A 130,213-nucleotide genomic window follows, 5' to 3' on the forward strand; every position below is an offset into this window, starting at 1 on the left:
AAAATCAATGTTACACAAAAAAATTAACAAAAACCAATGACCAAAACCAAAACACAATTATAACTCCTCTTGTAACATTCAAAATTCTGAGAATAAAGTAACCGAAATCCACAGACTTTAACACCTGAAATCTTTATATTTTGCTTTCAAGGTGTGAGGCTGCTCCGTAACCTTTGAAGTGATCTGGATCAATATTTCTCTGTAGGCCTGGTTCTGAAGCCCTTTTTTAAGTTTTTATTCAAACCTTTGCTGCTGGCAGACCTTTTCCTTACTCTGACAGCATATTGAGCAGTGTGTGCTTGATTTTAGAATGTGTTTATTAATCCTGTGTGTTTAGATGCATTTACACAGTCTAGCTTCTGATCAGCTGTTTTTCTGATAGTCACCAGCAATTTCACTTGTGTTATGCACCAGGAAAATAAGCCACAACAGCAAGTCCACCTTTGAATGAAATAAGACCTAATAAAATTAAGGTTCTTTAGAGGCCTAGTCAAAGTCTGAACAGAAATTTGATTAAAATGGTGGGGAACAACCTTAAACAGGCTTTCCATGTTCGAAAGTACTTCAGTGGATAAAATTAACAAATTCTGCCAAGAACACTGGGTCAAATTTTCTTCCGATTAACGTAAAAGAGTCACTGCCAGGCTTGATGGCAGCTGCCCAGGGTGTCTCAACCAGGTATTAGGTTTAGAAACAGTTTTTTCGCATAGGGAAAATGTTTGATAGGCTCTCACTTTTACTTCTTCAACACTATAAACTGTACGGCTCTTGAACGCAACACGACCGACTCCTCCTCTTCTGATTGGTCAGTTCAGACCAGCTGACTAGCTGTTTGCAGGGTATCTCGGCCTGTTGCTGGGAAGCTGCAGCTCGACCCTTGCAGTCTGATGCCTGGGCATTTTAGTCAGAGGGAAGCAGGTTCTGGTCCAGTTCTTGGTGTGAACCCTTACCCTGTTTGTGAAAATGTCGTCGCTTGAACCGGGCGGAACCTTCAGTCACCTCAATAAGTTTGAGAAACTGTCGTGGAGGCCCTCCATCCGCGACTCAGGTTTGTAAACAAAACCAGCTGCTAACGAGCACAGCCCGTCACCCACAAGGCAAAGCAAATGGTAACACTTTTATGTGCAGCGTTGCATGTTGTGGTTATGCAGAGAACAACTAGTTAATGTGAGCTTTCTTTCTTCCTAACTCGGTTAGCTTTAGCCACTTCAATACACAGGCCGGAGATAGCCACCGCTGCTACGGAAGCCCCACAGCAGGATTTTATCAGCGCTTTTGTTGGTATAATCTGCAAACAATAGTGCGCCGTTTGATCACTAAATAACAGTCAAATGAGTGATGATGTCAAATCACCATTGGTTTCTGCTGTTCCTGAAAAACTTCAATGGAAAAACCTTTTATCAGAAGAAAATAGGATTTTAAAGATTGCAAATTTATTACCATTAGTCCAGTAATAGATCCACCAAACCTAAACAATGTTTATACAATATGCTGTTTAATCAGAACATCCTTTTGTTATTAGTTTTTTAAAAGATCTTGACGGTCTAGTACAGTTCTCTGTGTCTGTCAGCATTTTTCAGAAATTTCTTAACCCTTGAACTTTTCTGGATTTTCCACTGGTGTGGCATGCATGTGTATTCTGTCCCCTTTACTCTGATGTCCCTAAATTAATCCCAGTTGCCTTCAGAAGTCACCTGATTAAGAAAGAGTCAACCTGTCTGTTATTTAATCTCAGTATAAATCCAGCTGTTCCAGCCTCGGAGCTTTATTAGAGAACATTAGTGAACAAACTGCATCATGGAGAACAAGGAACACAGCAGACGGGTCAGGGATAAACTCTTAGAGGAGTTTAAAAGCAAGTTTAGATTGCAAAATAATATCACAAGCTATGGGGATCTCACAGAGCACTGTTCAGTTCATCCTCAAAATAAAACAAATAGGGCACAAAAATATAAAATCACAATAATGATAAACTGTACAGTAATTAACAATCCTTACTGGAAACCTTCTAAGACATGGCAGTCTGCCTAAACTGGCAGGCAGGGCAAGGAGAGCAGGCTGAAAGGGTTATGATGAGTCTAGAGGAGCTCAGCAGGGAGAACTGGGATGCAGTCTGCAAGCACGTGGAAGTAGGAGTTCTGCTCAGATGAGACCGAAACTAAACTTTCTGGCCTACATGCAAGGCACTGTGTGGCAGAAAACAAAGGCTGCAAATCACCGTAAACACACCGTCACCACAGCGAATTGTCTTTAGCAGGGGAAGATGATCAACTTGGAGATGGGAAGATTTATAGGGCGAAATCCCATCTGACTGAGCATGAGTTGTTTCGCGAAGAAAAATTAGCAAAAAAAAACTTTACATCTGCAAAGCAGTTGGTGACATGATTCTGAAGGTCGGCTGCTGTAATTGCAATGAAAAGCGGTTCTAATAAAAATGCACAGCAAACTTTATTTGTAAATAAAGTGGAGAAATATGAACCCATTTCACCATTGTGTGGTACTTTGTTTTGCTCTCAGGAAAGAAAAAAAAAAATTGTTATTTAGTAAAAATAGTTTTGCAAGGCAATGTATATAATACCATAATTTGCTCTTGTTCATCATTATTATCACAGTTATTAACATATCTTATAGTTTGCTTTGGTCAGCAGAAGTTCTTTTAAGTTTGACTTTTGTATTTTTAGGCTCCAAGAAGCGAGCACGATGGCTTCAGGCTCGACGCATCTTCACCCCGAACGGCCCCAACCTCCGGATCCCCAACAGGTTCCTGAGAGAAGGTACTGACATTTCAGGGAAAGGAGATAGACGATGGATAAAATTTGTTTACTAAGTGTGCCAAGATTCCACATTTGGTTAAGATTTCCATTAATCCCACAGGACACTGTATACCTCCTGCCCGTAGTGGACACCGCTGTGTTGCAGACAGCTCTAGCTTGTATGTGTTCGGAGGTTACAACCCCGACTTTGAGGAGGCAGGCGGATCAGAGAATGAGGACTACCCTCTCTTCAGGGAGCTCTGGCGGTTTCATTTTGCTACAGCCACCTGGCAGCAGGTCCGCACAGAGGGCTACATGCCCACAGAGCTGGCGTCCATGTCGGGTAAGGGCTGATGTGGCACAGGCGAGGTGGGAACAAGGGGAGGCTTGTAAGGGCACACAAATATTCTGTAAATGTAAATTAAGCTTCTTGTCCTTGCACAAAACATACCCTAGAAATAGGTTTGTGTCATTGCAAAGTCTTTGAACCTCTAATTACAGATAAAACAGAAATCTAAGTGCAATTCTGCAACCAGTCGCCTCTTAAATTATACCTGCAGATTTAGCAAAACTATGTGTTAATAGAAATGAACTAATAAGACTGTTTGTCTCTTTATTGGGCTAAAACATAGGTTTGCATGTCTTAGTTGTGATTTCATTCTATAATTAGATTTTATGTGGAACTTGATGCCTAATAAATGCTGCCTTACTATTTCAGAATGATGATTGACCAAATAATGAATTTAATCTCTTAATTTTGCCTACGTTTAAAGTATTTCTCATAATTTCTCTCCATTTCTTTTTTACCTACTGTAAAATATGTCAGCATAGAGGAAATATGTGTTGCATTATTGTAATTTTTCAGATTTAAACAACCAGTCAGGCTCATATTAATAACAGATTAGGGGCAGATTGTAACATGCAAACTGAGATAGTTTTTGTCCGCTGGTTTCATTTTGAGACCGTTTTTATGCTGAGAATCCGAGTTAAACCATGGTTATGTCTCTCAGCTGTCTTACATGGAAACAACTTGCTTGTGTTTGGTGGCACCGGGATTCCCTTCGGGGAAAACAACAGCAACGACGTCCACGTCTGCAACGTCCAGTACAGACGATGGAACCTGCTGAACTGCAAGGGGAAGAAACCGAATAAGATCTACGGACAAGTAACGTTTCTGTCTTCATCGGTGTGCTGTGTGTTGCCGTTTTTCTTTGCCAAGGACTCATCGGGGGTTCTCCTTTTCCAGGCGATGGTCATTATAAACGGCTACCTGTACGTGTTTGGAGGCACAACGGGCTACCTTTACAGCACTGACCTGCACAGGTTGGATCTGAGCACCAGAGAGTGGACCCACCTCAAACCCAAAAACGTGCCGTCTGATCTTCCTGAGGAGAGGTCAGTCTGCTCAGAAGGGTTATAGACACAACTGCAACTCAGTCACTGGGTTTCCTCTAACCTTCATGTCCAGAATATTACTGCAGATAAAGACGGATAAAGTTCTGATTCTTCAGGTACAGACACGAGCTGGCTCATGACGGACAGAGAATATATATTTTAGGAGGTGGAACCTCCTGGATGTCATATCCATTAGATAAGGTAGGAGAATGAAAAATACAGCTGAAAGCATATATTTACATACACTGTATAAAAAGAAATAACCTTGTTTTTAACTCCTCGCTGTCTGACATTAAATCAGATTAAATATGTCCTGTTTTAGGGTCAGTTAGGGTTACCAAAATTATTTGCTAAATATCAAATAATATATTTTCTTTGTTCAAATCAGAAGTTTTTCATTAGTTTTTGTCTTTTAAATTCTGTGACTTGGGTTTACTGTTTGGGTTTCACAATCTTCTCACATTAATTTGTTGGACTTTTGGCTCATTCCTCCGGGCCGAACTGGTGTACCTGAGTCAAGTTCGTTAACTGCCCTACATAAAATCGCTAACACTTTCTAAACGATTAAAAGGCTTAGTAATTTTAATGTAAGCAAAGTAAATAAAAATGATCTTTCTCTCGTTCTGGCATGTAGTAAATAGAAATAATTTTAGTAATTGTAACTGACCTAAAACAGGAAAGTTTTAGTCTGGTTTAATGTCAGGCAGTGAGGTAAAAATGTTGGCTTTTTTATTGTGGATGTAAATATCTGGTTGTGTGAATTGTATTATTTTTTTTTCTGCCCATCAGATGCATGCGTATAATCTGGAGACCAATTACTGGGAAGAAATAGTAACCAAACCCCATGAAAAAATTGGTATCTTCTTTTCAGATTTTTAAGCTAAGTGTAGGTTAAATGAACCCTGTCATGACTTTAAATCCATCTCGTCACCACAGGTTATCCTGCTGCTCGCAGATGTCACAGTTGCGTTCAGGTCAAAGATGGTAAGCAGATTTTCACACAACACGCACACCCGAAGAGCTGGATTTAACCTTTTTCTTGACCTGTTTGCACATTCAGACGTGTTTATATGTGGAGGTTATAACGGCGAGCTCATCCTGTCCGACCTGTGGAAGATAAACCTTCAGACCTTTCAGTGGACGAAGCTGCCCGCCGTCATGCCGGAACCGGCTTACTTTCACTGCGCCGCAGTCACTCCGGTCAGTAACATGGCATTCAGAGTTTGTGCACCTAAAAAAAAATATACATATATATAGTTATGTTTTACCAATCAGGAGTTTCTGGCCCATTTCTGGCCTCTGGCTTTTGTAAAGCTTGAAAGGTGAGCTGCCAAAGTAAAACATTCAGACTACTTATAGAACATCTCTCTAAGAACATCAATATTGGAAAATATAAGAACACCACTGAAAACATGTTTTCACACTTTTAACACAAAGACAGAATGATCAGACTTTTCAAAGTGTCTTTAGTGTTGGTTTTCACAGTGATTAGCTTTACAAAAAACAGCAGCGGTATATTCTAGAGAATGTAGACTCTTACCTTTGCTCTAAAATATCCCAACATTTCCAAATTCAGCAGGTTCCAGGTCAGATGGAGGTTGTAAATTCAAAAGAATATAATGGAGCACCTTAGCTTTACTCCGTTTAACCTTCCTGTTATCCACAGATCTAGTTTATGACCTGCTTCGAAAAACACATTTTCATTGGAGTGTCATGATTTAAACAAAGGATACGGTTGTGGAAAAAACAAATTTAAGTTAATAAAAGTGCTTTTAAGTTCAGTCAAGCCAGAATATTAAGAAAAAAACAATGAGTAATTAAAACAAGACAAAATTCTGATGCTCTACTCAAGTTGAAACAAAGAGATGGAGCTTGGATAAATCTACAGACTGAGAGAGGTTTTGGTTTGAGTACTCTAAAGCTCACTCATTTATACTCGCATTATATACAAATGGAGGAAGTTAGATAGTATTGTCGAAAAGCTTAGGGTTGTAATTATCTCAGAGGTCACCAAGAGGTCCAGAATAGCAACTAGTCAGCTGAAAATCAATTCATGTGGGCCACATACCAGTTTAATGTACCGTTTACTGTTCCTTCAGGCTGGCTGCATGTACGTCCACGGCGGGGTTGTCAACATGTCTGGGAACCGAAGGACTGCCTCTCTGTATAAAGTGTGGCTGGTGGTGCCCAGCCTGCTGGAAATGACCTGGGAGAAACTGTTGAGAACGTTCCCTCACTTAACGCAGCTGTCCGCCCTTCAGCTGCTGAGCCTGGGACTGACGCATTCACTAATTCAGAGGCTCAAATAGACTGCACAAAAACTGACTGAAAGTTGGTTGTGAGTAGGTCTGAAACGGCTTGGTGATGAGATATATGGAAAAATACTTTGATACTCTGTGTTTTTGTTGTTCTTAAAATACACTTGAGCTTATCTGTCAGAAATCCAAACGTCCATCAGAGGCAGTCCAGATTTTAAGCTGTATGCACATGTAAAACTTGACGTATAATTTAAAGCACATTCCATTGTCCCAGAAACATGTAGAGAAACAGTTAACAGGTGTGCAAGTAGTGTTAATTTTAACACTGCTGTTTACCGAACTTGCTGCAGAGTTGAATCTGATGAGGCTCCTCATTTTGACTACGTTTTCCAACAGATGAAATCTGTAGCTGGTTTGTGAATGTTTGGTTAGGAAGCAGTTCTCAGAAAATAACTCTTTCCTCTGAATGTACAGGACTGGCGTATATCTGAGATGCCTTCAGAGAGCTCTGATTGGGGCAGTTGTTTAAGATGACTGAGGAGTTCAGACCGAAAAACGATCCATTCATTGATCACATCTTGCTTCTCTGATCAGAGGAAAACCCGGCGACCTGTTTTTAAAGGCTCACTGTGAAACCTCTGGTGCCTCTACAATCCCCTCTTATCTTCAAGGTTCCTACACATTTTCCAGTTCAGATTTCTACACTTTTGCAGGCTCAAATTTCCAAATTATTCTTGCAGTGTTTCAAACTTTAACATCTTTCAAACATCTTAGTGGAAAACGTTTTCCTGGACAATTAGGAACAATACAAAGCTGATGTATTCTCCCCATTCTGCAGTGCAGTAAAGGGATATTCCAATACTTTTTTGGCATCTAGACTAATTTAGATCAGCTCATAGGACTAAATACCAATTCTTTAAAGCACAATTTCTAATCTTTAATACTTTATTTTGTTCCAAGGCTTCATTTGCTGAGATCTAAACCAAACTTGGTTTAAAACCTAAAGGTCTAGTTTTCTAGAATCCACAGAAGCAACGAAATGAACCTTTTTGATTCAGTATATTTATTCTTGGGCAACTCAAAAACAAAAATTGTTTAAAATGTCTTTTAATGATATTTTAGAAAATAGAAGAAAAACGTCTGGAAACTCAAAAGATTTTTCCATTCTCAATTTTCTGTTTTCCAAACTTTTTAAGCCACTGTGGGCACTCAGTGTCTTTGTTAGGACTACTGTGGCGCTACACAGTAGTCGACAACTATTTTCCTTTACGCATCTGGTGCCTTTTGGTCCCCAAATCGCTGATTATTCAAACTTGTTTTTTTTATTTGTTAGAAAGTAAATGAATTGTTGCATATTTTGAACCATGGTGATGGTGCTCTACACTGGAGCCTTTAGATGCTGGTCCTGATTCATCAGGAAGAACTCCAGCAGACTGTACATACACTTTTTATATATTTATTTCAAATGCTGTGCTGCTCATTTTATCAGTTTTTGAAAACATTTCCTGTACCAGTTGCCTCTTTTTCCTGTTCATATTACAGCTTTTATATTGTAACATACTTTAATTTTTATTATTTCTTTTCTTCTTGGTATCTTAAGCTGGTGTGTAACTTCGCAGAACGAGTCCTAGTCCGAGTGTGTAAGATGTACTCAGGATATAAAAAACTGTGACAGATGTGAAGTGCTCTGCAGACAAACCAAATGTACGAACACCTGCAGGTATTTTGGAGATACTGTGCTGATACCTCCAGACAGGCCTTTATTTGCCAGATGTTGATTTAAATTTTGTTTCACAAAACTGTTATTGTTATAGTTTGATGCTTTTGAATTGTTTTAATCCATTTTTTCCCCAAAACAATTTTCATTGGTGAATTTTTGACAATTTGTGGCCTTTTAAAGCAACGTGCTTGATAAATGTATCACCCTGTTTAGGTTTGCATCCCTTCTCTTACTGAAAGTTAGATCTTCTGCATGCCGCTTTGTACAGGTTCTTATAGAGAAGAAGTGAACGTATCCTCAAAGGAAAATCTGGCTGCATTGTTTTGTAACTCTTATTTTTCGGTCTGTGCAAACAATAAAAACAGGCAGCTGTTGGTTGTTTTTATAAAAATCACATGTTGTGTTTATTTCTGTTTTAAGCTCAACTAGATTCCAGTAGGATGCAGGTTCGTCCTAATCAACCGGAGTATGGTGAAACTCATTTCAGTGATTCAGCTTCATTAATACATTGATTATTACACACAGTGAGATAATTCAAGATGTTTCTGTTAAATTTAATGATTGTTTCTTACAGTTGTTGAAAACCTTTTTTACAATATGCACATTTTCAGGAAAATCACCAAAATAACCAGAAATAAACTGCTCTGTGTAATTAATATATATGTAAGGTTTTCCTTTTTTTTGGAATTTACTACTTAAATTAACTTTTCGATATTCTAATTTATTCAGATGCACCTGTACAAACTAACAATCTCAACTTATACATTTGTAAGTTAAAAAGAAAATTCAGATTTTCAGTGCTTTGCATAATAAAGAGACAATACTTCATAAGTTTAAAGGAGTTCTGTTAAATATGTTACCCTGTATATTACACATCTTCCAGCAGTAATTAGACAGAGAGCAGATTAAAGCAACTACCTGAGTTAGATTTTCTGTTAACATGAAAAAAATTCTTCAGAGATTTCCTTCAGGATTACGCCCATCAATGTTCAAACGAACCGAGGAGGATTTGGTGAAACTGATTTTTGTTCATGTTGAGTCCTTCAAGCTTAAAAAAGTGCAACTAGAGCTGAAACTCAGTTTTGTTGTCAGCAGCCGGTGGGAGACGGAGCGAAGTAATACGAAGCCAGGAGGATGAGGTAGACCACCACCAGAGCTGTACCTGCACAAACAAATCATAAGGAGTCATGAATGTCTTATCTTTATGTTAAGACTAATAAAACTACAGATGTTATTGATTTTAGGAGTAAATCTCACTTTTATCAAAGATTGAGAGTGTGCATTCTTACAAATATCATGGTTTTATTTTAGATGATAAATTGAATTTTGAAGCAATGTGGCAGTGTATAGAAAGCCACGAGTGCCTCTTCTGCTTGAGGAATTTAAATATTGACTGAACCATAATGACTCGGTGTCATGGTTCGGTCATACAGGTTCAGCAGGTTGTGAAACTGTCATCTACAGGCCCAACAATCAGTCACATCCCTCTAGAGCAGATTGCCACTTCTGTTTTAAATGATGACTTTTAATCCAAACAGATCTACCTACAGATAAAAAAATAACATGGGTTTGAACAACTAAACAAAACATTTAGTCCCAGGGCTTTAGAGAAAGCTTTGTAACCCTTTCCGGACTGACAAATGTCAACAAATCTGTTTCTCACTGGTCAAATTTCTTTGTATCAAGAGATGATTTGTTGCATTCTGATGTTGAGAGGGAAAAGTTTTCATTCAGACGGACATACTCTAAACTGTCCATCCCTCCAATGGGAGTCGGGGCAGTGGGCAGAGTCTTTAATACGTGATCAACCTGGTTCAACAGTTCCAGCAGAATACGGACAGAGTTGCAGATTAACAGCAACATAAACTCAAGAAGTGTTTCAGCCAGCAACAGGGCTCAATGTTATGCCAGATTATTTACATGTGAAAAAGGAGAAGAGCTTAAACACATTTTTTAAGTAAATTATTTTTACATGCTTAAAACTTTCAGTTTTAAAGGCCAACCTTATATAAATGTATTGTTTATTTTATAATTACTATAACTTCACACGTGTGATGCATATACACATAAACATTATTTGACAAGCAGGCATGCAAACATGCCATAGATTTCATCTCTGCTCTGCAGTTTGACCACTTCTAGAAATGTTTTTTACATAAGGCAGTTTTAATACTTCTGCTTTTGTACATTTTGTACTGAACCTGCAGCTTAACGACTCTTGAAGGCTGGAGTCAGACACCACTGCTGTGCATTAAGCGATCATCCAGATAAATCACCAAGAACTCTGATGTCTTTTAATGCTATAAAAAGATAACGGTTCTTAATTTAATTTTTTCTAAACATTCAGTCCCTTATAACTTACCCTGGAAATAATCTGACTTGCCATCCATGAAGATGTAGTTGACCAGAATGACGCTGAAAATGCTGGCCCACATGTGCTGGTCACTGAAGAGCAGCACAAACCCCACATCCTGTTAAAGGAAAAACAGAAAAAGGTTCTTGTGATGTTAAATATAACGTTTTTATTCACGAATTAACTAATGAGGAGAGGAGGCTGGAGAGCAACTTACACAGAAAGCATTAAAAAAGACCAGTATTGGAATCTGCAGCATGCAGACTTGCACAGCAATGCAGCTTCCAACCTCCAAGCTGTGAAAAAAAGGCAAATTTAAGGTATAGAAATCAGTTTTTAACCCTTCTTCTCTAGTAGGACAGAAACTACCTTAAACTGATATTGTTCTGAAGTGCAAACTGGATCCCGTTAACAATCTCTGGGATCTCAGGGACCATAGCGAGAACTGTCACCCCAATGAAGTACTGGAGGAGCAAAGATGTAGAGAGGGTCAGCACGGTTGCGTTAGAAGAGACGGGAAAGAGTCTGAGCATGCCCAGATGGAGGCACCAACCTGGGAGATGTTGGGCTGGTTGAGAATCGGCTGGATATGCTCAGTGGTGAGGTCTGCGCAGGCAGACATGAGCACGGTGGCCACGATGAGGATGAGCAGAGATCTCCACCGTGACCAGTGGACAACCGTCCCATGGTGTCTGGTCTCTGCACAGATACAGCAATCACTGTGTAAATATGACGGGTTTTCTGATAAACAGTAAACAGTGCTTATTCTGGATTCTATATTGATTTTGGGCTTTAATGATTTATTTTCACAGTTCTTTTTCCAGGCAGGATTGATCATATAACTTCAATCTCAGTATTGTTGAGGTCAGGACCTCCCAAAAGCTTAACGTTATCTTTTTTTATCCATTCCAAAACCTTTTTTCGGGAAGAGCTTGAGAACATTAGACTGCTGAAACATCCAGTTGTATCCAAGTTTTAACCTTCTGACCATTTCTGTCACCCACTGATAAAAGGAGCTTAGTCAGAACAAGCAAGGAAAAATCTAGGAACCACAAAACGTAATGGCCATCTTAATTCAGAGTATGCGTGAACACCAGTGTCATAATCCACAAGGAAGCAGGTTTCATCACCACGGACTGACCCCGCATCCAGTTTGACTAAAATGTCCAGCTGCACACATGGACAAGCCAAACACATCCTGGATAGAGGTGTTAACATCAGATGAGACAAATGCCCCCTTTCCATTGAAGGTTCCAGCTCCGCACGGCTCCACTCCACTCGGTCTCGCTCTACTCGGCACGGTCCCTGTTGTGTTTCCACTGACCTGCTGATGCCTGGAGTTCTGAAGCCTTGAAGCCCCGCCTCCAGCCGTCGGTGTAGTTCGCTGTGCCACTATTAACGTAACTGTGAGATATTGTCACATTAAAATAATCAGTGTGAAACTGTAAAATAAAAATGAATAGAAAATAAAAACCTAAATAAACAAAATATGCCTGCTCCCTCCTCCTGCAGATGCTGGTTCGCTTTGTGTGTTTTGGGGGCAGCTGGTTTTATGTGTGATCAGCTGATTTAGGATGTCATTAAACAAAACGCCCCGCCTGCATGTAAATCAAAGAGCTAATGTGTCCTTTTTCTTTCTCTCAGCCTTCAGGCATGGTTTACGATTTGTAAATAGTAAAATTATATTTTGTGGTCCTTAATATTATTGTAGTTACTCTTAAGTTTTTTAAACTTTTCTCTATGCTACCTCAGCAAAAACCTTCTCATTTCTCCTGGTCCCATGATCAATCAGTGAACAGCAGTCTCTTCATGTCACATGTAGACCCGGCCGTACCTGCTTCTGAGTAGGTCCCTAAAAATCAGGTACCAGGCCAGAAAAACCAGTAAAGGAAATGTTCGCAAAACAGGCTGACCGGAGTGGAACTAGCCTAAGTAGAGCCCATGGAAAAGGGGCAAAAGATTTAAAGAACTATTGGACCTCAAATACAAAAAGTATTTCTGTTCAAACTGTCAAGCATGGAGGTGGGAGGATCGTGCAGTGGGGATGTTTTAGCTGCCAGCGTTACTGGTGCATTGCGCAAACTGGAAAGAACAATAAGTAACGAGGACCACCTCTAAATTCCTCCACCTCAACTGAAACAGCTAGGCAGATGCATTTAGCAACTACTGTGATTTAAAGATACAGTAGACAAACTGAATATTGAAACAAAATTCATACAAAATGTTAAACATATGTTGATTGTGACTTACAACTGGAGAATCCCGTTCTCCTGCATCTTATTCTTACACGAGCTCCATTTCTCCCAGTTTGCCAAATATGAGCTGCCTTTTGCAGCCAAGTTGAGTGCCTCCATTTTGGTTTTTTTCTTACATTTCCTCTCTTTTTAGGGAATCGTTGCAGAACAGCATAAAATAATCTTAGCCAGCTACCATTTGACCACAGCTATAACTGCATGAATAATTATAAGTTACACAGTTTACACATATGAAGACAAATATCTCAAATGCATAATTTAAAGCCATGTAGGTATGTGAGGTTCTGACCTGAACGCAAACAATGAAACATTGTCAGTTTACTGTTTAGTGTGAGTCATGCTTGAGTCTCACCCTGTTCTTCTCCAACGTGGATGTTATAAATGTGCGAGTGCGTCTTCAGAGTAAATATCAGTCCAATGATGTAGGCAGCAGGCAGGAGGGCGGACACCGTGTACACCAGAGGCCTAACGAGAACACACTCAGTCAAAGACAAAAGCTTGTTTGTAACAACGGACTCTAAGCAGGGCTTCTATGAAGTCTGAAAAAGGTGGGGTTTATGTTCTTCACTCTCCAGGTCTGAACAAGTATGCAGAAAGAAAATAAGAGATTTTAGCCTCCTATCCTATTGTATACAAGGTATGTCTTTCAGTCAAAACGTCCCTCCTTACTTCCTTAATTTCTTTCTTCCTCCCATTCTTCCTTCCTTCCTCATCCCCTGACTTCGTCCTTCCCTCATTTCCTTATTTTGTTCCCCTGTTATTCCTTCTTTCCTCCCTCATGTTCTTCCTGGTTTTCTTGTGCAGATTCTTCTTTCCCTCCTTTGATCCAGTTTTTGTTTTTTCCAGGTTCCACATTATAAGCCTACCTACTGTGGAAATATCTGCCATAAAATCTCTGTGATCTTGAGTGCTTTCTATTTAAAATGAACATAGAGGACTGAAGATTTTGTTGTGTTCTTCCTTCTTTATTTCCCCATGACCTTTCTTTTTTCTTGTGCTCTTACTTATTTCCCTCCTTATTTCTTTCTTTCCTTTCCTCTCTCCTTCCATCCTTGTCTCGCAACTTTTCCTTCTTTGTCCTTCCTGCCTTTCTTCCTTCCTTGTGTCCTAATTATCTTCCTTCCTTCCCTGCCATTCCCTTCTTCCTTTATTAAATTCCTTGTGTCATTCCTGCTTTCCTTTCTTGTGCCTTTCTGTCCTTCCTTCCCTCCTTCCATATGGTTTTCTATTTGGCCTCACAGTGATCTTTACTGTTTTATATTTTATAATGAACATACAGAACAGATAAATCTGTAAAGTTGAGTCTGGAAAACTGGAATTTAATCACAGAAAATTTGTAGGAATTGTTAAAACTGTGAGGATAAAGCAGGACTCACTGGATGTGGTCACGGAACAGCGTACCATTTTTCTGTAAAAACAAGACAAAAATCACTTTTAAAGACAGAGCAGTAAATATATGTGTGAACATGTTAGAGCAATCTTTGAGCTTCACTGACCAGATCGTAGTGGCAGTTGTGGCACACAAACAGGCCGCTTCCGTTGCTTGTGCTGTTTCCTCCAGTGGTGTTGGTGCAGGCGTCGCACACCAGGTTTCCATAAGCCTTGGAGAACAGCGTGGGTGCAAAAACACCTGTAAGACAGAAAAAAGAAGTTTACTCAACTAATTTAGACAAACAAAAATCTGAATCCATAGCTGCCACACTCAGCTGATCATTAACAACTGGATGTGTAAATTCTTAAGCTTTCCTCTCTTGTTAAAATATTTAATATTAACCTTAACATAACATCCAGATGTGTTGAAATGTAGCCCAAACAAGACTTGTTAAATCCCTACCTCCCACCGAAATGAAAAGCAACGCAGAGCTCACTCCTGCAGATCGACTGTTGAATCTTTGCTCGCTGTGTTTCAGGCCTCCTATTATCATACTGATGCCCTAAAAATAAAAAATAAAAATGTCATTTATGCGGGCTGAAAATTGTACACACTGAAATATTTCTAGCTGACAAACAAGCACATTTAAAAGGCATCTTGGGTTATTTTATGTTAAATAAAACAAGCCAATAAATTTATATATTTATTTATTTGCCTAAATGTTATTAGGTTATTTGTTGAAATCTGTCCATTTAACACCTAACTACAGGTGCATCTCAATAAATTAGAGTATGATAGAAGAGTTGATTTATTTCAGTTATTCAAATCAAAAAGTTAAACTTATTTATTGTTTAGACTGAACACACGAGGGATATATGTATAATATGTAAAGTATTTTTTTGCCTATTAAAACCTATGTCTATATCGTGTCTATGTACTTGATATTGATATCACTCTGTGGCTCTGCTGATGTGTTAAGGAGCCCAGGTTCCTTCAGTAGCCTCAGGTTGTCTGCATTGTTGGCTCTGGTGTCTTTTAATCTTCCTCTTGACAATGGATTCTCTATTATGTTTAGTTCAGGCACATACGTTGCCCAATCAAACACAGTGATATCATGCTCATTAAACTAGGTGTCGGTACTTTTGGTAGTGTTGGCAGGTGTCACAAACTGTTGGAAAATAAAATCAGCATCTCCATAAAGCTTGTCAACAGAGGGAAGCATGAAAGACTCAAAATATCCTAGTAGAAGACTGCGAGATTTTGGACTTGGTTGTGTACCTTTTTCTTTCACACTTTTTTCCTTCCACTCAACTTTCCATTAGTATGCCTGGATACAGTGAGCTTCTTTAGCAATAACATTTTGTGGTTTACCATCCTTGAAGAGGGTGTCACTGACTGTAAATAAACGCTTAAAATACATCAGTAGGTCAGTTCAATAGGTGAGTATGACTTTTAAATAAATTAACCTTGATGATATTCTAATTTATGGAGATTTACATTAAATAATTGTTTATGTAAACACTCCCAGAATTATGATGAGGGCTTGATTTTATATAAATATAGTTTAAAAGACATTCTGCACATTTTCTAGCTATAACAAAAATATATTCAAAGTGTTTTTTCATTTCTCACATAAATTGTAAAAATGTAAATGCAAAATGAAGGACAAGTGCTGTTGTGCTCACAGGGATGAAGAGGATGCATCCGAGCAGCGTTCCAGTCAGTGCTGCCTTTACAACCTCCTGCAGACAAGGATTGGCTGCCCAGTGGCCTCTGAGCAGGGCTGTGATGTAAAAGGTCAGCTCTGTGATGGAGCCGAAGGTAGCGTTGACCACTGCGCCCACAGCAAAGTTACTCTGGGCAGCGATACTGCAGAAATGGCACATACAGTAATTACCATCAGAGTAACCTATTTTTTCTCTCTGCAGGTGTAAAGGATCATGTTTGCTGTTTACCTTGCAATGCCCATGCCGATGTAATAAGACAGAGGTATGATGGAGCTGATCGCTGTGGCAAATTTGACTTCTGAACTGACATACTGGTTTTCTCTGTCAACATATCCGATTACCAGGGCAACTATGACTAGAGGGAGGAGGTCTAAGGTGAGAGTCAAAGATCTTGACAAGTATTGTCATGAGACACAAACACACCCGGAGAAACAGTAAAGGATACTGACAGCAAACACATTGATCCCATCAACAGTGTACTTGTAGTAGTACCAGTTAGCAGCGTGGTAGCAGCACAGCAGAGCTCTGGTCTCATAGCTTTGATGCTGCAGGTCAGGTTAAAAGCACAAAGACAGCGATGACTCTCTACAAAACTGGATGTGGTCACTTATAAACATATCATCAGCGTTTACCTTCCCATGAGAGCTGGTGGAGAGTAAGATGTCCTCAGGAGGCAGGAGCAGAATGACGCTCAAAGTCTGGGCGCTCATCTTGGAGACCGGGATGGTGAAGACCAGGATCCAGGAGATGAAGCAGACCAGAGAGTGAACGACAGCCAGGGGAGGATAACCCAGCAGCAACCAGACGTAAGTGGAGAGACGATGCTTGATAACAAGGAGAACACTGCGTAAATACACAGTGCCTTCTGAAGGCCCTGAGTGTAGGTGAAATCCAACCCCTTTCCCACCCTAGTGTCAACTTTTTGCAGCCTCTAACATGCTGTGTTCCAGATTCCCTGTTCCTGCCCCTGTTCCAGTCTTTTATAGGTCCAAAATACGCTTTGATGTAAACCATTTTGTTGTAGCTCTAGCTGTATGGTTATGGTCGTCCTGCTGAAGGCGAAACCCACCTCTGTCTCAAGTGTTTCACAGCCTCTAATGTGTTTTCTTCCAAGACTGTCCTGCTTTTAGCTCCATCCATCTGCCCATCAACTATGACCAGCTTCGAAGTCCCTGCTGAAGAAAACCATGCTCACAGTATGACGCTGCCACTACCGTAATTCATATGTATGGTGTGTTAGGTGCAATGTTGGTTTTCCTACATATATGGGCTTCTGCAAGGAGCACGAAAAGTCAAAGTTTGATCAACATTCTTTCAAATGTTCGCTGTGTGCCATATTTGACGTGTGGAGATCTGGGACTTCCCATGGTTTTCTTTCAACAATGGCTTTCTTCTTGCCATCCTGAGATAAAAGAAGCTTTGTGCAGTGCATGACTAATAGCTGTCCTGCCAAACGGATTTCCCCACCTGAGCTGTGGATCTCTGCAGCTCCTCCAGAGTTACCATGATCCTCTGCTTCTCTGAGTGATGCTCAGATTTTTCTGAGAAAAATCCAAAGCCTGTGTAACTGTAAGTATTTACCCAATAAGGAGTGCGAGGAGCTCGTTCTGGCATCTCTGGAGCTGGTCCCTCTGTGGCTGAAGGCAGCAGAACTGGTGAGCTGTCCTCCATTGTCTCCACGCTGCACTCACAGTCTGGCGCCTCCTCACAACATCTCCTCAAAGTGTTTCCTATCTGGACAAACACAACCACAGGGAGTTATTTCTCCATCACTACCCATTATCTGTGATGCACATCAGGAAATACTGACCTATAAAACAACATGAAAGATTTCTATAAGAAATATCAGTGTAGGCGCTGTTTCTTAAAATGTTGATGATCCATCAGGGATCCTGTAAATGAATATTTCCTGTTGAATTTGAGTTGTAAATTTGAAATTATCTGATAAATCTCAAGTTTTTTTTCTGAAAAGCAGCAAAGACAGCAAAGTACACCCTCTTTTATATCTAGGGCTTTAACATATAAACGATCTTAACCAGGTTCTACATTTTATCTGTAAGGTGTACAAAACACACTCCCTGCAGATTCAACAATATCATCATTTATTGTACAAAGATGAGACAAGAGTGGACAAAAGTTTCATATAAATAAAATATACTCACTTTCATAAGTATCGTTTTCAATTCAATTCAATTAAGTTTATTTATATAGCACCAATTCACAACACATGTCGTCTCAAGGCAATTCACAAAAGTCAGGTACATACATTCCAATTAATCGTAACCATTGAACAGTGCAGTCAGATTCAGTTATTTATTCAAATTGGATAAAATGTTTTTCTGTCTAAGGAAACCCAGCAGATTGCATCCAGTCAGTGACTTGCAGCATTCACTCCTCCTGGATGAGCATTTAGAGACAGTGGACAGTCACTGGCGTTGACTTTGCAGCAATCCCTCATACTGAGCATGCATGTAGCGACAGTGGAGAGGAAAAACTCCCTTTTAACAGGAAGAAACCTCCAGCAGAACCAGGCTCAGTGTGAGCGGCCATCTGCCACGTCTGACTGGGGGTTTGAGAGAACAGGGCAGAGACACAAAGAGAACAAAGAAGCACTGATCCAGGAGTACTTTCTATGGGAAGGAAAAGTAAATGTTAATGGATGTAGCTCTTTTAGTTGTTTCACCTAGAAAGAAAGAACAGATAAACTTTGAGCCAGTTTTCAAGGATAGAGTCTGAAAGAGAGCACATATAATTAGTTACAGTAAAAGCTCAGTCAATTGCTATATCTAGGAGAGAGAAAGGGTTAAACACTAAAAGACAGGGCCACGTGGATCATCTGTAGAAGGTGAGCATTAAGTTGTTGCCAGCAGAAGCTTGGACAATGCCCCTCTCCAGAAAGGTGTCACAGGTAGACACAGAGTCAGGCCAGGTGTAGCTTCAAGGAAGAGAAAAGAGAGAGAACATAAAGTTAAAAGCTGAAATAACAGCAAATAATGGAAAATTGGAGAGTAGTGTGAGAATGTAGCGAAGAAAGTGAAAGTGGTCATTATGTCCTCCAGCAGCCTAAGCCTATAGCAGCGTAACTACAGAGATAGTTTCAGTTTATTTCTTTATATAGCGCTTATTTACAACAATGTCATCTCAAGGCACCCCACAAAGGGTCCGGAACGGCGCGGGGCCGCCGGGGAGGCCAGACCAAACTACCGAGTGCCAGAGGCTGGCCACCCCAGAACGGGCCACATGTAGGGGCACTAAGTAAAATAATAAACTGATCAAATTTGTCCATCTAGAGCCTACTGATGGCCATTGTTATACTAAAAACCACAAGGATCAGGATACTTCTCTCTGTCAGACTGATTATAACCATTGGAAAACAGAGGGGGTCATACAGGTAGCAGAAATGGAGGGTGTGTTTGCTCCTCAACCATAACTGAACTGGTTCAGGCTAAACCTGACTCCCCCTTACACCATCCAACAGGGAGGGAGGAAGGCTCCCTCCCTGATAACCTAAGCCACTCTAACTATAAGCTTTATCAAAAAGGAAAGTTTTAAACCTAGCCTTAAAAGTAGACAGGGTGTCTGCCTCATGGACTAAAACCGGGAGCTGGTTCCACAGGAGAGGAGCCTGATAACTAAAGGATCTGCCTCCCATTCTACTTCTAGGGACTCTAGGAACCACCAGTAAACCTGCAGTCTGAGAATGAAGTGCTCTGTTAGGAACATATGGAACCATCAGATCTCTGATGTATGATGGAGCTAGATCATTAAGGGCTTTATATGTGAGGAGGAGAATTTTAAATTCTATTCTAAATTTAACAGGGAGCCAATGAAGGGAAGCTAAAATAGGAGAAATATGATCTCTCTTTTTAATTTTCATCAGAACTCTTGCTGCAGCATTTTGAATCAGCTGAAGGCTTTTAACTGCATTTTGTGGACATCCTGATAGTAAAGAGTTACAATAGTCCAGCCTTGAAGTAACAAATGAATGGACTAGTTTTTCAGCGTCACTCCTGGATAGGATATTTCAAATTTTGGCAATGTTCCGGAGGTGAAAGAAGTAAATCCTAGAAACCTGTTTAATATAGGATTTAAATGACATGTCCTGGTCAAAAGTAACACCAAGGTTTTTTACTTTATTACCAGAGGTCAATTTAATGCCATCCAGGTTAAGTGATTGACTAGGCAGTTTCTTTTTTAAAGTCTCCAGTCCAAAGACGATAACTTCTGTCTTGTGTGAATTTAGAAGCAAAAAATTTAAAGTCATCCAAGTTTTTATATCTTCAAGACATGCTTGTAGTCTATCTAACTGGTTGGGCTCATCAGGAGTTATGGATAAGTAAAGCTGAGTATCATCAGCGTAAGAGTGAAAATTTATGCTATGCTGCCTGATAATTTGACCTATTGGAAGCATATATATAGTAAAGAGAATTGGCCCAAGTACTGAACCCTGTGGTACTCCACAATTAACCCTGGAGTTTAAAGATGATTTATCACTTACATGAACACACTGGAATCTGTCAGACAAATAAGATTTAAACCAGTCTAGCGATGTTCCCCTGATCCCTACAGCATATTCCAGCCTTTCTAAGAGAATATTATGATTGACTGTATCAAATGCAGCACTGAGATCTAACAGAACCAGAACAGACACAAGTCCATTATCTGAGGCCATAAGAATATCATTAGTGACTTTCAGTAGAGCTGTTTCAGTGCTATGATGAGCTCTGAAGCCTGACTGAAACTCTTCAAACAGGTCATTGCTGTTTAAATGCTCACACATTTGATTAGCAACTATTTTCTCAAGAATTTTAATAAGAATGGAAGATTGGATATAGGTCGGTAATTTTTCAAGTCATCTGGATCAAGCAAAGGTTTCTTAAGTAAAGGTTTAATTACAGCTAACTTAAAAGCCTGTGGTACATATCCATTTACTAAGGATAGGTTAATCATATCTAAAATGGGGCTGGTAATCAGAGGGAACACTTCCTTAAATAATTTGGTTGGGATTGGGTCTAACATACAAGTTGAAGGTTTAGATGAAGCTAATATTTCTGAAAACTCAGGAAGCTTCACAGGATCAAAACAGTTCAAACACAGATCAAGTTCTACAGTTATTTCCAATGTTGTCTCACTTGCTGAGGATGAAGTAATCATCTTTGGGAGTATGTCAAAGATTTTATTTTTAATAGAATCAATTTTATTTAAGAAGAATCCCATAAAGTCATGACTGTTGAGAGCTAAGGGAATGGATGATTCAACAGAGCTATGACTCTGTGTAAGTTTAGCAACTGTACTAAAGAAAAACCTAGGATTATTCTTGTTTTCTTCTATTAATGATGAGAAATAAGCTGTTCTGGCTTGGCAAAGTGTCTTTTTATACAACAGTAGGCTATTTTTCCAGATTAAGTAGGAATCCTCTAGGTGTGTAGAGTGCCATTTTCTCTCCAATAATCTAACATTGTGCTTTAAAGTACGCAGATCTAAATTAAACTAAGGAGCTAGCCTCCTGTGAGTAATTACCTTCTTTTTCAAGGGGGCTATATTGTCTAATGCATCACACAATGATGAAGTAACACTATGAACAAGATAATCAATTTGTGAAAGGGCAGAAACAGAATTATTGCCCTCCACTGTGCTTTTCTGTGATAATGAGGAAATTAAAAGTGGAACAGATTCTTTAAAGGTTGTTACAGCATTGTCTGATAATGATCTACTATAAAGAAATTTTCTTTCAGGTTTGGAGTACCTGGTTAAATTAAACTCAAAGGTTATTAAAAAATGGTCAGACAAGACAGAGTTATGAGAAAATATTGTTATGTCTTTACACTCAATGCCATATGCCAGCACAAGGTCCAGAGAATGAAGACAAAGGTGGGTAGGTTTGTTAATGTTTTGAGCAAAGCCAATTGAGTGTAAGATAGCATTAAACGCTATATTTAGGCTATCACTTTCAGTTTCAACATGAATGTTAAAATCCCCCACTATAATAACCTTATCTGTATTTAAGACTAAATCAGATAAAAGGTCAGAAAACTGATCTAAAAATTGAGAGTAAGGACCTGGTGGACGGTACAAGACAACAAACAGAAGTGGTTTTAGTGCTTTGCAATTTGGATGAGCAAAACTAAGGATTAAATATTCAAGAGTTGTAGCTATTGATTGGTCTGGGAGTAGTCAATAAATCGGACTGAAAGATGGTTGCTACTCCCCCTCCTCGCCCAGTATTTCAAGGAATATGAAAATTTAAATAATTAGTAGGAGTTGACTTATTTATAGTAACATAATCCTCTTGCTGCAGCCAGGTTTCTGTGATGCAAAATAAATCAATCTGATTGTCACAAATCAGGTCACTAACTAGCAAAGTCTTTGAAGAGAGAGATTTTAAATTCAGTAAGCCACATTTAATTGTTTTATTTTTATTTTTAGTCTGAGTTGTGTTTATTTTTATGAGATTTCCCAGATTTCCTCCTTTTAGATTATTTTTTAATCTATTCAATTTTGGCCGTGGGCGAGACACTGTCTTAACAGGGTTTTTTACCAAATAAAAATAGAAAAAAAAAAAAAAAAAAATGTGGCATGCAACTGCACTGAGCCCCATTTAGACGAATCTCCCAGTTGCTTTTAGACGCTACCTGTGTGTGATTTAATCTCTATAAAATCCAGGCCTCAGAGGTCTGTTAGAGAACATCAGTGAACAATCAGCATCAGGAGGACCAAGGAACACAGCAGACAGGTCAGGGAGAAAGTTGTGGAGAAGTTTAAAGACGAGTTAGCCTATAAAACAATATCCCAAGATTTTGGCATCTCACGGAGCATGGTCCAATCCCTTATCTGGGAAGGGGAAGAGTATAGCACAACTGCAAACCTACCAGGACAATGCTTTCCACCTAAACTAACAACCAGGCCAAGGAGAACATTAGTCAGAGCAAAAGGTAGCCAAGGTGGCCCATGGTAACTCTGGAGGAGCTGCAGAAATCAACAGCTTAGGGGGGAAATCTGCTGATAGCACAGCTATCAGTCTTGCACTTGTCAGGATCTGTGCCTTGTCTGTTTGTTTGGTGCCTTTACTGTGCTTAGCCCCTAGATGGCGTGGATCCTGGAGCAGAGGTGACAGGTGTTCTCTATTCCCTTGATTACCTGCTGAGGAGTATTTAAGGAGGAGGCTGCCAGCAACTCACTGCCAGAGTGTTGCCCTTAGTGGTACAGCCTCAAACCACATTACCTTGTCTTGTCCTTGCCTTGAACTTTTAGTAATCTGAATCTGTTACCTTGCAGGATTACCTAAACCTGACCTTGCCTTCCGAGTGGAACTCTGCCTGGATTACCCACTTCTGGAAAGAAGCGATTCAGCTCCATGAACAAAGACTCAAGCCTCTCGTTACTTCGTTGGACCACACAGGTTGGCAGCCTCCTGAATTCTTCGCTCCTTTGATCTCCATTCAAGAACCCTGTCCACCCTCCTCCTTCAACTGCACCTACTTCTGAAAACCCTGGACCATCTTATCATCCTTTATCATCATTCATTAGTTTTGACCCTGAGTTTTCCCTGCTTACCATCCTGTTTATTTTTACAGTTGGTATCCCGGTTCCAGTTTCCCTGCTCACTTCACTGCTCTGTAAATAAACACTTTACCGTAAAACTCTGTCTCCTGGATTGCTTTCTGCATGTGGGTCAAATCCGTTAAAAAACAATATGACAGCACTCCTCGGATCTGGCTTTTTATGACAGAGGCAGGAAAAAAGAAAGTTGAATTATGTCACATTTAAAGTTCATCAACGGTCTTGGAACATTGTAAACGTGTGGAAGAAGAAGCTCTGGTCCGATGAGACCAAAGCTGAGCTTTTACGCCTACATACACAATCTGTGGAGAAAAATTAACAGCGCACATAATCCTGAACACACAATCACCACCATGAAATGTGGTGGTGGCCGCATCATGCTGTGGGAATGCTTTTCTGTAGCAGTGACAGGGACGTTGGTCAGAGTCGATGAGAACATGGATGGAGGTAAATACATCCTGGAAGAAAACCTGGTAGAGGCTGCAAAAGACTTGAGACTGTGAGGTGAAGTTCCACGTTCCAGCAGGACAACCCTAAACATACAGCCAGAACTACAATGGAATGGTTTAGATCAAAGTATCTCCATGTCTTACGATGGCCAAGTCAAAGTACGGAGCCAAATCAAATCGTAAATATTAGGCATAACTTGAAAATTTACATTCAGATGCTTCTTACTTCATGTATTAATCACCTACTTCAACACCTATCCAGCTTTAAAAAGCCAAAAATAACCTTGTTGAGCAAGCTAACTGGATGTGATTATGTTCAGAGTTTCTGATGCATCCTCATGGATGCAAATAGGACTTGCTGTTTTCAAAACTGATGGTTTTAGTCAGGAAAAATAAATTTCTGCTTTCTTCACCACAAGTCAGTGCAATAATGCAGAACCGAGCAGGACTCAATCTTAAAACAACAAGCTGAAAAGGAAAGAGGCTGAACCAAAGCAGTACCTCATGGATGGTGTTTCCAAAAGGCCAGAGGAAGTAGCAGCACAACTTCCAGCAAAGCTTTCCTGAAGTCACAGAAAAAGAAAATAGTAAGATTGAGGCAAAGACCTTACATTTAACACTACATCTTAATAGTCGTCCAACTTACCATGCGGTACGCCGATGATAGTGATGAACATCAGAATGCCGACCAAAAAATACACCAGAGACACCCACCAACCAAAGAGGAGCACATATGCTACATTTCCACATGTGATGAACTGACCTGAAAACAGAGAGTCAAACAAAAAATAAGGCTCCAAAGGCTTAAAAACAAGGTTTTATACATCAGTTATGTATGGAAAATTACATAAGAACGATTCTTGGTCCGTCAAGCAAAGTGTCAAACACAAAGTTTTATATTTAAATGTGTAAGAACAACATTGCAATTAAAGTAATTCCCTAAACATCTTACAATGCAGCTTTCACATCCTCATCAATAACACAAATATAATGTTGTGCATGTTAATTAAGTATAATTTACTTCTGTAATTCAGTTTAAATAGTCAGATGTATATAATGCACACAGAGTGAGGTATGTCTAACATTTCTCAGCAAATTAGACAGTAAATCAAGACATAAAAAAAGTGTGGTACTGAAATGTAAGTTCATGTACTGTACAGTATATAAACTTAATACTTGATCAGGGCTCCTTTTGCCTGAATTTCTGCATCTACATAAAGCTTGTCAGCAGAGGAAAGCATACAGAGCTCTATTGATGACTTTAGACTTGATAAAACATCCAGAAGATGGCCTGAAACATCAAATCATCGCTGAGTGTGGACTCCAAGAAACTTTCACTTCTGTACCTCTTTACTCTTCCTCCAGACTTAAATGAATGTTTTTTACAATCCTCTCAAGACTGCAGGTATTATGTTCTCCTACCACACTTTTTCCTTCCAATCAACTTTCCATTAATATATGTGGATACAGAAATCTATGAACAACCAGCTTCTATAGTAATGATGTTTATTGGCTTACCCTCCTTGTTTTGGGTGTCTATTGACTGTGTGCTGGACATGACTGTTTGGTTACAACATGCAAAGTTTCTGTATAGAATCTGGGTTTTTATGTCTTGTGTATTATTCTGATTTTCAAAGAAAAAGGTTTTTTCATTAGCTGTAAGCCGTAATAACTAAAATTAACAGAAATAAACATTGAAATATATCACTTTATTTAAACCGAATCTTTAAGGTTTACCCATTTGAAATGAATTATTGAAGTCAATTTACAACTTTTATTTACTATCTTACAAATATTTATAATTTAGTGACATGCACCTGAATAAGTGCAAGAGCAGAACTGTTAACCGACACAAGTTCTGCAGGTAGTTTAATCCAAAGATCTGTACCTGGACCTGAGTGTGGTTTGATGACGTTCAGTTCAGAATAAAGCTCTTTCACAACATCTGATCGGTCTTCAAACGGTCGCGCCGTAACGTGGCTCTTCCACTTTCTGAAACCAAACTGATGCACACAGAAAACAACACATTTACCACTCCTCTGGAACCCACCACCTTTAACCTGCAGCAGAAAAACACCAGTTGTCTTACCCTGTAGTTGTTGACCAGTTTATTCGCCTCCACCTCATTCTCTGCTCTGATGGTTCTCTTGCTTTGTATCTCTTCCCAGCTGTCTTCACAGACAGGTCGGCTCTCACCTGCAGCAACAAGCAAAAAAGTAACCAGTGAAACGCCTGCCAACGTGCTGGGAGTGCTGCTCAGGCATGCAACGTTCTGGTACATAACACTCACATGCTTGTGGAGACACGCACTTTGCTGAAGGACATGAGGAGTGATGTGGAGACGGAGTGCGTGTGTGTGTTGCATCAGGTTGTTGGGTGTCCTGCTGTTGGTCATGGCGGTCTCCATGATTATAACTTGCATGAGGATCGAGAACACATGAAGAATCTGTGACACCAGGAAACACTGAGAACACCAGGAGATGGTTTTACAACCTTCAGTCACAGCAAACATGTACTGGAACAGCTCAGACCAAATGGGAGGTTCTTTTATGTGTTTTTCAGGAGTCAGAATGTAAACAAAGCTAACTGATTAATCATACGATCATGATCAAGTTTGATTTACTACCTTGGAACAACTATGAAAACCCAGTGACTTTATTATAATTAGGACTGTAGTATATCAGTAAAAATATAATTGCGATGTAATTGTTAAATATTGCAATGACGATATAAGATTACAAATACCCATATTTTCCTCACCCCTCTATTTCCTTTCCCTTCTTTAGGATCTCCCGTCAGGTACTTTGGGTTTTTAGCATCAAGGGCAGTAGAAGGTTTTTGGACTGGCCAAATACTCTGCCGGCAGGCAGAGTGTGAAAGCATGGCGCCTGAAATATCATATCCTACCAAATATTACAGTCCTTTTGGATTGTAGTAATGCACGCATTAAAATTGTGATACTGATTACAATTCAATAAATCTAAAACTGCTTGAGTGCTATTGGTAACAATTTTCAGCAAACTGAATTTGGGTCAAATATTCAACCACGCTTCCTCGCAAAATAAAAAGGGCTCAGTAAATAATTATACCATGTCGTGCTTTGATCCAGCTTTCTAGCAAGTTTAACAAATCATTCAAGGATTTCAGGTCCGCACTTTGGGAGGACGAACTCAAAATTTTAAAATAAATCTGTTTTGGCCTTATTATAAGGAGCTCTGGGGGTGATTTAGGTTAATACCCTAATGGGACACGAACATTTCAGCTTGTTAGTTAAAATCTAAGGTTAGAACAAACAAATGTTATTTTTTATTTTGTTTGTGCAATCTATCAGTCTTTCAGGAAGCAGACGAGACACCACCATGATGCCAACACTACTTTTCCTAACAGCTTGTACAGTGTATAAGGTAAATCCAAACGTTTATCAGCTTCTGTCTCATCTGACTATAAATGCTCAGTAGTACAGTAAATATGTACATGTTGCTCAAGAAATCCAGTCAATCAAACATTTTAGCTGGAATATAAGTCTTTCTGGAGTCTAATTAACTTTAATTAACAATCTAAGCAGGTGCATTTAAAGGTGAAAACTTGAAATCTGTTTTCTAAATAAAAGGAGTTAAGAAGTTCTTCTTTGATATAGATGGCATTAGACAAGCACCAACAAGGCTTTTCCAAGCCAATCCAATTTCTGGTTTTTATTTGAGGTTTTGTCACTTTTTTCTGTAAAATACTATAACACATAAAAGAGAAATAAATGATGGTGCAGTCAGTAGTTTCAAGATCAAAAGAAAATAATGGAATGACAACATCCTCCCCCTATAATCCATCGAAGCATATTTCCTTAACTTATAGCTGATTTTATTAAACTCCAAAAAGTGCATTAAAGTACAGGCTGTAGAAAAACAATGCACCATTTTTTTTTTTATCTGATCCGCTGGTCACCAATCAGAGCCCAGCAGAGAATAATTTAACAATTGATTGGTGCAACTACACATAGCATGCAACAACATTTGTCTGCTGCACTTTAGAAAGATCTGAACTGGGTGAATGTGTGTTTCTGTCTGCCGTAAGCTGGAGCTGATTGTCACTACATTTGGTCAGCTCAGAAACCAGAGGCATGACTTTTATTTGTAAAATGAAAGAGCATTAGCCTCAGCTCGTTTATTTATTTCTATAGATAATATAAAAAGAACAGTACTGAAGAATTTACTAGTTAAGAACAAAAATGTGAACTTCCCTTTTATCAGGAGAACAATGTCACCCACTTTAAGTTAGTCTGGTTTTCGTTCCTATTTTTCTGTTCTCCAGCTTCATGGGGTAAATGTGAAAATATGACAGATAGAGCAGGATATTGATGCTTTAGTCAAAAAAATCTCCAAATAATTTACTGAATTTATTCCTGTCTGCCGGGGGGGTTACTGTTTGTTATGCATTTGTTACATGTTTTTGCTTCCACCGCTTTGATTATCACTTTGACTTAGAAAACTTTTGCAATGTTTATTTTTGAGGCGCAATTACAGAATTTCTATTTATCTTACATTTTCTAAACGCCTTCTAATAGTAAAGGGGAGTAGAGCGGAGGGTAATAACGCTATTTGTGTGTCACAGTTAATACCCTCCCACCCACACAAGCATAGCTATACTGAGGGGAACCTCCTAATTAATATAATGTGACTGTCTGTCTGGACAACTATCAGTGCACTGCTCTGCAAAGCTGTAAATAATGACTAAAATATAATGTTAAAGAAATGCATTTTTATTAGTGGTACAGTCTGCAGGTTATAATAAAGTTTTGTGTTATAGGAAGCTATGATGAGCGGCTCACCCTGCGCCTCTACCGTCCTTCTCCTTCGGCTGGTTGAGTCTGAGCTCGGTGTGAGCGACAGAGACATTTCTCCCAGTAAGAACGAACCCCCTCACCACTAACCCACTCACTTCCGGCAAGCAGAACCCTTCATCTTCTCTGTCGCTGCTGTCGCTCCACTTCTGCAAAAACGGGATTGTGCCACTTGGAATTGTGGGGAATGTAGGCCTGTCCTTGTGTGGACTTCTTAAAGAGAAAGTACACAATAAAGCAGATCCTTTGCTGTGAATATGAAGAACGGGAGATTTTTTGCAATAAGAACAATGTAATAAAACTGTAAACGGGATACATAAAATGTTTTATATTGAAGTATAAAGTCCATCCAGATTACACAGAAGGCACACAAGGCACAAGGTCAGAGCTGACCCAAGGTTCTACGAGGTCTTATGCAGAATTTAATTTGGAGGCCAACTTCCAGTTAAGCCCATTACCATGCCACTGACTTCCTTTCCAGATCTTTTTTTTTTTTTTATCAGTCAGAGAGATCAATGTATAACTTTAAAGCTATGCAGGTTTCACTAAAACTAAGAAAGTAGAGCACATCACCCCAGTTCTAAAGTCCTTTACATTGCTCCCTGCACTTAGAGAACAGACTTTAAAATACTTCCATTACTTTAAATATCACTTAATGGCTTAGCACCAAAATACATTAAAGATTTCTTGTCAATGCACCAACCTTCCAGACCACTCAGATCCTCTGGTTCAAGTCTACTCTGCATCCACCGAACCAGAGCCGGCTCCAGAGGAATTTAGCTGCAGGGGCTGTGGCTAATTTCGGGGTGGGGGGTGCAGTAAACAGTATTTGTATTTAATATAAATATGTAAATAAACATTTATGTAGCCTTTCAAATGAAATAACCATGCTGTTTATTAATACAAAATAAATAATAATGTATTAAACAGTGACATCTAAGTGTGCATCACCTTAAGTTCATGCAATGCAAAAATCTTAGAAACTAATCAGCACTGCATTATAATCATTGTGTTTAAAACACATTAACTCCAGAAACCTGAACGCAAAAGAGACGTGGAAATGTTTCTGAAAAAATACTGAACATTTTAAACATTTCCACTTGCACAAACCTTAAATGCCATCCACTGATGGAGTGTCTTGAGTGCTGCATCCTTCGGACTGGTCTACGTAGGCCGGATGTTCTCAAAAATCCCAAAATGCCGGAAGTGATCAGCTGTGAATTTAGACGGTCTAGCCTTTACTAGCTGTTCCCGCCCTTACCTCATCGTAATATCTGTCGCCTAGCAACAGTGACAGCGTGAAGCACAGCGCTGTGAAGCCATAGATGGAGCCCGAAGATTAATCCTGCTGTCTCCACTGTAGATAACTGTACATGGTTTTTATTTACCCCTTTATATATTCCTGATGGCTTATAAGCTTGTTTTCTTTAAAATGTTATTTTATTATCTTAATTTTATTCTCGCTCAATAATCAACCATTTAAAATGTTTAAAATGATTTTCATGTTCATAGATATAAAAATATAATACTAAATAAAGTATATTGATGACAAGTACCACTTGATTTATTGGTAAAACGTTTATCAACCAAAAAAATACTAACATAACTTTCTGAACCAAGTTTGAATCAATTTATCAGTGTAATCTGACCAGATCTCAAAACTCTCCTCAAATGTATAGTCAGAGAAAAAAATGATTAGATTTATAATATTTCAGAATTCATTTAGAGGTTTGCAAAATTAAAACAACACTGAAATTATATTAACAGAAATAAAAGTTAAGTGGTCTCACTTGACTACAGAAAAAGAAACGAATAGCTCCACAGTCTGGTCAAACTGAAGTATGACATGAAATCTGGTTGTGTTTCAGTCAAAGTCTGAAGACAAGGCTATTTTATCTGGGAATTAACTTAATGGAAAAAATACAGAAATGCAATTTTCAAATAAAAACAATTATAACCAAAGAAAAAAAGCACATTGTTAAGTGATAAAAACATTAAATGGTTTTACAAAATGACACATCTGTGTCACGTTATACAACGGTGATGTATGTTTTCTCATAACTGCCTTGACACATCATACTCTCATCTAAAACAACAAGTTCTTGAAACGGTGATCTTATGTGAGTGTTGATGGCTTTAAAGATTAGAATTAAGGTGAAGTATAAAGATTTATTATTCAACCACCACTTGCGTTTGCTGTTGCCCTGCCGAATGCCTCGCTGAACCTTATTTTAGTTGTAGCATTCTAGCAGTTTGTAAAATAGTATGTTATTCAGCATTATTTAACTGAAAGCTGAAAGCATGTTCTTATTTTCTGATGAGCTTTAAAAGCAAAAAGTGACTGACACCCTCACCAAGGGGGATAAATCAGCTAAATATTGCTGCGTCAAGCATAATACATGAAAGTTGAGTGGAAGAAGAATTCACTCAAGTACTGAGCTCATATACTGTATAGTACATGAACATACTTTTTAGTACATCAGTATTTCTACATTAAAAATCTTTTTTTATTGGCCTTAATGTGGTAATAATTCTCAGAAACCGCTAATAGGGTTTTCATTAGCTGTAGGCTGTAACTGTTAAAATTATCAGAAGTAAATGTTTGAAATATATAATAACACTGTGTAAGGACTCAGTTTAATATATGAGTTTCATCTTTTCAATTTAATTACTGACCAAAAGAGAAAAATGATATATAAAAAACCTTACCTTTATGTACCTTAATTGTTATGGCAAAGTACAGCGCCACAACAAAAAAATAATAATTTAAAAAGTACATTTACACACATAACTTTAATAGGAATCTTGTGGCCTTTTCCAAAAACATTACATAATAATGATGAAGATATGATTTATAGAGTGGCTGCACAACATGAGTTATGTGTCTAAGGCCAATTTGAAGACATTTGTAATACGTTTTCTAAACTAAAATATGAAAAACCTCATCTCTATTAAAAGGCGGTTGACAATTTTACTTTTTATTTTTGCAAATTCAACATGTTTTTGACGCAAGTGACAGCAGAATCCAAAATGTTAGATGTGGTTAATCTTGTTACAACAAAGTGCAAATTAGAAACAGAAACATTTACATTTTATTTAAATGTCTAAGAGCATTGTTAAGGTGGGAATGAATAAATTATTTCAGTGTAGATAATAACTTGGCTCCATTGCATAAGAAAAACCCTGTCCCAGAACCCACAAAAAGAACTCAAGTGACCTCGATCTAAATGCCCGTCATTTCACAGCTCTTTTATATAACCAGGGGTTGAAAAGCGATTAAGTGAATAAGTTAACATCTAGCCGTGCCAATGTGGTCATAGTCTGTGCTACTGGCTAGTAAACATGTGATTTCAAAAGAAAGAAAGTTACAGAGACCTTGCAAACAAATACTTTTATGTCAAGCTTTCTTTATACACACTCTCATTATACCCTTTTCCTGCCAATGCAATATGTCTTACAAAATTGTTATATGACGATCTGTGTTTTTTTTTTTAAAGACCAAGTTGCTATAATGAGGTACAGAGCTTTGAAAATTGTTATCTAAACAGACAGACTTACAAAACATAAACACAGCAACATAGGAATTGTACATTTGTGGTTATTTTTGTAGACTACTGTGAAACTAGGGCAAAGCACTGGACTGTGACCTTTGAACTTCTTAGTCCCAGGATTCTAATGTTGCTTTGATTCTAGAAGTAGTAGTCTGTAAGGGATTTACACCACTGATACCAATTGTTTCTGTCTCAGCTGTGAACGTTTTGTTAATCCTCTTGTAATATTGCTGGCTTATCACTAGCACTGAAACTTAAAATGCTGCTTTAACTTTCAAGTCAAGTCAAGTCAAGTTTATTTATATAGCGCTTTTTAGCAACAAGGCACTTAAGGTGCTGTACATAAAGAAAAACATTACAATGATACAGAAAATCACACAACAGAGGCAATTAAAAAAAAAATAAAGAGAATAAAATGATGGATAAGAAAACGAAAGAAAAATTGGACTGAAAACTTAACTAATAATGTTTAGATAACACATTCAAAGGCCACTCTAATCAAATACGTTTTTAATCTTGATTTAAAGCAACTTAGGGTTTCAGCAATTCAGAAGGTCTTTTCTCCCATCAGCAATAAGACTCTACAATAAAAACTTATAGATATACAATACTGCCAATACATATATGTTTCACTTCATTTATATCTCTTCTTTCTATGTATGTAGTGTAAATACTTGTAAATTTATTTTAAATATAGCGTTCCTCTTTCCTTCAATCTAAAGTATTAGTTGACATGGACAAAATTATCAGCAGTGTTTAAAGTGCAATGAAAACATATTTCTGAAAAACCTCAGTGTATGAGATATGAGTTGACCTTTTAGGTAATAAGAATGCTCATTCATTCATCTTCTATACCGCATCTTCTATAGTAGGTCACAGGGGAGCTGGTGCCTATCTCCAGAAGTCTACAGACGAGAGGTGGGGTACACCCTGGACAGGTCACCAATCCATCGCAGGGCAACACAGAGACACACAGGACAAACAACCATTTAGAGAGACCAATTTACCTAACAGTCATGTTTGTGGACACGCATGCACAGGGAGAACATGGAAACTTCATGCAGAAAGACCCCCGGCCTGGAGTCGAACCTTCTTGCTGCAAGGCAACAGTGCTACCAACTGCGCCACCGTGCAGCCTCCGTGATAAGAATATCGTTTTGCAAATCTTGCCTCATAGGATCACATCAGTGGTATATTGTTTTTTTTATGTCTCAGGAAAGCAGTTTTCAAGAAAAAAAAAAAGAACATTATTTACTTAATGGAGTAATCTCCAAGGTGGTCGGCATTTGTATCACATTTTGTTTTTGAAGATGACTTGAGAAAGTTCAAACCAAGTTTTAGAATTGGCAAATCAGATAATCAGATTTAGGTGACTTTGAATGTTGCAAGATTGTTCATTCCAGACAGGCTGCTGTGAGTGTTTCATAAAAAGCTGATATGCTGGATTCTTATACCTTATCAGTTGTCAGGTTTACAGAGAATAGCCTAAAAAAGGGAAGATATCTCGTGCAACGTAGTTGGGGGGATAATTTTTGATGTCAGAGGCCAGAGATGTTGATAGAAAGGCTACAGTAGTATATTTTCTGGTATACTGTGGGCACCTAAGCATCAACTGAGCATTCTTTAAATGCTGCAGCCTACCTGAGTATTGGTGCTGAATATGTCAATCCCTTTTTGCCCAGAGTGCACCTATGGTTACTCAGAACATGATAATTCACCATATCATAAAGCTTAAATCACCCAAACTGGTTTTGTAAAAATGACAGTGAAGCCACTGTTGTTCAATGGCCTTCACAGTAACCATATCTCTAATGGCACCTTTGTGACATGTGGAACACCAGATTCGCATCTCAGATGTGCAGCCGATAAATCTGTAGTGACTGTCTGATGCTTTCATTAAATTTTACTTCAAGTGTTCCCTCTTTTGTATATTGCAGTTTATACCACAATTTTGCTCAGAAATATAATGCAAGGGAAATATCCAGTAAAAACTGTGTTTTATTTCTGAGGCAATTATTTGCTGTTTTTCAGTATGGTGTCTATTTATAAAAACTAAAATATATGATTCAACAATAGGTGATTTAGTGAATATGAGAAGTGAAAAAAATGCTTGACACTCAGGTACAAATGAAATTATTTCGGAAGTTAAGAGAAAAGATCAATGTGTTTGTGATGATGTGCTGACAAAACAAACATTTGTTGAAGATAACTTTCAGGGTGCAAAGACCATATAAAGGTTATTGTGACCCAAAGCGCAATGTCATGTTGTTATCTAAATCAATGACCTGATCTAATAAGACAAATGTTCCCCCTTGTACTAACACACTACAGATTTTTTTTTTCCCAAGGGGTGGAGTCTAAACAGCAAAGTGCCTGGTAAGACATAAATGCAATGGAAGTCAGAAAGTTGACACTTGGGGACTAACCAGACCCGACAGCTGTGAGGTCATGGCAAGTCACTGGAGTTTCACCTGTTGGGCAGCACTGGCTCTACTATGCTGCTTAACTGGGAAAGAAGCAGAGGCTCAAAAGGGTTACCCTCAGGATCCTGGGCATGTTTCACCGCCGCATTTTCCTCTCCCTCAAAAGCCTTCATACCCCCATGTACCTCAAATGCCTACATACCCCGAGGTACCTCAAATGCCTTTGTACCCACAGCCACCTCAAAAACCTTCGTACCCTCAGCAACCTCAAACGCCTTCGTTCCCCCAGGTACCTCAAACGCCTTCACACCCCCAAGTACCTCAAAAGCTTTCGGACCCCCAGCATCCTCAAAAACCTTTGTACCCCCCTGTACCTCCAAAGGACCCCCCGAAAGTGCAATGGGACGATTCAAAGCCTCAGTACCCTCAGCCTCAATGGCCTCAGCCTCAGTATCCTCAGCCCCAGTATCCTCAGCCCCAGTATCCTCAGCCTCAGTATCCTCAGCCCCAGTATCCTCAGCCTCAGTATCCTCAGCCCCAGTATCCTCAGCCTCAGTATCCTCAGCCCCAGTATCCTCAGCCCCAGTATCCTCAGCCTCAGTATCCTCATCCCCAGTATCCTCAGCCCCAGTATCCTCAGCCCCAAAAGCCTCCAAAGCCTCTGGACCCTCAGCCCCATTATCCTGTGGCCCAAACACCTTCTAAGCCCCAGGATCTTGGGACAAAAATCCATCCAAAACAACAGTGGGATGATACAAAGACTCCAAACCCTCAACCTCAAGCACCTAATGTCCCTTCCAAGACACCACAAACCCCTGGAATTCCCACCCCTAAAAGTTGTGACGTGGAAAGAGCTTCAAGAGTCCCATGTGGAGTTTCTGACATCTCTGCTACTGAATGTGCTGCCAGGGACTGCTGCTTTGATGGCCAGTCATGCTACTTTGGAAAAGGAGGTGAGTGTTGAACCGGCCGGCCCGGTTACTGAAATATATTAGACTGTTTGTGTTCTCACTCAAAAGTACAACAAAACAAAAGTGATTGATCTGATTAATCAATTGGAAATTGGTGTGTATATTTTAACATATCCTATCTTTGTTCCATTAGTGACAGTTCAGTGTACCAAGGATGGCTACTTTATTGTTGTTGTGGCCAAAGACATCACCCTGCCCCACATTGACCTTGAAACAATCTCACTGTTGGGAGGAGGTCATGGCTGTACACACGTCGACTCTAATTCACTTTTTGCTATCTACTTCTTTCCTATTACTGCTTGTGGCACTGTTGTCATGGTAAAATCTTAATTTGCTTTCATTTCATCAACAATAGGATCGGTTTTCAGCAATTAACCCCCTTCCCATTTTTAACACTGTAGGAGGAGCCTGGTGTAATAATCTATGAGAACCGGATGACCTCTTCATTTGAAGTGGGTGTTGGGCCTCTGGGTGCCATTACAAGGGACAGCAGCTATGAGTATGTGAACATTAGAAGAGTATCATCTTTTAAAACCAAACTTATAAGGCAGTTTAACATCAGTTTTTTTTCAGATTGCTATTCCAGTGTAGGTACATTGGGACCTCAGTGGAAACTGTAGTGGTTGAATTGCTGCCATTAGACAATCCTCCTTTATCAATTGCTGCTCTTGGACCCATCAGAGTGGCCTTGAGGTTGGCTAATGGCCATTGCTTAACAAAGGGTTGCAACGAAGGTTAGTGTGCATCGCCTGCAAAGTGACGCTGGATGTCGATCATTTCACAAACTTGGCTGTCATAACTTGTGTCTTTGGTCACACAGTGGATGCAGCATACACATCTTACTATCTGGACTCAGACTATCCAGTTACCAAAGTACTGAGAGATCCAGTGTATGTGGAAGTTCTGCTGCTTGAAAAGACAGATCCTGCACTGGTTCTGACTCTTGGACGCTGTTGGGCAACCACAGACGCCAACCCTCACAGCCTGCCCCAGTGGGACATTCTGATTGATGGGTAATTACAACAATTGTTTGCACTATATTAGTAATTACAATACGCTTATTCTTTACATTTCTGTCAGTTATTTTTATTAGGAAATGTTTCATAATCCTACATGGATTTGAATGAGATGGATGCTAAATTTTGTCATGAAAGAGTAATCAACTTGGGGAAAAACAATAATAAAACTCTAATAAATATGTTCCTCCACAAAATAAAAGTACAACTTAACTTTTAAGGATAAAATAAAAGTACTCTCAAGTAATCTCAAAAGCAACGAGCAGAACATTGCAAGCGGATAAGTGAACTTGGTATTACTCTGTAGTGAACATATAATCTAATAATGATGCAACTGATGTCCTACATTACTGACATTTCTATACACCGTTCAGCCCAAAGCTATTCATAACCCTTGTTGATTTAGGTTTAAAGTAATCTTTTTACTTTACCAACATGTCTGATTGGAAATATTAATATTTTGGAGTCCTCATTTGAATGTGATGCAGAATCTCTGTAACTGAGCTAAAGATTAGGATTTCCAGTCTCAATGACTTGGAGCTCATCACCCAAAATAAATCATGAAAATTACCAGTAGAAATACACAAAAAGCTGCTCGGCAATTATCAGAAGAGTTTAATCGCTGTAATTCCCAAAAAATATTTTTCCACGGATTATTGACAAGGGTATAAATAATTTTCAACATGCTTTTTTAAATAAAAAAAAATTTTTTTTTAAAATTTAAAACTGTTAATCATTTTATATTCTTTTATTATCTTTTGTCTTATTTCTTGGCAAAAGAAAATCTGTCAGGGCTGCAAATACTTTTGGGCTTATCTGTAGCAAATGATGCTTAGGTATGTACCAAAACATACATGTTTTTGATAAGATATCATCAGGCTGTGCTGTCTGTCTTGTTTCCATACAACTACATGTTGACCTAAGTTTGAACCATCTAGATGTCCATACGTGGATGATCGTTACCTCTCCTCACTGGTTCCAGTGGATGCCTCATCTGGTCTGAACTTTCCTACTCACTACCAGCGTTTCATTTTCAAAATGTTTACCTTTGTAGACACCAAGTCAATGGAGCCCCTAAAGGAAAACGTAATGAATACAGCACTCTAACAAAAACAACTTGGCTAGACTTGTCTTATATGTCAGCTCTAATAATGTTTTTTTCTTTTTCAGGTGTACATTCACTGTAGCACAGCTGTGTGTGTGTCAGGCCTGGGTGTAAGCTGTGAACCATCATGCAACAGAAAAGAAAGTAAGTGATTAATAAAAAATAAAAAAAACTTCAAAAAGGTCATGATCAACTGATACCCAGATGTGACCAAATAATTTTATGTCATTGCTGCAGAGAGAGACACCGAGGCTGCACAGCAGAGGAAAGCTGAACCAAAGATTGTGGTTTCGTCTGGAGAAGTGATCATGATCGCTCCACAGGAGTAAACAGAGACAAGCTCAGGAATTCACTCGGGAATATTTAGACAAAAAACTTAACATGGTTAGCATGGTTGCTGAACAGTAAATAAAAATGTCACTGTATATATTTTTAAGTGATATATAGTCACACAATACATAACCAGCATTTGATTTAGTTTTGAAGATAGGATGATTGGTTCATTTTAGTCCTTCATACAAAGTTGTTAACTTGACATGTTTAAGACTGAATTTAGTGATCTTATTGTGCTAGTTTACATTGTTTTACAAATGCTTTACCAGTTAGCTAACTGTGAATCTAAATAACTTTATAAAAAATTCTCCAAACATGTCGAAGAACACATGGCTTTTGTTAAACTGCATAGCAGACGCTTATTACTGAGTATTCCAACTTTAAACAATAGTTTATAACTTCTGTAGACAAAATGCATGAATTAAAATGTAAAAAGAAAGACCAGCTTGTAAAATCGATGAGTTCCAATAAAAAGAGATTAATTATATTTATGCTGAAATTTGTCCTGATAAAGATGTTATTTCCATCTATCTACAACACTGAGTAATATCTTTGTGAGTCTGAGATTCATTCATAAACAGGAGAAAGTCCGGTCCTCTAACAAACCTCTGAGAATTTCACTGAACAGCTGGACTTACACGGAGTTTAAATCACACATAGGTGGACTCTGTTCACTAATATGTATATAATAATGTGTATGTAATATGTACAGGGGTTGGACAATGAAACTGAAACACCTGTCATTTTAGTGTGGGAGGTTTCATGGCTAAATTGGACCAGCCTGGTAGCCAGTCTTCATTGATTGCACATTGCACCAGTAAGAGCAGAGTGTGAAGGTTCAATTAGCAGGGTAAGAGCACAGTTTTGCTCAAAATATTGAAATGCACACAACATTATGGGTGACATACCAGAGTTCAAAAGAGGACAAATTGTTGGTGCACGTCTTGCTGGCGCATCTGTGACCAAGACAGCAAGTCTTTGTGATGTATCAAGAGCCACGGTATCCAGGGTAATGTCAGCATACCACCAAGAAGGACGAACCACATCCAACAGGATTAACTGTGGACGCAAGAGGAAGCTGTCTGAAAGGGATGTTCGGGTGCTAACCTGGATTGTATCCAAAAAACATAAAACCACGGCTGCCCAAATCACAGCAGAATTAAATGTGCACCTCAACTCTCCTGTTTCCACCAGAACTGTCCGTCAGGAGCTCCACAGGGTCAATATACACGGCCGGGCTGCTATAGCCAAACCTTTGGTCACTCATGCCAATGCCAAACGTCGGTTTCAATGGTGCAAGGAGCGCAAATCTTGGGCTGTGGACAATGTGAAACATGTATTGTTCTCTGATGAGTCCACCTTTACTGTTTTCCCCACATCCGGGAGAGTTACGGTGTGGAGAAGCCCCAAAGAAGCGTACCACCCAGACTGTTGCATGCCCAGAGTGAAGCATGGGGGTGGATCAGTGATGGTTTGGGCTGCCATATCATGGCATTCCCTTGGCCCAATACTTCTGCTAGATGGGCGCGTCACTGCCAAGGACTACCGAACCATTCTTGAAGACCATGTGCATCCAATGGTTCAAACATTGTATCCTGAAGGCGGTGCCGTGTATCAGGATGACAATGCACCAATACACACAGCAAGACTGGTGAAAGATTGGTTTGATGAACATGAAAGTGAAGTTGAACATCTCCCATGGCCTGCACAGTCACCAGATCTAAATATTATTGAGCCACTTTGGGGTGTTTTGGAGGAGCGAGTCAGGAAACGTTTTCCTCCACCACTATCACGTAGTGACCTGGTCACTATCCTGCAAGAAGAATGGCTTAAAATCCCTCTGACCACTGTGCAGGACTTGTATATGTCATTCCCAAGATGAATTGATGCTGTATTGGCTGCAAAAGGAGGCCCTACACCATACTTATAAATTATTGTGGTCTAAAACCAGGTGTTTCAGTTTCATTGTCCATACCCTTGTATATCTAAAGGAAATACTGGTTTTGTTTAGAGGTAATAAACCACATGCACCCGACACTTTCAGACTTTAACTTGAAAACCGCACCTCTTTCTTCCACTGCAGTTATGCACTGCTTTGTGGTGATCCATCACCTAAATCTAGTAAATCTCAGTAAAATACATTGATGTTTGTATCTTATCTGTGCCTTGGAGAACATTTATCACACAGTATCTGTGTAATATGCAATTTAGCAGCTCATACCCATCTTCAAAAGGAAATATATTCACATTTAAAAAGGGAAAATCAATGTTCTTGCTACTGTGGTTGAACAAAATAAAGATTTGGCGACAAACAAAATCTGAGGATGTAATTTTTGAAAGGTTATTGTGACCCAAAAGGTTTACTCACCAGAATAAAGAACAAAAAATATATTATGAAATACTCTCTGCTTTTAAGACCTTGACCGGTGATTGTTTTGCATCAGAGGTTGAGCTGGTCAATGATATCAGGACCTGTTAAGACTTAACTGACACAGCAAACAAAAACAGTGCACCTGTGACACTGTGGCACGAGTGTCGCCTTCTTCACAGCACAGACACTGGGATAAAGGTAGAGGTTTTTCAGCTTTTTCATCAAGTAATTGCATTAAATTTTAATAACATTGTAACACTAATAGTACCAGTATGAATTCAAGATCTATTTTTCTTGTCATTAGATTGGAAACGTGTTATATTATTTTACATCATTTCTTTTTTTTACCCATATCATCATCCCATAGAAGAAAATGTATCCATCCTCTTTTGCAAAATATTTATATTTTTCTTTATTTTAATACCTAAAAATGTAAATAAAATGTTGGTTAACAAATTTCCTTTATTAGATATTTATGAAAAATTTCAAGTTGTCTTTATTCAAAAGGTCATATAACATTTGCGTCTCTAAACAAGTTTTATTTAGCTGGACTGAGGGCAAAATTGGCTCTTTAGATTTTAAAGGTTGCAAACCCCTGGGGTGATTAAAAATGTTATTTCTGTTTCTTACATTTCTTACTTTACAAACTTAGATTCATTATTCATTATAGTACACTGAACAGACCCTTTAAAAACACAATTTAAGATTCATAAAACAGTTATTGCATTTGTAAACATTTGAAAAACAGCATTTTCATTTGGCTTTAGAACCACCTTAGATTAAAACTAAAGTGAAAACCATAATATACAGACCGGCCTAACTGCTGGTGGTGGGGTGGTGGTATGTGTTTGGTGACAATAGAAGAGGGCTCACCCAGGATGCCATTTATATAAGAACTGCCACTGGCCTGAGTACTCAATGACCTTTAAACCTCAGGTTCCTTAACCTTGGCTTCTGGTGTTTCACAAACGTTAGAAACAAACTGTAGGCCTGGCAGTCACATGGTGCCAGTGCTGTTTTAGTGTGCTCCAGGAAGAATTAAATGTAGCCAAGTATCGTTTTTGGAGCCTCAAAATGAGTTTATATAAAAGAAAAAAAACAAAAACATACCTTCAACATAAACATTTATTGTAAAAAAATAGTTACCCAGTTCTTAAGCCCTAATTAACAATGCTATGCTACCATTGTTATAATAATAAAAAAAATTTGTATAATTCTAGAGTAAGATTTTACTGTGACTAAGCAAAGACATTAATTAAATATAATTTTATGCATTCCACGTTTTAAAACATACAGTTTTGCAGTGGAACTTTATTTATTTGAGTTTCTAAAAGTATTTCCTAAAATAAGGGAAATTAGCTCCATAATTTAATTAAAAAAACTTTAACTTTTATTTATCAAGAAGTAATGCATACAAAAAACATTTTAATTACAAAAAGTCCTTTGAACTGTGATAACATTTATTTACTGTAATAATAATAAAATATTTAAAACAGGGATCTTCTAAGGTAAGATTACGACAAGAGGGTCATAACACATCTGAGGAGCACGCAAATTGAAATGGAAGACACCAAAAACTTTCAAGTTAAATATAGTCAACCCACCCATAAAAATCAATATTAAACTGAACTTTACCTGCCATGTCCTTGATCAGATATATCAGATCATTTGTCAACAAAAGTAGTTAACTGAAGAGGAGTAACCAGAACATCATCCTGTGAGTGTTTCTAGGTATTTGCCAGTTGAAAGTGAATTTTTTTCCAGTCCAAATTAACAAATCATTGTAAGGCACATATCATCATTGATTGTCATGTAACAAAATGTTTCCATGTTTGCTTCCATGAATGAGCACTAAACTGTTGTATGCTGTATTGCTTTATTTTTATATACACAAGTCTTAAACACATAATTGAACACATGTGAATTTATCTTTAGTAACATAAAAGACACAAAACCAACAACACAACTTGCATACTAAAGTTTTAAGTCTTTGTCCTTTTTCTCCCACTTATAAATGTAACAACATCAACCGGAGTGTGAGCTGTGAATCCAGTCTCCTCTGTTCCAGGTCAGTCAGACTTGTCTTTCTTTTTGCTGCCTCCTAGGGGAACTTTGCTGACTACTGCAGATCCAACAGCAGTCACCCCGCCAGCCACAGCACACACACCCCCCTTCACCAGCCCCACTCCCATTATAGGCACGGCAGCAACAGTGCAGACAGCCGTCTTTGTGAGGTCCAGGCTCTTTCCTCCTATCCAAGTCACACCTCCCACTGTTGCTCTAGTGGCTCCGTACAAGCCCCCTGCTAACCTGCCGAACATGCTGGGTTGCGTCTGCGGGTGGTCCTTGTTGGTGTCTGATTTAAAGATTTAAAACAACAAAAGTAACATATTGTGAATCAATGTTACAATGTTACAAAAAGAAAAACTTTAAGTTTTGTCCTTTTGCATCAACTTTAGGGTGAAGAAAGCAATGACGGCAGATCTGGATGCCCATGCTTACATATGACTCTGCAGTTGTGTTCATATCAATCAAGCCTGTGTATTAACTTTTGGAAGCAGACGTTTTCATGTACTGTTTATAAAGACATCTATTTTTCCTCACTGTCTGATATGAAATCTGACAAAACATATCTCGTTTTAGGTCAGTTAGGATTACCAAAATTATTTCAATTTGCTAAATGCAAGAATAATAAGAGAACGAGAATTGTAGAGAATTACTTTCTTCAAAGCCAGCAGCTTACGCACACTAAGGTCTCTAAGCCTTTAAACAAGTAGGGAACCCCCAGATAATGAGATCATAGCGTTGTAAGCTTTTGATAACTTAATTTACAACATTTGGGTGAATTGGAAGCACATTTGTGGCACGTTTGAGGTAACACCTCAAACGGCTTCCTTGTGTGGAATCATGAAGAAACAAATTAAAACAAATGAGCCAAGGTATCAGGAGAGAATAGTGGACCTCCAGAAATCCAGCTCATCCTTGGAAACAATTTCCAGATACCTGAAAGCGCACCGTTCCTCTCTTTAAAGATTTATATGCAAGTATCAGAATCAGCTTTATTAGTCAAGTTTGTACACACAAAAAAGGTATTTGACTTCTGTTTCACTTTGCTCTCAGGGAAGACATTTAAATATAAATATATAAGAAGGGAAATAAAAATGTTTTTTGTAATTTTTTTATATATACTTGGGTTTTGCAAAAGAGAAAGACATGGTTGAGTTTACGCAATATGGTATGGATCTGGGAACTCTGACAGTTAAGTGTTCATCAGAGTGACAACCTGGTGGAAGAAACTGTTTGTCATCTGCAAACTTCAGGAGTTTCACAGACAGGTTTGCTAAGGTGCAGTCATTTGTGTAGAGGGAGAAGAGCAGTGGGGAGAGAACACACCCCTGGGGGTTGCCGGCACTGATGGCTCTTCAGTTAGGAAGTTGGGGATCCGCTGACAGGTGGAGGCTGGAACTGAGAGCTACGTGAGCTTCTGGTGGAGGATGTCTGGGTTGGTGGTGTTGCTGCAGGCTGAGCTGAACTCCACAAACAGAATCCTGGTGTAGGTCCTGGGGTGATGGAGGTGGTTCAGTTAGAATTGTAGTCCCAAACCGTATCATCTGCCGACCTGTTTGCCCAGTAAGCAAACTGCAGAGGGTTCAGCAAGGGGCCTGTGATGTCCTTCAGATGCTTCAACACCAGTCGCTCAATAGATTTCATAACCACATGCGTCAGGGCCACAGGTCTGTAGTCATTTAACCCTTTGATGGTACGTTTATTGGGGACCGTGATGATGGTGGAGCATTTGAAGCAAAGTGAGAACCTCACAAAGCTCCATAGACTTGTTGAAGATCTGAGAGAAGATGGGGGCTAGTTGGTCAATGCAGGGGGAGACATTGTCAAGTATAAACACCATGGGAATGTCCAGCCATTATACCATTCAGGAAACAGACAGGTTCTGTGTCCCAAAGATGAATGTGGTTTTTTTGCCAAATGGGCATGTCTACCCTGGGAAAGCTGAAGCTGCTAAGAGAGTGTCAGTATCCCCAATGTAACAAGTCCTACACCAACGTAGCCTGAAAGGCCACTAAGCAAAGAAGAGACCATTCATCTAAAAGCAGCAGCAAATCTTGCAACTGCCAGGGTTGGAGACATGCATTATGGCCTGATGAGAATAAAATTAAGGTATTTGGCCATAATTGGCCATCATTACATCTAGGGGAAAAGAGAAAAGGTTGCAAATCAAGCTGTTAAGTACCAGTTTTGTCAGGAAGAATGGGCCAAAATTCCAGCAAATTACTGTGAAGGTTGTGAAAGAATACCCTAATCTTTTAAACAAAGACACACAATTTAAATGCAAAGATACTAAATATTACACTGCATGTCAACTTCTGACATAGAAAAAAGTCTTAACAAATATTCACTATAAACATATTCTCTCATTATTCTAGAAAATATAAATTATTTAGCTAATTCAAACTGAACTAAAACAATATTCCTGTGCATCCCTGCATTGTAATTTAAAAGTAGCATGCCTTTACGTTGATTTATCCAACCCCGGCCAGATTAGTTTTCCTTCATTCAACATTCAACCACCTGAAGTCAAAACTTTGACCGTGTCCTCGCTCGAGTGTTCTTGAGGTGTCAAAGGCTATTTTGAACTGAGCTTACGTGTAGCTTCTGGCTCATCTGTGGGGCATGCAGGCATGTCCTCAGGCACCTGGTCGGCCTGACTCATCTGAGAACACAAACAGTTAAAATTACTAAGGTGAATCAAGTAGTTACACATCCGCACTGATGATTACAAATGAAAATACTAATTTTCTGCAAGATACATTATGTGTTGCTTATTCTGAGTTTGTACTAATTTTCTCACGTTATTACAAGAATCTCTTTACACTGCTCCAAATAATTAAAGTAAATCTTTTAAAACACATCAGATCTCAATTGGAAAACAAATCATGCTTGATATTTATACTGATATGGAACGGGCAATGTGTTAGGAATAAATGGATGCCACATCATTTGATAAAAATGAAAATTATCAACCCACAGGCGGCTTAATCCAAAGTCACCAAGAATTTTAAACTGAAAAACGGATGCTGCAGCATAGCCCAACATGCTGAAATATCAATGGAGCAACTCAAATGGTACTCAGTAGTTTGCATGCATGCCTTACGTCAGGGCATGCTCCTTATGAGATGAAGGATGGTGTTCTGGTGTATCTCCTCACAGATCCTGACCAGGGCCGAGCTCCTGGACAGTCTGAGGTGCAACCTGTTGGCATTGGATGGATCTAAACATAATGTCCCAGAGATGTTCTATTGGATTTAGGTCAAGACAGCCTGAAAGCCAGTCAGCGAGATCTATTCCGTCATCCTCCAGGAACCTGTATATTGAGGGCCAAATGAGGGTGGGCATTTTAATGCACCAAGAGAAACCCAGGGTCCACTGCACTAGCGAAGGATCTAAAGGGTCTTTTTCTTTCTGCTCTCGGTGGAGGAGGACGCTTTTTCTTTGTCTCCCACCCCCTCCCATATCTGCCCTGCTTCAGCTCTGTGTCTTGTCTTTGGAGCCTCTTTTTGCATATCTTCCAAATTCTTAGTTATGGATTTGTTCAGCTGGTCTCTCAATGCAATTGTTCAAATTTTCTCGAGGAGAAGACAGGGTGAAGGAGAGCCCAACTTGTCCGGACTGGACGTTTTTCTCTGGATACACAATGGACTCCTGGCAGAAGTGGAGGGTTGTGTGTTTGTCAATAAAGTCAGTCGAGGATGTGGAAGATGTGTATATAATTGGATGTTTGATATCAGGATTTCTGCTTTTTGGAGTCAGCGGTTACCTGGCATATCGAGAAATTCGGAGAGTGTCAGCAGCTGTTCTGGCCATTGTAAGGCTGCCTGGCATGTGTGATGGGATCTTCAGAGCGATCAACACTCAGACTGAGATGTTACGTGAGCTGAATCGCAGACTGGATGTGATCCTTAGGATCGCAGGCAGGTTGCGGTTCCTGGACTCAGGGGTGAAATGGGATAAATCTTGGAGAAAGTTGTTCGCTCGGATCTAGCGAAAGACCAGGAATTTGGCTGTGTGGATTTGCCATTGAGAAGCACCAGCGAGACTCTCAAGGCTGACGGAAAATTAAGAGTCAGCCTAACCCAAATAATTATTGTTTTTCTGAATCTGGCTCCCCTGCACGGCCTTGATGGCTGGCTATCTTCAACTTCTCCTGGAAGTTATGTAAACATGACGCTCAGCTCCCTCTGCACCCTCCCTTCACTGAGGACACCTGTGGACCTGCTCAGAACTGTGTGGCCGGTTGATGAACATTCCAACGAACCATCAAGGACAATGGCCTCTGTGACAGTGCTTCATGGACTTACTTGCACACACACACATGCTCAAGATAAACATATGCACCCCCTCACACCACCTTCATCGTTCCCGGCATGATGTTGTTTTGTCAACTGTTGCTTCTTTGTTCTGAGGTTTTTTGCAATCTCAAACTGTATCCTGCTAAGGATAAAGTGTGAAATATGATTTTTTTTCCCTCTACTTTCCTAATGTGGCCTCTTTTCTCATCTAGCAAGGGCAGCGCCTGTGAGTGGGCAGCAAAGCCTCGGTGACCCGTCCCCCCCTTGTCTTGTGTATGTATGTTTGGATGGGTTGTACTGGAATTCTAATTTCCCCTCGGGGATCAATAAAGTATCTTTGAATTGAATTGAATTGAAATAGGGGTCTAAGGATTTCATCTTGATGCCAACGTGCCAACGTTTATCCTGTACAGGTCTGTATGTCCCTCCATTGATTTGCCTCCCCAGAACAACACTGACCCACCATGAAACCGATAATGCTAAACAATGTTCCAGGCAGCTTAACGTTCACCACAAGTTCTCCAGTCCCTTTCACATCTGTCACATGAGCTCAGAGTGAACCTGCTCTCCGTTTAAAGAACAGGGTGCCAGTGTCCAACCTGCCAATTCCAGTATTCTCTTACAAATAATAGCTGAGCTCCACGGTGCCGGGCAGTGAGCACAGGGCCTACTAGAGGACATCGGGGCCTCAGACCACCATCAAGAAGTCTGCTTCTAATGGTCTGGCCAGAGATTCATGCCAGTGGCCCACTGGAGGCCATTTTGTAGGGCTCTGGCAGTACTCATCCTGTTCCTCCTTGCACAAATGACCAGATACCGGTCCTGCTGATACCAGCCCTGTCCAGCTCTACTAGAGTCTGCTTGTCTCCTGGAATCTCCTCCATGCTCTTGAGACTGTGCTGGAAGACACAGCAAACCTTTGGGCAATGACACGTATTGATGTGCCATCCTGGTGGAGTTGAACTGCCTGTACAACCTCTGTAGGGTCCAGGTATCGCCTCATGCTACTAGTAGTGACACTGACCCTGAACAAATGCAAAACTACTGAAAAGCATTTAAAAAAAATGACGAGGGAAGATATGTCTGTGGCAAAACCATTCCTGTTTTTGGGCTCTTATTATTGTTGGTCCATTGTTGGTGCATCTGTTGTTGAATAACAACCAGCTCTACTATTTAACTAACCAGATCAATATCCCAGAAGTTTAACTGACTTCATATTATACTCTGATTAGTATTCCTTCTAGTTTCCTGAGCCGTGTATTTAAGATTGACAAATAAAACAATAAGAGCTTGAAGGGGTTGTATTTTTATGGCTGTATGCTAGCTTTCACCGGAATAGACTGTTATATGTGACGTACATCTATAAAATAATCTTAAGATGAATGTCAGCGCTAGACAAGTTGCTATGAGCATACAATGTGACCAAAAAAAGGAGTGTGCTTTGGGTGTGCAACTAATACCAAGAACAAGGTTGACCAGTTCACAGTCTAGAACTGAGCTGAACATGTTCAAAGAGACAAATGGAATAATTAAATGTAAACTAACCCGAAACTCCTTTTGTGTTAATTTTGCAGGGGTAATGAAAATGAATTTAATAAATTTGGATCTTGAAGAATGCTGAGGCTCTACTTGAGAATGTTTTAGATTTTTTATCTGTAAAGTTTGCCGCTGAGAGATTAACTTTCTTTTATTTTTGAATCGCGACAAGATTGTAAACGTCAAAAACTTTGCAAGTCATTTTTTACACCACATTTCCATAACTACAGTTTACATTAAAGGAAATGATGAAACATGGTAAAATGTCATTCTTTCACCACATATTCATAGCTACAAAATTAATAGATTATGCACCAACTAAAGGTTTTTTTGTCCAGAAATAAACTAAATAAAAGTGTATTTCTGATATCCGGCTCTAATAGCATTTACACATGCCTGACAGTAAATATTCAGCCGTTCTGCATAATTGGGTCTGGTGGTGCTCATCTTCTTCCACACAACACCACATAGATTCTCTATGTTGTTCAGGTCAGGTAACTTTGCTGACCAATCAAGTATATTAACCATGAAATGATCTAAAATTCCTGGCAGATGGTTGTGCTGACTTTGGACTTGATAAACACGATGAACCTCACATCACCACTGACTGTGGAAACCTCACTGTATCTCAAGCAACGTGGGTTTTGTGCCTCTCCACTCTTCACCCACTCTCGGCCCTTGAATTCCAAATGAAAAGCAAACTTGATGTTCATCTGAATAGAGGACTTTGGTCGCCCGAGCAACTGCCCAGTCTTCTTTTTTCCGAGGCAAGGTAAGATGCTTCGGAAATGTCTCTGGTGGGATGAAGGCAACGCGTGCTGCCTTAACACCACAGGCTGATCAGATCCATGTCATGCTGCAATGAAGCAGTAGTTCATGCAAAACGAGCCCAGCAAGCAAGAGCAACTTTTAACTATTCTGTAAACATCTTCCACAAGGTTTATAAGTGTGTTTTATAATTAGATGAGGAAAAACAGAATTGCAGCCTGTGCTCTAGTTCATCCTGAAGGTGTTCAAGAAGGTTGAGGTCAGGACTCAAGTTTAAAACCAAACTTTATACGCCTGCATCCTTGGAATTATTTACAACACCAGAATTCATTGATTTGGTGGTCCGACCCATGCTTTGGCAATATAGTGTATATCATTCTGCGTGTAATGGATCTATATCATATATTGATCTCAATTTTTGAACTGAATAGACATTTTTATTTATTAATAGGTACCTATAGATTGTGACAATATCACTTTAAAAAACCCGTGATAGCTAATAAGTGGGCAGAATTTAGAACCCTCCAGGCAGTATTAACAGAATAAAGTATTGTAATCATGCAATCTCTGTCGCATTAACACAGATGACATATTGTGCAAACCTTGGTATCCGACGTCAGTTATTAGATCTCAAGGAATGTTTGCGTTTTAAATGGCCGCTCTGCATAACAGTCCCCTTATTTAAACCCAGATCACAAGGCCACCGAAAGGTTACCATAAATAGCTGATGACAAAAAGAAAAACTTACTCAGTGAGTTACGTGACGGATAATAACTGACGCATGTAACATCCTCCCTTTAGCGTTACGAGTTCAGCCAAAATGAAGAAAAAAAAAAAAAGTGCCCGAAACAATTTATGCTAGCTGCCTGCAACATTCATACAGGACGTTAACTTCTACTTAAACAAGCGTTCTAATAGAGTCGGACACATTGTTTGGTTTTTTGGGGGGGGGGGTTTTGGCTCTCGGCGGTTTTAACATAATAATAAAAAATAAAAAATAATACGACTTTAAAGAGGTGTATCGTTCTGCGTGTAGCTGCGTAGCCTTCAGTTATAACAGCTCACTCTTTAACGTTAAAAAATATGTAGAATCTTCTAGCTCCTACGTCACGTCAATCGCCGATTTTTCGACGGTTTTTCCACGGTAACGTTCGACATCAAAAGCGCTGTTTAGTCACAGCAGAAACGGACATATAACCGTCAGAGTTCGCCCTGGAGCTGTGGTTGTAGCGTAAAAAGGCTTGGTTTTTCGAGAATAATAATAAAATAAAAAACCATTGGTGGTAGTGAAGTTTTCACGGCTAACTCACGTTAAACAAACTGATCCCTAACGATCTAAACTAACACTTACCTTTCTGTAATGGTGGCTTGCAAAAATAGAGCTGTGGGATGTGTGTGAGACTTCAAACCAAAAAAAAGACGAATAAAAATAACATATTCTAGTCCCAAATTTTGGAACAACGAAGGTGCTGCTGGGAGTAAAGCTGGTTGGTGTTGACTGTTTTTTTTAGGAGGTCCTCAATCTCCACCCACAAAGCACACAAACACAGAGGTACAGTCTGCAAACTGCATCTGTGAAACAGCTGCAGTTCACAAACATGAAGTGGTTAAATAAACAATCATAACCTCCCTTTTACACTTTGTTAATATATTTAAAAAAAAACAGATTATTGTTGTTTAACAAATGATTTGGAACACATATTGCAGGATGTTTGGGGGTCGCAAATGAGGAGAAGATTAATTGTCTATAATCTGTAAAGACCCCCACCCGCGTCCTCCCAACCCGTGTCCAATCTGTCACTCGTTGGCGGGAGAGAGGCAAAATAAGTCATTCAAATGAACTGAATCAATCAGGCGTTAAACAAACTGACCAAAATAGAGCAGGCCCGCCTCTTCCTCGGGGAGGAAGTGACGACCAATGTGTTTTTGTAACCTCAAAGTCAAGATCGTCTCTTAGAAGCAGATGAGTTTTATATTTTTCCACGGGAAAAAAGTCGCTGTGATAGGCTGTTGTTGGACTCAGTCCCCGACTGAGATCTGTCAAACACTTTTAAATTCCCTGTGTTTTTAATCTGAGACCTGCATTTGGTTTTACAAAATGATAGAAACTGGAAATTATGGTATCTGAATGATAATATGGTATTATAGGATTCTGTTTATGTCCAAACTAATATATCTATATCTAAATAAAAGACTTTTATCACAAATTGTTATTCAATTCAGAATTTCAAATAAAAACCTTTATTGGTTATTAAGCTAAAGCTTTATTTTGCTTTTCTACTTGAACAGAGGTTTTAGATTGATCATGACTTTCTGACTATATTTTTCAGTATTTTATCAGATCATCTGAAGCAAATGTATTACACTATATTTTTCAGGTATTTTTTTGCTTAACAAATATATGTCAGGGTGCCATAAGATACAAATTTCACTAGCAGCAAGGTTTCCGATTGTCTCCAGCAAAACACATATTTCATAACCTTTAATCATCGTTACATAATGTGTTTAAAAATTATGTTTAGCATTATAGGGTTAAAGGTTTCCTACAACTTTCATGATATACATATTAGAAAACCGTCAGGGAACATTCCCTAAAGGTCATCTTTAACTTCCAGGATGTAACCTTAGGACAGACTTCAGGGAACATCAATATGGGGTTTTATGACGGAGGGAGCTACATAATGTTAACTATAGAGATCCATTAGGGAAGATTTGCTGAAGGATTTTGAAAAGTTATCTTCAACTTTCACAATAAACATCAAAGAACTGTCAGAGAACATTCCATAAAAGTTCCCTCAAAGTTCTCTACAGCTTTTAGGTTGTAAACTTTAGAGAACCATTAACAAACATTCCCTTATGGTTCCCTGAAGGTTAGCTACAGCTTTACGCTTAAGTGAACCACTGAGAAACATTCCCTATAGGTTCCTTGAAAGAGCATCCTCTCTAAAAGGTTTCCCTGAAGGTTATCTACAATGTTCACTTTGTGAAATTCAGAGAACCATCAGGGAACCTTTCCAAAGGTTGACCTTCAGGGAACCTTCATGAGGGGCCCAAACGTTCAAGATGTAAATGTTGGAGAACGTTAGTGGAATATTCCCTGAACTTTCATGGCATTAACTTTAAAGAACCTTTGAGGTAAACTCCCATGTTTACTTGCTATTAATTTGTGAAATAGCAAGTTTTGCTATAGGTTGTAAAAAATAAGTCTACAAATGATATACAGTTCATAAGAATAATAGAATGTGAAAAATGTACATCTACAACATAGTGCACAGATTTTTTTATATATTTTTATTTACATAATACATCTATTCTGTATAGAAATGTAGTTTATAACGTGCAGGAATCGCAGCTGATCGTTGTATTTATTAGGTTGTTGTTATTTATTTATTATAAACAAGTTTAACAAGATAAAACAGAAGCCGGTCGTCAGACTAGAACGACTCGAGTAAATACATTTTTGCACCCTTATTAGCAGAATAGTATGCATGAACAATAGCGCCTAAAATCTGGTGTCAAAAGCGGAAACACTGCGTCACGTGACTCCATCCCCGTTTCCCGCCTGTATTCGTTCATGATGATTTATTTAGTCCCCGGAATAAGCAACGGAGTGATACGTCGTTTTTGTAAAACTTCATCCAGATTTTCTGCGTGTGGCTGAGAGGAAGAGACACTAATTATATAGAAATAAACCCGGTTTTGTGGTTCTGTTGGCAGGTTGTGGTTCTGCTGCAGGTAACGGAGCACCTCAGGAGCCGCTCAGCGAGTTTCTGTTCGGTTGTTACAACATTCAGACTGAAGCCCAGTCTGCCTGCATCTGTCGTCGTGCAGTCTTGGAGACAGGCAGGTAACTCCTGACAACATCGAAAAAGACCGCTTTGATTGGTTCTGTTCGCAATTTTCACGACGGCGGAAAAGTGTTGCAGCACCAATTTACCAAGCAATCAAGGCGACATATTGCATTCAATATAATTTTCTTACTGCAACACAAACCGTTATTGTCAATCAGATGATTGATTAAATTTTTTTTATCTGATTAAGATTTTCTTATTCATGTTCAACCATAACTATGCAGATTTTTTTTTTTATATTTGGGGATATTTAATCACTTGAAGTTGCCCACACACGTTGCTATAGGGACAAGCAAAAACATTTTGCCCTTATTTTTTATACTTTAAAGCTTTGTGTTTGCAGAATTGTCAATAGACATCTCTGACGTGCTGAGGACAAAGGTGTGAAAAGGAGACAGCATTTGTACCATTTAAAGTGTCTTAAAGCACAATAGGTCTGAACTGAACCTTCCAATAATACTTGGTTGGAAAACAAAATGGAGCAACACAATGCATGAATCTTCACAGACAAACATAAATTAATCTGTGGAATAAAGGTAATCTAGGCAGGGTTCCCACACAGTTTGAAAAACTATGGGATTTAATTTCAATATATTCCAGGTCTGGATGAGTATGGAATAAGATAGAACCAGTATGGATAATTGTTGTTTTTCCAGTATTTATTTTATATTGTAAGATCTAAAAGTTATCTTTCCTTCCATCCTTCTATCCTTCGTTGTGTCCTTCCTCTCTTACTTCCTCTTATCCTTTGTTGTCTTCCTTTCAATTTTCCTTGTGCCTCAATTCTTCACTCCCTCTGTCCCTCCTTCCTTGTGTTTTTTGTTCTTTTCTTCCTTCCTTGCTTCATTTTGTAACATTCCCTAATTCTTTTCTTTCTTTCCTTCTTTGCATCCTTCCTCCCATCTTTATTTTGCCATTCTGTTTTTCCTTCCTGGCCCTGGCCATCACCACCTACAATGACTGGCTGAAGGAATTTAAATAAGGAATGCTATTACAACAATAATTTCCCAACACAGTTATAGCTAACAATCTAATAATTCACTGTGTAATACGGTATGCAGTTGTTAATTGGTCCTATTTATTTATTTGAATTATTTTATGTGGGTTGTTGGCTTCCTCCCAGGATGGAACCATTTTTGCGTAATGATTTTAAAGTACCAGCAGGTGTCATTGTGGGATTAGTAAGAGTAAATTCTCTGCAGACACTGGGCATGTTTGCAACCATGGTCTATACTTGCTTGTCCATGCAGGGTGGTGGGGCAGCTGGTGCCAATCTCCAGCGATCTTTGGGACATCTGCATGCACAGGAAGAACAATAACAGAGATACCCCAGTCTGGGATTTGTACCCAGGACCTTCTTGCCGTAAGGCAATGATGGTATCATCTGCACCACTGTGCAGTCCTGCTTTTATTCAGTACTTGGAAGCATTTGACACATTTATCATATTGAAACAAGATTGATGATTATTTTATGTGATATAAACTCAACTACTTGTTGACATTTTATTCATAATCCAATTTTGTGGGGGTGTTTGTTTTCCTCACATATGTTTGTAAATTGTAAAAGTATGAGCAGGTTTTCAGAGAATATCATCATTGTAAGCATGACTTTTATTTTTTATCTTCTGCAACAAGATTGACTGGATGATTATTTCATGCCAATGCAGAAATTGTCAGATTAAATATTAAAACTGTGGTTTATATAGTCAGTGTTTTCTGACAGTTGGTTCTTTTTCAATTAAAAAATATATTTTCTGTTACTGTTAAATAGTGCTTTAAGTTGGGTTGAGTTTAAAAAAGGTTTCTTCTCTTATACTCTTAGCATCACTGTCTGATATGTTATTAATTAAGTGCTAGTGTGTCTTTTGAGGGGCAACAAGAGTCATTACTTAGCCATCGACCCACTGGGCCAGTTTAACCCCACCACCCACCTTCCTCTGTGTGAGCAAACAACATCCTAACACAAATTAGGACTCGCCGCTTTGTGTCAATGGAGAGACCAACAAAGATGCTACACAGAATGATATGTCATTAGTGAGCAGGTGGGGAGGGAGAACACAGAGCTGTTGCCTCTTCAGCAAAGTAATGAAGAGCTTTCCATGGCGACCGGGCTGCTGGTCGTTGTCCCCCTGAGCTGGGGGTACGGCGGAGATCAAAGTTGACCGTCCTCAACTCCTCTGTGAGTGGAGGGTTAAATGCTGGGGTGGCTGCAGAAAAGGCACCTCATTAAACTGAGCCAGATCTGCTTTAAGATGTAGTTGAGCTGCAGCCCACAGACTCCAGGTCCACTTTTAACTGTTAATTCTATTAAATGTTAAATTCCAGCAGCAATTCACAGAAAGTAGAGGCTAATGAGTGAAGTTACATTGAGATCATCCTAAAAAGTAATAATATGAATGATCAGCACTTTATAAAGTGAACAGCATCATTTTGAATTTATGCAACACAAAAATGTAGGAAAGTAAATAAAAATAATGAACCAATCTGGCCATCCATCCAGCCATCAATTTAGCATTCTTTCATTTCTCTCTTTCTTTTCATTAAAAACATCAGAACTGAAAACCCATTCTTGTTGTGTAGGCATCAACAAACATCGTATTCTTTGAACTTTGTTTTGAGTTTAATACAAATCTGATAAAGTTCAGGGACATCTGTTATTGATGCAAAAATTGAAATAATTTTGTAATCCTTTCATTTCTGTTCCAAACCGCAATCTCTATCAAAAAACTTGCAGCACATTCTTTCGTTAAAATACATCAAAGTTCACAGGAATAATTTTGTATTTATTATATACTTTACAAAGGAAGGCTGCGAATCGGTGTTGGTTGGAAAAGCCTGATCGGTGCATCTATATTTTTATCTCCATAAAAAGTAATAATAATTATACTCTTGAGTATATTTGTGCCTTTTAGGTTGTTTTAAACACGGCAGTATTTCCTGAAAGCTTTCTCCGGTTGTTGTGGATACATTGGTTTCACCCCATCGACCGTGTCTTTGCTTTAACACCAGCTTGTTGCCCACTTTTACTGGCCGGCGTTGGCCTTTCGTCTCAGCCTCCAGCATTTTGAAGGATTATCAGTCGGGGTTTGAAGGTGATCACTGAGGTGTTCCCAAGTGTTGTGAGACGTTCTTAATTAGATAACTGTATCCCCTCATATGAGCAGCCGCTATCCTGGTGGTCCAGTTATGGGACACGCAGATTTTCAATCTGGGAGATCTGTGAGAGCAAGTGGTGTGAAAGGGCAAGCAAGGAGGGGGGGGGCTTCTAAATCCTTTTAATGCCCTTTGTCATTTATACAAGGATTTATTAGTCATTACAGAATAATAACAGCATCTGCAGCACATTTAAGGCTTTATCTGACAAAATGGGAACATTTCAGACGCTTAGAACAATTTAATCAAAAAAATTACTTTAAGCTCCCGTGCATTTTGTGTAAGTAAAGAAATTCAACTTATCCAACTTCGAGTGGGTAACAGTCATGTTGAGTCGCTGAGTGACGTCAACCCGCACCATCTGTGAGAAACCTTAATAACTGGGCCTGTGATTTATTGCCTGTACTCAGCAGTGTCTTTTTGAGAGGAGACCAGACAAAAGCAGAGACCCTCACCCTCCTACTGTTTTAATAGTTCTGTAGGATGTTTGTGTGTGTGTGTGTGTGTGTGGAGGGGGGGGGGGCTCTAGTAATGTGGGAGCTTCAGTCTTAAGGGAGTAAAGGGTTTGAGGACCTTAAATAAAAGAGGTGAATTGAGATGGTTTTCTGTTTTGCGTCTCAAACCAATGATTTATCTGTTTCAAGCTCAATCAGTAACTTCCTAAAAATGTGTTTGAGACAATGAAGTTAGGTTGTTCTAGCATGCTTCTGTTTGAAAACCCGGAGTTTTCACATATCTTCACTTTGGGCAGATTTTATTACATTACTGACCTATTCTGAAATAGTTTTATTTCCCAGGGAATAATATTTAGTGAAATCTTTGGCAGCGATCCCTGCCTCAGGTCTTGTTGGGTATGTCTCTACAAGCTTGGCAAACCTGTAGATCTTCACAAGCTCAGGCAGGTTGAATGGAAAGAGTGGGTAGACGGCCATTTTGGGGTCTTTCCAAAGACCTTTGAATGGGTTTGAGTCCAGGCTCTGACTGGTCCACACAACTCAAACAAGTTTGCAGTCCACTTTGATTTCGTGATTGTGTGCTTCAGGACATTGTCATACTTCAAGACGAATCATCACCTTCGACTTTCCCCCAGCAGTATGCTGCCACCACCATGCTTCTAAGTATGGATGGTTTTAGATGGTGGTGGACAGTGGCTGTTTTGTTTTTTTGGCCTGAACGTAGAGTTTAGGCCGAAGAATTTCTTAGTTTCATCAGATCTGACCGTGTCCATGGTGGGTTTTGGCAAAATTCAAGTAGGCTGCCATGTGTCTGTTAATGAGTTGCTTCTGTCTGGCCACTGGTTGATCTTCTGGTACTGTCTCCTCAAAGAACACTGGCGCGTTGCCTGAGTGATCATTGGGTTTTTGGTCACCTTTATGACCAAGACCCGTCTTCCCTGATTACTCGGTTCGGCCCAATGGTCAGATCCAGGGAGGGTTCTGGGGATTCCAGAAGTCTTTTTGGGACGATCGCTGCTGCCAAAACTTTTTCTGTGCTTCCCGTTCTGAGACTGGATTGTGCTTTGACGAAACCCAGTCTCGGCGGTCTACAGATAGTTCCTTTGACTTCATTTCTTGGTTTCTACATATATATGCCATCCACCTTGTCATTTTTTTCAGTTTAGGATATTTTTTGTACTCTGTACTAAAGCCTGTTTAGGATAAGTCGGTAATGTGAGAAAGTGAAGAGATGTGAACCTGGTGAATACCTCCTGGTGGTACTGTCAAAGTATTTTCTGAAATATAAGGGTTTATTTTTACTTTTAGAGGAGTCTCGTCTCCTTTGAGGTGGATGTAGAGGGAAGAGGGAAGTTTGTTTCATGAAACCTTTATTTGTTGCAGCACTTTTGTCCATTTCTTCGCCGTCTCTGCCCGATTCCTCAGAGTCATTCCAACTTGGCACTTTCTTTAAAGGCCTGGAATAGTTTTAGGTGAACCTTCACCCTCCTCCTTCGGCTCCGTTCTTATTGAAGCTTGCCTACATATCATTTATCTCCTCTGCCACCCTCCACTGGTTTTCTCAGTGTGATTGGGGGGCTGTTAGGGTGCACCTTTTTTTTCCCCTCACCCAGCTGGGTTTGTTGACTCTTATCCACTTTTCTTTTTCCTCATCCCACCCCTGTTTCTAACTTGCACTCCCCCTTCACCTCTCAGCTCTACGCTCTGCTTTCCCTGAACAGTAAAGCTGCCACAGCTGTGGACTGTATTAGCATAGCTGCTATGGAGAGAATGGGAGAGGGGGGGTGGCTAGATATATTGCAGCCATTAGCTTTTGTTCAGCTGTTGACAGTTTAAAAACATTTCAGCTTCCTCCTGTGTAAAGAGACTTGAGAGAAAAGGATGTCGGGATGATTTCAGTGTAACAGCTTTTTAAATACAGGACATGGAGGATGAGGAAGAGACAACAGATTGTTTCTAATGGGTTATTAAGATGATCAAAGTTGATCAAAAAGCCTGGAAAAACAATCTTTACTGTTCCTGCCTTGTTTTTTGTTTTTTCTCATACAAAGCACTCCTGGATCTGTCCTTAGCTGTGTCTCTTTGCCATTGAAATAAATAGTGCTGCCATTTACTTTGTGCCTGCTTGGTTTTTATTTTACACAGTGGGTACTCCTGACTCAGTGCTCATTTGTTAAGCTGCATTTCTCTTCCAGATGAAGCAATCAACAGGGCTGTTGCTGCCATTAACTTGTGTACTCTTTGTTTTTATTCCATAGAAAGTACTCCTGGCTTAGCACTTTTGTGTAGCTCTGTCTCTTTGATAAAAAGATCAATTGACAGAGCTATTGTGTGCATTAACTGTGTATATATATTTTTTCTTTCATTTAGAAATAACTTCTTGCTCTGTTCTATAGTGTGAAGCTGTTCTTCTCTCCTGGACGAAGCAAACAACAGAGCTATTGCTGCTATTAACTTGTTGATGTACCCTCTGTTTATTCTTTCCTAAAGAAAGTACCTCTGGGTCGGTTCTTACTTGTTTAGCTGTGTATCTTTCCTGGATAAAACAGATTGAGATCTTATTGCAACAGAATTCAATTGGGCCATATTGGATTTCATGAAAGTGGGTGAGAATTGAATCCATTTGTCTTATAAAGTGCCTTAAGATGACATTTGTTGTGAATCGGTGTTGTATAAATGGACTGAACAGAAAGTAGAGTTCCCCATTATGTTCTTTATGCTGCACCAGGTGTTGGAATGAACAGGTCCAGGCCCAGCAGGGATAAAAAGGTGTCCCAGGCTTCAATCACCAGGATAACTCGCAGCACCAGCTCCCGGGCTAGGCATCCCATCCCTGCAGATCCTCAGGACTCGGGGCAGGGCCCATATGGAAAGCAACGAAGGAAGCAAACTGACTCGGCTCTCGCTCAGGACCTCAGCCTGATGATTGTGAGCGGACAGGACACTGCAAGGTGAAGACGTGTAACTGCAGCCAGATGCATTAAAAGTAGAACTAATAGAACGGCTTAAAGGGCAACTAATATTGGCTTTATTCTCCTTTTATTTAGTTTTGATTTATGCATGACGCACTACAAAAATAGGTGCTATCCAGCAAGATGCTATCAATATTTCTGCAAATTACAGTAGGACCTTTTTTCTCTGCAGTAAAGGAAAGATGTCCCAAGCTGGCAGAAATCCAGTGCAGGCCTGTCAGTCCACATCTGATCAGATTTTCCCATATTCATTCCCTGCAAAGTCCTCCCCCCGGGGCGGTCTTGCCTCGGCGGCCCGGCTTGTGAAACTCGGACGCTGTAAAAACGTGCTGGTGGTGGCAGGAGCAGGAATCAGCACGCCCAGCGGCATCCCAGACTTCCGGTCTGTATCTGTGCCTGTGCTCTCTAAACAACTTCAGTTTTATGCCCTGTTTTGGATTTATGACTTTACACCTAGTCAGGGTGGTCTTTTTCATCATAGTCTGAGATCTAAATTGATAATAGAAACTGTGGAGCTATAAAAGCCTGTCTTTTTAGAGTTCATTTTTTATTTGGTTGCTTCAGACCACTTCCCAAAGAAAACGTGCCAAGATGAGTGCACTGTGTTGTTTCCAGGACTCCAGGAACAGGGCTCTATGCCAACATGGAGAAGTATAACATCCCTTACCCTGAGGCCATTTTCAACATCGACTACTTCTCCAACGACCCCCAGCCTTTCTTCTCCTTGGCCAAGTCTCTGTATCCGGGCTCTCACCGTCCCAACTACATACACTACTTCATCCGCATGCTCCACCACAAAGGTCTGCTGCTCCGACTGTACACCCAGAACATCGATGGGCTGGAGAAATGTGAGTTAGAACATACAGAAACATCTAAATGTGCGCTACAGGGTCCATACGCTGCCATAGACTTTGTTTGTGGTATAATAATTTTCTGTCAATCTGTTAGCCCAACATTCAAAATTCTCCCTCCCATCCTTCCTTCATTTTAATCTTTCTTTCTTTACAAAATGACATAAATGGACCGAATAGTCAGAAAATCTGAGTCTGTAAACGTCTGACAATATAAATGTACAGGAAGCCTGGTAACAAACATTACGTAACTAATTTCAAGTATCGACACTTTATCAAAGCCCATAAGAGCTAAAATAAATACGTCGTTTAAATAGATATTTTTATGCAATTAGGTAAATAAAATGCAAAATAAATAAAATACACTTCTATATAATCGTCAGTTATTTTAATAATGGAACAATATATAAATAATGTTTATATATGTGACTATTTAAATAAAATAGGAAATGTATTAATAAATAAATGTATGGACGACAAGACATTATTAATGTTATTAAAAGTTAATGTTTTAAAACTGAAATATATACAATTACCTGAATAGTTTCATATTTAAGTTAGTCGTGAATTAATTGAAACTATTAAAGCGGCTCAGAGATATGGAGTTTAATCAGTGGAAACATGAAAAGTTTTGATATCTCATCACCTTGTGGGAACTTTACGTTTTATTTGCTATTCAGATTCAACAATACAATAATTATTTTCTCAGTAAAACTAATGATAGTTTCCAGCTCCAGTGGAAGATTTTAATTAGAATTGTGGGGCTTTTTCCTACCTCTCGACTTGAATTTCAGCTTTTGTCTCAGAATGGATTGACTTATTTGTTACCCTCCCCCACAGTGTGCGGTATCCCTGATGACAAGCTCGTGGAGGCCCACGGTAGCTTTGCCACAGCTTCCTGCCACCTGTGCTACACTCCATATCCTGCTGAAGAGGCTAAAGTATGTCGAACACGACCAGCAAACACTGTTCGCTGATTATTTAGGTCTTGTGGATCCATGTTTTTTCTCGTGTGTTTCTCAGGTTGCTATAATGAATGACAACATTCCCACCTGCTCATTCTGTGCCGCTACTGTCAAACCTGATGTTGTGTTCTTTGGAGAAGACCTCCCGCAGAAATATTTCCTCCACACAGAAGACTTCCCCAAAGCAGACCTACTCATCATTATGGGGACCTCTTTAAAGGTGAGCTTCAACAATTTTATTTGTTTTGTTTAATGAAACCAAAATCACGACCCTGTAGCATCTCATCCTTAACAAATATTTATGTTTTTAGATCGAGCCTTTTGCTAGTCTGGTAAATACGGTGCGCTCCAATGTGCCACGTCTCCTCCTGAACCGGCATGCTGTGGGCCCCTTTGAGAGGGTCCCACTGCGGAGAGGAGACTACATGGAGCTGGGTGATCTGGCAGACTCGGTCAGGAGGTTTGCAGAAGTTCTTGGCTGGAGCGGTGAAATCAAAGAACTGATGAGGAGTTGAGAAAAGTTGGTGAGTTCCACTTCAGGACACAAAGGCTGCCGACAAACTCTTGAGATTTCTTGCTGTTGCTATATTTTTAAATACTTTCTTTGTACAGGTGCATCTCAGTAAATTAGACCATTATGAAAAAGTTTTTCTTTCATAGACTGAATTTTAAAAATGAAACATAACTTTTAAAGATATTTTTTCAGCACTATTGGCCTTTATTTTTTTGACAGTAGGCAGACAGGAAAGAGGGGTAGAGAGAGGGGGAGACATTCGGCAAATGTCGCCGGGTCCAGGACTCGAACCCGGGACGGCCGCTTCGAGGACTGTAGCCTCTGTATATGGTCACGCGCTTAACCCCTAAACCATCAGCGCCGTGCCCGAAACACAGCTTTTATATAGATTCATTACAGTGTGATATACTTTAAACTTTATTTCTTTTAACTTTGATAATTATGGCAAATAAAAGCCCAAAATTGTGTTTTTAAGAAAAGTGAACAATAAAACACATTGGTGGAAAGTTGAGTGGAAGGAAAAAGTGGTATAAAAAGGTTTAGAAGCAGCAGGGATATCTGCAGCTGAGTGAGGATCGTGCAGCAAAGCCCATTCAATAGTTTGGTAGAGATTCACAAGGTGTGGACTGTTGCTGGAGTCGGTGTTACAAGGGCCGCCACGCAAAGACGTACTCAAGAGCTAAAACTGTTGTGTTCCTTGTGTTAGGACCCTCCTGAACCCATTACAATGTCCAATGCTTCCTACTTGGGGAAGAGTAGAACTGGACTGTTGCTGTGGATCCAAAGTCCTCTTTTAAGAAGAAAGTAAATGTGTAAATTTGGAAATCAAGGTCCCAACGTCTCAAGGAACAGTGGAGATGCTCAGAATCCAAGCCACTTGAGGTTCAGTGTGAAGTTTCCACCGTTTGTGTTGATTTGAGGGGACATGTCATCTGCTGGTGTTGGTCCATCATGTTTATCAAGTCCAGTCAGCCCAGCTGTCTACAAAGATATTTCAGAAGAATTCATGCTTCTGTTTGCTGACAAACTCCAGCAGGACTTGGCCCCTGCCCACACTGCCAAAAGTATCAATGCCTGCTTTGCTCACCATGGTGTTACTGTGCTTGTCCGAGCTGAACGCTAAAGAATAAAGACCAGCTGAAGACTGCAAGGTTCTTTCAAACACCAGCAGAACCACAGGCTGATCACCTCCACACTTCACTGATGCAGAAATTCATGCAAAAGGAGCCCCAACCAAGTATTGAGTACAAAAACTGCAAATACATGTACATACTTTATTTAGGCTAGCTGTATTAATCTTTAAAATATCAGTTTAATGAATCTATGAGTTTCACTTCTTAATTGAATTGCTGAAATAAATTACCTTTTTAACAATAATCTGATCAACCGAGATGCACCCGTATTTGAATGAAGTCCTCTTTACAGAGCGTCCCTGCGGCGGTAACCGGCACTTCGCCCCAGAACGGACCATCATCAGAGACTGAAGACATGTCAGGAACATCCAGGTCAAGACCAGGAGCTCAAGGAAGTTGCAGCGAGGACAGCGACTCTGAGACGGACAGCAAAAGCTCTGCCTCATCAAGAGCAAGCAAATAACACTTCAGTTTATAATACTTCAAAGTTCCAGGATTATTTAATTCCTCCTCAGCCCAACTGTTCTGTAAATATGCAGCTTGTTTGACTTCCCAGCTGTCATAAAGTCAACGTGGTGTTTATTTTGTTTATATGTAAATATAAAATGTTTAATCTAGTTTCCATCTAGAACACTAGTGTTTATGTCTGAGGCTAATAAAGTTGTTTAATTCAATAATGGACTATTCAATATTTAATAAAGATTATCTTTAGACAAACTCTCTTGCTTACAAAGACTATAAAACAGTCGGGTTTTGTTCTTCACTTTATTAACCTTTCAGTGGAAAAGCCTCACACAATAAAGTAGTGCTGCCTACGGTACACAAAAAAAGTGCAAAAAGAACAAATAAAATATTCTCCCCACGTTCATGCAATTTTTAAAAAGTATCCCAGGATGATTGTGTAGGAAAATAACAGCATAACTTAAAGCAAAGCAGTTTCAATACAAAACATACAAAAACATAATGGTAAGAAAATATAACAAATCGGACTAGGCTTCAAAGCATCGCAGTTACAGTAAAATTGTGAGGAACTGAACCTGTTACTGTACCAACCAACAGCTTTAGGCTTACACTTGCACAAGAGCATATACATTTATATAAAAATGAACGTTTTTCAAAGGGGACAAAAATAACATTTGATTTAATCACCGTGCAGATTTGGCAAAAGCAATTTGATTAAAAACAATCATTGCAGTTTAAACATTTCATCAAAAGTCCACAATAAGTGTGCTTTCCTAAATTTAGCAACTACATATTAAACCACGTTCACTTTAAACTGCTTAAAAAGCAAATGTATGTTAGCTAACGAGCCCTGAATTTAAAAAGTTTCCTTGGTGGCAAACTGGTGTGCAACATTCATGGTGGAAAGGTTGTGACTGAGCTGTCTGATTTCACAATAATCCTCAGTTCTGCATGGGTGGTGAGACTTCAAACCAAGGGAGTGGTTAACTGTCCAGTGTTTAATTATGGTTCCACCTAACCGACTAACAACCTACCAGAACATAAAGAATGTGAGGAACCAAACAAGCAGAGACAAAAGGAATGATTTTAACATATAAAACCTGGCACCTGTTTTCACAATAAAACAAAACTAAAAAACCAGCAAAAAATATGATTTTTGTTTCATAACTTAAGGAGGCAACAGTTAACCATAAAGGCCTCAAATGAATTCTGAGTGACTGACAGCCTGTAGCTACTTAATAACAGCAACAGCCTTCAGGGCTCCAGACCAATTCACCCCTTACTTCCATTTCACACACATGTACAAAAACCACCTTCAATCTTATAATTAAAATTTATGGTAGATTAATTTGTGAAAACCTTTTATTGAACCCTTTTTTCATTCTTTGTGGACCAGGTGACATGACAGACTATGACCCCTGATCAACCTCAATCAAAATCCCAATTTCCTTACAGAGGGTTATGAGTAGAATATAGAAAACCAGTTGAAGCTGTTGTCTGTCATGGTGGATACGTTTTGACACATGATCGACCAAAACTACAAAGGTATGAACTGCAAAAGGGACAAAATTAACCGCACTCGCTTTCAGGGGCTATTGTCAAATAGCCCCATCACTTTAGACATATTTCATTGATTTTGTATTTGCACCAAAGTAGGCACCCATACAACATATAAGGTGCCTTACAAAAGTAATCATACCCCCCTTGAGTGTCTCCATATTTTGTCATATTACAAGCACAAATGGTGTATTTTATAATAGACCAACACAAAGTAGTGCATTATTGTGAAGTTAAAGGTAAATTGTGAAGTAAAGGATACCTCTAAATAAAGCTGAGTGCAAACAATTGCCTGCAGAAGTCACCTAATTATTAAACAGTCAATCTGTGTGCATTTTAAACTCAGGGGGAATACAGATGTCTCCTGAAATTATAAATACTGAGTTTATTTAATATTGGTGAAAAACTAACTATGCATGTACTTCCCCGTCCCCAAAGTGGTGGCAGTATCTTGCTGTAGTGATGCTTTTCTTCAGCAGGGACAGGGAAGCTGGTCAGAGTTGATGGGCAAACGTGTTTGGGGCTCTACAACACATGGGGCAGACGTTCCCCTTCCAGCGCAACATCAACCCTAAACATACAGCCAGAGCTACAATGGAATGGTTTAAATCAAAGTACATTTGTGTGTTAGAATGGCCCAGTCAAAGTTCAGACCTAAACCTGTTTAAGAATCTGTGGCAAGAGCTGAAAATGAATGTTTATAGATGCTGTCCACCCAATCTGACTGAGCTTGAGCTATTTTATAAAGACGTTCAGTCTCTAGATGTGCAAAGCTGGTAAATATATACCCCAAAAGACTTGTAGCTGTAACTGCTGCAAAGGTGGTTCTAGAATGTATTGACCCGTGGACTGAACCCAAATGCACAATGCACTTTTAAGATTTTAAATCCCATCTATCTTTATGTCTATCACATAAACTACATTTAAGTTTGTGGTTGTAACCTGACAAAAAGCAAACTTCAAGGGGTATGAATACTTTTGCAAGACACTTTAGCAATTAATAATTCTGCAAGAAGCAGAAGAACTATGCCTGACAGACTTATAAAGTTATATTTCTTGTTTTCCATCATTAACATGCCAAATAATCTGCCTGTGGTTCGGTATTTTACAGTTAAACTCATCACAGTAATCTGGGTGTTCCAGATTATTCTACAACAAAGTACTTCTTCTCTTAACACACCAAGTGGAACCCCCTGATGACAATCTGGACTTCACGGGTTAAAAAGTAACGTTGGAGTCCAGGATAGTTTTATATATCTGTCAGTCAGGTACATGTAAAATGTGTAAGTGCAGCATGTCACAGTTTAGTTTCACTGATAATCTTAAAGAGGACCCAGCTCTGGAAACCGTGGCCTAGACGTGAAGTGCACTAGTCAGAGTCTGTATCAGAGTTTTCTTCAGGTCGACCAATGAGAGTCTCTTCGAGTGGCGCCAACGTTCCGTCTGGCCTGACGCCCATTGGCCTGATCACGTTCTGCCTGTGGAGAAGAAGAGACATGAAGAATCAGACGAAGAGTGCTAACGCAGGACTGAAAAATCTAAATGCTCAAAACTCTGCTCGGGCTTCTTTGTATCTCTGGACAGACTTAACTAGGGCCTTGAATTTGATCTTATTCATACGCAAACTGGAGGACCCTCATACAAACCCCCTCTCCTGACCCGTTCATGGACAATCAGGCCTGTCTGGCCATCCTCTCCCCCTCTCCCTTCCTGTGGCAGTTTAATTACAGGATCAGTGCTCAAACTAATCTCCTCAAAGCCAACACTAACCCTTTATCCTAATCCAATTATACCTGCACTGTGTGTGTCACTGCTTCCTCCAAGATGATCCATCTGGGAATTATTAACAGCTTAAAATAGGATCCTTAAGCATTAATTTGACAGATTCAAACACAAAAGACAGATTCCTGAAAGCAAAAGTGATTTAGTGTGGGAAATACATGAGAATGGGGTTAATCCAACATTTAACACTGTAATTTCTAATTAGAAAAAAATATATATATCATCTCTCCTTCTCAGGAGTGATAGAGGAGTGAGGGTCTGGCAGGTGTGAAGGGGTTGGGATGTATGGCCTAATTAGAGGACCAGTAGCGCAGCCAGTAGAGCACATTCTTGGAGGCCGCTGAGCGATCTCCTTAGCACCTAAACTGACGGAAGCACCTCTCTCTTTACCTGGAAAGAGAAGAAAGACGACGCAGCCTTAGAGGAGGAATCTTCTTATTCTGGGTGCACGTGTCTCATTATGGCTCAACGGCCAACAATGATGAGGTCGGCTCTCTTATGTCTCCGTTTTTATTCAGCTCTTCCTCTTTATCCACGTTCCACCCAAATTGGTTTGTCTAGTTTGCACCTGTGTGTCAGTTTTCTTCACGTCTGGCCAGCGAGTGGCTCCGCGAGCACGACTCAGGACTTGAGGTATAAAAAAAAACTTCAATGAGGAACATAAAGGAAGCAAAGCCAACAAGTCGACTGCGTTTGCCAATTAGGTGATAATTAATGTGGAGGTAAAGATGCTGCAACAACGCGTAGGCCAGCTCCCATTTACTCCCACTGAATGTGACGGCTGCCACTCAGAGGCTAATTAAAGACTCGTGTAGAAGAGGGAGATTCTTGTCATGATGAACTGGTTGGCAGGGAGAAAGCTCACAGTCATCTTTTAGCAGGTAACATTAGCCTCTGCTCGCTAATGAAAAGGTCAACACAAATGCAGAAAGTTGTTCAAAACAGAATTAGTCGAACAGCCGAGTAGTGAAACATCATTCAGCCCTTCTGAGATGTTTCTCCTTTGTGTCAAAATGTTCTTCTGAATTTTAGCAGTCGGTTTAAATATGGTTTCCACAGCGGCTAAATCTTACATTGAAGGACTTTTTTTCAAAGTTTACTCATCAACTATAGGGCATCGAGCAAATTGTATTCTGCTGTGACCATCTAGAAAGGTTGGGCAAACTGATTCAGGAGTAGAAGACTTGAGGCCAAACTTACAGCCATTTTCACTTGTAATTAAGCTTGTTTTGGCATAAAGTTTTGACCACTCCATCCATATGATTTATAGAGGTGCACTCAGAAATAGATTGGTGAACTGCGCTGGTGTAGATTCTCAATCATCAAGGACGTGACAAACCTAGGTGCTTGAGAAGAAGCCAATTTGACTTCTCTTGTTTCACCTCTCATCTGAAACACTTCTGAGAGGTGAAAGGTCAGTAAGTAAGAGAAGAAGCCCTGTTGCCTTCTACTCAAATCTCAGAATCCTATCTTTTTCCAATCCATGAACATGTCATCCTGAACCCTGGACGATGTTACAAAGTAAAGGCTCAAACTTTGCTATTTTCAGCTCTAATAATTTAAATCAGAAAGAGCACAGGCATGCAGGAAGCTATTTGAAAGGAAGGTGTACTTTGTGTGACATGATGAGAAATGTCCAAGGTCCATTCAGGTTGTGAGAGGGCAAGAGAGAGCAAGAGTTTTAACAGATAACAAGAAGGCTGAACATAAAAAGGTACAGAAAAGTTTTAGCCTATTTGGGTGGAAAAGTAGATTTTGAACAGTGGTCCTCTATCTTCTTTTATAACTGTTACCAAATTTGCACAGATAAAGCAAGAGTTAAACGTGTAACAGTCATGGGAGGAGAAAGGAAAATGTACAATCCGATTCCCTAAACAACTAATTACAATAACAAGTTCACCATGAAAAGTTGAGAATGACCGAACCTTTAATTTGCGCACCTTTATTCCAACAGGAGAGAAAAATCCCATGTTAAGAAATGATTCACTGGTACCAGATTTTACCAGTACTATGCATAGAAGCCGTTGACAAACGAGGCTGGATGAGGAGCCAAGTTTATTACGGGAGAACAGAATATGAAGGATAGTGAACAAGGTTAGAACATCTCCAAAGCTCACCATCGGTGAACAACAACCAAGGTTGGCATTTTGGGCTCACCGGGTCTCCATAACAACAATTTATTTTAGGGGCTTTGCCCACATTTTTAACAGGGGTGCTAATTATGCAGGGGCTTTATGTCTGTCATACTTTAAAACTGTACCTTTCTTGCCGTTAAAACAACACTTTTAGAAGTGCTATATGCCCCCTTTTGCTTTAGAATCTTACCTTGACAACTTGTCGAACATATTGGCCAGTTTCTCAGCTTCATACTCCTTCTGCTCCTCCGTCATCTCTTCAATAGGGTTTGGCATCGGCTCCTCCACATGACCAGTAATGGGGTTAATGCTAGAAATGGCAAAATTAAAGAGCCTAATGTACATCTGCAAAACTATTTTCTCACTAATGAACAAGTGGATACTGGCCTTCCGAGTAACTCACAAAGGCTTGGCAGACTTGTATTCCTCCGTGTCCGAGTCTTCATCCTCGGAGTACTGAGTCTCTCCTCTCCCTCCGGCCAGAAGCCCCCGAGCCACCAGGAGACCTGCTGCGTTTCCGTATCCCGTGTACTTCAAAAGATTGTCCACTGAAAGGCGACGTGACATAAAAGCTGATACATATTTCATAAACTGAAACCAGGCATAAATGTCACAGCTACACTCTCGCTGAGCCGCAGTGTCCAACGTGTCTCACCCATCTTCACTCACCACTCTCTTTGCAGAGGACAAACAGAAACTCTGCGGCCGTCTGCTTCACACCCATGTCCACATGTGTCATGAGGCGAACCAGCTTGTTTCTGATGGTGGTGCCCACTTCGGGCCTGATCTTCACATCCTTCAGTGGAGGAAGTACCTACAATGTAGAACAGTTTGTTATTATTGCCGAGCAATCCTCACTATATTTAGTTGTTTAGCACGGGTTGGTTTGCAGCATTACCTGAGTTTTGATAAATCTGCGGATCTCTCTGTGGCATCTGGATCCTTCAGTTAACAGGCTGAGTACTGGAGTCAAACCCTCTTTGTAGTTGGAGCCCTTTGTGGACAAGACAGCAAACTATTCACTGAGGACCACACAGATGATGTAAAGATTGAATGGTTAAAAGAAAAACTGGAAACGCATTAGCAAGTACTGTTCCATGAACTCTGTAACTAAACAAAGCTTTAATTTTCTTACTTATATACGACAAAACAAAAAGTGACAAAAACTATAACAGGATCGAATGCAACTTTGTTAACCAAGAAATTAATTAAATGTTTTTTACAATTAAAACCAGATTTTTTCATATAGTTTAATAATAAGACAAGATGTGTTTTCACTGCTAGTCACCCAAGGGTGATCCATAATACCAAAAAACATTAACTTTGTTAAACCGTGTAAGTTGGGTTAAACACTTCTTGGAATAATGTGCACAGATTTTGGCCCATTCCTCCTGACAGAACCAGTGTAACCAAATGAGGTTTGTCGACCACCTTGTTAACACAAGGATGGATTGAGATGTTGCTTCAACATCTCAACTTGATGTTCTTTCCTCGTGATGCTATTTATTTGGTAAAGCAAAACAGTCTGTTACAGCAAAACGCCCAACCAACATGATGCTGCCAAAGATCAGGTAACTGTAATAGTTTGGGTCACAGGGGGCTCCAGGTTGATCGATTCGTACCAAGCTGTTAACATTTCCTCCAGACCTACTTTCATTTTGTTCCTTTAGTCAAAACAAACCATTAGGTTCCCATGCTTCCTACTCAAGCTTCCATCGCAATGTACTTCTCTTGGCATTTAGGTATTTTGATGAATTAAAGAGAAAAATAAATTACCTCCTATTTCAACTGATTTTTGTTCTAACCCTTGATTGGGTCAGCTGACTCATAAATTATAACGAATTATGACGTATGCAGAACAAGATAACTCCTGCTGATAAATATTTAATGGACTCATATAAGCACATTAAACATTTTCTCGGAGCAGCACCATTAGCCTGAGAGACTCAAACTAAAAAGAAGCAGGATGGGTCTGCGATACAGACAGCCCTGCAGCTACTGGTGCTAACAGAACATAATGGACGTAACCAAACCATATTTATGAAGCAACTTTATTCAGCAAGTTGAAGACCTCAAAAGCATACTCCTGTGTGCAGGAATAGCCTCATTAAAGTGTTTTTCTTTGCAGGAGCTAATGATGAAACACTATAGCTAATATAGAATGTTAATATTTACCTCGACAAGGAACTTTACCTTGTCGATTCTCCTCTCCATGAAGTCCAGTAACACCTGAACTGCTTCCATGTTTTTCCCGCCGTACTCCTCCACGCCGCCCTGGACGGGCACATCGATTAACACATCCAGGCAGGATACGGGCAGGTTGTTAAGCAGGTTGACAGCGTGGCTAAAATGGGTCAACAAAAGCATTTTTTTATATGCAAAACATTTGAGATCAGTCAGTCAGTCAGTCATTTTCTACCGCTTATTCCATAGTGGGTCACGGGGGAGCTGGTGCCTATCTCCAGCAGTCTATGGGCGAAAGGCGGGGTACACCCTGGACAGGTCGCCAGCCCATCGCGGGGCAACACACAGACAACCACGCACACACTCACTCATACACCAACATTTGAGATCATAAAAGCAAAATCAGAAGCTTTAGAAAATTATGAAGTAAAAGGTTAAAAATAAGACTTTTTTGTTTTATTCGGTTTGGGTTGAGTTTGTCATGTTCTCAACTGCAATTGGCCCCTTTCTTACTGAATTAAGACCACCTCATCGACTCCAAGATCTCCAGGACTATTCAAACATCAGAGCATCAAAGCAAATTTGGACAACCTCCTTTATTTGTAAAGGCAAGCATGACCCTGCTGCAATATCAGTACTTGGCACATATGTGCCTGCTGCTTTCTGGCAATCCAGTCACAAAGATTACCACCACAGGTATCACTCCTGCACTAAGATTCCTCACAATCTGAAGAACTTCAATATTTATACGAGAGGTTTCTTCAGCTCCACCATATGTTTCAGCCTTGCTGTGAAGGAGAAAGAACAAGCAGTACTTTCATCAGCTTATCAGCAACATGAAGGGATACAGGTAAGTTTACGCACCCACAGTTTTTTCCTTAATCCCTTAACACGATGAAAGGGCTTCTCTTTAGCAACATGAAAAATAAAATTAGCAACTGCACCCTTAAAAACTCACAACTTCCCTGAGACTCCCAGCAAATTTGTACTCGTTGTCTTCCGCTTTATCCGGGACCGGGTGGCGGGGGCAGCAGACTCAGCAGAAACGCCCAGACGTCCCTCTCCCCAGACACCTCCTCCAGCTCCTCCGGGGGGAGCACAAGGCGTTCCCAGGCCAGCCGAGAGACGTAGTCCCTCCAGCGTGTCCTGGGCCGTCCCCTGGGCCTCCTCCCGGTGGGACGTGCCTGGAACACCTCCCGAGGAAGGCGTCCAGGAGGCATCCGGTATAGATGCCCGAGCCACCTCAACTGGCTCCTCTCAATGTGGAGGAGCAGCAGCTCTACTACGAGCCCCTCCTGGATGGCTGAGCTCCTCACCCTATCTCTAAGGGAGTGCCCGGCCACCCTACGGAGGAAGCTCATTTCAGCCGCTTGTATCCGGGATCTCGTTCTTTCGGTCGTGACCCAAAGTTGATGGCCATAGGTGAGGGTAGGAACGTAGACCGACCGGTTAATCGAGAGGTTCGCTTTTCGGCGCAACTCTCTCTTCACCATAACGGACCAGCACAGCGCCCCCATTACTGTGGCAGCCGCACCGATCCATCTGTCGATCTCCCGCTCCATTCTTCCATCACCCGTGAACAAGACCCCGAGATACTTAAACTCCTCAACTTGAGGCAGGAACTCCCCTCCAACCTGAAGAGGACAAGCCACCCTTTTCCGGTCGAGAACCATGGAGGAGCTGATTTTCATCCCTGCCACTTAACACTTGGCTGCGAACCGCCCCGGTGTGTGCTGTAAGTCTTGGCTAGAGGGGGCCAGCAGGACCACGTTATCTGCAAAAAGAAGAGACGAAATCCTCTGGTCCCCAAACCAGACCCCCTCCGGCCCTTGGCTGTGCCTAGAAATCCTGTCCATAAAAGTTATGAACAGGATCGGTGACAAAGGGGTTGGATGAGATCCGCCCTGAGTACCTCAAGTCTTTGGATGTTGTAGGGCTGTCATGGTTGACAAGCCTCTTCAACATTGCGTGGCGGACGGGGACAGTGCCTCTGGATTGGCAGACTGGGGTGGTGGTCCCCCTTCATAAGAAGGGTGACCGGAGGGTGTGTTCCAACTACAGGGGGATCACACTCCTCAGCCTCCCTGGTAAGGCCTACATCAGGGTATTGGAGAGGAGAGTCCAGCCGATACTCGAACCTCGGCTTCAGGAGGAGCAGTGTGGTTTTCGTCCCGGCCGTGGAACACTGGACCAGCTCTATACCCTCTACAGGGTACTCGAGGGTTCATGGGAGTTTGCCCAACCGGTCCACATGTGTTTTGTGGACTTGGAGAAAGCATTCGTCTGTGTCCCTCGTGATGCCCTGTTGGGGGTGCTCCAGGAGTATGGAATCGGTGGCCCTTTACTAGGGGCCATCCGGTCTCTGTACAAGCGGAGCAGGAGTTTGGTTTGCATTGCCGGCACTAAGTCGGACCTGTTCCCGGTGCGTGTTGGACTCCCAGCAAACATTTATGCAATTTGGAGATGTGACCTTTTCCATGAGGAACCCGGTGACTGTTTTCTATGTGCAGGGACCTTTACATGGCATTTATTTTCTTCTATTTAGTGGTTTCTTGGTGAGATCCTTTCTTGTTGCAACCAGAAGAGTGGTAGCATCCTATGCACATGGCAGCTGTGATACCAAGTTACAATAAATTAGAAAGCTAAAAAAGCCAGTTGGGGGATTTCCGGCCTACTGTGGAGGTTAAGAGATTTTAATTTTTCAATGAGCCCAATGTGGCCAGGTGCACGGGGGACAGACAACAGGGCTAAGCTCCCACTGCTTCTATCAGGCTCTTCCACACAACACCCAGGTCATATTGACACCACAACAATGAATCACCACAATCTCACCAAGGGGTTGATGAGATTGCATTATTCTCTTGAAGTTCATCAGAATTGTAGATGCACTTTCTCTGTTCCAACTGCTTCACTGGGAAATGTCTAAAACACACTCTAAACCAGAGAAGCACCATAGGACTAAGCTTTGATATGTTTTCATGTGTTTTTACAGGTTGTAAGAGCATGACATATAAAGAGCAGTGAAACAGGTTCCTACCTGTGTGCTTCTTCTGTTTTCTCCTCTGTCTCAGTTTTCAGCATCAACAGGTGACGCAAGATAGCAGCTAGGAGTCGGAACTGGTGGTGGTCCTCCTGTGAAAACCAAGCATTGATTACCGACTTCAAACAATAAAGGAAAAAATGGCGAATAAAATAACTGCAGGAACGTGAGTCTGGAGGTGAGAGGCCCTAGCAGCAGTAACAATAACAAATGAGAGCCTAGAAGAGTCACAGCAGCAGGTGAAAAGGAGGAAACTAACACTTTATTAACTTTGAGAAGAGCAGGAACAAATGCAATCCTGGGAACTATCTTTAATGCAGTTTGGACTTATGTTGGTAGAGGTTGCCCTTGTGGTTCATTGCCCCCTCTGTCCAAATTCAATTCAATTCAGTTTTATTTATATAGCGCCAATTCACAACACATGTTGTCTCAAGGCACTTCACAACAGTCAGGTACATACATTCCAATTAATCCTAACAATTGAACAGTGCAGTCAGAGTTAGTTATTTATTCAAATTGGATAAAAGGTTTTTCTGTCTAAGGAAACCCAGCAGATTGCATCCAGTCAGTGACTTGCAGCATGTAGAGACAGTGGACAGTCACTGGCGTTGACTTTGCAGCAATCTCTCATACTGAGCATGCATGTAGTGACAGTGGAGAGGAAAAACTCCCTTTTAACAGGAAGAAACCTCCAGCAGAACCAGGCTCAGTGTGAGCGGCCATCTGCCACAACCGACTGGGGGTTTGAGAGAACAGAGCAGAGACACAAAGAGAACAAAGAAGCACTGATCCAGGAGTACTTTCTATGGGAAGGAAAAGTAAATGTTAATGGATGTAGCTCCTTTAGTCGTTTCACCTAGAAAGAAAGAACAGATAAACTCTGAGCCAGTTTTCAAGGTTAGAGTCTGAAAGGACATAGTTAGTCACAGTAAAAGCTCAGTCAGTAGCTACAGGTCCTTCTCAAAATATTAGCATATTGTGATAAAGTTCATTATTTTCCATAATGTCATGATGAAAATTTAACATTCATATATTTTAGATTCATTGCACACTAACTGAAATATTTCAGGTCTTTTATTGTCTTAATATGGATGATTTTGGCATACAGCTCATGAAAACCCAAAATTCCTATCTCACAAAATTAGCATATCATTAAAATGGTCTCTAAATGAGCTATGAACCTAATCATCTGAATCAACGAGTTAACTCTAAACACCTGCAAAAGATTCCTGAGGCCTTTAAAACTCCCAGCCTGGTTCATCACTCAAAACCCCAATCATGGTTGCCGACCTGACTGCTGTCCAGAAGACCACTATTGACACCCTCAAGCAAGAGGGTAAGACACAGAAAGAAATTTCTGAACGAATAGGCTGTTCCCAGAGTGCTGTATCAAGGCACCTCAGTGGGAAGTCTGTGGGAAGGAAAAAGTGTGGCAGAAAACGCTGCACAACGAGAAGAGGTGACCGGACCCTGAGGAAGATTGTGGAGAAGGGCCGATTCCAGACCTTGGGGGACCTGCGGAAGCAGTGGACTGAGTCTGGAGTAGAAACATCCAGAGCCACCGTGCACAGGCATGTGCAGGAAATGGGCTACAGGTGCCGCATTCCCCAGACCTGGGCTACAGAGAAGCAGCACTGGACTGTTGCTCAGTGGTCCAAAGTACTTTTTTCGGATGAAAGCAAATTCTGCATGTCATTCGGAAATCAAGGTGCCAGAGTCTGGAGGAAGACTGGGGAGAAGGAAATGCCAAAATGCCAGAAGTCCAGTGTCAAGTACCCACAGTCAGTGATGGTCTGGGGTGCCGTGTCAGCTGCTGGTGTTGGTCCACTGTGTTTTATCAAGGGCAGGGTCAATGCAGCTAGCTATCAGGGGATTTTGGAGCATTCATGCTTCCATCTGCTGAAAAGCTTTATGGAGATGAAGATTTCACTTTTCAGCACGACCTGGCACCTGCTCACAGTGCCAAAACCACTGGTAAATGGTTTACTGACCATGGTATCACTGTGCTCAATAGGCCTGCCAACTCTCCTGACCTGAACCCCATAGAGAATCTGTGGGATATTGTGAAGAGAACGTTGAGAGACTCAAGACCCAACACTCTGGATGAGCTAAAGGCCGCTATCGAAGCATCCTGGGCCTCCATAAGACCTCAGCAGTGCCACAGGCTGATTGCCTCCATGCCACGCCGCATTGAAGCAGTCATTTCTGCAAAAGGATTCCCGACCAAGTATTGAGTGCATAACTGTACATGATTATTTGAAGGTTGACGTTTTTTGTATTAAAAACATTTTTCTTTTATTGGTCGGATGAAATATGCTAATTTTGTGAGATAAGAATTTTGGGTTTTCATGAGCTGTATGCCAAAATCATCCGTATTAAGACAATAAAAGACCTGAAATATTTCAGTTAGTGTGCAATGAATCTAAAATATATGAATGTTAAATTTTCATCATGACATTATGGAAAATAATGAACTTTATCACAATATGCTAATATTTTGAGAAGGACCTGTATATATATCACACAACAGAAAGAGGAGTGGGGAAAATGTTCATCAGACTGGTGTAGGCGCCAGGTAGATGGCTACAGAAAGTGTCTCACTAAAGTGATTTTAACCTATAGATGAAAGCTGGAAATTATGTTAGTGGATTAGACCTTACAGTCTGGGACACACTGGTACACACTAATTAGCTGATTATAAATGGGAAGAAAGAATGGCTTGTTGTTGCTGCAACTCAAACAGATGTTGGAGCTGTGTGGAATCTCTAACCAGACAACTTATTTTATCATTTCCAAACAGTTTAATCTTTGTTTGGTGATTTCAAAACTGACAAGCTTCCCAAACTCTATTATTAGGTGAGAATACACATTTTTGTTTATATTGTTGGGACCACAGCCATGGGTACCCTTAACAGACCGAAATAGTATTTAATAAATTATTAATGTATTAATATTAAATATTAAATAATATATTCATATTCATAATCACAACAATATCTTTTGTTTAAAACAATGTAAAATTTTGGGTGTTTGCCTGTAAAAAAAATAAACAAGAAAGCTTAAACATCGACATGTAAACGTTTCTTTTGAAATAACCAAATATTTGATGGGGTGTTCTTAAATCTAAATGACTATAACGCTTTTAAAACAATATCACTTACAAGTACTTAAGTATGTTAAGTACTTGTAAAATTACTTTTCTTTCCAAAATTCTGGAACAAATTGTTTACACCCAGCTTAAGGCTTTCCTGGATGAATCTAGAATTTTGGAAGTGTTCCAGTCTGGATTCAAAATGTACCACAGCACCGAATCTACTCTTTTAAGGGGTTTTAATGACATATTTTTAACGTTGCATTCTGGGAATTGTGTTTAACTTCTGCTTTTAGATTTAACAGCTGCTTCTGATACAGTGGACCATGACATCCTCATCTCCAGACTGAAGCAGTGGGTGGGCATCACTGATTCAGCTACGAAATGGTTTAGGTCCTACCTTTCTGATAGGAGTTTCAGTGTGATGATGGGTGATTTTACCTCTGGTTCTGCTGCCCTTCCCTTGGGGTACCTCAGGGCTCTATTCTTGGTCCTCTTCTGTTTTGCTTTATTTGTTGCCACTTGGTTCTATTTTTAGAAAGCATGGCGTACCATTTCATTTATATGTTGATGATTGTCAAGTTAACTTTCCTCTAAAAATGGCACTCAGCCTCTCCTGGACTGTCTTGATGACATTAAGGGATGGATGACACAGAATTTTTTCTGTTTTAATGAAAAAAAGACTGAGGTTATGATTTTCAAATCCAGTGGTCCTAGCTGTATCCCCACATTTGACTATTCCCCTTTGGCCCAATATGCAAAACCCAGTGTTAGTAATTTAGGGGTAAAAATTGACCCCAGCGTAAAATTTGACTGGTACATCAACGCTGTGGTTAAGTCTTCTTATTTTCAGTTGAGGCGCCTGTCAAAAATTAAATCCCTGCTTCCTAGACGCCACCTACAGACAGTGAAACCATGCTTTTATTACCTCACACCTGGATTACTATAACTTTCTTTTGATTGGAGTTAGCCAGGCCTCCCTCTCTCGTTTACAGCTGGTACAAAATGCTGCTGCTCGATTTTTAACTGGTACAAGTAAACAAGAGCACATAACTCCGATTCTGGCGTCCCTTCATTGGCTTCCCGTTCAGTTCCAGATCCATTTTAAAATTCTATTAACGGTCTTACTCCTTTTTCTATGTCTGAGCTGCTTCAACCCTATATGCCTTTGCGTGCTCTCAGATCATGTGATCAGATGCTTTTGGCATTCCTGAAGACACTTTATAAAACTAGAGGACACAGGGCCTTTGCAGTGTGGGTTTTTAAATTGTGGAATGAGCTGGCACTGAATGTCAGGCAGGCTCCTTCCCTTGCTGTTTTTAAAACTCGTTTAAAAACAAATTTGTTTCTCTTTGGCTTTTAACCCAGAGTGATCTAGCATCACTGTCTTAATGTTGTACTTTTTCAATGTATCAGGTGTATTTTCTTATAGTTTTATTCCTGTTCCGTCGTGTATTTTTGTACAGCACTTTGGTCAGTAGTGATGTTGTTTTTAAGTGCTTAAGAAATAAAGTGGTATGGTATAATACAGATTCTTTCTGGAAACAGAAAGAAGATGCAACAAGTGGTATCAAGAAGTTTACCTGAGTAATCTACCTTTTACCAAAGACTAATTCTTTCTCAGTAATTTCTAAAGCTAAAAAAGGGCCTCAGAAAAATATTTATTCTTGCCAATCGCCACAAAAGTGACACATTTTTAACAGTCCCCAGTGTGAAAAAACATAGTTTTTCATTTAGTTCTTAGCAAAGAAACCCAGATGTTGACCTTGTTAGCATAAAATACTCACCTCGTTCCGACTTTCTGAGAGTGTGAGGTTGAACAAGGCTTTAAGAGCTTCCATCGCTCGCTCGTTGTTCTCTGCAGGCAGGGGCAGATCCTGTGGTTCTGGTCGAGCGGCTTCATAGGTACCAACCCAGTGCACGTACAGAGTGTGCTCCAGGACCTCTGTCAGCAGTCTCACAGCCTGACAGTCTTTCCTCAGTACTCCTCTCACATCAGGTCGCAGGGCAGACAACAAGAAGAAGAGGCGCAGGATAAACAGGCCCACCTCATGTTGCCATGTGTGGGCGAAGCGCAAGCTGGCACAAAGGCTGCTAGCGAGCTGGATATCTACACAAACCTGCTGAGCTGCAGCACTGTTATACACAACGTTGCATAGGCACTTTAATGCCTCCACGACCACCCTCTTCTCCTCCTCAGACTGTAAACCATCCTGAGTGGTTTCCTGCTTATGCCAGTCCTCCTCTCCGGTACGCAGCATCGCCATCCCAGTCAAAACCAGCATGCCCTCCACGGTGGCTACAGGTCCCAGGACACGCTTGTCTCTGGACAGGATGCGAAGTGTTTCCAGACATGTCTTCTGACAGCTGGGCTGCACCTGTCTCCCAAGTACCGTCAACACACTCTGACAGAGTTTCTAAATTATAAGATGGACAGTGAGGAAGACTGTAATCACTGTACAAGAAACATTACATTATCTAATAACAACCTGCTCAGCTACGATGTACTCACAATCCGCAGGGCTTCTTCTTTTTGGTCAAACGTGAAGGTCTGAGTGTTCTGAAACAAAAAAGGTTTTCATTGAGCACGTTTCATATCTTTCCTACTTTCACTTCACTCAGTATGTGTTTTTCTTTCTAACAGGGAGTAGGCCACACCCAGCCCTTCTGTATCTGTCTGTGCTGCTGGAGGTTTCTTCTTGTTAGAAAGGATTGTATTTCCTCACAGTCACCCACTGCTGTGTGTATGCTCATGGTGGGATTTTATAGTTCACTTAATTTAACTGCAGTATACCATAAATGCTTCTGTGTTTGTCTCCATTTCTGTCCTGGTCAATTTTCCTCTTTTCTGTCTATCCAAAAGGCTGCTCCCAAGGTCCTGACCAAAACCAGGAAAATACATCATATCACTACATTCCTTAAATCCCCACTCTGGCTCTCCGATTATAAAAAGGTAGAATTTTGAATCATGTTGATGGGTTATAAACCACTATAAACCATCACTCATGTCATTCGAGTGTTCCCAGCACCAGAATAAAATACCAAAGTCAGCCTTTCATTTCTATGCTCTGGATCAAACTCCCTGAAAACCTAAGATGTGCAGAAACTGTTAGCTCCTTTAAATCAAGACTGAAAACATTACCGTTGACTGCAGCTTTCTCATGAAGGTTAAATATTACTTTACATGTTCATTTCTATCTAAACTTTTTGTTTAAATTGTCTTTTTAACTTTTTGTTCTCATGTGCTGCCTTAATTTGTACTATTATTGTTTTAAAGTATTGCGTGTTTTTAACCTCATTCTTTTTTCTCTGTTCTTTTGCTTTTGTTTTTATAAGCTGCATTGAACATAAACAGTAGTTGTACCAGAGATTTCCATTAGAAACATCAAGTGGCTAGTCTTGTCGGCAGGCAGCATATCGATTACAGCTATGTTATTAGTTTATTTCCCATTTTTCCTATCTTGTTTAATAGTTCCCAGACACGGTGTGGATTGAGTAAAGCTTTAAAGTCATTTGACAGACCGCACGTCACATTTCTTCAGAGCAAGCAACACAAGATGTGAAGCTAGCTCACCAGCTAGCTAACTAGCGTTAGCACCCAGTTTGTTTTGGTTGAATAAAATCTGACCAAACCCCTGACTTACCTCTTGACTGTAACGATGTAAAAGCCTCTCTGTGTCCTTTTCGTTTGCACTTTCAAGCTGGGAGAGGATGCCGTTGAGATCCATGACGTAGAGACCGTGTAAGACACGGCCAGCTAGTTCGGTTCGGACGTTCCCAGTGCTAGCTGTCAAGCTAAGTTGGTGTCAGAGAGCCTAGCTGCTGGAAGCAGGGAAACTCCCCTGACTGCCTCCATATACAGGTCCTTCTCAAAATATTAGCATATTGTGATAAAGTTCATTATTTTCCATAATGTCATGATGAAAATTTAACATTCATATATTTTAGATTCATTGCACACTAACAGAAATATTTCAGGTCTTTTATTGTCTTAATACGGATGATTTTGGCATACAGCTCATGAAAACCCAAAATTCCTATCTCACAAAATTAGCATATTTCATCCGACCAATAAAAGAAAAGTGTTTTTAATACAAAAAACGTTAACCTTCAAATAATCATGTACAGTTATGCACTCAATACTTGGTCGGGAATCCTTTTGCAGAAATGACTGCTTCAATGCGGCGTGGCATGGAGGCAATCAGCCTGTGGCACTGCTGAGGTCTTATGGAGGCCCAGGATGCTTCGACAGCGGCCTTTAGCTCATCCAGAGTGTTGGGTCTTGAGTCTCTCAACGTTCTCTTCACAATATCCCACAGATTCTCTATGGGGTTCAGGTCAGGAGAGTTGGCAGGCCTATTGAGCACAGTGATACCATGGTCAGTAAACCATTTACCAGTGGTTTTGGCACTGTGAACAGGTGCCAGGTCGTGCTGAAAAATGAAATCTTCATCTCCATAAAGCTTTTCAGCAGATGGAAGCATGAAGTGCTCCAAAATCTCCTGATAGCTTGCTGCATTGACCCTGCCCTTGATAAAACACAGTGGACCAACACCAGCAGCTGACACGGCACCCCAGACCATCACTGACTGTGGGTACTTGACACTGGACTTCTGGCATTTCCTTCTCCCCAGTCTTCCTCCAGACTCTGGCACCTTAATTTCCGAATGACATGCAGAATTTGCTTTCATCCGAAAAAAGTACTTTGGACCACTGAGCAACAGTCCAGTGCTGCTTCTCTGTAGCCCAGGTCAGGCGCTTCTGCTGCTGTTTCTGGTTCAAAAGTGGCTTGACCTGGGGAATGCGGCACCTGTAGCCCATTTCCTGCACAAGCCTGTGCATGCTGGCTCTGGATGTTTCTACTCCACACTCAGTCCACTGCTTCCGCAGGTCCCCCAAGGTCTGGAATCGGCCCTTCTCCACAATCTTCCTCAGGGTCCGGTCACCTCTTCTCGTTGTGCAGCGTTTTCTGCCACACTTTTTCCTTCCCACAGACTTCCCACTGAGGTGCCTTGATACAGCACTCTGGGAACAGCCTATTCGTTCAGAAATTTCTTTCTGTGTCTTACCCTCTTGCTTGAGGGTGTCAATAGTGGCCTTCTGGACAGCAGTCAGGTCGGCAGTCTTACCCATGATTGGGGTTTTGAGTGATGAACCAGGCTGGGAGTTTTAAAGGCCTCAGGAATCTTTTGCAGGTGTTTAGAGTTAACTTGTTGATTCAGATGATTAGGTTCATAGCTCGTTTAGAGACCCTTTTAATGATATGCTAATTTTGTGAGATAGGAATTTTGGGTTTTCATGAGCTGTATGCCAAAATCATCCGTATTAAGACAATAAAAGACCTGAAATATTTCAGTTAGTGTGCAATGAATCTAAAATATATGAATGTTAAATTTTCATCATGACATTATGGAAAATAATGAACTTTATCACAATATGCTAATATTTTGAGAAGGACCTATACATATATATATATATATATATAGAATAGAATAGAATAGAATCAGCAGCAAGGTATGCAGCGATTCGTAACACACGTTAATAAAAGACAACATTACTAAAAGTAATCTAAAAACTATACAGTTGCTTTTTTATGTATATTTGTGTAAAAATAGGTAATTTACCAGAATATATCTGCACTAAAATAAGCAGGAATGTAAAAGGTTTATCTGCTCTGATGGTATTTGTGTTTGTTGTACAGTCTAAGAGTTGCTGGGAGGAAAGACCTGCAATATTGCTCCTAGATGAAGCAGCCTGTCACTGAAGGAGCTATGAAGTGCATGATTCCTATGAAGGGACACACTGTTGTGTGTCAAGTCCTATTGGTAAAGTAAACACCCAACGCTTATTCCACAACTAATCTCTTTACTTTTTTGAAACTGGTATTTTACTCTACACACTGACAGAACAAATAACATTAAAAGTACCTAATATAAAACTGTATTACCTTAGAAACAAAAAAATAAATAAACAAGTCATCATACATCAATAAAAAAAAAACCTTTTGACAAATGCATTTAAAGGCATTTTTTGTTAGCAACAAAATGTATTATTCCAAAATCTGGATGCATTGAAGGTGTTTGCTGCTTCTGACAATAAATCCTATGGATGCCTTGGGGTGCATCGTCAGTGATGTTTCCTGGGTTCATCGGGTGTTTCAGGTCTTTTCGAACATCATACACCCTTGTCCAGGCGACCCATCCAGAGGTGGTCATTCCTTAGCCTGCAGCAATTGCCCATTGGGCTTTCCTTTCTAGCCAGAACCACATAGTGGCTCCCTCAGTGCATCAGTGGTTGCTTTGATGGCCCTCTTTTTTTTCCAAGCATGTGATTCCTAGCTTGGTAAGGAGTCTGCACAGTGAATGCCCTGCAAAGCACATCTCAATTGTCTTGCAGATGGATGCTCCTACACTGCTCTGTCAACTCTTGGCACTTTGCATGGTGTCGCTCTTGGGCCTCATCTATGTGATCCTCCCAGTGTACAGTACACTCTAGTACACCTTCCTGGTGGAGTTGGACAAAATAAACATGTCTGGACACAACGTGGTTAAGGCAATATACTCTGGAAAACACAGCTGTATGACCAGATCCACTCAGTTCCCAGTTAGCTGCTGTGGCAAGGAGGCTAGGCACTGATTCAGTATGAACTTTCATTCTCCTGCCTTAATTCAATTTAATTCAGTTTATTTATGTAGTGCCAATTCACAACACGTCATCTAAAGGCACTCCACAACGTCAATTAAATTGAAACATACAGATTCCAAGTCATGTACATTCTAATTGATCATAATTATCAAACAGTGCAGTCAAATTCAGTTTATTATTCGAATTGGTTTAAAAATGTTCTGACTAAGAAAATCCAGCAGATTGTATTGAGTCATTGACTTGTAGCGTTCACTCCTCCTGGAAAGACCAATGAATGAAGAATGTCTTCAGACAGCTTATGGCTGAAGTTACCACCTTTGCTAGCGCTTTAATCACTTGATCATGCCGCCAGCAATAACAGCCACTGCAAGAGCTTTCGGACAACTACTGAGGATATGTTGTCCCAAGTAACCCTTCGCTGCTCAGTTGTTTCCCACTTCATCCATGCTCCTTGTTATTTCAGACCCACCATCCTGCTTGCTCTTTCTTCTTCCACACAAGCTCAAACTTCCTCCTGGAGAAGATAGCGTCTCTCAGATACTAAAATACACCCTTTAATCAAACTTTTTGACAGGTGACCTTTGACCTTAAAGGGGGGTCATGGGTGATGGGGGGTCAACAGGGGTGTGTCCAAGGGGCGTAACCGTGGATGCTGATTGGTTGTCGTCATTACGGACGATACCTTAAATGAACCAATTATAATACAGGGGTGTGTTTAAGGGTGTTACAGGGAAGGCCTTAAATGAACCAATTAAAACACAGGGGTGTGTATGTTATAAATAGAACAAGACAAATATGGTATTATCAGAAACTGTATGGCATCAGCACCAATTAAAAATAGAGGGTGTGTTTGTAAGCCTCGTTAAACCTTGAATAACCCAATGAAAACAATGGGGCGTGCTTTAGTGTTTATTTTAAATACAGGGATAAAACTCTGCACTTTACATGCAGCATTCGTTGGAAAAGAACACCCGTTCAGCAATGGCTAGAGTTAAGAGAGTTAATCGTCAAGCGGAGGAGAAACGCAATGCGTACCAAGATGATGAACAAGCAACTGCATCATCTATATCATCTACTTCCTCATCTGAGATACCTATCGGAATTCCCGTCATAACATACTCTACCGATGATGAGGATCCAACATCAACTTCAACAACCACGGTTGAAAATCAGACCTTGGGTCGGCCAAGAGGTACGTCAGTTCTGTGTGAAACCCCAGTCACCGTCTACCAGCATTCATCCCGTGAATTGAATGCTCCTAAGAAATCAACATACTACATCTGCAGGGTACAAAGACCCCCGTTCGACACTCTGCAGGAAGAATGGTCTTTGGAGCCATATGGCCTGAGTGGTAGCTGGGGTTACATTTTCATGTATGAAATAGGAGAGCTTTGCCTGTATCAATTGGATCAAGACGAGGTATTTAATGGATCATTGGCTCTGTGTACTCTCACCCACAGCGACTGGGCTGTGTTAAGGCTTGCAATCCCGCACCTTAATGATAGCCCTGAAGCAGTCTCAATGCAGGAGAGGGAGGAAGAAGAAGAGGAAAATGAACTGTCTCCTCGACCGGCGAGAATGTTTCATATACCATCCGATGGTGAAATAGCTGAGAGAGAACCTATCTTTAGCGCAGTGTGGGGGTCAAAAACCACAGAAAATGGTCGCTGGTCTTTTCGGGCAAGCAGATGCAGGAACAACCGGACGAACCCCTCAGATCTGTTTGTGTTGGAGGCTTTCAATAAGGACTGTGGCATATTCAAGACATTGCTAGCTCTGCCATTTGAAGCTTGGGCAGAGAAGATGAGTGAAATTGGACAGCGTCTTTTCGACCTTTTCCACAACTCACGCAGTTGGATCGATGTCATGTCAGTGAAAAAAACGCTGACGTTTCCTGTTTTACGTCTAAAACAAACCCTCTTCTGAGGACCCGCCCCCTTCCTATGATATATATACGGGGGGATAACAGCAAGCTCACAGACACTGAGAACCGAATCCTGAGAATGAGTGAGCCAACACCATACAGGGATCTCTACAACCACCGAGCAGAGATCCACTTCTCTCCTGAGCACGATGAAAGCTTCAACATTGGACCATATCATCCGCCTTCCCCGGACCTCTTCTCACCATCCACCTCAACGTCCTCATTCTCAGAGACCCACTTCAGTCCTGCATCACCTACAGGATACAACATGAAAATGTATCAACCGCTTTCTCCAGACCTCTACTCACCATCGCCGCTATTCATGGCTGAGTCTGTAGACGCGAATGTCCTGCCTGAAGACATGAAGGTGGTCATGGAGGATGAGGTAGCTACCAGCTACTCACCCTCTACCGAAGCCCCTACACAAACCCTGGAACCGATGGAGGACCCTCAGCCTTCAGCGGAGGATGAGAGTAACCAGGGGGACGAAATTGACGGTTGGTTCTCAACCACCCGCATCAATACGGTGAAAACAGCGATACTTCATTTATTCAACATAACCTCTTTGAACTATCTCAGAGAAACCTGCTATTGGTGCATAACGAACCACCCAAGCCAGCGTCAGCACCAATGCCTGGAGGTATTGGGGGAGGATTATTACCAAGTCAACTTTCAACGCATCGTACGACGACTCGTAACCCCCAAACTTGTTCCTGATATTCAGAATCTTCTGGTACTTTGACGCATACAAGCGGATGACTTCAGAGTGAAGACGATTGCAGAGACGGTTTTATATGAACTGAAATCGGTACAAGGCATCCACAGTGTAATAGCGCACGTTTATGATCGCATGGTCGATGAGAAACATCTCAAACAACTTAACTCTGTTTCAGAGTGCTATGGACTGACAAACTGATCTCACATGTTTGATGACTTGTATAATTTTTAGTATTCCAGTACTTTAATTAATTTGCATTATATGATGTTTTCTTCTTTTTTTTTCTTTTTACTATTAAATACATTTAAAGTGGGAACATATTAACCTTTCCCAAAAGTGTTGTTTAAAAGCTAGTAGTGTTTGAATTCATCTGCATTATCTGATTCTTCTTCTTTTTTTTTTTCTTTTTACTATTAAATACAAAAATAAAAAAAGGAATAAATCTACCCTCCGGTGTGTTTTTTGCTCATTATTTAACAAGTAATCGTCAGAGTGATCATAAGGCAGAAATGGCAGGAAGACGGCTGATGAAGAAAGTATATTATAACCCTTCAAATCCGGGAAGTTTTGGGGGTGTAGATAGGTTGAGGAGGGTTATGCAAGATGAAACGGGAAAGAAGGTTGTGTTGAAGTACCCCTTTAAAGAGGCCTTCTGCGCGTTCGTTTATTCACCGTAACCTGGAGGAATTCACAACACATTAGAATAAATCACACGGAGACAGCTGTATGTAATTCAAAATACCTCGGCCCAGGGGAAGCTCTCGTGTGATCAGGACACACACCGAGACGACTTCGGAGCTTCTCACTGGGCACATTGCTTTTATTAAAACACACATGAAAATGGGAAGCGCCCTTGATTACAATATTTTCTCACATGTAGTCACGTACACACTTTTCCGGCTTTACCATATTTAGACAGTCATTGTCCTGCACCTGCACCATGTTTTCTACTGATATGAGAAGGGAATAAGTCAGTCAGTTGTACTATCTCTATTTTTCACACACTCCTGCAGTTCTCAGTAATTTTCCACTTCACCTCTCCAGTGAGAAATATTTCTGCAGGCCACACACAATGTCTTATACTAACACATGTTACACATTTTATTTCCCACACTGGTTATGAACATAGTAATAATAATGATGCACACACATAATATATCTCCACAATTTCCCCCTTTTGAAGTCTCCTAAGACTTCACCACTAATTGAAGATACTGCAAAAGATTTTAACAATCATTACAACCTGTGGAGCAGAAGGAAATGTTTGTCATCATGCTTTTGACCCTGCCTCCAATGCCATGCCATGTGCCCAGGGACTATTGTCTGCCCGGCCTTTGTAGTCCCAAGGATGCTTACAACCTTCTAAGTCTTGACAGGGAGTATTGACCCCTCTAACTGGAGGGTGTCTATCCGTGCTTTATTCCATAGTCTGTCCAAATATGCCAATATAATATTCTACCATCCTTCTGCTCCCTAGACAGTAATACATATCAGACGCCCTGTAACTTACTCTTACGGGTTAATCTTCGTCCTCCTCCTCGTTAGCATCCACCGCAAGCAAAGGCATCATATGGGAAGGAGGAGGTGTGGTTTTCCCTTCAATGGTTGTAGTAATAAAGCGAACAATCAAAGATCTTATACATGGCACACAGCAACATCCACAGGTAACCATAATAGCTACAAAAACAGCAATGGAAATAAACAATGACATAATCAACCCTTTCCAGTGTCCAAACATGCCCGTCATCCAGTCTTCGAACGGATTGTCTATTCCTGAGTGCTCATGCATGGTTGCTGACAATGTTTTAAGCGCTTCCAAAGCTTTGGAAACTGATCCATCAGGTGCTGTGTTATTGGGTATGAATGTGCAGCACATGTCTCCAAACATTGCACAAACACCCCCTTTTTCCGCTTGGACCATGTCCAGGGCCATCCTATTTTGTAGTGCCATAAGGGATGTGGGGCCAGTTTGTTCAGCTAGGCCCTCCACAGCTTCTCTAGTGAGGTTGACCATTCGAAGAACATTGTAATGTATGTAATTAATGCGGTCCACATTTTTATTGGGAGTTACCGGAAAAAAGGCTGCAATAATGGGAATGTTTTTGAAGCCTGCTGAGACTTGGTCCGCCAATTTATACTCATTGGGTACGCCTCGGGGGACTCTAATTGCGTCAATGTAGGTGGGCGAGCCTTCGGTCAGATCAAATGCGTTTGTGCTCTGCTTCATGACATGTCGCCTAGTGAGAGCCGTGCTTTGTGCATGTTTTGAGGGAAGATACTTAAAGTCTTTACCTAACAGAAGGAGAGGTGCCTGCAACCTAACTATGGCACACATTCCAATAGTATTATTTTGAATCCTAGTTAATAGCCAATGTCCTCCACAATAATAGTAGAGTACTGATCTTGCCCAGGGACCTATCACTAAGCCTGGCACCGTGATGTTACACCAACCACGAGGAATTTGTCCTACATTTGCCTTTGGTGTTGTGGAAGTGAAGTTAAAGCAAGTGTATGTGCCATTTTTTCGTTGAGGGGTGAATGGGCCTACTCTGGTGTTATTGGCAATGGGTGGGAACAGACTGGCCAAAGTGGTACAGTTTGTGGGAGTAGCCACTCTAGTCAGCTGTAGCATACAGCTATAACCCCTCTGGTCCTCTGTATACAGAGGAGCAGGATCAGTAGTTAAATGTGGTCTTGCAGCCGCGCAGGCCACACAATCTGATTTACTTTGTTCTTTGGCAGTCTGAGCTATCCATTGGAGCCAGAGGTTATCTTCAGTATGTCCCGTGGCCATCTGGATCATTTCTATGGGTTTTAAGGTGTTGTAGTCTATCTTTATCCTCCCCTTGTCTGACTCTGCCTGATTGGAGTGATTTCCGAAATTTATCTTGATGATGCCTTCCGGATTCTGTGTGTTCCATCCTCGTCGAAGACCAAACATGAAATGGGCGTTGTGTGTTCCTAGAGGGTTGTGTGTCAAGGCTTTAAGGGTTAAAAGAAATGGCTGTTGCCCGTTTGAGGCGGTATTTGATAAACTACCGCGTATCAGGGATATGTTTAGCGCTTCAAGTTTAGGTGTCGGGTCAGGGTTAAAAATATTGGTATTCCATGGTCTGCTGTAATATATAGTATTTCTCCACCCCCTACCGCACAAAGGGGTGGGTGTGTCTGCACTTGTGGACTCACAGTGTGTGGAGAGTTCAACATTAGCGCATAGGTAATAGTGGAGCCTCATCAACCATGTGCTGACTGAGATTTGGTAAGAGCTACATTTGATAACGTCGCAGAGATCAAATTGGAAAGTTGTGGTCGCACCGAGAGTGTAATTTAATTCTATTCCCCCAAATGTCTGCAGGCATTTATCTGGACCCTGGGGTTTGGATTGTCTTTTATTGATCCTGGGATGACTGGAGCATGTCTGGAAAGGAAGTTCACAATACAAACCTAGAATCAATGTGACAATGGAAAATGATAAAACACCTATACCTCCCCTGACCCAACCCTTAAGGGGCCTCGGTCCTAGATTTTTACCTCCCATTCTTTTCCAAGGTACCTACAAAGGAAGATAAGGATTAACAACATGGTGAAACACAAAATACTTCTTTTTTTTAAAGTTCAGAGTGTTCAGTTCAGTTCTTCGGTGGGAGAGCAGCTACGACCACCAGTGAAAGAGAGGAAAGCTCAATCACATCCGCCTCTTCTGTGTGATGTCCTGGTCTTCACTCACAGGTGTAGACTGACCTGGAGCTAAGTGGTCTCACCAGGGGATTATTCTGCCCCTATTGGTGGGACCACTGATCTGACGGTGCACCTAAGGTGTAGACTAACCTTTAGGTGTAAATGAACGCTTTCTCACCCAAGGGGATTATTCTGCCCCTTGAATTGGGTGAGAAAGGTCTTCTGGTGTGCTGGTGTTTTCCTTCAGGTTCTGCTGGACCTCTGGCAGCGATCTCTGTGGTGCCTCTGCTGCTGCACACTGGCTCCAATGATACCACGTGTCTCCTTTGCCCTTGACCCTCACCGCATGTGAGGTTCTCTCTGTGACCTGGAATGGACCCGTCCACCTTGCCTCTGACCACTTCCATCTGATGACTTTCAGAAGGATCCACTCCGCATCTGAGGTGGTGGCTCGAGCCTCGGATGGTTGGGCGGCCACCTGTTTTGAGAATGCTGCAACCAAGCTGTGGAGAGATCAATAGTAATCACGGTGAGACATAGATTGTTCACATTCAGTCAAAAAAGGTAACCTGGTTTTTGGGCCTGGAAAAGGTCTTCCAGTCTGTAGTTCATGGGGCGTCAACCCATGTCTCTGGCTCACTGAGCTTCTTACTGACATCAAAGCTAGAGGTAATGCTGTGACCCAATTCATTTTGGTCTGTGCACAGATCTTGGCCAATTTGGTTTTGATTGTCTGGTTCATCCTTTCCACCTTCCCTTGAGATTGGGGGTGGTACACTGTTCCAAAGGAATGTCTCATTCCCAGGAACTTTTCAACCTCTCTAAGTTCTTCATTTTTGAAGTGTGTGCCGTTATCTGACCTGATTTTCACAGGAAAACCGTGCCTGGGGATGTAGTGATTAATCAGACACTTCACCACTGTTTTGCTGTCTTCCTTTTTTGCTGGCCAGGCCTCTGGCCAACCGGTGAACGCATCCACACACCAAAAGATATCTGAACCCATTCACTCTCTCAGTCATGTCTGTGTAGTCTATGATGATTTCCTTACCTGCTACCTGCAGGCTTCAGAGTGGGTCTCACATTGAATTGTTGGCAGGTGCTACACGAGCTGATCCAATGACCTACCGTCTGTTTCAGGTATGGATGCCACCAGTGCTCAAGACTCTTCATCATTTGTGCAGTTCCTGCATGTCCCGGTCCATGTGCTTCTTCCAGCGCTGCTGTGGTCAACCCTGGGGGTAGGATGGGACGTCCGTCTGGACTTCTCCATAGTTCATCCTGGTCTTTTCTTCCCCCTCTTGCTTTCCAGACTGATTTCTCTTCGGGTGAGGCCCCCTTTTGCAGTCTACTCACCTCCTCCAGAGTCAGTTCTGGTGTCCATTCAACTTCCGAGTTCATCAAGATGTGTATGGGCAGATATCCAGCTTTGGTTTTGGCTGCTTGGTCTGCAGCTTGATTTCCTTGAGCCACCCTAGTGTAGCTGTTATCATGTCCTTTGCATTTTATGACCGCTACTTCTTGGGGAAGTAGTAGGGACTCAGCTAATCTTCTCATTTCTTGCACATGTTTAATGGGTTTTTGTCCTGCTGTTCTAAACCCTGTTCTCATCCACTGCTTCAGTTCCACGTGTGCTGCTCCCGTAGCATAAGCTGAGTCTGTGTAGATGTTCACTTTTTGTCCTTCCCCTAGTTCTAGGGCTGCTATTACTGCTAACACCTCTGCTCTCTGTGCTGATTGGGTGTCTGTCAGCCCTTCTGCCTTAAGAGTCACAAAGTTCGTTCCTGTGTCTTCCACCACCGCATAGGCTGCTTTCAGACCCTCTGAGTCATGTCTGAAACAGCAGCCATCTGTGTACAGGTTTCTTGCTTGTCAGTGGTTCTCCTTGTAGGTCTGGTCTGATTTTCTCACTTACCTCAACTTTTTCGGCGCATACGTGGGGCTCTCCTTCTGTCATTCTGTCTGCCATGTTGATCCCTTCATGGCTGTAGATGATGTTTGGCGCCTCCAGCACCTTACTCAATCTCTGTTGTCTCAATGGTGAGAGTGTGAAAGTTTTGGAATTGACAAATGCCACTACCCCATGTGATGTTCAAATGTGTAGTGGATGTCCCATCACCACATGGGTTGTTTTTTGAATTATTTTTGCCAACCCTGCTGCATGTCTGGTACATTCATGGTGTCTTTGTTCCATGTTGTCAAGCATCACGCTAATATACATTAGCACTGTTCTTACTCCCCCTTTTTTCTGGAACAGCACTCCGTTTGCGGTGTGTGCTGTTACAGAAACATCCAAGTGAAAGGGCAATGTGTAGTCTGGATGTGCCAAGTGAGCAGCTTGGGAAAGGCTGGTTTTAAGAGCAATAAATGCTTCCTCTGCTTCTGTTGTCCATTTTAGAGGCACTGTCAAATGGCGCATGCCCTGTTCCTTCACTAAGTCGCGGAGTGGGGCAGTCACGTCCCTCTGTCCGGGGGGTTCTGTGGGGGACCTCAGTAGTGGTCTGGCCCAAAGCTGGGTTCATCCCAGGCTGGCAGCTGAAGTGAAGGTTGCTGCTGTTGACCTCCACGTGGTGGACCACCCCGTCCTCGATACGGGCGTCGCCCTGGACCTCCTCTGGGTCCATACCCACGCTCATATGCCTCAAGGTTGTACGGACATTCTCGGCTCCAATGACCCTGCTCCTCACAGTAGTAGCAAACGTCAGCACCCCCCCATTGCCTCGGTGGTCCTCCACGGAATCCACGGCCCCTTGGCCCGCCTCTACCCCTGAACCGGCCTGGTTGGGCATGATAAGGACCAGAGGTTGCAGACCTCGGTGCAATTGTGTCCTGATGGCCAGGAAAGGGAGGAGTCTGGGGGACCTGAGACACCCCACCTTCATACATTATTTTGGGAGTTTTGTTGTCTTTCTTCTTTTCTCCTGCTTTCTGCTTTGCTTCGGCTAACTGCATTTTTAGCAATTGGGTCTGCAGGGTCTTAAGTTCCTCCTCATCTTTCTTATGGTCCTCTCTTATTTTGGACAGGTGGTGAATCAGATGGCGATCCCAAGTTCCAGTGTCCGCTCCAAGCATGTCAGGATTGTCGTCCATACTGGCCTTCACCTGTTGGGGCAGTTCCTTAAGCACAGCATCTCTGAACCAGTTTTGCTGTGCCCCCTCATTAGCTGGGTTAGTTCCTGTCTGAGTTTGCCACATGGATTTGCACTGGTCCATGTATTCCCTGGGGTTAATTTTAGGGTCCCATTCAAACTTAGGAATGGTGCGTCCCCTGGTTACAGGGTATGCTGTTCTCAATGCATCACCTAGCCAGTGGACATGCTGGGTGAAGAGGTCAGAATCCGGGGCTCCTGAGGTGAAAGCAGTCTCAATCTCTCTACATGTGTGGTGTGGCATGCACCGTCCTGCCACTGCTCTATAATCTCCCAATGCTAGCGTGGTGCCTGCCGTCAGGGTGTCTAAAGTCTGGAGCCACACTGCTGCTCCTTCAGTTATGGGGGGCAACTTGTCACAGAGAGCCGTAATGTCGCCCAGAAAGAAAGGTTTATACCTACAGGGGGCTCCAGAGCCTTGTTGCTGTAAAAGGGGATAATTGGTTTTTGGGGCATAACTAAAGCCTTCTGGTTTAGCTGCAGCTTTGCGGGTTAAATGTTCCCTTAACTGTCCAACTGTCTGACTGCGTATTGGGGATCCGTCCTCAGGATGGTTGTGCTGCGGATCTGCTCTGTCTTCTCCATCTTCCTGTGGCATGCTATGCCTGCTTACCTGCACCTCTACAGCTGGGGTAGAGGTGTAACAAGGTGTGGGTGTGAGAAAAGAATTGGGACACAAAACCCTATCTGGCCTCCAAGATCCACTTAGCATTAAAGCCACTGAACCCACCGGATCAGTCCCTGCTGTCCGGGGTGGCCCCCGTGCCACAGCCTCTGAAATTAGAGAAGCTGGTTGGGAGGATTGTTTTTGGGGTGAGCGAAAGGGATTTGTTTTGCTCAGGCTTCTTTGTTGTTGTTCTTGTCTTTCTCTTACCTCTCTGTCCTGAAAAGCTGCTTTTTCTGTGTCCAGAAATGATCCAGCAGATGCTGACATAGATAATCCAGAACTTCCACTGACAGATTCATTCCCCCGTTCTGGAATCTGTAAGCCATGCAGTACAAGTGTTCCATTCTCTACTTCCAATATGGGGTACAATCCACCAGGGGGCGGTGTGGGTGCACCAGTGAGTGAGCTGTACTTGGGGGAGGGTGCATACGGAGGAGGTGTGTCTGCACCCATCCCCTGAGCTGATTTTGACCCCTCCTTCTTGTCTCCTTTTCCAGGTTTTTTCCACTGCATTGTGTGAATTCCTCCTTGGTAAATCAAAAGTATGTCTCCCCAGAAGCACTCGTCTTTTTCATATTTATGTATGTTTGTGTTGTGCTTGCCTTTGGACCAGACAGAAGCGTCATTCAACTTACTTTGTGCGTCCTGTCTGTTTTTCTTCGCTGTGTTCAGTTTCTTTCTAAACCAATCACCTAAATTCCACTTGTCCATCAAATTAATTCCATCCGCCTTCATCGTTTGTCTTACCTTTTTTTCGATTTTATTTTTCATTTTATCAGCGTCGTCCTTACCTCTCGTTTGGAAAAGCAGTGCTTGTATGTTAGTTAATTGTGTTTCTAAATCCACCCATGCTGTTGTGTCCGGAAATTTACCTTCCATGTTGTTTAAAATCCTGTGAAATTAATGTGCAATCAACACTTCACAATATGCATATAAAATCCGCTTATCACTGTATTGTCCTTTGTTAACAACGCAAGGTTGAGAAGACAATACAGTGTATTTAATAAACAGCCATGGCCCGCCCGCTCTGTGCGGGCGTTACCCAGATACACACACACAGTCAGCGTTGTCACAGTCAATCCCGTTTAATATCAGCAAAAACACTTATCATTCACATTTCTTGTATAATCGGCACCACAGATATTTATATGTAGTACTTTGTCTTTTATTTTACCCCAAATAATCACTGTCTGTGACAGACACTCGCACACAGAAAATATGCACAAATATGCAGAAACAATCCACTACAAGCCACTTCACCCTATATTCAATAAATGCATTTTATTTTCCCTCAAATAATCAAAAATCCAACCGCATTTTTAATTCAGAATGAGTGTCCAATGATTTAACTTCGACTGCACTCCCAGTCGCTTGTGTAATTCCTCCGTGTGACCACTAGATGGGACTCTAACCCTTCATAGGATTTCTGAATGAATCATTCACCAGTTTAAAAAAAATTCAGATGAAGTTCTCCTCTTTTAATTCTTTGTGTTTTGCCAAGACACGGGTCTTAAACCCAGCTTTATCTTATCAATTCGTCAATCAATAAGTGGGGACGCCACACCCAGCAATTAGGACTTTAACCTTTAAGGACTTTAACCTTTATCAGCTTTAAATGAACTTTCAAGCTGCCTTATTTTGCCAACCCTGTCAGCAAATCTTATCTGACTCTATTTTAACACGTCTAGTTAATGCACACTCTTTTACAGTTTTGCAGAGTAAAATGACATTCAGAACCAACTGACACCCTGGTTAATTTAGCCTATACCTAAATTCAATCGGCAGAATTTAATACAATAGGCTCTGCCTACCTGGTTTTTTGTGGGCGCCCGGTGTCAGAAGATTCCGTCTGTCACACTCTCTTGTTGTCCACGTCGGGGGTCACCCGACTGCACTTACATGCAGGCGAGGTTCTGGATGACAGGACAATCCTGATTACAAGGCATCTTCAAACTAGAACTTAACAGGATCCGGAGCAAGAACTAAATCCAAAGAGACATAACGACACCGTGTGGAACAAAGGACGAAGGAAAACTTAAATACAGACAAAGGTGGACAAGAAATAATAGGGCAGGAAATCAGAGGAACAGGGAACAGGTGATACAAGGAGGCTGGGAGGCAGAGGGAGCAGGTGAAACAGATTAACCAATAAGGAGAAACACAGACCCAAGCAGAACAGGAGACTACGGTAAAATAACCAAAACATAAGAAATCTAGAATAACCAGAAGATAGAGGAAAACAGAGGAATCTGGAAGGAACAGGAAAAAAACAACAGAAAACTAAGGCCTAAGAAAAAGGGGACTGTAAAGAAACCCTGACTACAAAAGCAAACACTGAAAGAACAAACTGAGAATGAAGCAGGAGAAAAGATGACTAGAATAAAAGTAAACAGTAACTAAAGCTAACCTGTTAAAGGAGGAATTGGAGAATAAAGATAAACAGGAGAAACAGAGCTAAGAGGGACAATGAATGTAAAGGGAACAGAAACTGAGTAATTAACAACTAAAAGAGGAAAACTAAGGATGAGAGGAGAACAGACAGGGAGGCAAAAGGAGACCAGAATTGTCAGAACACAAAGTGATGAACAAGAATACAAAACTTCAAACAAGAGCATCTAGTACAACAAAACACCAAACCACAAACAAAGTCCAAAATCTCACATCCTGACAAAAATGAACCCGGGTATCCGCATTAAATTCAGCAAAGTTCAAAAGAGATTTGCATTTCAAGCAATCAGTCCGTATGAAATACGCTTCTTCAGCACTCTAGCTTATATGATGGGCGTGAAACCAGGAGAATGGATTCATGTATCTGAACCAAAACTGGCTCCTTTTCCGGCGGATATAAAGGCTGGTTTCTATCACCTATACTGCTACAGCGACGTGGTCAGCCCTCAAATAGTAGGCGACACTTTTGCACCTTTACTGCGGACCGTCAAAGTACAAGGCGACTTCAGTGATATGATTACTATGACGTTTAACCCCGCCCACTACCTTCAAGTTTCCAGAAGACATATTGAAAATATCAATATAGAAATTAAATCGGACCAAAACGTTCCTGTAAATTTCATCTACGGAAAGACCATCATAAGACTACACTTCAGACCGGTGATATCACAACGTAGCCTGAGATAAATTTTATTTGTATAAACTATTCCAGAGATATGTATATAACCTCTAAGACTGATTGGTTATCATTCATATTACCCTGGTCATTCAACACTGCATCAAGCAGGCAAGAGAGAACATGGCGCAGCTAAGTCTGAGACGTGATCCAAATCGCTTTGTAAATTACTATGTAAGTCAATCAGGCGGTAATCTGCCAGGGTTTTATGGGGCCCCGGTCATGTACGGACGCGGAATTGGATCATTATTTTTAAAATTATTCCGCTTCGTATCCCCTCTGGTTAAAAAAGGATTTGCTATTGCAAAACCCCATCTTAAAACGGCTGCATCAAATATCGCTTCGGATGTCATCGGTAGAGCCGTGAGTAAAATGAGTGGTTCTACACACACCGACGGTCAAGAAGGTTCAGGAATTATGGTTTTATCCAAAAGACCCAGAACAAGACCCCCTGGTGATCGTTTAAGGACGGTTAAAAAACAACGACAAACGCAAAAAAGGAGATCAGTCGGAGCTGACAAACGAAGAGAACGGAAGTCATCCGCAAGTTTTGATATATTTAAATAATGGCTCTTTTACATAACAAATCATCAGAGTGCACGCTGGCAGAGTTGGACTTATTTTCTGCCCCGATGACGCAGCTATCGATCGAAGATAAAATTTACACCGAGATCCAGCCTTTATCAGCAATCACTGATGGAGGCCCGATCGAGTTTTTCATTCCGGGGGATGGAGAAAAGTATCTGGATCTCAACGATACGCTGTTGCATCTCAGAGTGAAAATTACTAACGAGAATGGAACAAACCTGCCAGATGATGCACCTGTAGGGCTCATCAACTACCCGTTAAACACCATCTTCAGTCAGTGTGACGTCACTCTCGGAGATCGAATGATTTCACAATCCAGCGCTACACATCCATATAGAGCCATGATTGAGACATTGTTAAACTTTTCTGAGGATTCTTTAAAAACCCAGTTTAGCTCTGGTCTTTTTTATAAAGACACTGCAGGTGCTCTGAACTCTACTGTTACAACTAACGGCCCTAACCAAGGTCTTAACAGCAGAGCAGGCTTTACGGAAAATTCCAGGGAGGTACATCTCCTAGGCCCCCTGCATGCAGACATATTTTTCTGCGAGAGACTTCTTTTAAACTCTGTTGACCTTAAAATTAAACTTACAAGAGCCAACGATGCCTTTTGTCTCATGGCAGCAAGAGACTCCACTTACAAACTCAGGATATTAGGAGCATCTCTTTTTATCAAAAAAGTTACTGTCTCTCCAGCTGTACGACTGGGGCACGCTTCAGCTTTAATGAAAGCAAATGCTCTGTATCCACTTTCACGTGTGAATGTAAAAACATATTCCATCCCTGAAAATTCAAGGGTATGCAACCAAGAGAATCTTTTCTTAGGTATCTTTCCCAAGTATGTGGTGATTGCATTACTGGATCATGACGCTTTTACAGGAACACGCAATCTCAATCCGTTTGACTTTAATCATTTTGATATGGAATATTTAGCTTTGTGTAAGGATGGCAGACAAATTCCTGCTAAAGCCTTCCAGCCCAATTTTAACCAAGGTCATTCAGTGAGAGAGTATTACAACTTGTTTACGGCTACAGGACGACATCTAAAAGATCTTCCACTGAGTATAACACATCAGGAATTTAATCAAGGATACTCTCTATTCACATTTAATCTTAACCCGGGTGAGGACACAGATGCTCTATCTCCAGTTTCCAGTGGGAATTTAAGACTGGAAATGCGTTTCAGAAACCCGTTGCCTCATACCACCACGCTGATCATCTACGCTTGTTATGACTCTATTTTAGAGATTGATTCAAAGAGGCGTGTGCTGGTGGATTATTATTAATCTAATCAGACATTAATAATCATGAAATTGAGAACATACTGCATCATCTGCTGGGAGATTTGTTTTGTGGTGTGTGGCCGTGCGACCAGCTCCCGCTGCTAGCTGACAAATTCCCAGGGACGGCCTACTTTATTGTGAACACACATCCTTCACACATGCCGGGGGAACACTGGCTAGCTCTGACATTGGATGAGAATGGTCAATCCAGCTTTTTTGACTCTTATGGATTCTCTCCGGATTTCGAGTTCTACCCGTCAAGCATCGTAACATTTTTAGAAGACAGATCCTCAAAAATATTGTATCATAATAATCAGCTTCAAAACACTCTGTCCACTGTGTGCGGTCACCATTGCATTTTTTATCTATGTCATAGAGCGTGCGGATTATCACTGCAGCAAGTGTTGTCGAAATACACCGGAGATGTGATTAAGAATGATTTAATGGTGTCTAACTTTGTGAAAAAATATCTGAAATGTGTCATTAATCAAAGTTGTACATTTTATACTCACGGAACATGCTCTTTGGAGATGTTTATGGATTGTTATGGAATTTAAATTGTCTTTTTATTTTCATTGTTTTTCTTATGATTTAATATTTGTGTAATGACATCATATGTTAGTGTGTGAAGTAGAGAACGAAGTTAGACTTGAAAACTATAATCAATAAGGAATTTATTGAATAAAAGAAATAGGCTACATGTTTCATTTTTATCTTCCAGCTCGGATCTCGACCAGTGGGGAGAAAGAGTTATCTGCCTTCTTCTTCTTGTTCTTCTCTGCTTAACGCTGGGGGGTGTACCCTCTCCCTCTGTTTTGAACCGTCTATATTCATCACGAGCATAAGGGTTAATGACTGAAGATATGGGGATGTTTACCTCTGACAAGGTATGTAGAAAGTCAGACCATCCTCGGGGTAGCGGTGCTCCAGATTTTTTAAACAGTAGCACGAGATCTTTCAACAAGTCAATCATGTGGGACCCTTTTATAACATTTCCTTTAAATACAAATTCACCTCGCGAAGTCCAACTCTCACTTCTTTCGGATAATTTCTTCAAAATGTACTCAGCATTTTTACGGTTATGCTTCGGTAGGCTTTTCAGTACATCCGTAACAACCTGATCCTTAGGGGCCTCGTCCTGCCCCGGGCCTTGTATTTCTTGGGACTGCTCATGTTCAGGAACCTCTGTGTCACGCTGCAGCGTCGAACTCATCCGTTGTTCTTCTTTCACACCTTGCTTGAGTAGAGTCAGATACCTCTGCAAAAGCGCATCGTATTTCTTGATTTTTTCATAAGCAGTCAAACCGGGCTCGTTTAATATCGCTCTTATTTCAGCATCCAAATTCTCCTCCGCCGTCTGTCTGATGAATGTTTCTGACTGGGTCAGACGCTTGAATTGATGAGGGGAAATGAGAAGCATCTTCTGCGATGTTCTGAGAGACATTATCTCCTGATTATACCACCCACTAGATCACCGATCAAAGGAGCAAGAGCCGTTAAGATGGGGAGGATAAAACCACCTCATTGACTCTTGAGTGCCAACTGCTTACGCTTGAAACCGGTGTTTTTATCACCCAACAATCTGATGATTTTTCTTTGTTTCTTCAATTGTCGGTGTTGACAGGGCGATAGTTTAATGTTACCTTTTAAAATATTCAGAGCAATCTCACACAGAGCCTGAAGAAAGTCTGGTGAGCAGTGTGCGAGAATATCCTTGTGCTTCTGCGGAGTAGCCTGGTACAAAGCTCTGAATAATGGGGCATTCCTTTTTATACGTGCAGACATGATGACTTACTTTGTTTTGGGCACATACACAGCAGGCCACTGGTGAGGAAGTATCCCCGTTCTCAGTCTGAAATGTTCTGGGCAGGTAGGCGTAAAATTGATGATTAAATACCCATGAGCTTCTCTCGTTGCATCTTCAAAACTCTCCAAGAAGAGACCCTTTTGAGATGGAAACATTTGGCGGGCCATTATATTCAGCTGGAGTTTATCTCTCGGGTTTTTAAACAACACCATATAATTAGCGTTCAGGCTGATGGTGCGACTGTACTTTCCCTGATGAAAAACATTCTGAGTCAACATCATAACACTCATATTACGATGGTGACGAAACTGGGTAAAGACTTTCATCACGTTTTCATCATCTGAGGCTTGAGCGATAACATCGTCTAGAATAATCAGATGATTCTGATCAGGAGGAAACAGGTTTTTGTCTTCAAAAGAATGAGGCAATCCTTCCACAAAGGTAATATTTTTATTCATCTTTTGCAATTCAGCATACATGGATTGAAAAGAAGTGTAAATCCACACAATATTTTCTGGAACAACATCCATGACATGATTACAATTTTGTAAAATACTTTTTACAAAGAAGGTTTTCCCGCAGCCACTGGGTCCAACAATCAAACATGAGAAAGGTGCTCTAAATCTAGGATCAAAATCAATCTCCTGTAAATCCATGGAACTTTTATTTTTTATTTTTATTATTATTTATTTATTTTTTCTTCTTCTTCTTAAGCTCTAATAACCAAAAGGCAGAGTTGTCCCGTCAGAAAAAAGACGTCTCTTATCATAGACCAATCAAAACCTTTTTAGAAATGTTGCGTTTGTCAAACGAAATCTCTTTTTATCCCTCCTGATCGTGTGCTGAGGAATTTCAATGACACCCTCACTTAACCTCTGTAAGTAGCCCTCGACCAGCCCTTTGATGCTGTCAAAATTGACCCTCTCGCTGCATTCATGCGTCTGAGTGATGCCTTTAGCACGTATCACTACTTTTTTACGGTTTTTAGTTTGGTATGCATAACTCTTGGGTCCTGTTGATGCAAACTCCGAAATGCTGTCACCATCTAACTCGTCAGTAAGATCACCCAGATAATTTCCAAGCTCCAAAGGAGTTTCACCACTTTTTGACACATAAATCAAACTGTCCGTGTCAATATAAATTAGTCTGTCCTGTAACTTCTCCATGCTGCTGAGAAGTTTTAAACGTGCATAAGTGGTGGTGAATGCTGCAATAAACACATTGTTTGCCTTGTTTGGAGGAGAGATTACACGTTTACTGAAGTTCCACTGCACTACACAAATTTCAGGGTTGAAAAAATGAAAGTAGTTAACTCTATATTTACTCGAGAACATGAAGCTGAAAAATTCATCAGGATTAGTGATGACTGTGGTCTGAGACAGATCACTTCTTTGCGCAAATGTCCCCCAAAAACTGTTTAAACACAGTTTTGCAACCTGCCTTTTGGCAGGATTCACCTCGATTTTCTCAGGGTCTAATTGGATACCCTGATGGAGTTTGTAGTCTCTTACATACTTTGACTTACTCTCCTGATCCACTGCTTCAGACGGGTAGCCTGAAGCCTCCTGCTTACCTTTCAGGAAGGTGTTGATATACCCTTTGAAGATTGTGTCACTGCTCTTTTCAAAATGCCACACCTCTGTGATTTTAGCAAGGCGATAACCACACTGCAACGCTTTACTAAACTCTACACTCACCCACACACCTGTCAGAGCTCTGTCCTCATCATTATGCATGCAGGGACCTGTTTGATTATTTATTTCAGCGCATGTGCGGCAGAGAGTGAACACTAGTTTACCTTGGGAAGTTCTGTAAGGTAAAACGGGGAAAAAGAGGCCTCGTGGTGGGTAGACCACAGCTTTGATTATACCGAAGTAGCTGCTGGGGTCATCAAAATCTTTGCATATGATGGTGGGGTGACCGAGGGGAAAAGCGCGGTTGGCGTTTACATAAGGGTACAGAGATGTGTAATCCACATAATGTACAGTTTCACCCGGCCCCGCTGTGTACCTCAGTCTCATAGCGCAGGTGCGTCCACCATACAGAGCATCCCGGGGTAATAACGGTTCGGGTGCGTTAACTTTCTCAAGAAAGTTGATCACCCTCGGGTGGTTTTTTTTTCATTTCAGTCCACTCATGCTCCCAGATGACCTCGAGACAAAGGCCGTACACAGTTTGGAGCACCTTGCTTCTCTCGACTGTCGTGGCGTAAAACTGTTCAAATGCGACCCCTCTCAACGGATACTTGTCATGAGGCATGTAACACTTTTTACAGCCGTGGAAAAAACAGCCGTAAAATTCAAATGCAACTTTGACACCGTTAATCTCTGCATACCCATCCACAGAATATGGACCAATTTTCTTTTCACCCCTATTTAATGCATGCTCGATAAATATGGTTCTGCTGTCTGCAATCCAGCTGAGCCATTGAATGGACACGCTGGAGAACGTTTTACTGCTACGTCTGTAATCTAGAGGTGCTGGATGGCTAAGGTTTTTGGAGGAAGGAAATTGGTTACAAAAACATTCATGCACGCAGATGCTATCGTGATGCATTTAAACGGATCCACACTTGACTCCTTAAAGAACTCGTCTCTGAATTTTAAGCAGCCTTGAGAAAGAATTTCAACGTCATTTTTACAATAACGAATAGCTTCTTTCTTAAAGTCAAAGACCTCTTTGCTCGCTTCTCTGTACCAGCTGTTAAACACCTGTTGTTCTTGAAGACTCATGCGTTCTACAGCGTAGGAGGATGAAGCAGGATATGACCTCACGTACCGGAGGCGCTCTTCGGAGGAGAATAGGTGGGGGAAAAAAACCCTTGCTTTGATCGGTAAAACCTAACGCTTTCGGCATGGCACTCAACTTCATACACATGAAGGACAGGCTATCAATGTATTTTAACCTGTAATCAGGGTCGGTTAAACAGAGAACTTTACTTCCTAGCATGATGAGATGAGGTTTAATACCTAACTGCAGCATAGCTGTGAGAATCAGGTAGCTGTCATACCCCCGCGCGTTGTGCGCTATTAAGGTGAAGCCTCTGTACATCGGCCTCCTTAAATGGAGAAGGAATTTTTGGGTGCAGTCTAACCCATAAGCGTGCCATTCATCACCTTTCAACGTTTTAGCACAGACCAGAAAGGGGGTTTGCACACCGCTCTCATTGATGAAACATTCAAAATCATAAAAATCAGTTTATCATCAAGCTGATTAATTGCACTGCAAGGCTGAATGTAACACCTATGATCATCGCATGTAATGTCTAGGCCGGGAGGTATATTTTCACCACGAATACAGCATTTTATATTACACACGTGTGGTTTATTCGGTTTACTGATTGGAATAACGTATATCCTTTTGCATACTTTACACAGTTTTACCAACTCATAGTCACTCATAGGTCTGTCAGCATTATTTCTGTTGCGCGGTTCCCTGTGTCTGCTGAAACATGAAGAATTACAACAGATTCTTTGACAGCCTGCACAGGTTACAGGATTGCTAATTTCTTGCATACATTTATATGTTTGACACACTGGACAATAACCTTCACAATGGTGTGTGTTTGTATTATCATATTCGCTGTAACAGTACCCACAGACATATCTGGAACCTATAAAACCTTTGAGATTTTTTATTTCATAGTATTGACCTTGAAATAACAGCAAAAACAGAGGGTTTGAACGATCAGAGAAACTGGTCTCAAATTTACACAGAGCAGTAGAGCCTGTGGTTCTGTGAAACACTACAATTTTTCTCTTCAGAATATTTTCAAATTTACCAATATCACTAAAAGTAACTGCTGTCTGCTCATCAAGGCCAGCTTGGTCCTGCCATTTCCTCCCCAGTTCTACAGCACGGTCATCAATAAGCTCAGGGTCAGAGACGTGTGCGAGGCAGATTGCAAAGCATAACTGATTACCGGTATTATCTACAACATACAGGTGACGCATTTTCTTATTAATCAGTTCACAGTCTAACGTACCTGTAGCCTTACGTGTTGACCCTCCCGCTGGGTCATTAACTACCTGAAGAACAAATTCCAGGTTATTATCCACAGGTACATCTGCATTCGATTGTACTAACGTGATGTGACGATTGGGATTTTCACCCACTAATTCCAGCTGCACAACGTCGTTACGTCTGGTTAAAGATCTTGCGGCGTTGGCTAATTCAATGAGAATACGCATGATGTTTGTGTAGAATGCAGCTAAATCTGGAACATTTCCTGAACAGGGCGGTGGGATGGTAATAGGTCTCCTTATTTCATGGTTATTAAAACGTTCACGTTCAACAACCGCTGGAGGATCTCGCCCTATTTGATCAGAACTGACTGCTGCGTCCTGATTGAAATTACCCCCATGCTGATCAGCATTGTGTGATGTTGAAGGATTTTGATGACTGTCAGGTGGAGACGTTGTATTTAAATTTTCATGAATCTGGTCTAATAAGTTTACATTTTGGTCAGGTGGTAACGGCCTGTTTAATTCTTCAATAGCCTGATTGATTAAGTTTAAGAAGTCACCGTGCTGACCTTCATTGTGGTTGTTCACAAGAGATGCTTCATCCTCTAAAACATGTGCAGCTATAGGGATTTCGTCAAGCTCAGTTACAAAATTTTTTATTTCATCCAGGGCAAGTCTGATTCGGTTATCCATTTATATGAGCATAAGAAAAAATCAGACAACCCAACAGAAAACAAAAAACAAGACACAGTGATCAGTTCAGTTTAAAATCACCTTGATGTCACCAAACTGCTTCTGTAACAGAATCTGACGTGCTGCCAGAAGCGTTAACAATGAGGTCTTATTCCGACGGTCCCGTGCTGCTGCTTGAGAGGCCTTCTTGCTGCGACGTTCCTATCCGGGTCTGGATCGAATCTGTCCTACCATCAACGTTACCTCTGTAAAAGAGAATGAACAACAAAACAAATATATATATTGAAATAAACAAATTAAAGCTGAAAAAAAAGGGGGAATTCAAATTAATTCAGTAGGTATGAATTAAACGTACCACTCATTAAGGCTCCCACAAGCGTTGCTCTGGTATGCAGAGCAGAGAGTCGCTGTCTTTTGGCTGGTGTTAAATATTCTGTAAAATCAAAATAAAATAAAGTTACGCAGTACAGCGCTCATAAATAAATGATAATAATAGTTTTAAAATAAATGAGTTATTTTAAGGGAGGAAGTGAATTCCTATAACTTTATTACATGTAGGTTTATAAACGAATTTGAAATACTATAACTTCCTCCGGGGACGAGTCTGTGCAATAAAACCTCCAGATTTTGCTTCTTGTTGTACTGGACTGATGCGCTTGTGTGAAACGCTGCCTTAATCTTTGAAAAACGACCTTCTGGTGGGCAGCTTCAGTGTCACATCTTTGGGTGCATCTGTAAACAGATTTATAAGATATTTTATTGAACTATGCTTAAAATACATATATATATATATATATATATATACATATATATATATATATTGTTGCTTTTATTTATTTTCACCCACCTTGCTCCTCTTTAGTTTGCTTGATCAAAGCTGCTTCTTCTGTGTCTTCCAGAGCGTTCTCTGTCGAATCTGTAAACAGTTTTTATCTGAGTATTAAAACAAGTCTCTAATAATTACACATTCACTCTCAAAGAAAACAAATAGTTTTTCAGAGCTTACTTTCTGGCCCGGGAGCAGTTGGTAACTTATCCGGTGTGTTTTCAGGGGAAATGATGATAATTTGCGGAGGCGTATTTAACAATTCAGATTTTAATTCTTTGTTAGAAGAAAGTTCAGATATTGTCGGGTTTTCTTTTTTGGAGATAATCCGCCTTCTCAACTTTGATTGTCGGGGGGAAGGTCGATTCCTGCCGCTGATCCCTCCAACTTGATCATTCGGGTTTACCTTTCTCATCAAATCTATAAATTTGTTCAATGTTGGCTGATTTATTTGTTAACTATAAAATATTGTTGCATTTAACATTACTTACCATATTCTGATTGTGTCAAAATGAAATCCTCAAGGTCATCAGTGGTGGGTTCTAAGACAAAGAAACAATATATATATATATATATATATATATATATATATATAAACACTATTAGAGAACATTCACATGCATTTAATGATTTCTTACAGATGAATACTTACTTCTAAAGACAGCATTGTACTTCTGAGAATCGTTAGAAGCAGATTCAACAATTTCTTTTGTTTCCTGAAATATGTACCGGCATTTTTTTATTTGTCAGTACTGGTATTTTCAATGTAACAAGTTTAAACTAGAGTTCTACTAGTATTTTTCAGTGTAACAAGTTTAAACCTTTTTTAGCTGACTTGACGCTTGACAATATACACAACTCTGAGGTCTCTGGGACTACTGTGAAACTAAACCTGTTTTTATTGCCAACACACTGAAATGCAAAAAAAGAGGTCCAATTACCATATTGGCTATTCATTACACTGTTTGTTGTGGACATAACTCAGTGAGTTCTGACATGGGGAAGCTGTGTCTATAAACTTTACCAAAATCAAAAAACAAGAATTTCCTTTTAGAAGCACGTATTAGCAATGAGAAACCAGCGAACTTTGACATACATCAGGCCCTGGGGGTCTCACCTGTTCATGAACCTATGTATTGACTGTTTTGGAGCGGGGGGTTCAGAGAGTTCTAATTACTTTATTGCCCTGTGTCACACACTTGGTCAGGAAATTGAATCAGAAGGACGAGGGTGATGTTGACTGGGAGTTCAGTTACAGAATAACATTTGCTCTAAGATGAAAAAAAAAATGTTTTAGAAAAGCTACAGGTAACTAAAATTATCATTCCTTTTCCTAAAATGGAGTCTCTCATGTTTCAAAACAAACACATCATCGCTAGTCTATTTATAACTTGGAAACAGCATACAGAGGGATCGTAAAGTTTTTCTGTTAATTTCATTTTTTTTTGTCTTACCTCTTTCTCCTGGTTTCCAGTCTGTTGACGCAGAAGTGGAAGGTTTGCTCGTTCTACCAATGTAGTGAAGCACAATCCTTATTTACTTTTAGGACTTTTCTATTTTGAACTGATTTAGACTGGCTCATATATTCAGCAAATAGGTCCTGCTGTAAAGCAAAATGAATTTACAATTCTGTCAGGTTACACAGTTCATTTATTAGGATTTCATGTGACAGGCCAGCATTAAGTGGAGTATACCTTTAAAAATATAAAAGGATGCATGTCTTTTTTAGATGTATTAACACCTGAAAAACATACAGATTATTAATAACACCCTTAAACACACCCCTGGGTTGTAATTGGTTCATTTAAGGTATCGCCCCTAATGACGACAACCAATCAGCATCCACGGTTACGCACCTCGGACACACCCCTGTTGACCCCATGACCTCCCCGCCCCCATTACCCATGACCCCCCTTAAAGTCAAAGGTCACCTGTCAAAAAGTTTGATTAAAGGGTGTATTTTAGTCTCTTCTCTCTTTGCTTTTAGATTTGCCAATCTGGACTCTGGGAAAGAGACCCAGACCCATATGGCCTCTAGCTACATCTCCCAAAACCTCCCCTCCGCCTCAGCCAAGACTGCTGCCTTGAGATCCTAGCCTGTTTCGTTGTCCGATGAGCTAACCCCTCCCTCCTACTTCCCTATGTCTAAAGGGATTGCTCAAACCAGCTCTCCATCCAATGGGTCCGGACTTCCCTAAACCTGAAAGGTCTTACTAAGCAAGTTTACTGAAAGTTCTGTTTAAGCTAGTGTCGGGAAATGACTTGCCTAGCCTCTGACAGCCTTCATACAAAAGTTTCGCCCTTCTTCAACTGGAGGTCTGGAAGAATGAGTAGCCTATCGCAGTCATCCACACTTTCAACAGTCACTTTTGTTCACGGCTGCTCATTCCCTAATTTTACAACTGGCTCTTGGTATATGGGCTAGGTTAATTTTAGTGGCTCGGCACGAGCCCCAAGGGCGCTGTTTTAACAAACTTGGCTAAGGCAACTTATAAAAACCTCCTAAAATATCTTGGAACCAGGCAACAAGACTTTTTACCACCAATGAAAAACCAAAAAATACGGTGACTCAAATAATTGAATGTCCACGATTTAACTAGAATTTTATATGCTTTCTTTAATTAGTAATGCTTTTGCAGGGGTCAGTAACAACTTAAATTCGGCAACACAAAATAATTTCAATAATAGAAATGAATCAATCAACACAACCTGTCTTTCCCTGATGCTGAAACTAGTGGGTATGGAGAGGCTTTGAAGACGGAGGCTCATCCATGCACCTGATGGAGAAAAATTCTTCTGGTAACAACGAGTGGTTTCTTGAAGGGAATATGACTTAATCTTCAGTTTTCTTCCTTTAAGTGTCAGGCACTGATGCTCCAGGCTTTGATGGTTAAACAGGATCTTTGTTGTTATATGTCTTCGAAGACAGTAGTTTCCAGAGGCTGAAAAGTTGAAGGAAACCCGGAGACATAAATGAGGTTGATTGAGGACTTCCAGAAGCCTGAAACTTAGAGCCATCAGCTGTTCACCGATCAAGTTCACTTCTGTTGTCTGGATAAAAAGGCTTTAGATGAAATCAGATTCTTAATCTTGAGGCACAGTCCTTTCTGGGCCCATGGGTTGATCCTCTTTTTAATGCAGTAGATCAGTTGGGCTGTGTCTCTGTTCCTTTTCCATCTAAGCTTCTTTTCTCCGTCCGATCTTGTTCGCTGGTGTTCTGCGAGGAAACAACCCTGTTCCCTCCTTCAGCATTGCTTTTATGGTGCTTGATGCTTTCACCAGTCAGCCCCTTATTAGGCTTCTCAGTTATTGCGCAACCTATTCAGCTCAGCTTCTTGGTTATTGCTCAATACTTTAGTCATGGTCATGGTGACCTACTGATGCTGTTTTCCGGCCTTGGAGATGCCGGTAATAGCCACACAGCTGGCTGTAGTCGCATCCTCCCTTCCTCCCGTTAGCCTTGAAAAGGTTCGCTGTCAGCATGCAGCAGGCTCTCGTCACTCCTAGTCATCCTACAATTCTTTCCCTAATCTGCTCAGTTTTAAACTTTACACAGTATTACACATTCCATTCTTCAGCTTTCGATATTTACTTTAAAACACAGTTACAAAACCATCACTTCATTCTTTTTATTCATGCTTCACAAATGATTAACATTATATCTCTTTCATATATAGCTGATTGAGAATGTCAAACCTTAATGTTTTTTACTCTAATTCTCAGTTCTTACCCACATTTCAATCATACATTTTTTAACTTGTTAATCAAAGGTTACTAATTTCATTTAATACATGTAAAAGAATGGAAATGATCACTGATTGCATTTAACACTTGAAAAATCATCATACATCATTTCTTTGGATATACTTGTTGTTTATACTTCTGCAAAAGATAAGACAGATAATATGTGGCAGATAATATGTGGCTCCACACAGGCCTCTCCAGTCTCTCAGCTCCAGAATATGAGAACATGCTTGTTTCACTCCTCACTGCTTCAACTGTGTGTTTTAATAATTATTGCATGGATTACACATAAGGATATTTATTGTAACTCTTATGGAGTTAACTGTGAGCTGTTACTAAATGTTGCATGGATTACATGGAAAGATCTCACCTTATTTTGACACCTGCTCTCCACTCCACTCGATTCCTGCTTTGGGATCCCTCAAGTCTTGGTATTGGATCGCCTCTCCGGTCTTGGACCAAGCCACCTGTGTAGGTGGCTTGGTCTTCAGAACCTCATCAGGTCATCAGAACCTCGTAAATCAACAGAGGCCACAGGATTCTTGGCAGGATGGTGTGTTGATAAAATACAGGCCATGTATCTCCTTTGTAAGTCACTTTTCTAGGTCTTTAATGATCTTCTTGATGGAAATGGAGTTCTTTAAGCTAAAGTCAAATACCTTTCCCGGGCTCTTCACTGGCTGCTCTAGAATGGATGTAATAATAATGCCTGACAGTGTTAAGCGCTGCTTGACTGTAACACACCCCTTCTTGAGCACTAAATATCTCAACTTAGTAGGCTTGAGGCTCATCCTGGCTCATGTAATGAGCTTTTCCAGACCTTGGTGGATTTATTTTGTTCATGGCACTGAAGATGTTGTGACAGTGATATCATGAATAACAGCCCTAATTGGTGGTTGTCTTGAACCAGATTTTGTCTTTGGCCATCTGTTTGTTTTGAAATATGTTACTAACATTAGTTTAGTACATTAAAAATACAATTTTAAATTTTCTTCTTTTTCTTTATTTTTTCATCAGGTAGGATGAGGCTATTATGTACCTCCTGCACTTATCACTGACCCACCTGGAGATGCCTGAAAGCACTGTGAGGATCATGTTCTTTGATCTCTCCACTGCACCATCCAGGACCTCTGAGGGACAAGCTGGAACTGGACCACCACCTGTCCCAGTGAATACTGGACTACCTCACTGGCCACCCACAGCTTGTGAATACACAGGGCTGTGTCTCTGGCAGGCTGGTCTGCAGTAAGGGGGGCCCACAGGGAACTATGGTGAGACAGTTGCTGTTCACCCTTCAAACTGCAGATCTCTCCATCAACTCCCCTTGTTGCCATCTACAAAGGTCATTTGATGACTCCGCCATAGTCGGCCTCATCAGAGGTGAGGACGTCTTAAAGTACAGTGGATACATGATTCTGACTTTTTCTCTCAGAATTCCAAATTTGATCTAGGAATTCTGACTTTATTGTCAGATTTTGGACTGCTTTTCTCAGAATTCCGACTTTGATCTCAGAGTTCTGACTTTTATGTCAGAATTCAAATCTAAGAATTCTGACTTTGAAATCAGAAATCTGACTTTATCTATCTGAATGCTGACCTCGATCTCAGAATTCTGACTTTTAATCTACAAGATTTGACATTGATCTCAGACTTTTGTTTTGAGAATTCTGACATTGGTCTCAGAATTCTGATTTTAATCTCAGAATTCTAATCAGAGAATTCTGACTTTTTTATTCAGAATTCTTTCATTTATCAGAATTCTGACTTTGATCTCTAAATTCTTACTTTTTTCTGAGATTTCTGAATTTGGTCACAGAATTCTGGCTTTCTTATCAGAATACTGACCTTTTTCTCACAATTCTGACTTTTTTTCCCTGAGAATTCTAACTTTGATCTCACAATTATGACTTTCATCTCAGAATTCGGACTTTCATCTCAAAATTATTTGATCTCAGAATTCTGACTGTTGTTTCTGAAAATTCTAAGGTGGGTCGCAGAATTCTGACTTTTGTTTCTGAGAATTCTAACTTTGATCTCAGAATTCTGACTTGTTTCTGAGTATTCTAACTTCGATCTCAGAATTCTGACTTTGGTCTCAGAATTCTGACTCTTGTTTCTGAGAATTCTAACTTCGATCTCAGAATTCTGACTTTGGTCTCAGAATTCTGACTCTTGTTTCTGAGAATTCTAACTTTGATCTCAGAATTCTGACTTTTGTTTCTGAAAATTCTAACTTGGATCACAGAGTTCTGACTTGTTTCTGAGAATTCTAACTTTGGTCTCAGAAATCTTTGATCTCAGAATTCTGACTCTTGTTTCTGAGAATTCTAACTTTGACCTCAGAATTCTGACTCTTGTTTCTGAGAATTCTAACTTGGGTCACAGAATTCTGACTCTTGTTTCTGAGAATTCTAACTTTGATCTCACAATTCAGACTTTGACCTCAGAATTCTGACTCTTGTTTCTGAGAATTGTAACTTTGATCTCAGAATTCTGACTCTTGTTTCTGAGAATTCTAACTTGGGTCACAGAGTTCTGACTTGTTTCTGAGAATTCTAACTTTGGTCTCAGAATTCTGACTTTGGTCGCAGAATTCTGACTTTCATCTCAAATTTCTTTGATCTCAGAATTTTGACTTTTGTTTCTGAAAATTCTAATGTGGGTCGCAGAATTCTGACTTTTGTTTCTGAGAATTCTAACTTTGATCTCACAATTTTGACTTTCATCTCAAAATTCTTTGATCTCAGAATTCTGACTTTTGTTTCTAAAAATTCTTTGATCTCACAATTTTGACTTTCATCTCAAAATTCTTTGATCTCAGAATTCTGACTTTTGTTTCTGAGAATTCTAACTTTGATCTCACAATTTTGACTTTGATCTCACAATTCTGACTTTCATCTCAAATTTCTTTGATCTCAGAATTCTGACTCTTGTTTCTGAGAATTCTAACTGTGATCTCAGAATTCTGACTCTTGTTTCTGAGAATTCTAACTTTGATCTCAGAATTCTGACTTTTGTTTCTGAGAATTCTAACTTTGATCTCACAATTCTGACTTTCATCTCAAATTTCTTTGATCTCAGAATTCTGACTTTTGTTTCTTAGAATTCTAACTTTAATCTCAGAATTCTTACTTTTGTTTCTGAGAATTCTAACTTTGATCTCAGAATTCTAACTTTGATCTCACAATTCTGACTTTCATCTCAAATTTCTTTGATCTCAGAATTCTGACTCTTGTTTCTGAGAATTCTAACTTTGATCTCAGAATTCTGACTTTTGTTTCTGAGAATTCTAACTTTGATCTCACAATTCTGACTTTCATCTCAAATTTCTTTGATCTCAGAATTCTGACTTTTGTTTCTTAGAATTCTAACTTTAATCTCAGAATTCTTACTTTTGTTTCTGAAAATTCTAACTTGGGTCACAGAATTCTGACGTTTGTTTCTGATAATTCTAACTTTGATCTCAGAATTCTAACTTTGATCTCACAATTCTGACTTTCATCTCAAATTTCTTTGATCTCAGAATTCTGACTTTTGTTTCTAAAAATTCTTTGATCTCACAATTTTGACTTTCATCTCAAAATTCTTTGATCTCAGAATTCTGACTTTTGTTTCTGAGAATTCTAACTTTGATCTCACAATTTTGACTTTCATCTCAAAATTATTTGATCTCAGACTTCTGACTTTTGTTTCTGAGAATTCTAACTTTGATCTCAAAATTTTAACTTTGATCTCACAATTCTGACTTTCATCTCAAATTTCTTTGATCTCAGAATTCTGACTTTTGTTTCTGAAAATTCTAATGTGGGTCGCAGAATTCTGACTTTTGTTTCTGAGAATTCTAACTTTGATCTCACAATTTTGACTTTCAACTCAAAATTCTTTGATCTCAGAATTCTGACTCTTGTTTCTGAGACTTCTAACTTTGATCTCAGAATTCTGACTCTTGTTTCTGAGAATTCTAACTTTGATCTCAGAATTCTGACTTTTGTTTCTGAGAATTCTAACTTTGATCTCACAATTCTGACTTTCATCTCAAATTTCTTTGATCTCAGAATTCTGACTTTTGTTTCTAAAAATTCTAACTTTGATCTCACAATTTTGACTTTCATCTCAAAATTCTTTGATCTCAGAATTCTGACTCTTGTTTCTGAGACTTCTAAGTTTGATCTCAGAATTCTGACTTTTGTTTCTGAAAATTCTAACTTGGATCACAGAGTTCTGACTTGTTTCTGAGAATTCTAACTTTGGTCTCAGAAATCTTTGATCTCAGAATTCTGACTCTTGTTTCTGAGAATTCTAACTTTGACCTCAGAATTCTGACTCTTGTTTCTGAGAATTCTAACTTGGGTCACAGAATTCTGACTCTTGTTTCTGAGAATTCTAACTTTGATCTCACAATTCAGACTTTGACCTCAGAATTCTGACTCTTGTTTCTGAGAATTGTAACTTTGATCTCAGAATTCTGACTTGTTTCTGAGAATTCTAACTTTGGTCTCAGAATTCTGACTTTGGTCGCAGAATTCTGACTTTCATCTCAAATTTCTTTGATCTCAGAATTCTGACTTTTGTTTCTGAAAATTCTAATGTGGGTCGCAGAATTCTGACTTTTGTTTCTGAGAATTCTAACTTTGATCTCACAATTTTGACTTTCATCTCAAAATTCTTTGATCTCAGAATTCTGACTTTTGTTTCTAAAAATTCTTTGATCTCACAATTTTGACTTTCATCTCAAAATTCTTTGATCTCAGAATTCTGACTTTTGTTTCTGAGAATTCTAACTTTGATCTCACAATTTTGACTTTGATCTCACAATTCTGACTTTCATCTCAAATTTCTTTGATCTCAGAATTCTGACTCTTGTTTCTGAGAATTCTAACTGTGATCTCAGAATTCTGACTCTTGTTTCTGAGAATTCTAACTTTGATCTCAGAATTCTGACTTTTGTTTCTGAGAATTCTAACTTTGATCTCACAATTCTGACTTTCATCTCAAATTTCTTTGATCTCAGAATTCTGACTTTTGTTTCTTAGAATTCTAACTTTAATCTCAGAATTCTTACTTTTGTTTCTGAGAATTCTAACTTTGATCTCAAAATTTTAACTTTGATCTCACAATTCTGACTTTCATCTCAAATTTCTTTGATCTCAGAATTCTGACTCTTGTTTCTGAGAATTCTAACTTTGATCTCAGAATTCTTACTTTTGTTTCTGAGAATTCTAACTTTGATCTCACAATTCTGACTTTCATCTCAAATTTCTTTGATCTCAGAATTCTGACTTTTGTTTCTTAGAATTCTAACTTTAATCTCAGAATTCTTACTTTTGTTTCTGAAAATTCTAACTTGGGTCACAGAATTCTGACGTTTGTTTCTGATAATTCTAACTTTGATCTCAGAATTCTAACTTTGATCTCACAATTCTGACTTTCATCTCAAATTTCTTTGATCTCAGAATTCTGACTTTTGTTTCTAAAAATTCTTTGATCTCACAATTTTGACTTTCATCTCAAAATTCTTTGATCTCAGAATTCTGACTTTTGTTTCTGAGAATTCTAACTTTGATCTCACAATTTTGACTTTCATCTCAAAATTATTTGATCTCAGACTTCTGACTTTTGTTTCTGAGAATTCTAACTTTGATCTCAAAATTTTAACTTTGATCTCACAATTCTGACTTTCATCTCAAATTTCTTTGATCTCAGAATTCTGACTTTTGTTTCTGAAAATTCTAATGTGGGTCGCAGAATTCTGACTTTTGTTTCTGAGAATTCTAACTTTGATCTCACAATTTTGACTTTCAACTCAAAATTCTTTGATCTCAGAATTCTGACTCTTGTTTCTGAGACTTCTAACTTTGATCTCAGAATTCTGACTCTTGTTTCTGAGAATTCTAACTTTGATCTCAGAATTCTGACTTTTGTTTCTGAGAATTCTAACTTTGATCTCACAATTCTGACTTTCATCTCAAATTTCTTTGATCTCAGAATTCTGACTTTTGTTTCTAAAAATTCTAACTTTGATCTCACAATTTTGACTTTCATCTCAAAATTCTTTGATCTCAGAATTCTGACTCTTGTTTCTGAGACTTCTAACTTTGATCTCAGAATTCTGACTCTTGTTTCTGAGAATTCTAACTTTGATCTCAGAATTCGGACTTTTGTTTCTGAGAATTCTAACTTTGATCTCACAATTCTGACTTTCATCTCAAATTTCTTTGATCTCAGAATTCTGACTTTTGTTTCTTAGAATTCTAACTTTAATCTCAGAATTCTTACTTTTGTTTCTGAAAATTCTAACTTGGGTCACAGAATTCTGACGTTTGTTTCTGATAATTCTAACTTTGATCTCAGAATTCTAACTTTGATCTCACAATTTTGACTTTCATCTCAAAATTCTTTGATCTCAGAATTCTGACTTTTGTTTCTAAAAATTCTAACTTTGATCTCACAATTTTGACTTTCATCTCAAAATTCTTTGATCTCAGAATTCTGACTCTTGTTTCTGAGAATTCTAACTTTGATCTCAGAATTCTGACTCTTGTTTCTGAGACTTCTAACTTTGATCTCAGAATTCTGACTCTTGTTTCTGAGAATTCTAACTTTGATCTCAGAATTCTGACTTGTTTCTGAGAATTCTAACTTTGATCTCACAATTCTGACTTTCATCTCAAATTTCTTTGATCTCAGAATTCTGACTTTTGTTTCTGAAAATTCTAATGTGGGTCGCAGAATTCTGACTTTTGTTTCTGAGAATTCTAACTTTGATCTCACAATTTTGACTTTCATCTCACAATTCTGACTTTCATCGCAAATTTCTTTGATCTCAGAATTCTGACTTTTGTTTCTGAAAATTCTAATGTGGGTCGCAGAATTCTGACTTTTGTTTCTGAGAATTCTAACTTTGATCTCACAATTTTGACTTTCAACTCAAAATTCTTTGATCTCAGAATTCTGACTCTTGTTTCTGAGACTTCTAACTTTGATCTCAGAATTCTGACTCTTGTTTCTGAGAATTCTAACTTTGATCTCAGAATTCTGACTTTTGTTTCTGAGAATTCTAAGTTTGATCTCACAATTCTGACTTTCATCTCAAATTTCTTTGATCTCAGAATTCTGACTTTTGTTTCTAAAAATTCTAACTTTGATCTCACAATTTTGACTTTCATCTCAAAATTCTTTGATCTCAGAATTCTGACTCTTGTTTCTGAGACTTCTAACTTTGATCTCAGAATTCTGACTCTTGTTTCTGAGAATTCTAACTTTGATCTCAGAATTCTGACTTTTGTTTCTGAGAATTCTAACTTTGATCTCACAATTCTGACTTTCATCTCAAATTTCTTTGATCTCAGAATTCTGACTTTTGTTTTTTAGAATTCTAACTTTAATCTCAGAATTCTTACTTTTGTTTCTGAAAATTCTAACTTGGGTCACAGAATTCTGACGTTTGTTTCTGATAATTCTAACTTTGATCTCAGAATTCTAACTTTGATCTCACAATTCTGACTTTCATCTCAAATTTCTTTGATCTCAGAATTCTGACTTTTGTTTCTAAAAATTCTAACTTTGATCTCACAATTTTGACTTTCATCTCAAAATTCTTTGATCTCAGAATTCTGACTCTTGTTTCTGAGAATTCTAACTTTGATCTCAGAATTCTGACTCTTGTTTCTGAGACTTCTAACTTTGATCTCAGAATTCTGACTCTTGTTTCTGAGAATTCTAACTTTGATCTCAGAATTCTGACTTGTTTCTGAGAATTCTAACTTTGATCTCACAATTCTGACTTTCATCTCAAATTTCTTTGATCTCAGAATTCTGACTTTTGTTTCTGAAAATTCTAATGTGGGTCGCAGAATTCTGACTTTTGTTTCTGAGAATTCTAACTTTGATCTCACAATTTTGACTTTCATCTCACAATTCTGACTTTCATCGCAAATTTCTTTGATCTCAGAATTCTGACTCTTGTTTCTGAGAATTCTAACTGTGATCTCAGAATTCTGACTCTTGTTTCTGAGAATTCTAACTTTGATCTCAGAATTCTGACTTTTGTTTCTGAGAATTCTAACTTTGATCTCACAATTCTGACTTTCATCTCAAATTTCTTTGATCTCAGAATTCTGACTTTTGTTTCTGAGAATTCTAACATTAATCTCAGAATTCTTACTTTTGTTTCTGAAAATTCTAACTTGGGTCACAGAATTCTGACGTTTGTTTCTGATAATTCTAACTTTGATCTCAGAATTCTAACTTTGATCTCACAATTTTGACTTTCATCTCAAAATTCTTTGATCTCAGAATTCTGACTCTTGTTTCTAAAAATTCTAACTTTGATCTCACAATTTTGACTTTCATCTCAAAATTCTTTGATCTCAGAATTCTGACTCTTGTTTCTGAGAATTCTAACTTTGATCTCAGAATTCTGACTCTTGTTTCTGAGACTTCTAACTTTGATCTCAGAATTCTGACTCTTGTTTCTGAGAATTCTAACTTTGATCTCACAATTTTGACTTTCATCTCAAAATTCTTTGATCTCAGAATTCTGACTCTTGTTTCTGAGAATTCTAACTTTGATCTCAGAATTCTGACTCTTGTTTCTGAGAATTCTAACTTTGATCTCAGAATTCTGACTTGTTTCTGAGAATTCTAACTTTGATCTCACAATTCTTACTTTCATCTCAAATTTCTTTGATCTCAGAATTCTGACTTTTGTTTCTGAAAATTCTAATGTGGGTCGCAGAATTCTGACTTGTTTCTGAGAATTCTAATTTTGATCTCACAATTTTGACTTTCATCGCAAATTTCTTTGATCTCAGAATTCTGACTCTTGTTTCTGAGAATTCTAACTGTGATCTCAGAATTCTGACTCTTGTTTCTGAGAATTCTAACTTTGATCTCAGAATTCTGACTTTTGTTTCTGAGAATTCTAACTTTGATCTCACAATTTTGACTTTCATCTCAAAATTATTTGATCTCAGACTTCTGACTTTTGTTTCTGAGAATTCTAACTTTGATCTCAAAATTTTAACTTTGATCTCACAATTCTGACTTTCATCTCAAATTTCTTTGATCTCAGAATTCTGACTTTTGTTTCTGAAAATTCTAATGTGGGTCGCAGAATTCTGACTTTTGTTTCTGAGAATTCTAACTTTGATCTCACAATTTTGACTTTCATCTCAAAATTCTTTGATCTCAGAATTCTGACTCTTGTTTCTGAGACTTCTAACTTTGATCTCAGAATTCTGACTCTTGTTTCTGAGAATTCTAACTTTGATCTCAGAATTCTGACTTTTGTTTCTGAGAATTCTAACTTTGATCTCACAATTCTGACTTTCATCTCAAATTTCTTTGATCTCAGAATTCTGACTTTTGTTTCTAAAAATTCTAACTTTGATCTCACAATTTTGACTTTCATCTCAAAATTCTTTGATCTCAGAATTCTGACTCTTGTTTCTGAGACTTCTAACTTTGATCTCAGAATTCTGACTCTTGTTTCTGAGAATTCTAACTTTGATCTCAGAATTCGGACTTTTGTTTCTGAGAATTCTAACTTTGATCTCACAATTCTGACTTTCATCTCAAATTTCTTTGATCTCAGAATTCTGACTTTTGTTTTTTAGAATTCTAACTTTAATCTCAGAATTCTTACTTTTGTTTCTGAAAATTCTAACTTGGGTCACAGAATTCTGACGTTTGTTTCTGATAATTCTAACTTTGATCTCAGAATTCTAACTTTGATCTCACAATTTTGACTTTCATCTCAAAATTCTTTGATCTCAGAATTCTGACTTTTGTTTCTAAAAATTCTAACTTTGATCTCACAATTTTGACATTCATCTCAAAATTCTTTGATCTCAGAATTCTGACTCTTGTTTCTGAGAATTCTAACTTTGATCTCAGAATTCTGACTCTTGTTTCTGAGACTTCTAACTTTGATCTCAGAATTCTGACTCTTGTTTCTGAGAATTCTAACTTTGATCTCAGAATTCTGACTTGTTTCTGAGAATTCTAAGTTTGATCTCACAATTCTGACTTTCATCTCAAATTTCTTTGATCTCAGAATTCTGACTTTTGTTTCTGAAAATTCTAATGTGGGTCGCAGAATTCTGACTTTTGTTTCTGAGAATTCTAACTTTGATCTCACAATTTTGACTTTCATCTCACAATTCTGACTTTCATCGCAAATTTCTTTGATCTCAGAATTCTGACTTTTGTTTCTGAAAATTCTAATGTGGGTCGCAGAATTCTGACTTTTGTTTCTCAGAATTCTAACTTTGATCTCACAATTTTGACTTTCATCTCAAAATTCTTTGATCTCAGAATTCTGACTCTTGTTTCTGAGACTTCTAACTTTGATCTCAGAATTCTGACTCTTGTTTCTGAGAATTCTAACTTTGATCTCAGAATTCTGACTTTTGTTTCTGAGAATTCTAACTTTGATCTCACAATTCTGACTTTCATCTCAAATTTCTTTGATCTCAGAATTCTGACTTTTGTTTCTAAAAATTCTAACTTTGATCTCACAATTTTGACTTTCATCTCAAAATTCTTTGATCTCAGAATTCTGACTCTTGTTTCTGAGACTTCTAACTTTGATCTCAGAATTCTGACTCTTGTTTCTGAGAATTCTAACTTTGATCTCAGAATTCGGACTTTTGTTTCTGAGAATTCTAACTTTGATCTCACAATTCTGACTTTCATCTCAAATTTCTTTGATCTCAGAATTCTGACTTTTGTTTTTTAGAATTCTAACTTTAATCTCAGAATTCTTACTTTTGTTTCTGAAAATTCTAACTTGGGTCACAGAATTCTGACGTTTGTTTCTGATAATTCTAACTTTGATCTCAGAATTCTAACTTTGATCTCACAATTCTGACTTTCATCTCAAATTTCTTTGATCTCAGAATTCTGACTTTTGTTTCTAAAAATTCTAACTTTGATCTCACAATTTTGACTTTCATCTCAAAATTCTTTGATCTCAGAATTCTGACTCTTGTTTCTGAGAATTCTAACTTTGATCTCAGAATTCTGACTCTTGTTTCTGAGACTTCTAACTTTGATCTCAGAATTCTGACTTTTGTTTCTGAGAATTCTAACTTTGATCTCAGAATTCTGACTTGTTTCTGAGAATTCTAAGTTTGATCTCACAATTCTGACTTTCATCTCAAATTTCTTTGATCTCAGAATTCTGACTTTTGTTTCTAAAAATTCTAATGTGGGTCGCAGAATTCTGACTTTTGTTTCTGAGAATTCTAACTTTGATCTCACAATTTTGACTTTCATCTCACAATTCTGACTTTCATCGCAAATTTCTTTGATCTCAGAATTCTGACTCTTGTTTCTGAGAATTCTAACTTTGATCTCAGAATTCTGACTCTTGTTTCTGAGAATTCTAACTTTGATCTCAGAATTCTGACTTTTGTTTCTGAGAATTCTAACTTTGATCTCACAATTCTGACTTTCATCTCAAAATTCTTTGATCTCAGAATTCTGACTTTTGTTTCTTAGAATTCTAACTTTAATCTCAGAATTCTTACTTTTGTTTCTGAAAATTCTAACTTGGGTCACAGAATTCTGACGTTTGTTTCTGATAATTCTAACTTTGATCTCAGAATTCTAACTTTGATCTCACAATTCTGACTTTCATCTCAAATTTCTTTGATCTCAGAATTCTGACTTTTGTTTCTAAAAATTCTAACTTTGATCTCACAATTTTGACTTTCATCTCAAAATTCTTTGATCTCAGAATTCTGACTCTTGTTTCTGAGAATTCTAACTTTGATCTCAGAATTCTGACTCTTGTTTCTGAGACTTCTAACTTTGATCTCAGAATTCTGACTCTTGTTTCTGAGAATTCTAACTTTGATCTCACAATTTTGACTTTCATCTCAAAATTCTTTGATCTCAGAATTCTGACTTTTGTTTCTGAGAATTCTAACTTTGATCTCAGAATTCTGACTTTTGTTTCTGAGAATTCTAACTTTGATCTCAGAATTCTGACTTGTTTCTGAGAATTCTAACTTTGATCTCACAATTCTGACTTTCATCTCAAATTTCTTTGATCTCAGAATTCTGACTTTTGTTTCTGAAAATTCTAATGTGGGTCGCAGAATTCTGACTTTTGTTTCTGAGAATTCTAACTTTGATCTCACAATTTTGACTTTCATCTCACAATTCTGACTTTCATCGCAAATTTCTTTGATCTCAGAATTCTGACTCTTGTTTCTGAGAATTCTAACTGTGATCTCAGAATTCTGACTCTTGTTTCTGAGAATTCTAACTTTGATCTCAGAATTCTGACTTTTGTTTCTGAGAATTCTAACTTTGATCTCACAATTTTGACTTTCATCTCAAAATTATTTGATCTCAGACTTCTGACTTTTGTTTCTGAGAATTCTAACTTTGATCTCAAAATTTTAACTTTGATCTCACAATTCTGACTTTCATCTCAAATTTCTTTGATCTCAGAATTCTGACTTTTGTTTCTGAAAATTCTAATGTGGGTCGCAGAATTCTTACTCTTGTTTCTGATAATTCTAACTTTGATCTCACAATTTTGACTTTCATCTCAAAATTCTTTGATCTCAGAATTCTGACTCTTGTTTCTGAGACTTCTAACTTTGATCTCAGAATTCTGACTCTTGTTTCTGAGAATTCTAACTTTGATCTCAGAATTCTGACTTGTTTCTGAGAATTCTAAGTTTGATCTCACAATTCTGACTTTCATCTCAAATTTCTTTGATCTCAGAATTCTGACTTTTGTTTCTAAAAATTCTAACTTTGATCTCACAATTTTGACTTTCATCTAAAAATTCTTTGATCTCAGAATTCTGACTCTTGTTTCTGAGAATTCTAACTTTGATCTCACAATTCTGACTTTCATCTCAAATTTCTTTGATCTCAGAATTCTGACTTTTGTTTCTTAGAATTCTAACTTTAATCTCAGAATTCTTACTTTTGTTTCTGAAAATTCTAACTTGGGTCACAGAATTCTGACGTTTGTTTCTGATAATTCTAACTTTGATCTCAGAATTCTAACTTTGATCTCACAATTCTGACTTTCATCTCAAATTTCTTTGATCTCAGAATTCTGACTTTTGTTTCTAAAAATTCTAACTTTGATCTCACAATTTTGACTTTCATCTCAAATTTCTTTGATCTCAGAATTCTGACTCTTGTTTCTGAGAATTCTAACTTTGATCTCAGAATTCTGACTCTTGTTTCTGAGACTTCTAACTTTGATCTCAGAATTCTGACTCTTGTTTCTGAGAATTCTAACTTTGATCTCAGAATTCTGACTTGTTTCTGAGAATTCTAACTTTGATCTCACAATTCTGACTTTCATCTCAAATTTCTTTGATCTCAGAATTCTGACTTTTGTTTCTGAAAATTCTAATGTGGGTCGCAGAATTCTGACTTTTGTTTCTGAGAATTCTAACTTTGATCTCACAATTTTGACTTTCATCTCACAATTCTGACTTTCATCGCAAATTTCTTTGATCTCAGAATTCTGACTCTTGTTTCTGAGAATTCTAACTTTGATCTCAGAATTCTGACTCTTGTTTCTGAGAATTCTAACTTTGATCTCAGAATTCGGACTTTTGTTTCTGAGAATTCTAACTTTGATCTCACAATTCTGACTTTCATCTCAAATTTCTTTGATCTCAGAATTCTGACTTTTGTTTTTTAGAATTCTAACTTTAATCTCAGAATTCTTACTTTTGTTTCTGAAAATTCTAACTTGGGTCACAGAATTCTGACGTTTGTTTCTGATAATTCTAACTTTGATCTCAGAATTCTAACTTTGATCTCACAATTCTGACTTTCATCTCAAATTTCTTTGATCTCAGAATTCTGACTTTTGTTTCTAAAAATTCTAACTTTGATCTCACAATTTTGACTTTCATCTCAAAATTCTTTGATCTCAGAATTCTGACTCTTGTTTCTGAGAATTCTAACTTTGATCTCAGAATTCTGACTCTTGTTTCTGAGACTTCTAACTTTGATCTCAGAATTCTGACTCTTGTTTCTGAGAATTCTAACTTTGATCTCACAATTTTGACTTTCATCTCAAAATTCTTTGATCTCAGAATTCTGACTTTTGTTTCTGAGAATTCTAACTTTGATCTCAGAATTCTGACTCTTGTTTCTGAGAATTCTAACTTTGATCTCAGAATTCTGACTTGTTTCTGAGAATTCTAAGTTTGATCTCACAATTCTGACTTTCATCTCAAATTTCTTTGATCTCAGAATTCTGACTTTTGTTTCTGAAAATTCTAATGTGGGTCGCAGAATTCTGACTTTTGTTTCTGAGAATTCTAACTTTGATCTCACAATTTTGACTTTCATCTCACAATTCTGACTTTCATCGCAAATTTCTTTGATCTCAGAATTCTGACTCTTGTTTCTGAGAATTCTAACTGTGATCTCAGAATTCTGACTCTTGTTTCTGAGAATTCTAACTTTGATCTCAGAATTCTGACTTTTGTTTCTGAGAATTCTAACTTTGATCTCACAATTCTGACTTTCATCTCAAATTTCTTTGATCTCAGAATTCTGACTTTTGTTTTTTAGAATTCTAACTTTAATCTCAGAATTCTTACTTTTGTTTCTGAAAATTCTAACTTGGGTCACAGAATTCTGACGTTTGTTTCTGATAATTCTAACTTTGATCTCAGAATTCTAACTTTGATCTCACAATTCTGACTTTCATCTCAAATTTCTTTGATCTCAGAATTCTGACTTTTGTTTCTAAAAATTCTAACTTTGATCTCACAATTTTGACTTTCATCTCAAAATTCTTTGATCTCAGAATTCTGACTCTTGTTTCTGAGAATTCTAACTTTGATCTCAGAATTCTGACTCTTGTTTCTGAGACTTCTAACTTTGATCTCAGAATTCTGACTCTTGTTTCTGAGAATTCTAACTTTGATCTCAGAATTCTGACTTTTGTTTCTGAGAATTCTAACTTTGATCTCACAATTTTGACTTTCATCTCAAAATTCTTTGATCTCAGAATTCTGACTCTTGTTTCTGAGAATTCTAACTTTGATCTCAGAATTCTGACTCTTGTTTCTGAGAATTCTAACTTTGATCTCACAATTCTGACTTTCATCTCAAATTTCTTTGATCTCAGAATTCTGACTTTTGTTTCTGAAAATTCTAATGTGGGTCGCAGAATTCTGACTTTTGTTTCTGAGAATTCTAACTTTGATCTCACAATTTTGACTTTCATCTCACAATTCTGACTTTCATCGCAAATTTCTTTGATCTCAGAATTCTGACTCTTGTTTCTGAGAATTCTAACTGTGATCTCAGAATTCTGACTCTTGTTTCTGAGAATTCTAACTTTGATCTCAGAATTCTGACTTTTGTTTCTGAGAATTCTAATTTTGATCTCACAATTCTGACTTTCATCTCAAATTTCTTTGATCTCAGAATTCTGACTTTTGTTTCTTAGAATTCTAACTTTAATCTCCGAATTCTTACTTTTGTTTCTGAAAATTCTAACTTGGGTCACAGAATTCTGACGTTTGTTTCTGATAATTCTAACTTTGATCTCAGAATTCTAACTTTGATCTCACAATTTTGACTTTCATCTCAAAATTCTTTGATCTCAGAATTCTGACTTTTGTTTCTGATAATTCTAACTTTGATCTCACAATTCTGACTTTCATCTCAAAATTCTTTGATCTCAGAATTCTGACTCTTGTTTCTGAGAATTCTAACTTTGATCTCAGAATTCTGACTCTTGTTTCTGAGACTTCTAACTTTGATCTCAGAATTCTGACTCTTGTTTCTGAGAATTCTAACTTTGATCTCACAATTTTGACTTTCATCTCAAAATTCTTTGATCTCAGAATTCTGACTTTTGTTTCTGAGAATTCTAACTTTGATCTCAGAATTCTGACTTTTGTTTCTGAGAATTCTAACTTTGATCTCAGAATTCTGACTTGTTTCTGAGAATTCTAAGTTTGATCTCACAATTCTGACTTTCATCTCAAATTTCTTTGATCTCAGAATTCTGACTTTTGTTTCTGAAAATTCTAATGTGGGTCGCAGAATTCTGACTTTTGTTTCTGAGAATTCTAACTTTGATCTCACAATTTTGACTTTCATCTCACAATTCTGACTTTCATCGCAAATTTCTTTGATCTCAGAATTCTGACTCTTGTTTCTGAGAATTCTAACTGTGATCTCAGAATTCTGACTCTTGTTTCTGAGAATTCTAACTTTGATCTCAGAATTCTGACTTTTGTTTCTGAGAATTCTAACTTTGATCTCACAATTCTGACTTTCATCTCAAATTTCTTTGATCTCAGAATTCTGACTTTTGTTTCTTAGAATTCTAACTTTAATCTCAGAATTCTTACTTTTGTTTCTGAAAATTCTAACTTGGGTCACAGAATTCTGACGTTTGTTTCTGATAATTCTAACTTTGATCTCAGAATTCTAACTTTGATCTCACAATTCTGACTTTCATCTCAAATTTCTTTGATCTCAGAATTCTGACTTTTGTTTCTAAAAATTCTAACTTTGATCTCACAATTTTGACTTTCATCTCAAAATTCTTTGATCTCAGAATTCTGACTCTTGTTTCTGAGAATTCTAACTTTGATCTCAGAATTCTGACTCTTGTTTCTGAGACTTCTAACTTTGATCTCAGAATTCTGACTCTTGTTTCTGAGAATTCTAACTTTGATCTCAGAATTCTGACTCTTGTTTCTGAGAATTCTAACTTTGATCTCACAATTTTGACTTTCATCTCAAAATTCTTTGATCTCAGAATTCTGACTTTTGTTTCTGAGAATTCTAACTTTGATCTCAGAATTCTGACTTTTGTTTCTGAGAATTCTAACTTTGATCTCACAGTTCTGACTTTCATCTCAAATTTCTTTGATCTCAGAATTCTGACTTTTGTTTCTGAGAATTCTAACTTTGATCTCACAATTTTGACTTTCATCTCAAAATTCTTTGATCTCAGAATTCTGACTTTTGTTTCTTAGAATTCTAACTTTAATCTCAGAATTCTTACTTTTGTTTCTGAAAATTCTAACTTGGGTCACAGAATTCTGACGTTTGTTTCTGATAATTCTAACTTTGATCTCAGAATTCTAACTTTGATCTCACAATTTTGACTTTCATCTCAAAATTCTTTGATCTCAGAATTCTGACTTTTGTTTCTGAGAATTCTAACTTTGATCACAGAATTCTGACTTTTGTTTCTGAGAATTCTAACTTTGATCTCACAGTTCTGACTTTCATCTCAAATTTCTTTGATCTCAGAATTCTGACTTTTGTTTCTGAGAATTCTAACTTTGATCTCACAATTTTGACTTTCATCTCAAAATTCTTTGATCTCAGAATTCTAACTTTGATCTCACAATTTTGACTTTCATCTCAAATTTCTTTGATCTCAGAATTCTGACTTTTGTTTCTAAAAATTCTAACTTTGATCTCACAATTTTGACTTTCATCTCAAAATTCTTTGATCTCAGAATTCTGACTTTTGTTTCTTAGAATTCTAACTTTAATCTCAGAATTCTTACTTTTGTTTCTGAAAATTCTAACTTGGGTCACAGAATTCTGACGTTTGTTTCTGATAATTCTAACTTTGATCTCAGAATTCTAACTTTGATTTCACAATTCTGACTTTCATCTCAAATTTCTTTGATCTCAGAATTCTGACTTTTGTTTCTAAAAATTCTAACTTTGATCTCACAATTTTGACTTTCATCTCAAAATTCTTTGATCTCAGAATTCTGACTCTTGTTTCTGAGAATTCTAACTTTGATCTCAGAATTCTGACTCTTGTTTCTGAGACTTCTAACTTTGATCTCAGAATTCTGACTCTTGTTTCTGAGAATTCTAACTTTGATCTCAGAATTCTGACTTTTGTTTCTGAGAATTCTAACTTTGATCTCACAATTTTGACTTTCATCTCAAAATTCTTTGATCTCAGAATTCTGACTCTTGTTTCTGAGAATTCTAACTTTGATCTCAGAATTCTGACTCTTGTTTCTGAGAATTCTAACTTTGATCTCAGAATTCTGACTTGTTTCTGAGAATTCTAACTTTGATCTCACAATTCTGACTTTCATCTCAAATTTCTTTGATCTCAGAATTCTGACTTTTGTTTCTGAAAATTCTAATGTGGGTCGCAGAATTCTGACTTTTGTTTCTGAGAATTCTAACTTTGATCTCACAATTTTGACTTTCATCTCACAATTCTGACTTTCATCGCAAATTTCTTTGATCTCAGAATTCTGACTCTTGTTTCTGAGAATTCTAACTGTGATCTCAGAATTCTGACTCTTGTTTCTGAGAATTCTAACTTTGATCTCAGAATTCTGACTTTTGTTTCTGAGAATTCTAACTTTGATCTCACAATTCTGACTTTCATCTCAAATTTCTTTGATCTCAGAATTCTGACTTTTGTTTCTTAGAATTCTAACTTTAATCTCAGAATTCTTACTTTTGTTTCTGAAAATTCTAACTTGGGTCACAGAATTCTGACGTTTGTTTCTGATAATTCTAACTTTGATCTCAGAATTCTAACTTTGATTTCACAATTCTGACTTTCATCTCAAATTTCTTTGATCTCAGAATTCTGACTTTTGTTTCTAAAAATTCTAACTGATCTCACAATTTTGACTTTCATCTCAAAATTCTTTGATCTCAGAATTCTGACTCTTGTTTCTGAGAATTCTAACTTTGATCTCAGAATTCTGACTCTTGTTTCTGAGAATTCTAACTTTGATCTCAGAATTCTGACGTTTGTTTCTGAGAATTCTAACTTTGATCTCAGAATTCTGACTTTTGTTTCTGAGAATTCTAACTTTGATCTCACAATTTTGACTTTCATCTCAAAATTCTTTGATCTCAGAATTCTGACTTTTGTTTCTGAGAATTCTAACTTTGATCTCAGAATTCTGACTTTTGTTTCTGAGAATTCTAACTTTGATCTCACAGTTCTGACTTTCATCTCAAATTTCTTTGATCTCAGAATTCTGACTTTTGTTTCTGAGAATTCTAACTTTGATCTCACAATTTTGACTTTCATCTCAAAATTCTTTGATCTCAGAATTCTGACTTTTGTTTCTTAGAATTCTAACTTTAATCTCAGAATTCTTACTTTTGTTTCTGAAAATTCTAACTTGGGTCACAGAATTCTGACGTTTGTTTCTGATAATTCTAACTTTGATCTCAGAATTCTAACTTTGATCTCACAATTTTGACTTTCATCTCAAAATTCTTTGATCTCAGAATTCTGACTTTTGTTTCTGAGAATTCTAACTTTGATCTCAGAATTCTGACTTTTGTTTCTGAGAATTCTAACTTTGATCTCACAGTTCTGACTTTCATCTCAAATTTCTTTGATCTCAGAATTCTGACTTTTGTTTCTGAGAATTCTAACTTTGATCTCACAATTTTGACTTTCATCTCAAAATTCTTCTATCTCAGAATTCTAACTTTGATCTCACAATTTTGACTTTCATCTCAAAATTCTTTGATCTCAGAATTCTGACTTTTGTTTCTGAGAATTCTAACTTTGATCTCAGAATTCTGACTTTTGTTTCTAAAAATTCTAACTTTGATCTCACAATTTTGACATTCATCTCAAAATTCTTTGATCTCAGAATTCTGACTCTTGTTTCTAAAAATTCTAACTTTGATCTCACAATTTTGACTTTCATCTAAAAATTCTTTGATCTCAGAATTCTAACTTTGATCTCACAATTTTGACTTTCATCTCAAAATTCTTTGATCTCAGAATTCTGACTCTTGTTTCTGAGAATTCTAACTTTGATCTCACAATTTTGACATTCATCTCAAAATTCTTTGATCTCAGAATTCTGACTCTTGTTTCTAAAAATTCTAACTTTGATCTCACAATTTTGACTTTCATCTCAAAATTCTTTGATCTCAGAATTCTAACTTTGATCTCACAATTTTGACTTTCATCTCAAAATTCTTTGATCTCAGAATTCTGACTCTTGTTTCTGAGACTTCTAACTTTGATCTCAGAATTCTGACTCTTGTTTCTGAGAATTCTAACTTTGATCTCAGAATTCGGACTTTTGTTTCTGAGAATTCTAACTTTGATCTCACAATTCTGACTTTCATCTCAAATTTCTTTGATCTCGA

The 130,213-nt window shown here is 39.4% G+C and overlaps 6 protein-coding genes across 12 annotated transcripts; 3 read left to right on the top strand and 3 right to left on the bottom strand.

The window, feature by feature from the left end:
• The first annotated feature begins 815 nt into the window (after positions 1-815).
• Positions 816-8,520, top strand: LOC124882633 (kelch domain-containing protein 10-like). The gene is made up of 10 exons (XM_047389074.1): positions 816-1,048; positions 2,682-2,774; positions 2,875-3,096; positions 3,764-3,918; positions 4,000-4,148; positions 4,265-4,349; positions 4,938-5,004; positions 5,085-5,132; positions 5,209-5,348; positions 6,248-8,520. Exons 1-10 carry the CDS (start codon positions 964-966, stop codon positions 6,455-6,457), a joined length of 1,254 nt encoding a protein of 417 aa, XP_047245030.1. The 5' UTR covers positions 816-963; the 3' UTR covers positions 6,458-8,520.
• A 139-nt stretch (positions 8,521-8,659) lies between these two features.
• LOC124882591 (putative cation exchanger C521.04c) lies at positions 8,660-30,211 on the bottom strand. Of its 5 annotated transcripts, none has more exons than XM_047389055.1 (21): positions 29,787-30,132; positions 28,665-28,889; positions 26,133-26,257; positions 25,932-26,038; positions 25,731-25,845; positions 24,489-24,605; positions 24,344-24,405; positions 17,415-17,567; positions 16,466-16,657; positions 16,279-16,378; positions 16,062-16,203; positions 15,792-15,975; positions 14,569-14,668; positions 14,231-14,364; positions 14,111-14,142; positions 13,087-13,199; positions 11,033-11,178; positions 10,849-10,943; positions 10,697-10,775; positions 10,489-10,597; positions 8,660-9,288 (listed from the first exon to the last, which is right to left on the bottom strand). In XM_047389055.1, exons 1-21 carry the CDS (start codon positions 29,825-29,827, stop codon positions 9,215-9,217), a joined length of 2,445 nt encoding a protein of 814 aa, XP_047245011.1. In that variant the 5' UTR covers positions 29,828-30,132; the 3' UTR covers positions 8,660-9,214. The 5 variants fall into 5 exon arrangements, 4 of the variants coding, with proteins under 4 accessions (XP_047245011.1, XP_047245013.1, XP_047245012.1 ...); XM_047389057.1 differs by lacking the exon at positions 29,787-30,132 and adding an exon at positions 29,380-29,786 and having other exon boundaries at positions 26,133-26,288; XM_047389056.1 differs by lacking the exon at positions 29,787-30,132 and adding an exon at positions 29,380-29,784 and having other exon boundaries at positions 26,133-26,306.
• Positions 30,212-33,244: 3,033 nt separating this feature from the next.
• LOC124879903 (zona pellucida sperm-binding protein 4-like) lies at positions 33,245-38,514 on the top strand. Its single transcript, XM_047384757.1, has 8 exons — positions 33,245-35,603; positions 35,755-35,939; positions 36,023-36,120; positions 36,195-36,355; positions 36,442-36,634; positions 37,576-37,723; positions 37,808-37,886; positions 37,980-38,514. The coding sequence occupies exons 1-8, from the start codon at positions 34,676-34,678 to the stop codon at positions 38,069-38,071; spliced, it is 1,884 nt and encodes a 627-aa protein (XP_047240713.1). The 5' UTR covers positions 33,245-34,675; the 3' UTR covers positions 38,072-38,514.
• A 3,789-nt stretch (positions 38,515-42,303) lies between these two features.
• tmem263 (transmembrane protein 263) lies at positions 42,304-50,856 on the bottom strand. 2 transcript variants are annotated; one of them, XM_047352512.1, is made up of 3 exons: positions 50,467-50,856; positions 45,109-45,175; positions 42,304-42,802 (listed from the first exon to the last, which is right to left on the bottom strand). In XM_047352512.1, the coding sequence occupies exons 2-3, from the start codon at positions 45,173-45,175 to the stop codon at positions 42,516-42,518; spliced, it is 354 nt and encodes a 117-aa protein (XP_047208468.1). In that variant the 5' UTR covers positions 50,467-50,856; the 3' UTR covers positions 42,304-42,515. The 2 variants fall into 2 exon arrangements, with proteins under 2 accessions (XP_047208468.1, XP_047208472.1); XM_047352516.1 differs by lacking the exon at positions 50,467-50,856 and adding an exon at positions 49,864-50,193.
• Positions 50,857-52,720: 1,864 nt separating this feature from the next.
• Positions 52,721-63,683, top strand: si:dkey-103i16.6 (uncharacterized protein LOC557125 homolog). Its single transcript, XM_047388812.1, has 9 exons — positions 52,721-52,962; positions 59,065-59,180; positions 59,303-59,525; positions 59,719-59,928; positions 60,162-60,394; positions 61,238-61,338; positions 61,421-61,582; positions 61,674-61,886; positions 63,302-63,683. Exons 2-8 carry the CDS (start codon positions 59,171-59,173, stop codon positions 61,875-61,877), a joined length of 1,143 nt encoding a protein of 380 aa, XP_047244768.1. The 5' UTR covers positions 52,721-52,962; positions 59,065-59,170; the 3' UTR covers positions 61,878-61,886; positions 63,302-63,683.
• A 72-nt stretch (positions 63,684-63,755) lies between these two features.
• ric8b (RIC8 guanine nucleotide exchange factor B) lies at positions 63,756-81,091 on the bottom strand. 2 transcript variants are annotated; one of them, XM_047388790.1, is made up of 9 exons: positions 80,905-81,091; positions 79,773-79,820; positions 79,048-79,677; positions 74,167-74,261; positions 71,121-71,289; positions 69,844-69,939; positions 69,615-69,759; positions 69,136-69,493; positions 63,756-66,506 (listed from the first exon to the last, which is right to left on the bottom strand). In XM_047388790.1, the coding sequence occupies exons 1-8, from the start codon at positions 80,986-80,988 to the stop codon at positions 69,345-69,347; spliced, it is 1,416 nt and encodes a 471-aa protein (XP_047244746.1). In that variant the 5' UTR covers positions 80,989-81,091; the 3' UTR covers positions 63,756-66,506; positions 69,136-69,344. The 2 variants fall into 2 exon arrangements, with proteins under 2 accessions (XP_047244746.1, XP_047244755.1); XM_047388799.1 differs by having other exon boundaries at positions 71,139-71,289; positions 80,905-81,090.
• Between the last annotated feature and the right edge of the window lie 49,122 nt (positions 81,092-130,213).

This window comes from Girardinichthys multiradiatus, chromosome 2, assembly GCF_021462225.1.
Source record: "Girardinichthys multiradiatus isolate DD_20200921_A chromosome 2, DD_fGirMul_XY1, whole genome shotgun sequence".
NCBI classification, from domain to species: domain Eukaryota; kingdom Metazoa; phylum Chordata; class Actinopteri; order Cyprinodontiformes; family Goodeidae; genus Girardinichthys; species Girardinichthys multiradiatus.

What these genes read in the sequence shown, in the direction of transcription:
- LOC124882633 (XM_047389074.1), top strand. Translation starts at nt 964, where the DNA reads ATGTCGTCGCTTGAACCGGGCGGAACCTTCAGTCACCTCAATAAGTTT. An exon ending in CAACAGGTTCCTGAGAGAAG is followed by an intron (nt 2,775 to 2,874) that starts GTACTGACATTT and finishes TTAATCCCACAG; the next exon opens with GACACTGTATACCTCCTGCC. An exon ending in CGAATAAGATCTACGGACAA is followed by an intron (nt 3,919 to 3,999) that starts GTAACGTTTCTG and finishes CTCCTTTTCCAG; the next exon opens with GCGATGGTCATTATAAACGG.
- LOC124882591 (XM_047389055.1), bottom strand. Translation starts at nt 29,827, where the DNA reads ATGCAGCACTCAAGACACTCCATCAGTGGATGGCATTTAAG. An exon ending in TATCATCGGCGTACCGCATG is followed by an intron (nt 24,406 to 24,488) that starts GTAAGTTGGACG and finishes CTGTGACTTCAG; the next exon opens with GAAAGCTTTGCTGGAAGTTG. An exon ending in CAAGTCAGATTATTTCCAGG is followed by an intron (nt 9,289 to 10,488) that starts GTAAGTTATAAG and finishes TTGTTTGTGCAG; the next exon opens with GTACAGCTCTGGTGGTGGTC.
- LOC124879903 (XM_047384757.1), top strand. Translation starts at nt 34,676, where the DNA reads ATGGCAAGTCACTGGAGTTTCACCTGTTGGGCAGCACTGGCTCTACTA. An exon ending in ATGCTACTTTGGAAAAGGAG is followed by an intron (nt 35,604 to 35,754) that starts GTGAGTGTTGAA and finishes TTGTTCCATTAG; the next exon opens with TGACAGTTCAGTGTACCAAG. An exon ending in TGGGACATTCTGATTGATGG is followed by an intron (nt 36,635 to 37,575) that starts GTAATTACAACA and finishes TGAACCATCTAG; the next exon opens with ATGTCCATACGTGGATGATC.
- tmem263 (XM_047352512.1), bottom strand. Translation starts at nt 45,175, where the DNA reads ATGAGTCAGGCCGACCAGGTGCCTGAGGACATGCCTGCATGCCCCACA. An exon ending in AGATGAGCCAGAAGCTACAC is followed by an intron (nt 42,803 to 45,108) that starts GTAAGCTCAGTT and finishes TCTTTAAATCAG; the next exon opens with ACACCAACAAGGACCACCCG.
- si:dkey-103i16.6 (XM_047388812.1), top strand. An exon ending in CATCGATGGGCTGGAGAAAT is followed by an intron (nt 60,395 to 61,237) that starts GTGAGTTAGAAC and finishes CCTCCCCCACAG; the next exon opens with TGTGCGGTATCCCTGATGAC. An exon ending in ATCCTGCTGAAGAGGCTAAA is followed by an intron (nt 61,339 to 61,420) that starts GTATGTCGAACA and finishes TGTGTTTCTCAG; the next exon opens with GTTGCTATAATGAATGACAA.
- ric8b (XM_047388790.1), bottom strand. Translation starts at nt 80,988, where the DNA reads ATGGATCTCAACGGCATCCTCTCCCAGCTTGAAAGTGCAAACGAAAAG. An exon ending in AAAACAGAAGAAGCACACAG is followed by an intron (nt 71,290 to 74,166) that starts GTAGGAACCTGT and finishes GACCCATTTTAG; the next exon opens with CCACGCTGTCAACCTGCTTA. An exon ending in GCAGATTTATCAAAACTCAG is followed by an intron (nt 69,760 to 69,843) that starts GTAATGCTGCAA and finishes TCTACATTGTAG; the next exon opens with GTACTTCCTCCACTGAAGGA.